The sequence below is a fragment of the Natrix helvetica genome, assembly GCF_964273705.1.
Source record: "Natrix helvetica genome assembly, chromosome: 1".
NCBI classification, from domain to species: domain Eukaryota; kingdom Metazoa; phylum Chordata; class Lepidosauria; order Squamata; family Natricidae; genus Natrix; species Natrix helvetica.
Window position 1 is genome coordinate 342,078,999 of NC_138548.1, and position 119,473 is coordinate 342,198,471.

At 42.6% G+C, this 119,473-nt stretch overlaps 2 protein-coding genes across 5 annotated transcripts; both read right to left on the reverse strand.

Annotated features, from left to right (window-relative positions):
* Nucleotides 1-13,762: 13,762 nt before the first annotated feature.
* SETD5 (SET domain containing 5) lies at nt 13,763-87,032 on the reverse strand. Of its 3 annotated transcripts, none has more exons than XM_081937031.1 (24): nt 86,867-87,032; nt 61,893-62,067; nt 59,149-59,254; nt 58,121-58,332; nt 57,312-57,370; nt 56,901-57,088; nt 43,035-43,073; nt 42,327-42,569; nt 41,902-42,050; nt 41,477-41,594; nt 40,906-41,015; nt 40,328-40,568; nt 39,987-40,061; nt 38,176-38,442; nt 37,232-37,558; nt 35,364-35,606; nt 33,358-33,487; nt 30,334-30,587; nt 25,987-26,043; nt 23,123-23,563; nt 22,291-22,562; nt 18,453-18,586; nt 16,753-16,838; nt 13,763-16,029 (listed from the first exon to the last, which is right to left on the reverse strand). In XM_081937031.1, exons 2-24 carry the CDS (start codon nt 61,961-61,963, stop codon nt 15,451-15,453), a joined length of 4,401 nt encoding a protein of 1,466 aa, XP_081793157.1. In that variant the 5' UTR covers nt 61,964-62,067; nt 86,867-87,032; the 3' UTR covers nt 13,763-15,450. The 3 variants fall into 3 exon arrangements, with proteins under 3 accessions (XP_081793157.1, XP_081793158.1, XP_081793159.1); XM_081937032.1 differs by having other exon boundaries at nt 86,837-87,032; XM_081937033.1 differs by lacking the exon at nt 25,987-26,043.
* Nucleotides 87,033-93,233: 6,201 nt separating this feature from the next.
* Nucleotides 93,234-106,385, reverse strand: LOC309385020 (putative peptidyl-tRNA hydrolase 2). Of its 2 annotated transcripts, none has more exons than XM_081939063.1 (7): nt 106,242-106,385; nt 106,061-106,135; nt 103,422-103,523; nt 102,092-102,189; nt 99,785-99,899; nt 96,167-96,532; nt 93,234-96,023 (listed from the first exon to the last, which is right to left on the reverse strand). In XM_081939063.1, exons 1-6 carry the CDS (start codon nt 106,335-106,337, stop codon nt 96,443-96,445), a joined length of 576 nt encoding a protein of 191 aa, XP_081795189.1. In that variant the 5' UTR covers nt 106,338-106,385; the 3' UTR covers nt 93,234-96,023; nt 96,167-96,442. The 2 variants fall into 2 exon arrangements, with proteins under 2 accessions (XP_081795189.1, XP_081795188.1); XM_081939062.1 differs by having other exon boundaries at nt 93,234-96,013; nt 96,158-96,532.
* Between the last annotated feature and the right edge of the window lie 13,088 nt (nt 106,386-119,473).

The following is a 119,473-nucleotide window of genomic DNA, read 5'->3' on the forward strand; positions in this document are numbered from 1 at the left end:
CTTCTTCACTTCCACATGATTCTGCCTGGAGAATTCATTCATGCAGTAACGATTAGATGCTGTGAATTACGATTAAGGCAGGGATTCCAAGAAGAGGCAGCCATATGTTCCAGTTCTTCACAAGTTTTATTAGCCCGATGAAATCACCACGATGAATGAGAAGTGAAAGGCGAGGCCTGTAATACATACGCATACATTACGTATTACATCGGGCCCGTATTCTGACCTGGGCTTCCCAAGATCATGAAGCGGACTCCTCATCCCGATAAAACCTCTTATTTAGGTTAAAAGGGAATTCCTCTCCAGCAAAGTCCCGGCAAACTGCCTTTCAAGAGATTTCACAACTACAGAGCTTTATCAGGCTTAGAGAGCTGCCAGGCCGATATCTTCCAAATGCCACGCTGTAGCAGACAATACTTGGCAAGAAGTCAGGAACAGACCTTCACCCTAATGAATTGAACTAACTGTCTTCTACAAACGTCCCTCCCCTTTTACTCCTCTTTATTCCCCATTGGAGGGGCCATTTGCTGTCTACCTGTGGCTTTACTCCCAAGTCGGCCCTTGTTCCTTAGCTGTTCCCTTCTCCTGGCAGTTCTGCCCATGGGCATATCGGGAACAGGCTCCACCTGTTCTTCTGCCCCATTGGTATCCGACTCTGAAGGCAGCTGATAACTATCAGACGGTTAGGTTAGGTTAAGTTTATTGGACTTATATGCCGCCCTTCTCCCAAAGGACTCAGGGCGGCATACAACATAAAAACACATATTACAAAAGTTAAAAGAAAGATTAAATAGAATATCCAAAAAACCCAATAGACATTTACAATGAGATTTAGAAATTAAATTAAAATTAACAACTAAAATTAATAATTTATTTTATTCAGGCCAGGCCAGCTTGCTGGAAAAGCCAACTTTTTAGGGCACGCCGGAAGGACCGGAGGTCGGGAATTATGCGAAGCTCCAGGGGCAGCTCATTCCAAAGGGAAGGCGCTCCCACAGAGAAGGCTCTCCCCCTGGGGGTTGCCAGCCAACACTGCCTGGCCGACGGCACCCTGAGGAGACCAACTCTGTGGGATCGTACTGGTGGGAGGCTGCCGGTGGCAGTAGGTGGTCTCGCAGGTACCCTGGGCCTAAGCCATGGAGCGCTTTAAAGATCATAATTAACACCTTGAATCGCACCAGGAAAACAACCGGCAACCAGTGCAGGCCGCCTAAAAGGGGTGTAACATGGGAGCACCTAGGTACCCCCATGACAACCCGCCCGGCCACATTTTGGACCAGCTGAAGCCTCCGGGTGCTCTTCAAGGGCAACCCCATGTAGAGAGCATTACAGTAGTCCAGGTGAGGAAGGACGAGGGCATGAGTGACTGTGCACAGAGCATCCCGATCCAGGAAGGGGAGCAACTGACGTACCAGGCGAACCTGGTAAAAGGCCCCCCTGGTCACGGCCGTCAGGTGTTCTTCTAAACTAAGCCACGTATCCAGGAGGACTCCCAGATTGCGAGCCCTCTCTGAGGGGGCTATAATTTCTCCCCCTATCATCAAAGATGGTACAAGATGCACAAATCGGGAGTGGATTGGATTTATTAGATTTATATGCCGCCCTTCTCCCAAGGACTCATGGCGGCGTACAGCATTAAAAAACACATAGTACAAGAGTTAAAAGGAAATTAGAAACAGTCCAAAAAACAAACCCAATTTATATAACACTCACATTTTAAAAATTAAATAAAATTAACAGGCCAGGCCGGCTTGCTGGAAAAGCCAACTTTTTAGGGCGCGTCGGAAGGACCGGAGGTCAGGGATTATGCGAAGCTCCGGGGGCAGCTCATTCCAGAAGGAAGGCGCTCCCACAGAGAAGGCTCTCCCCCTGGGGGTCACCAGCTGACACTGTCTGGCCGATGGCACCCTGAGGAGGCCAATTCTGTGGGATCGTACTGGACGGTGGGAGGCTATTGGTGGCAGTAGGTGGTCTCGCAGGTACCCTGGGCCTAAGCCATGGAGTGCTTTAAAGGTCATAATTAATACCTTGAATCACACCTGGAAGACAACCGGTAACCAGTGCAGGCCGCCTAAAAGGGGTGTAACATGGGAGCACCTAGGTACCCCCATGACAACCCGCGCGGCCGCATTCTAGACCAGCTGAAGCCTCCGGGTGCTCTTCAAGGGCAGCCCCATATAGAGAGCATTGCAGTAGTCCAGGCGAGAAAGGACGAGGGCATGAGTGACTGTGCACAGAGCATCCCGATCCAGGAAGGGGCGCAACTGACATACCAGGCGAACCTGGTAAAAGGCCTCCCTGGTCACGGCCGTCAGATGTTCTTCTAAACTAAGCCGCGTATCCAGGAGGACTCCCAGATTGCGAGCCTTCTCTGAGGGGGCTAAAATTTCTCCCCCTATCATCAAAGATGGAACAAGATGCACAAATCGGGATGACGGAAACCACAGCCACTCAGTCTTGGAGGGATTGAGCCTGAGCCTGTTCCTCCCCATCCACATCCTCACCGCCTCCAGGCATCGGGACATCACGTCGAGGGCATCGTTTGGGTGGTTTGGGGTAGAGATGAAAAGTTGGGTATCATCAGCATATTGATGATACCGTACCCCAAAACCATGGATGATCTCGCCCAGCGGTTTCATATATATGTTGAACAGTAGGGGTGAGAGAACCAACCCCTGGGGCACCCCACAAGTGATGCACCTGGGGGTCGATCTCTGCCCTCCAGTCAACACAAACTGCGACCGATCCGATAGGTAGGAGGAGAACCACCGTAAAACAGTGCCCCCCACTCCCAACCCCCCGAGTCGTCGCAGTAGGATACCATGGTCGATGGTATTGAAAGCCGCCGAGAGGTCTAATAGGACCAGGACAGAGGAGCAGCCCCTGTCCCGGGCCCGCCAGAGATCATCAACCAATGCGACCAATGCCGTCTCCGTGCTGTACCCGGGTCTGAAACCCAACTGAAATGGATCCAGATAGACAGCTTCATCCAGGTACTGGGGAAGCTGACGTGCTTCCTTGCTCTCAACAACCTTCGCTACAAAGCGAAGGTTGGAGACTGGACGGTAGTTGGCTAAAGAGGCTGGGTCCAGGGAAGGCTTCTTAAGGAGGGGCCTCACCACCACCTCCTTCAAGGCTGTGGGAAAGTACCCCTCTCTCAATGAAGCGTTGGTAATCGCCTGGAGCCAGCCTCATTTCACCTCCTGGGAAGCCGAAACTAACCAAGAGGGACACGGGTCCAGCACACAAGTGGCAGCACTGAGTCTCCCCATAATCCTGTCCATGCCCTCGGGAGTCACAGGATCAAACTCATCCCAGATAGTTTCCACAAGATTCATCCCCGTCGACTCGCCTGAATCTACCTAATCAGAGTCCAAGCCTGTCCGAATCTGAGAGATTTTATCCTGCAGATACTGAACAAATTCCTCAGCCCTACCCTGCAAGGGGTCTTCCCAGTTCCTTGATTAAGTAAAGAGTGGCTCACCCTAAACAGGCGACTGGGCAGTTATCTGCAGACATGATAAGAGCGGGAAAATGTTGCCATTTTGCCGCTTTTATCACCACTAAGTAGGATTTAATATGAATTCTTACTAGTGTTCAGTCGGATTCAGACTGGCTGGCCCTCCAATCACTCTCTAGGTGTTTTTTCTGGCGTTTCATCTCCCTGAGCTCCTCGGTAAACCAGGGAGCTACCCGGGATCGGCACTGGGTCAGAGGCCACAAAGGCACAATGCGGTCCAAGGCCCCAGTGGCCACCCTATCCCAGGCTTCCGGTAGGACTTCGGTCGAACTGTGAGCAAGGGATTCAGGAAAAGTCCCAAGCTCCATCAGGAACCTTTCAGGGTCCATCAGGCGCCTGGGGCGGAACCATCTAATCGGTTCTGCCTCCCTACAGCGAGGGGTGGCAGTATGGAAGTCAAGCCTAAGGAGGAAATGATCCGACCATGACAAGGGTTGGATAGAAATATCCCCTAAATCTAGAACATTCATCCACTATCCAGAGATGAAAATCAGGTCGAGCGTGTGTTTCCCGTTATGAGTGGGGTCTTGAATTAACTGAGTTAGGTCCATAGCTGTCATGGAAGCCATGAACTCCTGAGCTGACTCGGATGTCTCGCCAATGGAAGGCAGATTGAAATCCCCCAGGACAATAAGCCTGGGGAAATCAACCGCCAATCTGACTAACACATTCAGCAGCTCCTGCAGGGCGAATGAAACGTAACAGGGAGACAGGTACGTTAGAAAAAGGCCCACCTGGACTCCAAGGCCCCACTTCACAAAAAGGGACTCACACCCGCCTATCTGAGGCACAGTGACCTCCTGAGGTCCAAGACTTTCCCTAATAACCACCCCCAACCCCCCCTCCCCACCCCTGCCCTGGGCTCTTGGCTGGTGAAATGCCTGGAAGCCTGGTGGGCATAATTCAATGAGGGGAACACCCCCCTCCTGGCTCAACCAGGTCTCCGTAATGCCTGCCAGGTCCGCTCTCTCCTCTTGTATGAGGTCGTAAATGAGGGGAGCCTTATGTACAATGGACCTGGCATTAAGCGATACCAGCCGGAGACCCGGGTCCTGTAATCCCAAGCACCCAGGGGTGCGAGAGGGGCAATAAGGGTTGGAGAGCGCGATCGCTCTTAAACAGCAAACCCGCGTCCCCTGGACATAATTTGGCCCTAAACTCCCACCATATCTGCCCCTCCCACATACAATAGAGATGGCAAACCCCCCAATGGAATGGTTTAATGCCTCCCCCGGAATCCCAACCCTTTCCAGCACTCCCACGCCCATTAGTTAGCTCTGGCCTGTGTCCTGGCAGACTCCGTCCCAAGTCTGTCTGAGCCATCCGAATCACCCCCCTCCCTGCCCACCTCTTAAAATTTGATTTAAAAACCCCTGTAAAAAAACCCCTAAGAAGCCTCTTCTTCGCATGCCACCTCTCGGGATCCCAAGATCCGTCATTAAGGAAGCCTCTTGATAAGCAAGAAGGCCATCCCCGGGAAAGGGGGAGTTCCCGAAGGGAGTAAATGTCTGTCGCAGTATAATATAGAGGAGAGTGTGGCATCAACCAAAATGGAGTGACATCACAGGGAGATGGAACGGGGAGATGACATATCCACGGAGGGACAGCCGACAGTGTTCAAGGAGGTAGCGGGAGGCTTATGTCCATCATAGGCATGGTCATGGCCCCCTCTCTGCCTCCGACGCAGAGCCCTCGTCAGAGCCTTTCCCCAGACTCCAGGACTGGCCAGTGTTCCTCCCCAACCTCCTCACTGTCTGAGTCTGCCATCAGCTTCGCTGGCGGGCCACAACAGCCTGTGAATGGAACCCAAGTCTTGAGGAGAACAATTTGTTAGAGGTAAGTTGGTACTATGGAAGGGAATTCTTGCCTCAATAACTTGGTTTTTTTTTTTTTAAAGTGTCAAGAATACTGAGACGGGAGGGATCTGATAAATATTTTGTAACCCAAGTTCCAACCCCAAATTTTTATTCAAGTCTCTTGCCTTTCCACAGACTCCTTGCAGCTCAGGCAATCATAAAGCAAGAGAACTCGATGATTTCAAGAACTGTTAGCTAGATGAAAAAACAGAAAGCAAAGAATAAGAATTAGCAGGTCTCAAAACTGAGATATATAAGAAGAGATCCCTGAAGGATGTAAATTGGAACCTGTGCCTTTCGACATTAGGGTACTATACAATCTGGAGTACGATACGTGATATTTGCTGACATCTTACTTGGAGTGGTTTAAAAAAAAAACACTGAAAAACTTTGAAAGCTTTTTAAAAATGGAAATATGGGTATTAACAGAGCGTGGCTCAGGGTACACAAGTGAAAAGGGCAAACAAATCTCCAGTAACTTCCTATGCATATCGATGAATTAGCAGTGATGAAGGCATCTCAACGGATGGCAGAATCAGAGTGCCCTTGTCTAGGCACGGTTGGGCTTGGACAGCATTTTGATGGAGAGCTGCAAAATATGCCAAGAATACCAAGGTTGAAAAAACACCCCAAAAGACAAGCGAAAATAAATCCTTTACAGCTGCCAAGAAATATTCATGGATGCCTGCGTGACATCAATAGCAGCCAAGTTCAAACTGAAGAAAATCCTTATTTCACCAGAAAGTTCTGAGATCGAGGTGGACAGTCCAATGAAAATATGAAGAGCTCAGCACTTTCAGCTCTTCAAAAAGATACAGCAAATTCCTTGCCACGCAACCTATAGAATCAGAATCGTCACTTTTTAAATGCTCTTTTGTACGCTGTTTATGATTCCAACTGATCCGCCTCAAAAACGTACGGCTGCCCATACAACCAGTGTTTACAACCAGTGGTGGGATTCAGCCGGTTCGCACCACTTTGGGAGAACGGTTTTGCTAACTTTCTGAGCAGTTAAGTGAACTGGTTGTTGGAAGAAATCATTAGAGCAGAGAATCGGTTGTTAAATTATTTGAATCTCACCACTGTTTGCAACTCAGTATTACCTCTGAGGTTGTTGATTGTACTTATAGCCTGTCTACAGGCTTCCCATGCCTGGACTGCTAATATTAAATTTGAGATTTGGAGATGCATAGCCCGCAAATCCATATCCCAAGGAACAAGATGGGACCATTAACGGTGCCACAGGGGCAGAAAAGAGAAGCGGGAGCAGAATAAACAGGAGGTAAGTTTCATTGCGTTCGGTAAGCCACAGTACCCTTAGAAGAGGGTTTCTCTTGTTATTATACACAGGTAGGCATGGAAATAATTATTATTGCAACTTTCTGAAAGCAGTTAGTTGGATCACAATCGGCCTGAAGAATACGGAAGTTGCAGACATGATGCAATTTGATGCAAACCAGCAAATCTTCTCAATATGTTTGAGAATTTTAGTGTGCAAAGGCCACAGCCAGCATAATTCTCTGTACTACACAAGGTGACGTGGCAACTAGGCCAATTTAGATTGGCTGAATAGCAGTAACTCTGAGAGGGATCTTGGAGTCTTAGTGGACAACCAATTAAATATGAGCCAATAGTCTGCGGCAACAGCCAAAAAAGCCAATGCAATCCTAAACTGCATCAACAGAGGGATAGAATCAACATCACGTGAAGTGTTAATACCACTTTATAATGCCTTGGTAAGGCCACACTTGGAATACTGCATTCAGTTTTGGTCGCCATGATGTAGAAAAGATGCTGAGACTCTAGAAAGAGTGCAGAAAAGAGCAACAAAGATGATTAGGGGACTGGAGGCTAAAACATACAATGAACGGTTATACAGGAACTGGGCATGGCTAGTCTAGTGAAGAGAAGGACCAGGGAAGACATGATAGCAGTGTTCCAATATTTGAGGAGCTGCCACAGAGAGGAGGGGGTCAAGCTATTTTGCAATGCCTGAAGGCCAGGCAAGGAATAATGGATGGAAACTGATCAAGGAGAGATTCAACCTAGAAATAAGGAGGAACTTTCTGACAGTGAGAACAATCAACCAATGGAACAGCTTTGCCTTCGGAAGTTGTGGGAGTTTTATCACTGGAAGATTTCAAGGAGAGACTGGACTTCCATCTGTCAGAAATGGTATAGGTCAGGATATCTTGCTTGAGTGGGGGGGGGGAAGGGGTTGGACTAGATGAGCTACAAGGTCCCTTCCAACTCTGTTCATCTATTAAACCTTTGCAGAAGGAAGTGGTAGACTGAGGGACACCAACCATCAGTTCAACATTCAGACCGGCCGTTCTGAATGTTCTCCATGCTAAACACTGTATAATGATGCATACGCACAAACCTAGATGTTTAAAATAAGGTATACCACAGACTAGTTTCATTGGGGAAAAAAGCTTTGTAAAAAAATGAAACCACACTCTCTCATTCATCCCTCAGAGATAAGGATTTCCTGCCTGTAATGCATTCAAAACAGAGCTGTTGCTGGTTATGTCCGGTCTCTTCTTCCTAAAATGCAGGGGTACCATAAACTACTTCCCTATATGTCCCAGCATGGATTTCTCTCTGGACTACCTGATAGATTAACCAGCCTCTGCTTCCATCAACTCCCCCCCACCCTCTTGGGTTACTCATTACCTCCCATTCTTCCCCTCTCCTGCCACTGTTCACCATGGTGACTTGGTGATACACCTTGAGCGGGTGCCTGCCACTGGCTTTCTCCCGCTGTCTCTATAGCAACCCTGCCAGCGTAACTATGGAGATAGTTGATCATGATGCGGCTGGTGCCAAGGGCACGTACTTAGTGGCAAGCGCAGGGCAGCAGGTGTATTGAATATTCTCAACGCTCCGCTCTCCTGCAGAGGCACAGAGGAGGAAAACAACAAAGCAGTTGAACGCTGGGATCAAGGAAGAAGGTCCACTGACAAGCCTGTTAGGGAGGAGGACGGGATCACTGCAGGCAAGGGGAAGCCAGGTGAACCAACCCAAACTTCACTGAGGATGAGTCAGAGAGATGACAAGAAAATCCCTCCTTCCCACTGCGGTAGCTTCTGTTTACTATGCTATCCTCCGGAGTATTCCTTGCCTCATTCCAGTTCTCTCCACCACCACCCCACCTCAATGACACCCAACACTCGATAACTTCTAAGGAAGATTAGTGATCCCTGGGCTGTTTTCTTTTTCTTTTTTCTTTTTAAAAAAAGGAGAGAGGCTGCTTCTTTAGAATCCTTCTTTAAAAACCCTTTGTCAGGGTTCCAAGCAGGGGTGAAATTCAGCAGGTTCTGGAGAACCGATAGCGGAAATTTTGAGTAGTTCGGAGAACCGGCAAATACCACCTCTGGCTGGCCCCAGAGTGGGGAGGGAATGGAGATTTTGCAATATCTTTCCCCTGCCATGCTCACAGAACCGGTAGTAAAACAAACCTTGAATTTCACCACTGGTTCCAAGTAACACCCCCAACGCAAGAAGACTCCGAGGCTTGAGTTTCCTCAAAGATCCATTTGATTAGAGATGTCATATTGGCACCTCTGGGAAAACCCGAATCTGAAAGCTTCCCGGTTTTCCCCACCCAAATGAAAGCCCAAGACCCACATGTCCGTCGCATGGCCCAATCAGGCACCATCTCAACAGGAGGTGCCTCCCAGTCACGCCCCTCCAGGGGCAGAGCAGGACGTCCTTGAGTCTTGGAGAAAGGAATGTTATTATAACTATATGTCTCCCATACTCCATATAACCCCCCCTCTCCCGTTTTCCCACAGCGTTAAATGTGGCAGGCCTGAAGGCCCAATGCAAAAGATGGCTTCCAGGCCTGACACCCTTTTTGTATTCTTTCCAACTTCAGGGCTTTTACACACATGCAGATTCTTTCCCGCTGTATTTTGACTGGAGTTGTCAGCGCTGTGTTCACTTAATGAGTGATTTGATGCTGGAGATTTCCTCAAATGGAGAAAGGAGAACAGATTCACACACACACCGACACCGTACTACACCGGTCCCCAAACGTGGCAACTTTAAGACTTGTGAACTTCAACACCCAGAATTCTCCAGCCAGCTATGCTGGCTGGAGAATTCTGGGAGCTGGAAGTCCACAAGTCTTAAAGTTACCAAGTTTGAAGACCTCTGCCGTATTACATGTGGAGTAACTAGATTTAGCTCAGGTTATAAGTCGATATATCAGGAGACACCCCTACATCCCGACTATAATACTTTTAGATTTAAGCTTATATAATGTCCACTAAGCAGTGTCAACGGGCGGCGCCCAGGAGTAGAGCCTTCTCTGCGATGGGCCCAACCCTCTGGAATGACCTCCCCCCCGATATCAGAACTACTACCGACCTCCGCTCCTTCCGACAGAAACCTAAGACCCACCTGTTCCAATTAGCTGGCCTAGCTGATTTATAGTCCCACTTTCAACCTCCTGGCAAACATCTTATTTTGGGGTATTTTTAAGGGTAATTTTAACTTTTAGTCGTATTTTAATCCATTACTGTACAGTGTATATCCTACCTCCTCCGTCTATCTATGTATATCTATATTTTTGTATCCACATTGTTTTAATATGACTGTACACCGCCCCGAGTCCTGTCAAGGAAAGGGCGCTGTCTATAAATTAAAGTATTATTATTATTATTATTATTATTATTATTATTATTATTATTATTATTATTATTATTATTATTATTATTATTAATGTTGTAATCTCCCCCATGGAGTCCAACATCTGATAGGTGTTCTGATGCTTCCAAAAAGAAGCATCAGTGCTGAACATCTGCTTTGGTTGGTGATGCTGCCATGTTTGATGCAATGCATCACCTCCTGCCAACAAAAAGGGGACCATACTCAGCGCTGGTTCTCTAGCCCAATAACATGCAGCCTTTGTAACGTTTTGAGAGTATATATCAATCCCGGGAATTTAGTGAATAGTAATAGTACTTAGACGTATATCCCACTTCATAGTGCTTTACAGCTCTCTCTGGGTGGTTTATAATGTCAGCATATTTCATTTCATTTCATTTATTCGATTTATAAACCGCCCCCTCTCCCCGAGGTGTACAGGCAGGAATAAAATACACTATAGACAACAAAAGTACAAAATCACAGAAAAAACAAATTAAACAAAAAGTCTGTACAATGATCATGAAATAAGCTAATAATTAAAACCAATTAAAATACCCCAAAGTTTAAAATTTAAAATACCGGCCAGGAGGGTCGGGGAATAAGTTATGATTATGATTATGATTGTGATTGGGCCAGGCCAGCTACTTGGAACAGGTGGGTCTTGAGTTTCTTACGGAAGGAGCGGAGATCAGCAATGATTCTAATATCGGGGGGGGAGGTCGTTCCAGAGGGTTGGGCCCGTCACAGAGAAGGCCCTCCTCCTGGGCACCGCCCGCCGGCATTGCTTAGCGGATGGTACCCGGAGGAGTCCCTCTCTGTGAGAGAGAATTGGTCGTAGGGATGTGTGGGCCCCCAACTATCTGGCTCCTCATTTTACTGACCTCGGAAACCTGTTCTGACTTGGCTTCCCAAAAGCACGAAGCCGACTCCTCGTCCCGATAAAACCCCTTTTATTTAGGTTAAAGGGAATTCCTCTCCAGCAAAGTCCCAGACAACAGTCTTTCAAGAGATTTCATAACTACAGAGCTTTATCGGGCTTGGAGAGCTACCAGGCCGATATCTTCCAAACGCCACTCTGTAGCAGACAATACTTGGCAAGAAGTCAGGAAGAGATCTTCACCCTAATGGATTGAACTAATTGTCTCCTACAAACTCCCCTCACCTTTCGCTCCTCTTTATTCCCTATGGGAGGGAATAAAGTCCACCTGTGGCTTCACTCACGAGTCGACCCTTGTTCCTTAGTTGTTCCCTTCTGGCAGATCTGCGCATTCGCACACTGGGAACAGGCTCCAGCTGTTCTTCTGTCCCGCTGACGTCCAATTCTGAAGGCAGCTGATAACTGTCAGACAGCCCTGGCCTCATCTCTGCCTCCAACGCAGAGCCCTCGTCAGAGCCGTCCCCAGACACCAGGACTGGCCCATGTTCCTCCCCAACCTCCTCACTGTCTGAGTCTGCCACCAGCTCCACTGGCGGGCCACAACACAACCTTGAGCCCCATCAGGATCAAACTGCAGGCTGTGAGCAGTGCACCTGCAATACTACATTCTCACCACTGCATCGTCAGGGTTGGGTCTAGGACTTGCCACAGCCAACTCGCCACAGGACAAAAATTACATAATATCGGAAAACTAGTGAAATAGCATCATTAAGGGAAGGATGCAAAAGGAGAAACAAAATGAAATGGGAAGGACAAAAATTGAAATAAAATTGTAATTATTTTAAATGATTAAAATTCTTGAATTATTCGGCAACAAGTTTTTCCGTTGCAAATTGGTCACAGTGAATTGTTCCGTGGCAAGATTGGCCACGGCAAATTAACAGCAGTGAGTTGGCCACAGCAAGTTGGCCACGGCACATTGTCCCATTCCACCAGGGTTAGTGGGAAACTTAACAGCCGTGGATTATATACATTGCTTCACCCAAGACACATAAGGCTATTTCTCAGCTTCCACAAGCTAGACAAGGAAGAGACTAGGAATACCAGTACAGGTAGTCCTCAATTTACGACTAATTTAGCAGGGCAATTGCACTTGTTAAATCGTGATGGTCATAAAGCAGGTGACCAATCAATCAGACCAGTTTTCACTTTTGTGGTGGCCGTTTTGGCAATCACAAATGCAAACCAATCAAAAGCTACTATAAGCTGATTTTGGTTTTCTAGCCGAGACTACGAAGTTAGCTCAGCTCTGAGGACAACGGCTGTGGCCAAGGGTGGAAAAAATGCATGATCATCTGTTAAAATGGCTTCTCCTGTACAGCGCAGTGGGGTTGCCATGGGAACGGCTCCACAGTACTCCACAAGGGGGCTCCCTCTGGTAAGGGGGAAAATCGAACATTAGAAATTACGCTTGGTCTGGACAATTTCCCCCCTATAAATAAATACCCAAAGCTTGGTTATCAGCTAGTGTTTTTATTAAAAGTCCATTCTTCTCCTTTAAGCTGCCACAAAGGCTTTAAACCGACTGTAAATCTAGCCACAATTACCCGAAAGTAAGCCTTGTATTTAATCTTGGGTTAAGTATGTATAAGACTGAAGGCTAAATGAGTTTTATCATCAATGCAATTTTATATGAGGTACAATATATACATTCAGTATGTATTGAAACCTGAGTGTCTTATGAGTCACAACATTTAAAAAAAGAACAGCAACCTTCAAAGAAATGTTGTGGGCACATGAAACAGTCACTGATCTACTGACCTCTATCTTGGAAACAGTTAATTTGGGGAGTAGTCTGCATTAGGGGTCTCCAACCGTGGCAACTTTATGATTTGGGGACAACTCCCAGAATTCCTCAGCCAGCGCATCTTAATTCCCCAGGACACTGCAACTGTCATAAATGTGTGTCAGTTGCCAAGCATCTGAATTTTAATTTATGTGATTATGGGGATACTGCAATAGTTGTGGGAAAAATGGTCATAAATAGAATATTTATTTATTTATCTATAAATTTATTTATTTATAAATCTCTTTTTTCCATCCTTCAGTTTTCATTTCAGCCTCTGTTTATCAACTTTGCTGGTGTCTTTTGAACATGTTCCAGTTTGTTCTTTCCTAAAATATAATACGCAGAATTTGGTGCAATCTCTCAGAACTGAAGAAGCTTCTTGGATGAGAAGCGAAATGTCTTCATAGAAAAAAAACACACAGTCCAGTTGCCTCTTGAAAAAGCACCTTTGGGGACAACCGTGACTAAGATGACAGAGAATCTTCTCCATAGACATTTACGGTGTTGTATCATGTAACTTTTTAGGTCCTTTTCCTTTGATGTAAAGCTACACATATTCTCCAAAGCACCTGAAGGCAGGACAAAGAGGCAATGGATGGAAACCAACCAAGGAGAGAACCATATGAAGAACGGTTGCAGGGACTGGGTATGTCTAGTTTAATGAAAAGAAGGACTAGAGGAGACATGATAGCCGTGTTCCAGTATCTCAGGGGTTGCCACAAAGAAGAGGGAGTCAAACTATTCTCCAAAGCATCTGAGGACAAAACAAGAAGCAATAGATGGAATCCAATCAAGGAGAGAAACAACTTAGAACTGAGGAGAAACCTCCTGACAGATTTAATCAGTAGAGATTTTTAAGTAAGAGACCGGACAACCATTTGTCTGAAATTATAGTTTCCTTGCCTAAGCAGGGGAGTTGGACTAGAAGTCCTCTGAGGTTCCCTTCCAAACTCTTGTTATTCTGTAACTCCTCCCCGGCCAACAAAAGAGCAGATTCCAAGTGATTTTTTTTTCAAGTTAAGTATTTTATTATCAAAATTATTACATCTCTTGTGAAAGTTCAAATATTACAGCACAGTGTACAACTCCACTTGAGGGTAGCACTGCAGCCCCCCTGCACTCCCGACTTCCCGGTGGACTCCTACCCTTCCCAGCACCCTGAATAAGCGGGGTGCTTCATATCTCTGCCTGCCGATCTCCAGACGGATCCTTGCAATGCTGAGAGGAGGCTCAACATGATGGGGGGGGGGGGGGGAAGGAGACTGCAAAGCCCAGTGAAGCCGACACCCCCTTTTTTTTATACAATATATAGGACACCCGCTTTCTGGGTGACAAGTTCCATTCCCCCAACACGCTCACAGCCAGATACCTTTTTTTTAGAGGAAAGGTTTCTTGTTTCTTCTTCTCCACTTTTGATTATTTTTTTAAAAGTCTCCCCCAAATTGAATGAAGAACACCTGATTTCAATGAGTTAAGAGAAACCTGTAACAGCCCTAATTAAAAATGCGAAAACAAAAACAAAACAAAATTATATATTTTTGCTTCTGGGAAAAGTGGGAAGACATGCTCACAGCATCATCTTTTCGGAGAGGGGAGGAAAAGGTCCGTGGCAGCACTGGGAGGATGGGGGGGGGGGTTAGACCTGCCTGATTTATTTGCTAACCTACTATGGTTATAACTGAATATAAAATTAGATAAATAAAAACACACGCTTGAGAGAGTAAACAAGTGAGAAAAGCTGGCAACTGTATGGAATTGGGACAGCGCAACCAGCGGGGGCTGGAAGTGCTGTTGGACCTCAACGAGGTGGTAGCAAGAGCCTCTCACACACGCATAAGGACACGCCTGACAAGGGCAGCCATGTCGCACGACCCAGACGGGGCCTTTTCTCTCACCATCATCCACAGACAAACAATCAAACTACAGGGCAACTTATCCTACAAAGCTGTTCCCTGTTGACGAGCCACCATCTACACATGGCAGAGCGTGATGACGCTCTGTCGCGGAGTACGGCTTGCCCGAGACTCCAGTTCTGAGTGATCTTTAGCACTGCGGCAACATTTGCTTGTGCATCCGGTCTTTGCTCATACACACTGACTCACACTTGAGCACGCACAGACACACGCACATACATACACACACACACACACACTACCACCAGCCCTATCCCATGAGTCTCTGCCTAGAGCCTGGAGACAATAAATGCTCTTGCTTACGACTGGAATGATCAGAATGGACTACACCACCCACCCTCCCCAACCCAGAACATTCTGGGAACCCAACTCTGCAGAGAACACTTTGGGATTATTATTTCTTAAAGGAATAGCCCCGCCCGCCCCCAAATCGCCCTTCCCTAATGTTCTGATTTGCACGTTTTTCTTATTCAAGCTTACCTACCTGCCCAGGTGACTACAAGCTAAGGGCACAGGCAGGGGACAGAGGCCATGCCACTCAGCACCATTGGCTTTCTCTACAACGTACCCAGGCATCGTGGCCATGCTTTGCTACAGGCCCTGCTGCCGCCATTGCCGCCAACGCCGCCGCTTCCTCCTCGTTTCAGAGCCAGGAGGGTGGCTGGCAGTGCTTTCGCTCGCTTGTACATCCGGAAGCCTCGGCCTCTGGCCCTTTGCCGTTCCAGCATCCTTCCTTTCAAGCTACCGCTGGAAAGAACATTAGGCAATTCTGTCCTGCCCTATGAAAGGCCTGTCTGAGTCTTTACGCCTGACCCCGGAAGTTGCTGCAGTCTGTACGGGTGAAGGCTGCTTCCTCCCCCTCGGTGGGAGTAGTGCTGCGGGTTGGAAAGTGCTGCTGTGGCGGTGGCGGCTCTGGAGTTCTGGTAGAGAGCAGGTTGCCCAGAAGCGGCAGGATTGATAGTCCGTAAGTCCGACTGAGAGGGCCTAGAGGAAGAAGTGCAGCTGGCAGTTCCCATGCAGGGATGAGACCCTGATTCAGAGGACGGCAAGCAGTCTGCAACGGTCGAATGGGCGGGACTGGGAGCAGCTGTGGCAGGACAGTTCTTCTTCAAGACTCCGTTGCCAGCGTGGTGCTGGTTGCTATAATAGCCGGAGGAGGTCCCTGCAAACGGAGCCGTGGAGTCCGATGGGGTGGAGGACACGGAGGGTTCCGAGGAGCCGAGGGAGGGAAGGTGCCCGGGCCTCTGGGACTGAGACCGGTAGCTGTATCCAGGGGATGAGACGGGATGTCCTCGGTATGGTGAGGTGCTCTGAAGGAGAGTCTGAGATTCTGTACGTGGACTGTCAGACTGCAACAGCTGGGGGGGAGAACAAAACAGAATATTATTATATTCGGCTGCATCTTCGCTACCTCCAGACTCCTCTTAAGAAAGCTGTTTGGATCGAGGAACTCCAAACTTTTTGATTCCAGAACGTAGGTCTGGAATCTAGCATCGTGACCTGAATGCTCATACCAAATGGCTGCGGTGGGTGGAGATGGCCAGGCACACCACAATCTCTGAGCAGAAAGGAAACGGGTAAAGGCATTGCCCCCCCCATCCTCCTCCCGCCCCAAGAATGTGTCCGCCAACCTCTGATTTACCTTTCAGTTCTCAGTATGTTCCAAACAGCCCTGTGTTAAGGTAGTCCTCAACTTACAACCACAATTGAGCCCAGTTGTTCAAAGTGAATCTGGCTTCCCCGCGGACTTTGCTTTGTCAAAAGGTTGCACAAGGGGGATCACATGACCTTCGGCTACAGCAACAGTCTTAAGTATGAACCTGTTGCCAAGCCTCTGAATTTTGATCACATGATCATGGGCATCTTTCAAAGGTTTGTAACTGTGAAAAACAGTCATAGGTCACTTTTTTCAAAGGTCACTAAATGAACGGTTGTAAGTCAAGGACTATCTGCATTTGTATTTTCTGAATTTAAAATGCATTTAAAAGATTAGGAAAGGCTGGGTACATCTTGTGGAAAACGATTGATGAACTGCTATGGGTAGAGACTTAACTACCCATACTTGTCATTGTTTCTCATACCTGGTAGCTGTATCGAGAAGGACTGTAAACAGCTGGGCCCTTAAAGGAAGAATTGGCCGATTCTGATAAGTCTCCTTCTACAGCATCTAGAAAACCAACCAGAGAGATAAGTGTAAGGAGGGCATGTTCTTTCCTTGAGACAGGCATCTGTAGAGAATGAATGAATGAATGAATGATAGATCGTTCATCACTCATTCATTCATCTTGCATGCCACTGCAATCATTCAGGCTCTTGGCAATTCACAAAAAAGGAAATATATAATAATGCAGTGGAAACATTTGTAGTAAGAAAAACTGCCTAAATTAAACCAAATTAATAAAACATCAAAGCAAATATTCACTGATGTTTTTTAAAAAATAGAAATAAGGTGAGAAAACGTTCCTGTGAGGAAACGTAACCTCAAAAAATTTAAAGCCTGAGCAATATATTGGAGGCAGAGGTGTACTGACTAGAGAACACTTGGATGTCATGAGAGCAGTGAGATTCTTAACGAGCAGGAGTGCCAAACTGGTGGCCCTGGGGTCAGATGTGTCACTAAAGGCCACACCCACCCCAGCTCCACAAAAAAAGGGGGAGAAACGTTGCCATACGTCCCGTGACGGCAATGTGATGCAGTGAGTTTGACACCCGTGTTTATAGAGGAATGGGAAGGTATATGACAACATGCTTGTCCTGCCTCTGGCCTGCTCTGTCATGTCAACAGAAAGAAAGGGAATAACTACTGGAACAGTAATAGCTCCAGAGCAGTTCACAACAATGAAAACAACCTGCAGCTCATTTTAGGTTTCTCTTCCCGTGACCACACTCTATGGTGGAACATTGGGGGGGGGGGGGATACAGCCTTCATTCAGAGTGGTGCCAATGTTGATTGGGTTAAGATTAGGGCTTTTAAAACTATCTTTTGTAACTAGGATGTGTAAGGCGTATACTCCTTATTTAAATAGGGCATCTGTGACTGCGACCTGCTACTGTACGGGAACAAGTGGCTACTTCCTGTCAGCCATGTGGTATGCTTATTATTACTTTATGATAACAGTGGGAATTGTTTTTACCAAATCAAAGGACGAGTTTGCAGACCGTATCTTTTAAGAAAGATGTCAGGCTTGGAAACCATCTTTTACAGTGGGCCTCAAGCCTGCCACGTATTCTACTGTGGGAAACTGGGGGGGGGGGGGGTTGTATGGAGTATTATGCGAACTTTGTATCAAAATGACATTCTTTCTCAGGGAGTCAAGGTTATGTAGCCCCTGCACCTGGAGGGGAGTCACTGGGAGGACTCTTCCTTTGGGACAGTGACTGATTGGACCATGTGAATGGATACATGGGTGCTGGGGCAGGGTCTTGAACTTTCAACTGGGTGGGGAAAACCTGGAGGTGTTCAGATTTGAGTTTTCCCCCATGGCTCCTCGACTAAATTTGGACTTTGAGGAATACTTAGCCTCGGACTCTTATCTGAATGAGGATGCTATTTGGAACTCTGACAAAAGAAAGATTGTGCAGAAAATTCAGACCCTAGAGATCACTGTAACACACAGCTGAGTAGTATTCTTAGGAACTAGCCTGCTTCAACTGGGTTGGACATTTCATGTGGAAGTGGCTCCGCAGAGAACAGCGACTCCCCAAGTGGAGTTCCTAATGTACTTTCGGCTTTCCGAGAAGATTCGTTCTCAGGGCTCCTTTCTGATATATCCTCACTTACCTACTTCTCTCTCTCCTACGCTATCTCGAGAAGGCGAGGGTTCTCCTCGCTGACATATTTTTGCACTGCTACGTAAAACCTTCTCCAAAATGCCACGTCCTTCTCGAAGTCGCTCAACAGAAGTGGGCACCATCCTTTAACACGAGACAGAGAGAAAGAAAAAAAGAGTGCATATGGGAATGTCAAGTGTTTGTGCAAATAAACTCTTACTTAAGTTTAAATAAATACAAAAACAGTCATTTTAAGGCTTGTAAAAACAGTAAAGTGCACGTTTACTGAAAACATTCGTTTCTAAGGTGGGATCAGGTACCTAAACATACTTTCATAGGCAGATGATGCCGTGTTCCCAAATGATCTGCAATAAATATTAGACCTATTGCCAGACGCAATGAGACTATGGATCTCAAAACCAATGCATGCAAGAAGAATGGATTGAGAGAAGGGGAGCTTGAGAAAGTCACATTGGATGAAATGGATGAGATTCTCAAAAAAGAGAAGCAAAACTTTTAGGCAACAAAGGGCAATGTGTGAAGCACCATATGGGTTTGGCAGAGGTACAATGAATGGGGTGGTAAAAAGCAAAACTGATTATCAAGTCGTTTTTGATTCCTAGCAACTATGTGGATATCTCTGCAGGACAATCCATCCCTAGTTTGTAATTTCAAGTATAGCAAAACTGCATTAATAGCTCCTGTAATTGAATCCATCCCCTTCTTGCTTTGCTTTCCTTTCCTTCTATCTTTCCCAACCTCTCTGTGAGCTCTAGTCCCTCTTTAGGCATGAAACGTGGCTGGGGTGATTTTGAGATACTTTCAGCCCAACACAACTCACAGGGTTGTTGTGGGGAAAATAGTAGGAAGGAGGAGTAATTGTGCGTATTTGCTACCTTGAGTTCTTTAAAAAATAAAGGCAGGATATCAATCAATCAATCAATCAATCATGACCTTTCCCAGAGATGTGGGTCTTTACATAATACATCCAAAGTAGGATAATTGAGCCTGGCCATTTCTGCTTCCAATGAGAACTCTGGTGTTGATTTCTTTGATAATAAATTTGTTTTCTTGGCTGTTTACAAGGATCAGCCTCAAGGGAGTCTTCTCTGACATCAATGTTCAAAGGTGTCAATACCCTTCCTCCTATCCTGATTCTTTAAAGTTCAACTTTTGCTTCCATAGAGTGTCGTAGTACAGTATTCTTGTGCAATTCTATCTTTGCAGAAAGAGAAGCAACGTGGCCTCTGAGTATCTTTTCCAAGGCCTTCATTGTGTTACTCTGTGGCATACTTTCATTACTGCTTTTGTTCCTTTACTGTTGATGATTGAGCCTAAAGAGGCAGAAGGCACCCACAACTTGGATTGGATCTTCATTGTTAGTTTTAAGGCTGATTATTCTACCTCTTGTCATTAGTTTGTTTGTTTGTTTGTTTGTTTGGATTTATATGCTGCCCTTCTCCAAAAGAACTCAGGGCGGCGTACAACATTAAAAAACATACATCCCAAAAGTTAAAAAAAAATTAAATCCATATCCAAAAAAACAAGCCGAATTTAAAAGACAATACATTTAAAATAAGTTAAAAATTAACAGGCCAGGCCGGCTTGTAAATTAGTCATTTAGTCTTTTTATATTTCATTTTCTTCCCATTTTTCCTCCCCGCTCTGTTCTTTGACTATGAATATTAGGGCTCGCAGATTTTCTACATTTTTGGCTATCAGGATAGTACAATCAGCCTAGTGAAGTTTCTTCCCCCAAGTTTAAAAATCACACTCTTCTTCTCAAAAGCTGAACACAGAACTCTTCCCATCATTTAGCAACTGCTCAGTTACAACAGTGCAGAAAAAGGAGACGTGACCAGTTATTAAAGTTGCAACAATTGCAGCCCCTCTGTGTTCACCTAACTGTGACTTGGCAACCTGCACACATTTACAACAGTCACAGCATCCTGGGAATACAGGATTGCCATTCGTGACCTCCACAGCTGGATTTTCAACAGTCAACGCAGAAGCCGGCATAAAGTCGCAAGTCCCGGTCATGTGACACTATGCTTTATGACCTGTGGTGATTCACTTAATGGCTGCGGCTGGAACTGACAGAAGTCAGTCACGTGAGTATTCGTCAACCCTGAAGCTGGCTAGACGGTGGCCATCTTTCTCTTCCAGTGAGGGTTTTCTTTTCTTTTCTTCAAAGCTTTGGTGCTGACGCAGACTGGAGGTGAGGGATGGGGGGTGTAGAGATAGTTGGGGTGCTATAACAGCGTTCTCTCCCCTGGGAACCAAGGTCATGTGTGCATGTTGTTGGGAGGTGGAGACTGGAGTCATCCGACATCTGGACTGAATGCTGATTGGACCATGTGACTGATGCCTCGGGGGAAGTGGCAAATTTTAACTTTTAATTAAGGGGGAAAACCGGAGGGAACTTTAGAGCCGGTTTTCACCACCATTGTGCCAATATGACAGTGATGGCGAAATTTTTTTGGCTCGCGTGCCACAAGTGGGGGGAGCGCAGGGGGGTCGAGTGGGGGCGTGCCGCACCCATAATGCAACGTGCGACCCCCCCCATTTTTACATGCTTTTTTCGCCCTCCCCAGGCTCCAGGGGCTTTATAGGAGCCTGGGGAGGGCGAAAAGAGCCTCCCCCGACCTCCCCCCCCCCCCGAGGCCCTCCAGAGGCTTCAGGGACCGTCCGGAGGCTTCCCTGAAGCCTTCGGAGCGCTTAAAACCACCCTCCGAGCAAACCGGAAGTGACTTCCAGGTTGCTCAGAGGGTGGTTTTAAGCGCTCCGAAGGCTTCAGGGATGGTCCCTGAAGCCTCCGGGGGGAGGGAGGCTCTTTTCGCCCTCCCCAGGCTCCTATAAAGCCTCTGGAGCCTGAGGAAGGCGAAACATAGCTTTTAAAAAGGTGAACTCAAGTGTCCAGCGCACGCATGCGCGCTGGCCAGCTGACAGGGCAGCGCCTCGCGTGCCCTGACAAATGGCTCCGCGTGCCACTTGTGGCACGCGTGCCATAGGTTCGCCATCACTGCAATATGATATACCTTAATAAAATGTTCTTTGAGGAAACCTCAGGCCCCGGAGTTCTTTCATTCAAGGGTGTGTTAGTTGGAACCCTGACAATATGACTGTGTCACTTGGCGGTGGAATTACTAATCCCAATTGCAATCAATAAGTGAGGGCTATTCCGTATAGCTATATTTTTCTCCCTTTCTTTTATCTCATGGGCCAGGGCCTTCAATTCCTTATTTAATTACTCCCTTTCAACACTTGGCACAATGTTACTTAACCCGATGGGTATATGGGCACCTCGTAACTACTTATCAGAGCCAAGCTCTGAGCAACGTTTGCCCTCAGTGAGGCAGTTCACAAGGGGGAAGAGATTCTGTCTAGCCCTTTCACCTCTACTTGTAGTTTTCTGGTTTAGATAGGTTGTAAAGGCTGGTTCCCAGCCACAGAATTCTACACACGCACACACACACACGCTCAATAAGTCACTCTGGTTCCATAGGGTAACTCTCCTTGTAAGGGGAAGAGGAGCAGGGAGGCTGGTTCTTGCCAGGAACCCCATTAGTCGCATCCCTGCTATAGAATTTCCACAGAGTGACGCATTAGCTACTGGTAAGCCAATCTGGCCTTGTGCTGCCTGTAAGAAATGCTCAGCATTGAGGGATTCTTCCTCAGTCTACAATAATATAGTATTAGCGGTCTTAGAGAGAATCACTTGGCCAATAATGTCAGCTACAATGGGCAAGATTATCCTGCTGCATTGCACGGAGGGATTTCTAGACGGAGGACGTGAATTGCATAGGTTTTCTTCTCAAGGCTGGGCAATAAAACAAGCAGTCACTTACCACCTACTGCTGATGCTCTCGTGCGATTTGCAGTGACTAGTTGCTCTCGGCTCTGGGGGGCTCACTTCCTCTAGATGAGACAGGGAGGAGTGTGAGGGGGAGAAGCCATGTTGTGGAGATGATAGGGTGTGACTCCCGGAACTTGGCACAGCACCAACATCCACTTCTGGCCCAGAGCTGCTACTTAGTCGATTAGATGTCATTGCGCACCTGGCAGGATCCCCTCCCTCCTTGGCCTCTTGCTTTCGTTTGCGGTACTCCAGCAGAGACACCTATGAGGGAAACACGATTATCAGCCTAGCTGGGGCCAGGTTTCGGCAAGTTAAGGATAAAGCAGCATATGGGGACTGTTTTGCACTGTAAATCACTACAAACGCCATAGAACTAGATTTGAAATTAGCTTAGCAACTGATTTTTTTGCTCAAATTTCAGATTAGGCTTGCTTTTAAAAAAAATCCCATTTCCTAAGATGACAGGAAGCCCATTGGCAAAAGCACGGCAGAAAATGAACAACATGAATTCCACAAACTTCTCTCCTGAAGTTAATGATTTGTATATATTATTATTATTATTATTATTATTATTATTATTATTATTATTATTATTATTATTATTATTATTATTATTATTATTATTATTATTATTCATAAATTTCTCAGCTACCGTTTTTATCAGAATGTTATGTTCCCATTCTTCATTCAGAATCTTCCATGGTATATTTTTACAAACCCCCAGTTCACCCTTTAATGCTGGTTCCCTTGCTCTCTTTCCTTCAGGAATGAACATTTCTGCTTCCCCCTCCCCTTCCATCCCACTACACACACACACTCACCTTTTTTCTCTGTGGAGGGTTCTGGGGGGCAGATTTGACTCCTTCACAATGGGCCAGTGAGCCATGTACGGCTTCTTTAAGCATCACCTGCTCGTGTCTGCCAAAGTATCCCTCTGCAGGAGAACTGCAGCTGCCCATCTCTGGATTCAGAAGCTTCCCATCGGCCATCTGGGGAGATTCTCTTAATAATCCATCCGCCCGGGGCATCGCGTTCAAAGGGGAAAACGCATACATTAAATTAAACTCTGTCCGAAAAGCTTGGTCAGAGTTTCTGAGCAAAGTCTGGGTTTCCATGCTCTTTCCCAGGAAGCTGGTATCTGAGGGCAGGGAGGCTGGGTCAGAATGCCCCGTGGCGAGTAACGAAGGTCTCTCTAGGCAGTTGTTAGCACCAGCGTCCAGGAATGCTGCCTTTGGCGTGTCCAGGTCTGTCCTGAGGCAGAGCTACAACAGCCATCAAGAGGGCAGGAGAGGGGGAGGGAAGAAAAGGAGATCGAACAGGGGAGAGAACGGGGCACAAAGAGAGAGAGAAAGAAAGAGGTTGTTATGAAATATTTCCCCCATTGGCAAAAACAGCACACGCTACTTTCCCGCTGCTTCCTCCCTAACCCGCTGCACTCTTTCTGCTCTGTTTTGCTTTTATACCTCTTCAGTCCTTTTTGTTTGTTTGTTTGTTCCTCTAGGCAGCAGATTCTGCACAATCTCAGGGTCCCTCCCCATCTGGGATGGACATGTCAATGCCCTCCCCCCAAAAAATGCCTTGGTGTTGTTTTTTTTTTGCAAGGTCACCCATTTCACATATAACATCACAACCATTTCAATAAAAGGGGAAGAATCAAACACAAATTTCAAGGCAAACAACTGTGCCAGGAACCGGATGTTCTGATCAACCAGCTAATTTACAGTACGACTATTACAACATGCAGCATAAGCACACCTTTTTCTCACACATCATTCAGAAATCTCCTCAACACAGAGACTGACAAGAGTAGATGGTAAGAGTATAAGATGATGGAACCACTACCTGAGGGATGGAATCCTGGGTAGTTCTCTACGTTTAAAGTATGTTGTCATAATGACAAGATTCCTTTACAGGAATCTTCCCCTAATATCTGTAGAATTGTTTTAAAAACAAGCAAGAGATAAGGTTGACGTGATGTGTTCTAATCAAAATAGATGGTTTATCTTTTACTTCTTCCCCCTTTTCCATTGCTTTCAAGCCCCATCTCGATCCAAGCTATTATAAAAGGTTACCTCAGAGGAATTAAGATGTGTGGGTCTCTAGTCTCTCTACAGCAGAATTTCTCAACCTTGGCAATTTAAAAAATTTGTGGACTTCAACCCCCAGAATTCCTCAGCCAATATGGCCGGCTAGGAAACTTTGGAAGTTGGAAGCCCACACAGCTTGAAAGTGGCCAAGAGTAAGAAACACCATTCTAGGAAGACTGTTCATTTTTACTATTTAATTTTAAAAAAAAAAAAATATTTGAATTAATCTCTCCAATCCAAAACCATGCAGAGATAGTGGAGTACATTGTCATTATCTTTAACTCATTTAGTCTCAAAAACAGCAGGCAGTGGAAAGCTGCCTTGGCTAACTATCATCTGTATACTAATTACATCTCTTCTAGAGGTGTATGCCGTTTATCAGAATCTGCCTCTAGCTTTTTTCCCCCCTGCCATTTTGCTAGGTTTTCATGGAGCACTTTCATCCCAACGCTTTGTTTGCAGGCTGCCAAACTTCAAATGCCGCCCTCCCCTCAGCTAAAAGTGCCTCCCTTATGGGAGGCCAAGGTTCTTTATGCAACTCATGCCTGCTTGCATTTATACTGGGATATATCATAGTTGAAGAGGTGGGGAAATGAGAATTGCTCAGAAGTGGCATTTTTCTAAGCATGGCTCAACAGGCTTCTGTTAGTTGTGGGTAAGCCATCTTGGTTTGAAACAAAGGTAGACAAACACAAAGACCACATAGGGTATCTGGGTAGGTTACAAAAAACGAGAACGCCATACAACAACAACAAAAATTGGCAATGTTTAGAATACAGGCACAGTGAAATGCAATCTTAAACAGCTTATTCTTTAAACAGAAATATTAAGGCTAACCTCGCTAAGAGGCTTTCCTAGTCTGCTGGCCAGCTCAGGCATCTTAGTGGTTGGAACTTAGCTGGTGGCCCTCAGGTTGCAGAAGGCAGCCTTGAAAGCTTAATAAGCACTGTCTTAAGGATCTGACAATAGAAAGATCCTTTTGATCTTTAGATTACATTACTTAAGCTTTTATTTTATGACTGAAACTGACATAGTTTAATGCTAAGACAGTGAAGTGGAGCTTAGTCATGCAGGTTGATACGAACCTACAGTAAGACACACACCCTGGCGTCTGCAATAGTGAATCAAACCAATTATCCCTCTAAATTCTATTATGTTCTAATTTCAGATCCCTCAAAATCTAATGAAGACTTCCTTTGTGTTCACTAACTGGCATTATTAGCCTGAATTCGGAATTTGTATCTCAAAGAATTTGGACCTGGGGGTAGAGCAGAGGCAGAATAATCTTTATGTTGTAAGGAAGCAAGGAAAATAAGGGGCTGATTTGAGCCTACGCTGTTTTAGTTCATTTTCTCTCTCTCTCTGCTTCAGATGGATGGACTAGCATGTATATCATGTTCCCCTGTTTTCTACCCAACCAGAACTACAAAAGAAATGGACTGTCTCTTCCTTCCTCCCCATCGATTTCGTTCTTCTCCTGCAGCTTTCTCCCCACCCACCCCCACCCCTCCTCCCTCCGAGACACACACATTTGCTCAACAACACACAAACCAAGCGCACACACTCTCCGCCTCCAATTGAGATGGTGTGATAACTACCTCGGGCGACAGGGACTCGGGCCTATGCGCAGGGGTACTCTCAGGGGAGGATACGTTCTAGGAGGGAAAAGCATCTTGTTATTCATCTAATTTTACAAGTCAAGAGGCAAAATAAAATAAAAGTGGAAAAAAAAAACCAAACTCAAAATGACAACCTCCAGGCATAGAGGTTTGCCACAGCTATTCTGGAGCAAAAAAGAAAAAGAAAGAAAAGAAAAATAAACTCTCCTGGGCATGTCCTCAGCAGTTGGGGGGAGACTACAAACATTACACAGACTTTAGGATAAGAGTTATCATATCTCATGACAGGCCCAAGTCAAAGGACCACATAGAAATCAGGATATTGCCTTTTTTAAAAAAATAATTAACCTTATGTCTAGACCTCAGCCTGAACTAGCATATGAATTCTTGAATGGCAAAGCCCCAAGCAAGCCCCTACATTATAATACACAGCCCAGTCAGAACTGACTCCACATAAGCCTTTCTTTCAGGGAGGGACTGAGCATAGGAGCTTATACTGGATTGAGCCAAAGGCTTCCCAAAAGAGGCCAAGAGGAAGCTTAGAAGCAGAACATGGAAACGTTCGTGGAGCCCAGAAACTGGTATTCAGGGACAAACCTCCTCCTAACACTGAAGGCAAGGTAGAGCATTTGTTGACTAGTGAAGTGTTATGCAGGAAAGTCTGTCCCTTCTCCAATGGGCAACCACAGTAAACATGAACTTAGCATACTTACTTCACAGTGAGAAGATGGACATGAATGTGCAAAGAAAGGTTTCGGGGGGCAATGCTGTTGCATTAAGACTTCCTTCGTGTATAAGCATTAAATTATTTAATGTACACAGGGCTAGGGATATCCTTTCTATTATGAATTGTATGCTATGGGGGTGTTAGGCTACCCTCTGCTGCCAGTCATGAAAATTAGGATGGTGCTGTGGATTGATTGCTGGACCAGGAGTGGGGAAAATGCAAGGTTATATTCATACTCAACCGTAATCTTCACTTTATGACTTTGTGTGAGTCCTCATCTTATGACCTAACCTATCTCATAGGCCTTGGGGGATGTTAAAATTGAAGGCCGGAATACAGGTAGTCCTCAACTTACAACAGTTTGCTTAGTGACTGAAGTTTCAAAGGCACTGAATAAAGTGATTTATGACCATTTTTCACCTTTATGACCATTGCAGCACCCCAATAGTCACATGATTTACATTTGGATGCTTGACAACCTGCTCATATTTATGACGGTTACCATGTCCCAGGGTCATGCGATCCCCTTTTGCAACCTTCTGATTAGCAAAGTCACAGCCAGATTCACTTAAGAACCATGTTACTAATTTAACAACTGCAGTGATTCACTTAACAAACGTGGCAAAAAAAGTTGTCAAATGGGGTAAAACCCTCTTAACAAATTTCCCCCTTAGCCTCATAAATTTTGGGCCCAATTATGGTCATAAGTTGAAGACTACCAGTACTATATATAGTTCTATAGGAAAGGCAGAAACAATCAAAAATATATGATCAGAGGATAGAAGTAAAACAGCAAAACGTTAAGCTGTATAACCTCTTAATTACTTTACAAGAGATATGTTTTCACTTTCTTTACTTCAAGTGTATTCCAAATGTTATGTTCCTAGAGTAATTTAATTCAAATATGGGGGCCCAGGAATTCATTATGTTAGAAAAGAGATTTCACACCGTAGGATTACAACTGATTTCTCCCTGAGCATACTTTCCAGGATTATACAACATGACATACAGGAAGATTTGCTTAAAATGACCTCACACTGTTCCAGGCAAGTTTGGAAGTTTATTTCATAACAGGGTAAAATAAGGGATCAGGCAAAAATTTAACTAATAGCACAAGTTCATATGACAAAATCTTAACTATTGTAATATCTGAATATGCAGTATGGTATTTTCTTCAATAGCAGTATATGTAAAATTAAATGTGACACTAGCTATATATAAAACTAGTTTGTTTCCTCAAACTATATTAGCTGATTTTTGTGCAGTCACTGCGTTTTGTACTTGTTGTGTATAGTTGATTTCTTTGGCTTGGTTTAATAGCTATTTGAATTTCTTCAATGTTTAGGGACACACTAATAATGTTTTACTCGGTGTTTATTTTAATTTACATTCATACGTATTTGTTTTAATTTATACTGGACATATGAATTATAAACTTGGGTGCTGCCTGTATTTCTAGGCAGAATTTTGGAGATCTGCAGTTTAACAATTGAACGGTCTTGAAAAGGCAGCAGAGAACAGCTTGAATAAAATAAAATGCCATAATGAGTGGAATAAATAACAAAGCCTCGGTACAGAAAATGTAGATGTGAGGAATTTAATGCACCCCAGATCTTTCTTACAAAAATATGGGATGGGAGGACAAAAGACTCACTCACACACAGTAAAAAGCAGGAGTTTGGCTTCTGCCAAAGATGAAAAGCTTCGTAAATTGACTAAAACTGATTCTGACAAATTCTCCTCTAGTGCCAATTTCAAATTAGCAGCATTTCAAATTGGGAGCACAAACTGCCTCAACATACAATTTCTTAGCATCTTCTCATGTCAATATCTATAAGGTTGGCTGGGTAAAGAGGCCTCAGTGAAATGTGACACTGCCTATTAAGCTACAATAACAGCATACTTATTTTTAAAAATGAAACAAAATATGCTTATAGCATAACTCTTAAAACTCTTCTTTTTAAAAGAAACAGTTTTTGAGGATTTCTTGGGAGCAGTTCTGTGGTTTGCTCACATATGAAAACAGATTTGAGAGTATCTGAAAAATACATAATGAAATGTGAGAAGGCAGAGGTTGAACAAGAAATGGGACCTCTGCTGTCTTCTGGGTAACAGTAAGAGAATAAACCACGAAGAGCTAGTTGCAAACTGCCAATTCTGAAAAAAATAAAACAATAAAGGAGAATATTTGTAGCTCAGGGTTGACATGATGGGTCTGTGGTGCTCTCTTCGCTTGCTTGTTTTCTGGCTGGCGTTTCATTACCCAAACTAGGTATAACATCAGTGCAACAACATCACTAGCTGGTTTGGGTAATGAAATGTCGGCAAGAAAACAGGCAAAGCTCAGAGAGCACCAAGGACCCCTCAATTCTGGGAAAAAAATAAGTTTCTTGTTGAAGTTTAAAGCCAACAGAAATTAGATTATGAAGCCATGTAGTTGTTTTTAGTGGGTTTTTTTTTTTTTTGTAATTGCCGAGAACTCAAACCCATCCCTAACAGTGAGCAGCTGAAGGTGGATCATAAGCTATGCTATAAGATACGTTAAGAAACGAGGCTCAAAACCTCTGAATCCTCAGTGATGACTGAGTTAGCAATCAAGAGAATGTTATTCCCATCAGGTTTCTATGAAGAGGAGTGGCAGATGCAAGGATAGCCTACATCTTCCAAATACTGAGATTTCAAATCCCCCTCGCACAACAGATGGGACATAATGAACACACTGACTCTGGGTTATTCTGTAAGAAAGCTACAAGACCACAAAGTCTTTCACGCTCACATCTGTCTTAAAATCTAAAGATTTCCAAAAGGTTTGAAAAACAGAAGCAGATAGGAAGGGAATGGTCATCTAATGAAACAGTCTAATGCAGATGGCAAAACATGGGCTCAATTGCTGGTTTACTAGGCAATGCAAGGGGGGGGGGATAAGGATTCTGTGAACTTGGCAATATGTTTGAAAGGTACCAAGAGAAGGCGGGAGAAAAGAGTTTGAGCAGCGCTTGTGAGAAGGAGCACGAATACCAGTGACTCTGATTTACATAGCAATAAGGGAACAGATAATTCACCCTATTAGTAGAAGCAATCCTCAACTTACAACGGTTTGTTTAATAGCCATTCAAAGTTATAACACACTGAAAAAGTGACTGCTGACCGTTTTCACACATCGGACTACCGCATTATCCCTAGTCACGTGACCAAAATTCAGCCGCTTGTCAACTGGCATATATGGATGGGGGCTGCAGTCTCCCAAATTCATGTGATCGCCTTTGGTGACCTACTGACAAGCAAAGTCAATGGGAAAGCCAAACAACTGTGCTATGAACTTCACAACTGCAGCGATTCACTTATCAACTGCAGCAAGGAAGTTTGTAAAGTGGGGCAAACCTCACTTAACAACTGTCTTGTGTTAGCAATGGAAATTTGGGGTTCAGTCGTGGTCGTAAGTCGAGGACTACCTGTATCTAATAAACTCAGGAGGTTCTCTTAAAACTGTCGTCCGTACGCTTCTTGTGTTAACTGTTCTCCTTCGGAGTAAATTTGATGCACGTTCTTCTAAGTTTTTGCAAGCAGAATTGCTTCCCCCACCTTCTAGCTCAGCTTACCTCAAACTGTAGTGGAGTATTGCAGCGACTAGCAGCCAAGGAGGGAATCGGGGAGAAGATCACACCGCAGCCACTGCGACTTTCCTCCTCTCCTGGCACAGATGAGGAGGACGTGGTGAGGTGGGGGCTCAGCGAATCTGGAACCAGGGAGTCAGGAAGCGGAGGGGTGACAGGAGACAGGGGCCGCAATAATTTAGTAACGCTCTGCTCCATCAGATAGCGAGACTTCCACTTCTTCAGAGGGCTCAATACATCTGAAATTTAACATACAATCTAGATGATGTTCTTCTATTGTAAAGCCTTCCTCTGTGCTCAAAATTTAATCCCTCTACCTTTACCCATGGCATTTAAAATTTAGCTCCTGCCACATTAACAATCACTCAAACCTAATGCAAAAGTCGAAACGAGGGACAATATTCAAAAAGAACAGGACTCAATGGATGTTTTCAGGAATGAAAAAAGGGCTCAATTGAAAGCAGTCAGATTCAGGCCCTTCGGTAGTTTTAAATAAAGAAAACGCAAACAACTCCAAATGATTTCCTTTGTTAGACTAATTCAGCCACAGGAACTTTGTCACAATACAGAGCTGTAGTCAAGGCAGAAATACCTCTCAGGTCTTTATAAAAAAACCAGGCTTGCCCTATTCCATACAAATTCACATTCATTTACTTCGCCTTCCGAGATGAAGCTCAGTTGATGGAAAAACCTGCCATGGATGTATACACCAAGGCTGAATAGGAGCTAACCACCAACCCAACACCACGCTTTTAGCAGTCTATTCATTTATTCATTAGGTCTATATCCTACTTTCCCATCTCCAATTTTCCTCACAACCGACATCACATAAAGAGAATGGACTGAAAGGGATTGAGTGACAAGAGCCAAAGTCACCCAGTGAGCTTCCGATGGCTTAACAGCTAATCAATAAAGTAATACAGTGAGCTTCTTCCACGGCTGAAGGTGTACTGGATCTTGGAATTCCCTGATCCTAAACTAAAATCTTATCCACCGTATCACAATGGCTTTCCTGTACGTCCTCCATTACTCTTCTGCGGTTACGTTCCGACAACCGGGCATGGTTTTTGCACTCTTTACACCTTCCAATTAATTTGAACTCTCCTCAGTTTTTTCTTCCCCTGTCATTCCCAACCCCAAATTCCACTCTTTCTTTATGAGCTCTTATTAATTGCGTTATCTCCTGTTCAAGCGCTACTGCATTAGTATCTTTGGGATTAGGGGAACCACTTCTTGGCGACAAAAAGACTCATAAGGTCAACTTTTTCATCGGAGGCTGTTTTCCTTGGCACCCATGGATTTAAACTTTCACAACAGGCCAAACCCTTCCTATAATTCCATATACATCCAGAAACATTTTGGGGCTAGCTTTTTTTTTTTTACACGGACATTCATATAAGCATTCTGTCCTTATATGATCCCTAAAGAAAGTTGATAAAATCTATGCAATCAGCCCTGATTTCCATCGTTGGATCAATTAGAACTCTTTGCCAGCTGTGCAGCAAGCTGTCTACAGGCTCCCGGGCTGCCAATGTGGGAACTCCAATTTCTCCATGTTGCAACGAGACTCATTAACTCCCCACTGGCTGAAACATCCAACGAAGCTGGATTGTCCCATTGGCCATTACACCACTCTCGGATTTGTCTTTCTACTGGGGGGAAAAAATGGTTCTCATCCTCCACAATTCAGCTCCTGGCTGAACAGAGGCCCCTAGATGCCTATCAATGGAAGGAAAGACGTTAACTGCTAAGACGTCTTCTGCGGAATAGCTCCCCAGCCAAGTCTCATTAGTTCCTATTTCACTAACTGCTGCAAGGACTTTGAGCTGTTTCTCTCTTGAGATGCTGCCTTTCAGTCTACAAACAGCCTCCTCTAAACAATCGTTCGCCCGGCTTCCTTTCATTCTTGGGTCACGAAATCTCCTCATGGCTATACATGGCTGCCCTTCCCAACTATGCACCATACACTAAAATATAACAAATCTGAGTTGGGACAAAAGACAAATATTTCTTGAGGGGGTGGGGTTTTTATTTTTATTTTTTTGAATGCCACCAGACAACTGCAGTGGGTCTCTTAGAAACCACTCCAAATTCACACCAATCTTTTAGATCACGAGAAAACCTTCCAAGTTTTCCTTTTGCTCTCTCTCTCACTCACTCAACATTGCAAATTTGCCCAGAACTAGTGTTGTCCACTTTAGATGGCTCTAACCTTTGTGCAACACACAGTTATCTGTACACTGCCTAGGGCCTCGTCTGACGTCCTTGGAAAACTGATCCCTGACTTGGGGAGTTCGCCACCCTCTTCCTCTGCAAAGACAGATGTAAAGTTACTATTTTTAAAACTCAGCTTTTTGCTTCGCTCACAGATGTAGCAAGGTAGCTGCTCTGCTGCAGAGTGGCTGCTCTGTAACCAGGTGCCCACTGGTTAACCAATTATCTCCCTAGAAAGTGTTAGGAGAGAAGTATTAAGCATAAAACTCTTTTGACTTTTCATGCAGTACACTTTCTGTATGAGTACCCATTTCTTGGTCTTGATGGAGAAGGGGGCCCTTGACTCAGGTGTGCGCGTTAAATTTGTTCATCTCACCCAAGGCAACCACCCAGCAAAAGGAAGAAAATGCCACCCGTGCGTCTTGCACAGGTTTCCTGCGTGTCTTTACGGCAGCAGCTTAGCAGATGAACTAAGAAATTAAGAGCTGCCAAGGATGGTGTAGGGCAGGATTTAAGCAATTGGCTTTTAACACTCCTGAACTGTTGCTTGTTACAAAATCTGCCATCAGTTAGGTGCACATGGTGCAAAATTCACACTTCTTTATATTACTACTAACCTACGATTGTGGTAAGGTCTTTTTTTCTTTTTAAGTACATGGTGGCCATGCCTGAATAGCTGTAGGACTCTCTTTACAAAACATTATAATTTTTTTTAAAAATCACTGCTCAGGATTTAACTTCCAATAGTTTCCCTCCCCGTTAATGTTTCAATAGTGAGAAGACATCTCAACCAACCTGTATTTTCTGTGCAAAGGCCAGAAACGCTACTACTCTCGTTGCTTTGGTATAGACACTGGTTTTTGTTCTCCTGGGAAGCAGGTGAGGTCTGAGTCATTCCTTCTTCTAGAGCCTGCTTTATCCAACGCTGTAAAAAAAACACATCCAAAACCCTACTGAATGCATATTCTTTCTGGGTTTTTCAGAAATGCTCAACACACGGCCTTAATTCCACTGGCAGCCTCCACCGCTATCTTATCCCAAAGATAAGTTAAACTTTTAAGCAACATCTCATTTTGTACAGCCTCTCTTTCTCTGTCCAATTTATGTACTTAGAATTCGCATTTGACTTGGCAAATTCTGGACAAGAGATTAAAACTAATGAGGAAAATAGCAATAGCTTTAGTGTAGGGGAATCTAACTGCATGGAATGGAATAAGGAAAAATAATCTGTGCAGACCTAGATCTACTGCTCCACAAATACGAAGCATGTGACATTTCATATTTTTAATGCTTTTTTAGTCTTAAGAACTAGGCATATTTTTATAAAATAAAAGGGATTTGTAATCAATGCCATTGCCAGAGTTAGTGCTAATGTGTTGCCAACATTGCCAAAAAAAATTTAAAAAATCACTGCTACACTGAAACTCTCAAGGTTGTAAAACCAGAGCCAAAACGCTCTCATTTTAACGAAGCATGTAAGACTCTGTTTATTAACATTTTAAACCAATCTCTCTCAACTTAGGGACCCATAAATACACTGGAATTTAAAGAGTCAAAATTCCCAAAAAGGATTTGGGGTGCAGATTGGAAAAGGCTACTGTAAACTAAAACAATAAATGCAAAGAAACTTACTGGTTTATGCCCTAAATCAATGAGCTATTTAGAGACCAATTTCGAAAGGAATGTGGATTTAATTCAGCAGATGCAACTCATCTTTTTATGTCAGATTTCATACAAGAGAGCTGCTTACCATCCAATTATGGAAGCTTAGAATGCAGCATGGAACACACTAAATCCCCAACTGAGGCACGGAGGTGAGCAGGGAGAAAGCATGTAAATCATGCTTGTTCATGTGACCACATAAATGTGTATTCTTAAGTGTGATATGAAAGAGATTGTCTTCTTTTTTTTTAAGTAAGTGCTTAATATTTATCTTCAGAAAGTTTGAAAATCCATGGAAGGGAATATGCAACTACTCTGCACACATTTTCCATTTTATGCACTTTCCTAGCATTAGCCTTTTACAGACTGAGAAATCAATACAGATTTCTGACCCAAACCAATGTACAGAAGCTATGACTATTTTTTTATTGTACTTTTTTCCTATAGTGCTATAAAAAAAAACACCTCTTAATTTGCTTTCCTGCTTGATCCTTGCTAAAATACAGTAATAAAAAAAAGGTCAAATAATAATTAGATTTAATAATCGGTCTTGAATTTCATAATACCCACAGTTAGGGTTTAAAGTTTAAAAACTTTTGATTAGTTTTATAACCAGGCTTTAAAATAGCATATAGAGCAAGGGTGTCAAACTCGTATCATCACGGCGGTGTCATGAAATGCATCGAGACTTTTCCCCCCTCCGCTAAACCAGGCGTGGAGCATTCTGGAACCAATAAATAACATTCTACAGTTCCTGGATACCAAGGCTGCCAAAGCACATGGTTTCTCTATTATTATTGTAAGTTCAGCATAAAATACAAAAACTGCTTTAGGGAGTATAAGAAGTGATACTGTCTTTTAATGCAAGACATTAGACATACACTTAGAAGGGATAGTTTCATGTGCGCGTGTCGCTTTCATAAATGCAGCTTTGCGTGCACATACGCACACACATGCACTGACCCACCCACCACTTCTGCAGCCTGATTTTCCAAATGGGTTGTGGCCTGGCATTGGGCCATGGATGGGGGGTTTGGGGGGGGGGGGTGTTGTCCCTGTTATAAAGCTTTCCTTCTACTATGTTGTGTGTGTGAAATGTGCCAAGGGATTAAAAGGTGTAGACACAGTGAAAACTATACCTTTTTACAAGAGCTGTAATTTCCATCCAGTTGAAATGGCTGCCTTCGCCTTTCTGGGTTGAAGGGAGAGCCGAAACGGATATAATGTTTAGGGGTGGTACAAATGAGTGGGGAGTGAACAAGCCCTGGCAGCATGTTCAGGGTGGTAGCCAGCACAGTTGGGTCAGTGGTGATACGTAAAGGGCACTCAATGGGGCAGTCCTGTTTCTCTGCTTTGTCATTCAGCCACTCTGTAACCAGATACTAGAAACAAAAACAAGACATATTTTACTAAATAAAGTTAACAAGAATGTGCAAACGTTAGTGAGATAACGAAGATGGGCAGAAATATCACGGTGTCAGGCAGGGGATTGGCATCTGACTTTTAAAAAAAAAACTATTTATTTTATTCATTCATTAAATTTATACGCTGCCCATCTCACTCTGAAAATGATTCTGAGATGCTTACAGTTATAATCATGAATATATAAAAATAAGCTGCAGATATTCAGTTTGGAACTTGGTCTAAAATTGGTTTTATCACTACTTCCCCTACAGCCCTCTCACAGGTCGATCTTTTACTAAAAATTCTGAAGTACAGGGAACTCTCAGAACCACAATGTTTTACTTCTTTCAGTCAAACTCCAATTTTAAAACAAAACAAACTCAGTATCTTAAAAAAATGATACCAAGATGTAATTAAATGCCCGATTGATTAATGGATTTCAATGTAATTTAATTTTGTAATTAATTACATTACATACAAAATGTAATATTCACTAATGCAACTGATTAATTATGGTAAAAGAATTCTCGTAGTGGATTTAATTCAAAGTATAACATTTATACAGAAAAGATTACACATTCAAATAAACATGCCATGTCTGGAACCGTATAGGGTTTCCTGCCTAGGCAGGGGGTTGGACTAGAAGGCCTCCAAGGTCCCTTCCAACTCTATTGTATTGTATGCCAGTTCCTAGGTCTTCCAGAAGCTTTCCAGATTTCACACAATAAAGATAACCTGATAATTTTCCCTCATATTGAATTTCATGTGTATTACAGTATTTTTAATATCACTGCATATATGATGGGTTCTATAATCCTGGAAGCTGTATATTTAAAATGTTATTTTAGACATCACATGCATCATATTTAAAAAGATAGTACACTACCTAAAATATAGATATAAAGTGATGCCTTCAAATCTGATTATGAAAATATCATTTTTGATGTTTGAATTAAAAAATGTCATTTTTCCTCAATAAATCAAGTATAAGATTTCACTAGAGCACTTGTTTCCCCGATTCAATAATTCTGAGTTGGCATCACTTAAGACTATTCAGAGTCTTGGGTCAGCTTTTATAATTCATGCTTTATTTCAATCAACATTCCCTTTCATAATTCTATGGGAAACCTCTGAAAATTTGTACTGCTGTGCCAAAAAAATAATTTCGTGGGAGGAAAAGTACACTAATGGCATCTTTTTTTTAACATTTTGTAAAGTTCAACTTTAATAACCTTTATTTTTGCACGTAGATTTGTTACAAATGCTGCGTATCACCAATACTCTTTGATACAATCATGTGTTAATTCAGGCATTTGGGTTTAGCTGAATGCTGCTAACCTTTCGCTTTCTATTTTAGACTGCCGACTAGTTATAAAAATCAGTAGGGGAAGACTGCATCAAATCAAGAAATATCCAAATTTACATTTTGATGACTGTGCTTCCCCCCTCCCCCCCTTCCTGGTTTAGATTTAATAAACATTAGCCATTAAAGCAAGCAACTAAAGCAAGATGCCACATTAGAAGAGCTACATGAAGCAAAATCATCTTCTTGTCGTTGCAAGGAAGGATGCCTTTACCCATTCTTTCCCACTCCCCATTTTACCTTTTTTGTTTTAGGATATTTGGTTGCTGCCCGGTTGGCCTGGGATCCTGCAGCAGCTGTCACAACTGGATCAGAGTTCACCATCTGTGGCCTCCCCTCTCCTGGGCCCTCTACCCTGCTCACTTCCGCTGCCACTGCTGTGCTGGTGCCACTTCCTTCCTCGGGGGCAGTTTGAGAGAGTTCAGACTGCTGGGCACTGGCAGCTTGTTTTTGCCTTCTTAGTCTCTGTGCTGAGCTGCTCCGATAACGCGAGAAACGGCTTTTAGGCCTGGGCCGCGGTGTTTTTGGAGGTGCCGGTTTAGGGACTGGTTTATCTGTACTTGTCTCCTGCAATGTAAACAACTATTGAAGGCAAGGAATTCTTACTTTACTTTGTACTTTTTGGTACTTTGTACGCAGAAAGAGCTGGCTATATAGGTTTACAGTGTGAAGGCAGTGTCTTCAACTTTAGGATCTAGCTTGGGAAAAACATTCTGGTTTCCCCTTTTGAGGGACTAAAACACAGAAAGATGATTGTATTATATGTCCCAGGAAAGTATGCATAAATTTTGTTGACACTTTCTCAACCAAAATGCCCCGATTTCTAATCTTTGTAAAGAGCAATTCCATTTCACAAGATGAGATAATTTTTTGTTTTAAAAATAGATCATCATGACAGATGAAATGACTTCTCCAAACCTAGCATTCATTAGGCAACGGTGAACTGTCTGTGCCAGCTCTGTTACCAGCTAAGGACTCATAGCAAACTGCCTTGCTCATTCTAACAGGTTTACTTGAGCAAGAAAATTCACAAAGCAATATTTGATGGGAAAGACAGGAGAAGACCAGCAACTGAATTATATTTTCCAAACAAGCGGCTGGGTTGTTACCCTGTCAATTAAATCAACCCTCCAAATTCAGCAGTTTTCCAATCTGACCCTCAACAATTCTATTGTTCTTCTTACCCCAGCCTGTGAAGATCTCCGGGTGTTCACCCCAACGCTGCTGACACAAGTCGGAGCACTTGCCACCGGTACATTTAAAGCCAAGCTATTATCTTCATTTTCATTTGGCACAGGTTTTGCTTCTTCTGGTTCTGGGGTCTCTGCAGTAACCACTATCTCTGCATCTGTGCTGCTCCTGTCTGATGACGGCAGATCTCTCCTCCTCTTTCTCTTTTCCAGATTCTCAAATACGTGCATGATAGCTTCCACCTTTCTATCTTCTCGGGTCTAGCATGCAAAACCAGAAATTGAGATTAACACGGCTCCGAGGGGAAGAAAGTGAGGATGGGGCATAACTCAAAACCACAGATTATGGAAGGTACAGAGATAAACTATAGAAACAACACCCTAATACCCAGACTTCCTGTCAGAACAGTGATGATAACGAAGATATGCACTTCTGTGCGTTTTAGTCTGTACTATTACAAAGTAATGGACAGTTATCTTACAGTTGTTCTGAGGGCAGAAAACACAGAATTAATATTGCTGATTTGAAACAATGCATAAGAAACAGAGACACACTTTGGTGTAAGTCAGGGTGTCCAAACTTGGGAACTTTACTTCAACTCCCAGAATTCCACAGCCAGCATGGCTGGCTGGGGAATTCTGGGAGTTGAAGTCCACAAGTCTTAAAGTTCCCAAGTTTGGACACCCCTGGTGTAAGTAGTTAAGGGTTAGGGCTAGACTGGGGGTTCTAGGCCTCCCTTATCCACGCAAGCCAGCTGGATGACTTTAGATCAATCATTTTTTCTCAGTCCAACCCACTGCCCAATGTTCTTGTTGTAGGGAAAATAGGAGCGAGGAGCAGTAGTTATATTTGCCTTGACTGAAATATTAAAAAAAAAAAGGCAACAGTTTATGGTTGGTGACATAGTCAGCCAGATGTTTAGACTGGATTGGGCATTTTTATCCACCTATCCAGTCCTTCCCAAGGATCTGGGATAGGTCGTTGTTGTTTAATGGTATTAGAAGTATTGTTGCAGGATGTAAACTATTCCAAGGGAAGCTGCTTTTTGCCATTGACTTTGTAATACCGATGGCATTCTAAATGTTTTGGAATTACACCTAAAGCACTTATTATTAGTAGTACTCTTTCTTTTCTTTTCTCTCTCCTTCCTTCCTTTTTCACAGTATTTCTATTTCTATTTGTAGGTATCTGTATTTCTTTAAATTTTTATTTTTTCAATTCTTCCTCTTCTGCCTTCCTGGTATTGCAATGGCTACTATCCAGACTTCATTTTTGTCTTTCTTATCAACAACTGGTGACCCTGGGGTATTGTGTGGCAGATGCTTGCTTGTTTAAATTCCACTAATCCACATCCTGATTAACAACCAAGCCTGCAGGTAAATACTAAAGAGTCTTTTTAAAACTATCCAGATCCAAAGTCTTCTGGAGTTGATTTTTCCTACATGTTGTCCTATATATGGTCTAAGTGGAGGCATACAATTGATATGAGGAGCTACCTGCCTCTGACTACATAGCTTTATTGTGAATACTCATATTCCCATAACCTCAACTTCTTTATATCATTTTGAATATACTGGGAACACTAGCTCAAAACCTGTGCAACATATATGCAATTTCCTCTGTTGGGTTTGTTACACTGCTATTTATAATAGCATAGGCATAGAAGAAGAAAAAGGGAATATAACGGAGAGATGTAACTCAGCAACCACCTATCAGAAAATTCTAGGAAATACCGATGCCCAATGGAAAAGACAAGAGTCATCACAAAACACTGGAATAAATTAAATGCTTAAGAAATACTTGCCCGTCTGCCCTGACCTCCCAGCTCATCGGCAGCGGTTTCCTTCTCCTCTTCTGGCTTCTCTTCCTTATCTGCAGCCTAAAAGAGAAAAAGAAGAAAACTTCAAAAGCAGTCACAACTGAGAGTAGATATGAGGAGTCAGATTCTTGGGGGCAATATGCTGACTCTGTAAACCGCTTAGAGAGAGCTGCAAAAGCACTGTGAAGTGATATATAAAGCCATACGTGCTATCGCTATATGAGGGCCATCACTTGAGACCTTTCCAGAAAAGGTCCAGGGGAAAAAAAAAAGGATTCATTCTAGAATTAATGACCTCAACTTATCCAGAATGATGGGGGCATTACCTCATTATCGCTCACTGCAGCGGGACCCTCAGAGACTTCCTCGGTTTGGGGGTTGCTGTTCTCATCTGAGGCTGCACTCTGCTGCTCCAGTTCCTTACGCCGGGCTTTCCGGCGCCTAGTTTCTGCTCCAATCAGAGTGTCTAGAACAGGTGGAGGTAGTTGTTCTATGGGGTTCAGGCTCCGCTTTTGCACAGGACAATTCCGGTTTCCTTTGTGGCAGGCACAATCCACTTTATAATTGCTGTTCCACCACAAGAGATAGGAAAGCATTGTTAGTATCATTCTTCAAAACCTCAAGAAATTATGTTATTTATTTATTAAAATCTATGTAGCTCCCCCCCCCCAACTCACTATCACACAACTCTGGGCAGCTTACGACAAAATAAAAGTGAGACTACGAAACGGTGAAACAATAAACATGACGATTAAAATTATTTGGGCCAAATGTCTAGGAAAGAAGGGGTCCTATCACGTGAGATGCTTCAGAATTTTTTCCCCTACAAAATAAATAAATAAAGTAAAAAGGAATAATACGGAGGGAAGGGTGATAATAAGGGAACAACACCAAGAGAACTTACCAGATATTATACTCATAATCAAAGGCAATGGTGACCTCTGCATCTTTGGCAATGGAAGCAACCGCATATATGCACAGGTGAATCATCCCATCTGCAATCACATGACGAACCTGCAATATAAAGAGAGCGCTGCTAACACACTACAGCCAGGCATTGGTCTTACTGCAAAGGTGCACATTTCTCACAATTCTAAAAACCAGCTCCTGCAGTGGCTGGTTGCTCCTGAAGATCAAGATTATCCACCCAAAATTGCACCTGAAACTGAAAAGGAGTGCTCTGCCATCCAATGTGGAATTTTATTAATGAGAAATGCACAAGCACACACACAAATCAAAATGTCACCTATTAACGACACCAGAAAGTACTAGTTCTCCCCCCCCCCCCCCTGCTGCAGCAATCCCAGGAAACAAGCTTTTTTTTTTCTATAGCTCTGGCACTATAAAATTCACAGGGCATAGTCTGAGTCCTCTGCACTTAATTGGCATGGGATTATCTCTGCTTGATTTGTAGAGCATAAACTCAAAATCACATTTTGCCAAATACTAAAGGCCACATAAGCACCGCCGTTTACCTCTGCGTTTGGTGTACAGGAACGCCTGATGAATCTGGCATCATTTCCAAAAGTGCGGGCATCCACACACATCTCAACACTATTAAATTTGGAGTAAAATAGCACAAAGGGATACGGCCTGAGGAAGAAGAAAGGGAAGGGGGAAAAAAAAGAACAGCATTTTAACCTCCTGGCAAACATCACCCACCCGGTGCAACCTTTACAGATGACCTGATGCGCCCCTGCATGCATTTGCCCATCTGATCTTTTATTTAAGCATAAATTGCCTATAGAAAAAAAAATGACTCATGTTATCTTCAACTAATTCAAAATCTCAGCGGGAGGGCATTGTGTTTTGTTTTTCAAGAAACAGCAATAACAGAAAAACTGTTCTCTCCCCCCTCCCCCCAACAGGCCTCTATTCCGCAATTATTTGGGGCTCTTACTTTTTGAAGAAATGACCATTGACCTCGAACTGCTGTCTTAGCATCACCTTCCCACGATATTCAATTATAAGGGTATCTGCAGCCATATCTCTCGCGGCCCTCAAAAGCTTTCGGTGCTTCTGAACCCTCGTGACTCTCCCCAGCTGAAGCTGTGAAGGTTGAAAATAAGAATAGAGGACCCAAATTCATTAAAAAAAAAAAAACAACGACAACCCACAATCCTACTTCTGTACTTGAAAACAATCTTATTGAACGTGGATAAGTAGGATAGGGATAAAAGTATTGTCATAATTAAACCTCCCCCAACTCTTTCAGGCAAGGAAAGTGCACTTCCAAGTGCAGAAAGAACATCTCGGCAATGCCCCCCCATGCAATCTAAGAATACCACTGACTTCTCTCTCGCTACTTTTGGATATACTTCTTACCTGCATTTGGGATCCGATAACCGTATTGTTACAGGCCAGTTCAGTCTTATTGATTGTGTCCAGCACAGCCGCCTTGCCCGCAAATTCTTTATTAGCATTTAGATGACGCTCTAGGAGATTTTGCACATCGGCGCTGTATTGGTTTGTGAAGGCTTCTTCATACTGATCGGTCCAGAGTCTAATGCGGTTTTCCCACCCCTCTGTGGTATTCTCATCCAGGGCGTGGGCTTCTGAAGGAGAATTCTGTATCAAACCACAGAGTCAGTTCAATGGCTGAATGGTTTGGGGCCCTACAAAAGACACTTAGGACTTTTTGAAATGGCCCTTTGCTTAAAAAAAGCTACAGAAACAATATCCTCATTCTTAATTAGAGCTAATCAAACACAATTTAAAGGCTGTCCTGGAAAAACTGGTGATAGGTGAAAAACTACTAGGAAATCAAGAATTGGAAGAAAATGCTTGCAAACCCATTCCCAAATATGACGAAATATCCCCAGCCATCTTTAACGGTGCCTCATTCTTTCCTATTCAGCAAGCAGGATACTGTAAGCCCTTGACACTGACTTACTAAATTAATGCTACCCAATTCCATGTTATAGAGCAGCTTTTAAAGTGATGATGCTATTTACAAAATCAACGGCGGACATAGGCAGTATACTTGGAACCTGGTTGCAAAGGTATTTATCAGATTTACGCATGGATACTCACCTTCATCCGCAAAGATTTCCGTGAACCTTCTCTAAAAGCCTGTCAAGCGCAACAAGAGAAATCTCCATCAGTATTTATATCTTGGACATCTGAGCTTCTGTTCAATAAAAGGTTACATTTTCTTTAATATAAAGGGGGAAGGGCCGAGAAACTACAATGCATAAAACTGGAAAAGCCATCGACCTCCGTTTATTTTCATTACACTCCTCCCACAAACAGTCATCTCTTCCAGGACTTCACCAACCTAGAAATATTGATGGCTCTCTTTCCATTTATGCTGATCTTCAAATATCTATCCTATTCAAAAATCAATTGGACAACAATTGTATGCAGAAAGAATAGTGTACAGGTAGTCCTAGACTTATGATAACAACTAAGCCCAAAATGTATGTTGCTAAGAGTGTTGAGAGTTTTGCCCCATTTTACAACTTTTCTTGCTACATTTGTTAAGTGAATCCCTACAGTTGTTAAGTTAATGACTCGGTTGTTAAGTGAATCTGGCTTCCTCCATTGGTTTTTCTTGTCAGAAGTTTCCAAAAGGGGATCACATGACTCCAGGACACTGCAACAGTCATAAATACGAACTCATTGTCAACATCCAAATGTAAATCACATGGCCATAGGGATGCTGCAATGGTCACAAGTGTGAAAAATTGTCAAATCTTTTTTCAGTGCCACTGTAACTTTGGTCATTAAACGAACTGTTGTAAATCGCGGACTACCCGCGTTTCACTCTATTATACCTAGGAAGCCTCCTTCAAGTTCTGCTATGCTGCATCATTGTGGCCATGGGATATTCTTAGGAGAAACGAGTGAAGGAACCCTAGAAGCAGATGCCAATGGTATACATTCCTACTAAGGTCAACCAATGTGTGAGGGGAATTTTGTCCCAATTTTACAACCTTTCTTGTCACCATTAAGCGAATCGCAGAATCATTGGCTTCCCCATCGACTTTGTTTTGTAAGAAGATTGCAAAAGGTGATCACGTGACCCCAGGGCATTGCAACTGTATGTGTGGGTCATTTACCAAGTGTCCAAATTTTGATCACATGACCATGGGGATGCTACAACGGCCGTGTCAGAAACAGTCATAAGTCTTTTTTTTTTTCAGCATACCATTGTAATTTTGAATGGTCACTAAATGAACTTTGTAAGTCGAGGTAGTATCTGTGTTGGGCAAAAAGCTACAGAAAGATGGTGGAGGCAGGTGATTATTTTACTGACAATGGCAAATGCATAATTTCTAAGTGTTCAAAAGAAGGCAATGGTATACCACTCCTACATTTTACAGGAAAACCACACGAAGAGACAAGATAAACGTGATTGACAATATTGGGCTGGATGACCAGCCTTCAAGGTTGTTGGCATTCAACATGCTACTGAGGAAGGGCTGAAAACCTTTTGGAATGCTAACCATTTTTATGTCCTGGAAACATTCAAGTTTTTGAGATGTCCTGCTGTCAAAAAAAAAAAAAAAAAGAAGAAGAAGAAGATGTGAAGACACAAAGACAGAATTACAGTGGGAAAACGAAGCATAAGAAGCACGAACATGAGAAAGCTCAACCCAACGATAGATTAAATGAATCAATTGCACATCCACATCTCAGGAACCATTGAATCGAAATGGACGGAAATTAAGACATTCTTCAGTCAGAAGATCACGCTGCTTACTACACAGGACCATGGAAACAAAGAAAAGAAATGGCACTGCTTTCATAGAAAGGATACAGCAAAGGCAGTATTTGGGTACAACAGAGTCAGTGACCATATAATATAAATCAAAATTTGCAGACAACCCTGCAACATAATGAAGGTCCACGTTTATGCTCCAACCGCTGTTGGAAGAAAAAAAAGGAGGAAGGTTGATTTTATGGCCAAGTTCAAACTGGTAAAAATTGTGCAAACAAGATATGTTTCTTAAGGTTGGGAACTCAAATGCCAAAACTGAAAAGTAGTCAGGAGGAAGAAAATGCTGTTAGGAAACAGCAGGAAAACAGTTAGGAAAATGCTGGCTTAGGAAAACAGAAGTTAAGCAGGAGAATGACTACCCAATGACTCTTTCTGTCAATCCAATGATTTCTTCATTGCTAACAGAGTTTTAAAACTATCAAACCCACAGCTATGTACACTGACATCACCAGATGAAACACACAGAAATCATGTTGACCATGTTATTGGGGCAAAAAGAGGTGGAAGAATAATTCTCACTTCTAATAGCAAAGACGTGGCCAGCGGCTGACTGTGTTACAGACTCTGGGATTCCAAGCCAAGCTACGGAAAAAGAACAAAGCCAACCAGTTTTCCACAATAGGATTTTGAGCACATACCCACCATTTTCAAGAAGAACATCAGGAATCACTCTGAAGTGCTGAACCTCACTGATAGGGAACCAGAGGAACTGTGGAATGAAATCAAAGAAGCTGTTAAGGATGAATGTGAAAAAGAGACTGCCAAAGACCAAGAAACAGAAGAAAGCAAACTGGGTGTCAGAACAGACGGTGGAAACTGCCAAGAGAAGAGAAGCCAGAACGAAGAAAGACAAAAGATCTCAGGAAGAAATTTAACAAAGAACTTCAAGGGAGCGGTTAGAAGAGAGTTAAAAAAGCAGTATTATAATGGCGTCTGGAAATATACTGAACACGGCAATAGGTATATGGAAAAACAAGAAAAGCTTTCTAAAAGATCTCCAAACTCAGAAAGATGTTCTAATGTCAAATTGGTATGTTAAAGGATACCAATAGGAACCGATTCTAAGAAAATAAAACAACGATGGGTAGAATATATTGAAATTGTGTAGAGATTTCATCAATGATTTAGAAAATATTCCCTATTTACAAGATGATCTAATACTACTACTTGAACTCAGAAAAGTACTCCAGTCATATAACCAGTCAGAAAACTATAGAAATTGATGGAATATCTACAAAAAATTGGCAAGGAACAGAAGAACCGGTAAAAGTGTTAACTAAATGATGCCAGCACGGTCTGGAGAATCACACAATGGCTAGGAAATTGGTCAACCAATATCAAAGAAAGGAAACTTAATTTAGTGTCCAAAGTATCATATATTTTAATTTTACATGCTAGCAAAATAATGCTTAGGATTAGCCAATGTAATTTAGAATCCTACAGAAAAAAAGAGATCCTAGATATTCAAACTGATTCTGACTATTATAGATAGGTCTTCATGAGCACGTCAAGTTGACAGGCATCCTATAGGCATTCTGATTTCATTGTCTTCATGAAAAACCCATACATAAGACAGGAAGTCACAGCTCATAACACGGCAAAACAGACTGGCTCCAAGTTAGGGAAGGAGTAAAATCACAGTGTAAACACTACTTGCACAACTTATATGCTGAATATAAATATAAATATAAATATAAATATAAATATAAATATAAATATAAATATATATATATATCGAAAGTAGCTGAAATTGGAAGACAAGCATGGTTTCAAAACTGGAAAAAGAAATAGAACACCATGCACCATGCTGACTGTTCTGATAGCTGAAAATACAAATGAACTGCAAGCTCCAGTAATGAAAGTCAAGGAGCACAATGAAAAATGAAACTAAGAATAACTATAAAGAAAACTACTACTGATAACAGGCACAGCAATAGGAAAGTGAAAAGGTGAATAACTTTTTTTTTAGGATTCGCTATCAACAATAAAAGAACCAGCAGACAAGAGGTATGCTGCAGACTAGCACTTGATAAATTAGCAAATGAAGCCCTTGAAAAAGCTATTCAGATGCTGTGATGTATCTATACCTACAAAGATCAGGATTGTGCTGCAGGCAATAGTTTTTCCTCCGGCACTCTATGGAAGCGAAGGTTAGATAGAAATGATAGGAAAATATCAATGTTTTAGAACTCAAAGAGAAAAACCAGCAGCAACGTGGATAAACTTGAGTACAACGGTGATTGATGCATCCCTGGGAGACCCGAAGGACCAGGTTGGGAACAGATGATCCAGAAAGAGGTCCATCCATGCGGTTGCTAAGAATCAATCCCAACTTGACACACAAATTTGAATCAAATCAGATAATTCATTTGCAAAATGCAATACCCAAACCAAAATATTTTATAGGATGTATAGCTTCTCCCAAATTAAATGAAAGTTAGTGCCTATGAACTGCTGCTTGATGTACTAAAAGTAAATTAATTAACACACAGAACTAGTACTTTGTAGCTACAATTGTAATAGGCACCAACATACAAAAGACACCTCCAGAGTCACCTGCCTGTTGCAGTGACCCTCCCATTTTGTAAACTGAAAAAAAAATGTAGTTAGAACGTATTGTAAAGCAGCAGCTTTCAGTAGATCCTCATGTCTAAGAATACCTATGTTGAATCTAGAGATATTTTCAGAAAATAAAAACGCTGTGTTGATATGTGACCACTTGGGAAAAAATGAGGAAAAGTGGGGTGTGGGTGGATAATAAATGCTGTACAGGATTAGAAAGTAGGGAAGGTCTCAGGGACTGAATGACCATTGACTTACCTGAAGGGTTGTCTTCTGGGTGCTGCGAAGGAGAGTCCTGTTGGAACTGTTGCGTGCTGAGAAGTCCAATAACAAATCCAATTCCAAACAAGTTGTAACTATATCCAAATGGGCAGTCCATAACCCTGCACTGAACAGCGGAGACAGACCCCAGAGTGGGGTTGGACTCTCCTTCGCAGCGCCCAGAAAACGACCCTTCAGGTAAGTCAATGGTCATTTTCCTGGGCACTGCTCTGGAGAGTCCAAGCAAGGGACATACCCAAGCTAAATGTCACTAGGGCGGGAAACAGTCGAGTTCAGGGCCTCTCCGCTGGTATGAATGCCCTGAAGGACTCATCTCCCAAAAGCCCCTTCTGCAGAAGCAAATTTGTCCAATTTGTAGTTCCGAACAAACGGAGAGGAAGTCCAAGTGGCTGCTCTGCAAATTTCCTCAATTGGCGCTTGAGTCGCCCAGGCTGCCGTGGTGGCGGCACTTCTTGTAGAATGTGCGGTGATATGGCTTGGCACTGGTTTAGACTGGAGAACGTGGGTGAGAGTAATGCATGCCTGCAACCACCATCCAATGGTAGATGAGGAAACTTTGCGGCCTTGAGATGCATGTTGAAATGAAACGAAAAGTGATTCGGAACGCCAAAACGCAGCTGTGCGCTTGATATACTTGCGGAGTGTTCTACGGACATCAAGCATGTGCCATCTTTTCTCCTTAGGATGTTTGTGATCCGGACAAAAATCCGGGAGAATGACCTCCTGGCCTGGTGGAACCAGGAGTTAATCTTAGAAATAAATGTTGGGTCCAGTCGGAGGACCACCCTGTCCGGTTGTATCAAGCACAAGTCCTCGCGAACTGACAGGGCTACCAACTCTGAAATACGCCGTGCAGAAGTGATGGCAATTAAAAAAGCGGTTTTAAACATCAAATGCTTAAGGCTGGCGGTACGAAGCAGTTTGAATGGTGGACCAATCAGGGCCCGTAAGTCTACGTTGAGATCCCATGATGAGTATCTGTGGACCACTGGGAGCCTCAGGTTGATTGCACCCCTCAGGAAACTACGGATAGTGGGATGACTTCCAAGGGATGAGTGGTCATCTGGGGCAAGTATCATGGATAACGTGCCCACCTGACGCCTGAGTGTGTTAAGCGCCAGGCCCTTGTCTAGTCCATCTTGCAAACAGTCCAATATTTGTGGAACGGTAGCCGAGGTCACCGTTACGGCATGAGGTGTACACCAGGTGTCAAATGATCTCTAGGTGGCGTCGTAGATCGTGGTCGTGGAGGGCCGTCTGGACGCTTGAATGGTGTGGATGACCTTGGTGGAGAGGCTGCCCCTGCTCAGGAGGTCCCTCTCAAGTGCCAGACGGCTGTAGCCACTGGGGCTCCAGATGTTGAAGCACCCCCTGGCTGAGAGAGACCTTGTGTTGGGGAATCTGCCAAGGAGGATTGACGGAGAGACTCACCAGGTCGACGAACCAGGTTCATCTGGGCCAGAACAGGGCTATGAGCAGGCCCTCCGCTACCTCCGACAGGCTCTTCCGGATGACTCTGGGAAGAAGAGAAAATGGGGGAAACGCATATAGTAGACCCGACAGCCATGGACAGCGAAAGGCATTGACCCCCTTTGGCTTGTGGAGTGTGGTACCTGGCGAAGAACATGGGAAGGTGTGTGTTCTCTGGGGTGGCAAATAGATCGATCAGCGGGCGGCCAAACCTCTGAGATAGGCGGTGGAACAGGTCCGGATGTAGTCGCCACTCTGAATGGTCAACCGTGGCCCTGCTCAACCAATCTGCCTGGATGTTGTTGACTCCAGATATGTGCTCCGCCTGTATTGAGCACAGGTGCCCCTCCGCCCACCTTCCCAGGGACTCTGCCTCTGCTATCAGAGACCTGGAACGCGTGCCCCCCTGGCGGTTTATGTGCGCCTTTGCCACCACATTGTCTGTAAGTACCATCACGTGATGATCTCGAATGTCGTTGAGGAAGTGAACAAGAGCTAACCTCACCGCTCTCAACTCGCGCCAATTGATGCTGTGCGTTGCCTCAGCTGGAGACAACTTGCCCTGCACAATCTGTTTGTGAAGGTGGGCTCCCCAGCCATAAAGGCTGGCATCCGTTGTGATGGTGAGACGATCCGGGTCTTTGAAAGGGTGCCTTTCGCTAGGGCGGGAGACAGCCACCACCTGAGGGAATGACATACCTTCGGGGAAACCTGCACCAACGTCGTGGAGCTGCTTTCGTTGGTCCTCTGGTAAGGTAGAAGGAACCACTGTAGAGCCCAAGAGTGAAGCCTCGCTCAAGGCATGATGGACAGGCAGGATATTATTTTCCCTAAGAGCTGGGACAATTGCATGACCTTGGCGTGGGAGGACTGCTGCACCTGCAGGACCTGTTCCTTGAGGCTCGCCACTCGCTCTGGTGACAGGAAGACCTGACAGTCCACGGTGTCGATGATGGTGCCTAGGTGCTGTAATCTGGTCGTCGGTTGTAGATGAATTTTTTCTAAGTTGATGGAGAAGCCATGGTCTTGAAGGATCCTCATCGTGTAATTCAGGTCTTGCGTTGCCTGCTGGTGTGACGACGACTGGATGAGGACGAGCAAGGCCCTGTACTGGTAGTGGCAACCTGCATAAAAGAATCTCAGGAACCTGCGGTGAGCTTTGCGAATGGGGACGTGGTGGTAGGCCTTTTTGAGATCTATGGAGGTTAGCCCGTCCCCTGGCCTGATGCAGCCCAGGATTGACTGAAGGGACTGCATCTTGAACCTCCTGTAAGCTATATGATGGTTTAGCTTCTTTAGGTCGAGGATTCCCCTCCAACCCCCGGAATACTTTGGGACTAGGAATAGAATGGAGTAAAGCCTGTCCCTTCCTGACCTGACGGAACCTGTTCTAAGGCCCTGATGTCCCTGAGATGAAGGATCTCCTGTTCCATGAGAGCCCTCTTGACGGGACACGAGGGGGTCAGGCAACGAATGTAGTGGCGCGGGAGAGGGGAAAGGAATTCGAAGGTCAGACCTATGCGAATTGTTTGTAGGATCCACTGGTCCGACGTGATCCACTCCCATTGGGCGTGGAACAGCTGGAGACACCCTCCTATGGGAGCCGTCCGTTGGTGATCACTTATATCTCTTGAAAGGCCTGGAACCAGACCCCCCTCGAAAGGGGCGTTTGGAAAAATTCTGCTGGCGACCCCTGTCACGAAAGGGTGGACGGTCCTGGGACCTGTCGGTGTGCTGTGAGTAGGGACGACGGAAGGAACCGGAGCTGGTGGAGGGCTGTTTTCCAAAAGGGCTGCCTCCTGTAGGAGTTTGAACCCTTCCGGTCAGATTTCTTAAATGACCGATGGTATGATCTTCTTTTTGTCCTTGTTTTCCAGAAGGACCGGATTCAGGACCTCCCAGAAAAGCTTGTCCCCTTTAAAGGGGGCAGATGCAAGCTTCCACTTCGACCGCATGACAAGTTCCAGTGTCTGAGCCATAAAAGGCGACGTGTGATGTTGGAAGCCAAGACCCTAGATGCAAATTTAGCAGCGTTCAGGGTGGCGTCAGTGGTGTACTCCGTCGCTGCAATGATTTTATTGACATCCTGTCTTAATTTGATATCCCCGACTGGAATTTTGGTGAGTAATTGCCTCAGCCCTAGAAAGGAAGGACGCAGAGGCAGACGTTTTAATTGCCCAAGCCGCCACCTGATGAATTTTATGACAGGCATTCTCAGCTTTTTTGTTCTCTGCCTTGATCTCCTTGAGATCATCAGGTGGGAGCACAGAAGAGGAGGTAAGTGCTGCCACAGGAGGGTCTACAGGTGGCAATTTTAGTAGGTCCTCTAGACTTGCATCCACTGTGTACAATTTCTTATCATTACCGCTAGGTGTAGCAAGGGTGCCCGGTTGTGCCCACTGCTTCTGCACAACGTTAAGAAACAACTTGGGAACAGGTACTATCTCTTGCACCGGCACCGGCTCCTCGAAGAGCCCTTCAGAAAGATCCGCAGGGTCAGGAGCTGCCTGAGTTGGGGGGTGGAACCCAAGCGGGTCTTAGCCTTGTTTAAAATAGTCTTGAAATTGACAAGCTTAAACAAACCAGAAATGGCGGATTTGTCGGAAACAGCTTCTTCGTTCCCCGAGAACTCAGGTTCCCGTCTGGGGAGGATGACCTCTTCTCAGTCGGAATCCTCACTGGCCAGGGAAGAATGGGAAGACTGAGGTGGATGGGCCAAGGACACCTCTTGAGAGGGATCCTGGGCCGGCAGAGGCTGGGACTTTTGTGGGTGCTTGGCCCGCTGCAGCATGCCCGCCTCTATGCCCTGGGAAATGACCTTGGCTATGACATCTTGCATCTCTGCTGAGAGGTTGGGACCCTGATCCTCCACAGGCCGAACCCTGGAAGAAGGTTGGGCGACCGGCTGCTGGGGCACCAGAGGACCCACAGGAGCTGACTCTTCCTCAAAGTCTGAAGGACAAGCAAAGAGATCAGCCTGGTCTGCCATCGAAGGTCCTGGGGAACCTGCCATGGCAAGGGAAGCAGTGGGAGAAAACTCCTGCCCTTACTCTCAGAAATGGGATGCTCCTGGCTGGGCTGGGCTTCCAGAGAGGGCTCCCTAGGAGACACCGGCTTAGAGGCCTGTAGGAATGAAGAGAAACTCTAAGCGCATCCACTGGGCTGACTGAATTGAAAAAGCTGAGGATAGTCAGCACCAGAGGCGTGGCTTAAAGTTTCAATTCAGTCCTGGGCAGATTGGCTGTATTTAACCCTTGCTTGCTTGGACTCTCCAGTGCAGCACTCAGGAAAAAGAACGTTGGTCTTACCTGAACATGTCTTTTAAGTAGAGTAGAGGGAGGGGTCACTCGAGGGTTAACACAGCCTGATTGGTCCATTAGACTGAGAGAAAACTTCTTAACCTTCTGTCTCTCCTATTGGTTCCCAGTTTCCTCGATGGCAAAGGTCAGCATCTGAAATCAAACACACGAAGAACCGGGAAGCGCCCGGCCCTCTCCCCACCCGCCCCCTGTCTAACTAACTAGGGCGGGATGTGACCCCTCCCTCTACTCTATTAAAAGACACGTTCAGGTAAGACCAACGTTCTTTTTCCAGTAGAGTAGAGGGAGGGGTCACTCAAGGGAGATACCTAAGCTACGTCCCAGGGAGGGCAGACAGGGGCCCAGGGGGAGGGACAGCCGCCACCCGCTGCAGGATGCGCCGGCCAAATGACGCCTCAGCCGAGGCGTAAACATCTAACTGATAATGGCGTATGAAAGGAGTCAGGGAAGCCCAAGTAGCCACCCGACATATGTCCTCAAACGGAGCTCTGGTAACGGTGCTACGAGTGGAGTGCGCCGTAATACCTGAAGGGGGAACCTGACCAGCAGCCTCGTATACCGCTACTATGGCTTGTCGCAGCCACCTACCGATAGTGGAGGAGGAAACCTTAGTCCCAAGAGACCCCGGCTGGAAAGACACGAAGAGTGCCTCTGTCCTACAGATACCCCTCGTCCGCCTCAGATAAATGCGGAGGGCGCGTCGGACGTCCAACCTGTGCCATAAACGCTCCCTCCCGTGGGATGGATTAGGGCAAAAGTTAGGTAAAACAATCTCTTGGGCCCTATGGAAGGGAGTATTCACCTTCGGAAGGAATGCCGGATTGAGTCGAAGGACCACCCTGTCCTGGTGGAAAAGACAGAGGTTGTCCCGGGACGAGAACGCTCCTAACTCCGATATGCGCCTGGCCGAGGTAACGGCCACCAGAAATGCCACCTCAAGGGTGAGCAAGTGTCTATGAACCGTTCGAAGGGGTTCAAGCAGGGCTTCTGTTAGGGCCTGAAGGACCAGGGGGAGGTCCCAAGTCGGAAATCTGTGGACCGGCAGATGTCTGATATTCGCCCCTGGGGAATCTGTGAGTGAGGGAGACTCCGCCCGCCTGGGACTCCGGTATGATCTGGAGGGAGATACCGAAGGGGGACTGAAACCCCTCCAGGGCGGGGGGGGGGGGGAAGGACCAGGAATGGGCTCAAACGGAGAACTGGACCTAGATCTGGGCCTGTCTCTCAGCCCAAAGGTTTTCTCCAAGGCCTTCAGGCGTCTCAACTCGTCCTTCTCAGTGGCCCTTGAAGGCCTCTGTGCAGCCATGGGTTTAGAGGATGATGATCTGGCCCTGAGTTGGTCAGATGGGCCCTCCCTTTCATCCTGGGCCGGGGTAGGCTAGGCCTGGCCCGACTCCAAGCGCGTCGCCATCGCCCTAGTCACTTGTCCGGCCAGTAGGCCCTTGGAATCCTCCTGGGCCTGTGGAAGAGTGGCTCCTGCTGCTGACCTGGTCTTGCTGAGTAATAGGTCCCTGGCGCGCCGTTCAGCAAGGCTGCAGGGACCACGAGGCTTCAGCGCTGCTGGTCAGCTCAGCCAAGAAAATGCGCCAGTGGGCTAGTCGGCCTGGCGCACGTGGCGGCCCTCAAAACGGCCGCCGGAGCCTCATGCCCGTTTGTCTTTGGGCTGCCGCGGTAACTAGCCTCCTCGCGGCTCGCCCTGCTGCTTTCTGAGGTCGCCCGAGCTCTTGAATTCGGCACGGCTTGAAAAAGGAGGGGCCAGGGCTGGAAGGCTGCCGGCAAGGCGATCGGAGCCAGGTGGCTTCGTTTCACGCGCTTTTGCGCGCTGCTGCTTGTCCAGGGCCCCTCCCTTCCTGCAGCTCGATCTTCAGCCTCACAAGTGAGGCGCGTTGCGGGTGGCAAAAAAAACAAATGGCTCCCGAAGCTGCAGGGGTTGCCCGGCACGCCCGTCAACCCGGGAATCAGACCAGGGCACCCAGCCCGCGGACAGGGAGACAGAAGATCGCCCCACGGGGCTCTCCCTGACCGCTGGGGACAGAAACCAAGCTGTCCGTTTGGGCGCAGTCACTAATTTAAATTTTAGAGTAGCCAATGTTCCAAATTGAATTACTACACTAACTAGACAAAAAAAAAGTTTAAAGAGATTTACTGAATTTTCCTATCTAAGGAACCAAGCAACCCAGTGCTTGGACCAAAAGACTGAGAGGAAACTGGGAACCAATAGGAGAGACAGAAGGTTAAGAAGTTTTCTCTCAGTCTAATGGACCAATCAGGCTGTGTTAACCCTCGAGTGACCCCTCCCTCTACTGTACTGGAAAATGCTAGGTTGTTCTGTACATGTGTAGACCTGGCAAAACCCTTCCCAACACTCCTTCAGTTTTCAGGGAAGTGTATAAAATTCTGTGCTTGAATCGTTCTCTGCACAGAATGGCTGTTTTCAGGTGGTCCGTGGCTGAACTGCAGTGATGGAGAGGAAGAGCAGGAAGCAAACCAAGGGCCTCTCAAGCCGCTGAGTGGGGGGGGGGGGGAAGGGAAGGGCGAGGCTGGTGCTTATCTTCCCTCTGTTCACTTAGCAGCAACCTAACAAGGCACTCTTTTCTGACTGACTGGCCAGCCTGCTTTTCCATGTATCACATCCTTGGTTTTTTTCCCTGCTCTCCACCCAGAATATGGGTTTTGGGTCTAGACAGTCATCAGAGGACGTAGTACATAACAGGACAGAATCAATTATTAACCAGTTTATAAGGTTACGTCTCCAAATGGCTCAGTGCTTTTAAGTGTGGTGCTTAAAATTAAAAAAAAAACAACCCAATGGTGTTTTGTTCTAATGACAAAGCATGATAATCACCCTGAAATAATACAATGGATAAGGATATTAAAAAAACATTCCCCCTGGAAGAGTGTTTATTTCTTACCACTAATTAAGATAGGTCTGCATGGACACGTTAAAAACATTTGTCATGTAACTACAGAGCTGGTGCAAATGTAAGTCGCTCACCAAGCATCCGAAGATACTTCTACTTACTTTGTGTATTTCCAGACTTGAATAATTAAGCTTACAGAGATTAAACGTCACAATTTAAATGCTTTCAATGATAGCTGCTATTATTACAACTCATTTGTGCAAAGTCTCAGCAGTATTTCTATAACTTGTGCTCTAAGAATTTATCAATAATTAGCTTATAAGCAAGTTTAAAACTGTGAGGCTGAGAAACTCATGACTTTACATTCTTCTGTGCTCCTACTGTGAAAATACCGTATTAAATATACATATTTGCTTTCTAGCACCTACTGTGAATGGAAAGGACACAACACAACACAACCAACACTGAAGGGTCTTTTTTCCAATGTTCCAGTAAACTTTTCAATTCCCATCAAACATCACTTTTGCAAGCGATAAAGACAATATTAAGAGACCCTGAGGTCATTAAGTTTAATTCCCTGATTGGTGCAAGAATCCAAATTCATGTATGTCCTAAGATTGGTTGTTCAACCTCCATCTAATTTCTGCAAAACTACTTTTTCTTTCAAATAGCTGCTTTGTGGCACCTCTATTACTGCCCATAATCATTTCTGAGAGATGCTTAGAGACATTTAAATCATGTGTTAGGCCAGTTTAAGAGTGTGGCTTTGTGTTTTGTAACACAGGCCTCATTTTATATCCTTGCTGGGCAAACTACTTTTACTCCCAAATTTACCATTCTGGGAAAAGAGCATGTGACTGGCCACACCCATCATAAAATAATGCTGTGATCCTGACAGTAATTTTATGAATGGGCAATTCCAACCATCCACTCGCCCACATAGCCACAGTTTACTCATCATGTCCACGGAGTTGTATTTGAATTCCAAATTATTATCATTTATTAAATCTGTGTGCTGCCCATCGTGCCATAAGGCGGCTTGTGGCCCAAAAGAATAAACTTTCAAAATTTGTACCTGCTACATCAGCCATAGTATTCAGCCTGTGGAAATTCAGATCAAAAGTCTAAAATTTTGAGCTAAAGAGTTTATTAGGGAAACAGAAGGTTTAACTAGGGAACAAACTGAAATCAGACAAATCAACATTTTATTTAACCATATTCCATTGGGATACTGGTAACACATTCAAAAAATGAGCAAAGTGCTCAGCATTAATCTCAATGCCTTTGACTGATTGACTAAAACCGTATGAGTTATTTGCCAGGTTATTATTATAAAATAAATAGATTAAATTATGCTTCTTTTTAATGAATCATTTTTCCTTCTGGGCAAGCTATGCCCCTGCCCTCATATACAGCTCTGCAAGAGGTTCCCCCCACAGCCAAAATGAAGCACAGAGTGACTTTCTTGTGCATTTGGTCTGTAATGTTTACTACTAGTCCACATGAGGAGAAAGTCTGCCCAACCTAAAAGCTAACACCCGTGAATGTTTTCTTTCTCCTTGGTAGAAGGTTATGTGTCACTTGAGGAAGATGAATGGGGGGGGGGGGAATCTAAGCCAAACTCCAAATCTCTTGCTTAGCAAATGCCTTGAGACTCCAACAGCCATTTCTGTTCACATACCTTGATTTTTTTAGCTTTTGGTGCTGTACGAGCTCTCTCTGTATTCCTTTTTCTCTTTTTAGGTTTGGTTCTACAGACGCGATTGACTGTCAGAGTGATGCTCGTAGGAGTGTGTTGTGTAGCAGTATACAACACTGTGGAGGGAGAGAGCTCCTCATCCCAGCTCTCTGTTGCACTGCTATCTCCACCTACAAAGGAAAATATCACACTGACAACTTTCATAATTTGGAGAAATTGTCACACTGCTCTTCAGCTGGACTTTAAAGAAGAGATGCCGTGCTGCCCGCCTTTCATGATAACAACTTGCACTGTATTACTACAGGGAAGGAGACATAGTAAATACTTTCGACCAGGACAAATGCTGATTCATAAATCTTAGTGATCTGTTTGCAGTAAATAGACTGAACTTACCTGACACGTTGTCTTGCTTCCGGCGACGAAATCTGATTACTTTCCCCCTGCCAATTCCCCTACAAAAGAAAGACAAGGCATCTGATACTGGCACTGCCAATGGCAGCACTGCCTAAAATGAAAGTGGACTACAGTGACTTGGATCTTCAGTGGAATGCCAGCTGACTTCATCTTGAAGAGTTACATAAACTTTACGTGCCTTTAATGGCTATCAGAACTTTATTTATCAACATGCTAGGCCATTTCTTCAACCATTAATGCGTTATGCAACCAACGCACTTTCCATACTCCCAAAGAATGTTGTCTTCTGGTTCTAGAAAGAAGAATTCATAAGCTTAAAGAGTATGAAAGTGTGACAATTAAATATTCTGGGCTAGGGATAATCTGAAGGGGTAAGAAAGACTCCAAAGTGTCCCTCTGAAACCGAGACTCCAATTTCACTTCTATATGAGAATCTCTGATAATGCTAATCTCTTCTTCAACTATAACTCTAAACGTGATTAGAAAAATATATCTAACCCCATAGTAAAATCCAGGAGAGATTACCAATTATATTTGGCTGGCTGAAACAAGGAAGTATCTTTGGCAAATTTCACCTAATTGGCTTGCACTGTTTTATCTCTGTGTTGTGGAATGCTTGCTTTTTTCTTTTCTTTTTACTCGCTGCCAATTAGTTCCTTTGCTCCATACCACAATAATGAATCACAGGCTGAGCCAATGGAAATTAAGAGAATGGTCCACAAGATGATAATCTTGAAACCTCCTTCACATTTCTCATTGAGTTGGTTACCCACACACCTAGAACGTACCTGCATTTTTCACACTTGATGAGGAAGCCATCTTGGGAGAGACTGCAGTGACACCAGCTAGGAATAGATTCTGCCTCTGAAGAGCTCTCTGTGTCACCAGAATTCTCCTCATCATGTGAGTGCAGGCCATTCAGTTCTGCACGTGGGATGATGGTCTGGACAGGGGGAGAAGCAGGAGGGGTCGGAGGAGGTGGAGCTCCATAATTATGATCCTAAAAACAAATGTTTGCATCAGTGCTGTTTTCAATTTTGGGTAAGAATAATAATAAAAAGAAAAGGAACGGCTTATAAAATTCCGCAAGCTTTACTAATGCATTGCAAAGCCTAAAGAAGCACACAGAAGCTTGGAAGGTGATCAAATATATGATAACAAGGATCATACACTTAATCTGGGATTCAATCTAAAACTAAGTGAATAATTGTTTGCTCTATTCAACCCAAGGAGTTTCCTGAAAAATGAACATATTTTCTAAGCACCTAAGCAAAAGGGGATAAAAAAAAAGAAAAGTGGACTTTGGGAAACTTCAAGATTGGTTAAAAATACACACAAATACACACATACACACGCACACACACACAAAGCTAGCACATTAGGAAAGGAAAAAGCCCACAAATCAACTGAATCAGGATGGGACACAAGTAGGAGTACATATAAAGATGCAAGAATTTTGCACAATTGAACATAAGAAGCCTGCAAGCAAAGTCATACAAACCTCCTGATTCTGAAAATATTATGGTTTATGATATACATAAACATAAATATTTTCATTAAAAAAATAAAATAAAACAGCTCTTAGAAATTCCCCTATAGCTTTCTCTCAGTAAAACCACAAAAATGCCTCTTCGTCTAAGCCAGTTTGCAATAAGCTTTCCACAAATATATATTTTAGGGGGGGGGGGGGGAATCCAAAACTACACTGCAAATGCCCTCCAAAAAGATCTCTAGCTCAATCATGTTGAAGCTGGGAGGGGAAGAAATGGGCTTGATAAAGTACGAATCTACTGCAGATAACAGAGAAGGTACTCACTGCATAAGGCAGCCCTCGGTAGCTGTGCCTCTGGGAGGCCCCGTAGCCGTGATTTGCATACACATTCTTCTCACTAACAGCTGGGCTAGCTTCGACAGACTCTGGGCTGCAAAAAGGGCCAACAGCAGAACCCATCAGTAGAGGAAGTGGGTCTTTCCCCCACATAATTAGCCAGATCTCAGAGCTCTCTCGTGATGCTAAACCATCATCTAGCCAAGAATGGACACACCTTGGGAGAACAGGAGGGGCAGAACCCATGAAAGCTATGGCATAAGGAAGGGAGAAAAGGCTCGGGACTGGCATATGGTTTCAAAGTTGGTATTCAGTAAGAGACAACGGGAGCAGAAAAGGGTACTTGAATACCAATCTTTGAATCACTTGTTAGTTACTTATACATTGCATCGGAAGGTGAATTTTGAATTATTCCTCATCTACTTGACTTATTTTGTAATCACAGCTCTGAGTCCAGTCAGGTTACAAAGTTTATAAACCTCTGATTTAGCTGAATATTCCCTTCCAGGCCGCAAAATCTTCTTATTGCTTCTCCTTAATGCACACACACATCTAGATACAGTTTCTTCGTGACAGAAATTTGAGTAAAGTTGGCAAGAAAAGACCCTGAATATTTCATTTAGTAAAATCTGCAATGTGTGGAGTATCCAGCTTCCTCACCCAATCATGTGAGGAGCAGCATACCTATAATCTCTACCACTGGAGAGAAACAGCAGGTTTCTACCACAAGAGGGCAGAAAAAAGCAACTTAAAATGTACAAAACTAGCGGTTAGTGAAAAGCTATGGGAGTCCTTGTTGCAGAAAAGGAAGCAGGAAAAGCTTTATATGAGGAAGCCAAAGCTGGGAGCTAGAAGGAGAGCTGCTCTCTATGGAGGATGGGAGGGAGAGGAAGAGAGAAGACTAAGAAGAGGGAGAAGAGCCAATGCTGCAAGCACACACTGGGACGTGAAGTCCAGAAAACGTCCTTTCTGCAACCACAGTACGTTTTCAAAGGCTATTCCTATGAAGGAGAGAGCTATAATTATACCAGTTGTTTACTTGAAATCCTTTCCCTCTGCAAAATCTCAGCATCATTTTTACCTGTAATCATTGCTTTAGTAAATCAAGGCAGGTATGCCTTTAAAGCCGCTGATAAATCGTATATAATGCTTTGTTCTGAGGCTCTCTGACTTACTTGACAGAAGGAACCTACCCAATTACAGGCCTTTATTTTATTGTTTTATCTATATTCATATAGATAAAATACCCAGACATTATGCTAGAATAAATAACTTGTCCTGTTTTCCAAACTGTGTTTTTATTTGTCTAAAAATAATTAGTGGGTCATGGCAGAATGAAGAATTATAGGCTGAGGGACACTACACCAACAAGGATATGAAGTTTAGTGCCACAGAGTAAAAACAATGGCGACTACTATTTGTAGTTGTTAATGTCCATATTCCCAAGGAAAAGGATAGGGGGGTATAAATAGAGAACGGTTTTCTCAGGCCTCTATACCAGAAGACAAGATGCAAAACCACTGCAACTGGCAGTTATCATGAAATGCGACCTCTTATGCTCTTGAGCACAGCCCAGGAGAAAACACAGCAAACAAAATGAATCGGTGTGCAAAAGCCGCCCTATGACAACAACAACAACAACAACCAGTATTAAATCAACCCCTGAGCTGGGAAGAAAGATGTGTATCTGAGCTAAATCTAGCATCAATCAGTAATAGCCTCAGTCGGGATTCTAAATGGATTTTTTTTTCCTGCTGAGCACACAACTGGAGTTGCATTGGTTAAATCTTTCTTTCTTAACTATGCTTATCAGATTCAGACTATGAAAACAAACCAGAAACAATGTCCGCTCATACTTTGCATCCACTAAAAAGAAGCAAGGAAAAGGAAAGCTCTGTATATGCAGGGGCCTCAAAGCCTAGCAGAGAGAGGGAGAGGAAGGGAGAGAGGGGAGAGAGAGAGAGGGGGGAGAGAGAGAGAGAGAGAGAGAGAGAGAGAGAGAGAGAGAGAGAGAGAGAGAGAGAGAGAGACTGACTCTCTATATACACCTAAGGATTAGTCCGCCTTGAGTTCAGACTGTAAAACAGATGGCTTAAACAGGATGTCTGGCTTTCTAAGTTAGACTGCTCACCCTAGTGTTACAAATTGAGGAAGACAAGCCTAAGAACATAGAACACCCATCTCATTTGTGGCCCTCCTCTTTCCTATGGACACTGCATTTGGGTTCCTCCACCAGAGGATGTTCTTTGCAAGCCACTTAAATAATCCTCCCTGAGGAAAAGAACGCTACACTAAAAAAGATGAAAATCCACGTAAGAGTTTGAGACAGGCAAGAGGTCTGAGGCCTAACGGATCCTCCTTACCCACATCATACAGCCGTCTGTATCAGCAGCACCCATGCAACAGGAAAATAAGGGTACTGCCAGAGCTCGTTTCTTGCAAGACTCCTATCAACCAAGGCATGTGACACAACAGAATGAGAATTAAAGACCTTTGGGAAAGCAGTATTCTAGCCAAGTGCTTTTCCTTGAATGCAGTTTGGAGGATGGAGAACAGCTTCTCCTTGGTGTTTCATCTTGATCTAACTTGTATAGGATAAACCCGTAAACTGAGGCAGTATCTGTTGCAAAGCTAAATGCTTTCTATTATCCTAGGCTCACCAGAATAGCCAAGATCTGAACACCAAGTTCTGATTCCATACCCTCCACATTTTCAGACAAGGAAGCACTTACTCAGATCCAGCAGCCATATCTGAATAAGATGTATCTGGTGTAGTGACTCCCAGAGGGATTGCAATGCTCATGACGTTTGTCAGGGATCACGGAGTCCAAAGGGTAGTGACTGGCAGCTCCAAGGGCGGGGAGCAGCCGCAAAGCCTCGGCCAACACGTCACGGACATGGGTAAACCTGCCAAAGGAAAAAGAAACAATGCACTGCACTTGTGTTCTTCACAGCCACAGCCATATGATTTATCCTGCAAATCATGCTAAAGTTGAGTGAAGAGTGAGAGTGAAACAGGAAGTAGTAATTTCAAATGAGGCATGTCGTCTCTTGCCTGACAATCACGCTTACATAATTTTCACTCTAATATGGCCACCAATTTCATACCCAGATTTTCATAATGTCTCAGAAGAGAATGCTGAGCAGAATAAAAAGCTTGAAGGCCTATCTTGCAAATGTCAGCCGTGTTGGAAGAGGAGAAGAAAACACTCCCGAGGTGAAAATGACAACGGTATATATTTCCACAGCATAATTGTTAGGAAAAAAATGTAATTATTTCAATTGGAAAAATGCACAAACAGATATCAAGAAAGGAATTACGGTACCTTCCATTTTTCATGTATACTGCTGAGAAAAGCAGCGATAAATACACAGAATTTAAATATGGCATGAAATATTTTAGGCCAATCAAGAAGAAAGAAACATATGTACGAAAGAGGAAAACAGTATGTTGCAAACGGTAGTAAATGAATTCAATCTCTCTGCATCTGCCTCTAAAGACCGGGGGGGGGGGGGGGGGGGGGCTGGACAAGCAAGGAGAGGTATCTTTTTCTACCTTTCAAGTGCACCTACAACATGAACCCTGCTAGGAAGGGCTAGTGTGGCTATGGCAGACCTCTGAACGCTTGTGGCAATGATTCATTCCAGAATGGCAAGAGGAATGCATGGATTAAAGCAGTTGCACTGAAGTCATTTGTTAATGTTGCTGATTCGAAAATTACAATGGCTGCATTGCTCCAACTTGTTTCATCAAGCTAATTTTTTTTCTAAGATAATCGTGTAAATAATTAGTAATTATTTAGTAATGTCTACCCCTCTAAATAGCCTTTCAAGTATTTCCCTATCTCTACCATCTGCCAATATGCAAGGCTAACGTGTGATACGAGCAAGAGAAACTCTTCTGTCCTGGAATAGATGACAGCATTTCCTTCCAGCTCTGTACAGCCATTTGCACAAGAAGTCGGGCTCTGAATTCTTTAATGATTCCTGAGATAAATGTTGAAAGCTGGAACTTCAAACACATCCCATTTCTCAGCAAGCAAGACACGTCAGACAGAGTATCTCTTATCTGATAGGTCAGCCTATAAAAGGCTGTTATTTGTTCTCTTCTCAGTGAGGGTGGAGACATAAGATCACATCAGCCTGCTAAGAGGGCTGGGAATTCCCTTCAGGACATTTCTGCACAGTTGAGAGCTATCTGCAGCCATAAAAGGAACACCCATGCTCAGGGGCTGCATTAGACACTGTTAATATTTCTGAAAAGGAAGTATTTAAGTGGGGCATTAGGGGTATATTTGTAAATATGTACACGTTTACATGAGAAAAGCAGGTAAGGCTGCAGATTCTTTCTGAAAACTCTCTGTACATCACTAAAACTGTAAATGTGAACTATACTAGTACTCTTGAGAAAAATGCTACCTCACGTATATTACGGGAAAACGGTGTGAAAACCCTAATTAAATATTTTCTTCAAGATTTGGAAAACAGCCCAAATATGGTGTCCTTTGCAGCCCTAGAGAGAATTGGCTACCACCTGATACAAAGGCCTGCTATTATCATCCAGAAATTATCAACTAAATTCATGAAAGGAAGGAAGGATATCAAGTTCACACTTCAGAAACAAATTAATTGTATAATATTGTATCATAGGGACTTTTGAAAGCAATGAGAGTCAAATCAATCTACATCCCTGGTCAATCTGGAATTCCAATAATCTACAATGTATTAAACCCAACATCAAAAATAACATGAACTCTGCATGAAGGAAGGCTCAGACAATACAAAGGATAAAGGAGAGAAAAACAAAAGAGGTCTTGGTAAGTAAATATCAACAGCATTTTCTGGCTCTTGCAGATAGAATGCCGCAGAAGATATCCTTGAAATATTCAGTGTTAGACTGACTGGTGTAGCCCAACTGGAATTTAGCAGAAAGCTTTACCTACACTGCAAAATCAAATTATACAATAGCATGGAAAGCAGTCTCAGCCAGGCTGGGGATGTATAGGCCATTGATTTGTATAGAAAAAGGTAGCATTATAAGTGGTCCATATAAATGGACTTTCTATTAACCAGGTAAACAAATATCAAATCTAAAGCTGCCACAGTGTTCAAGATGTAAAACCAACAGAATAGTGTGATCTTTGTTTCAACCTTTATTCTCCATTGGGGGGAAAGACGAAGAGCTGGCTGAAGTGTTTTGTGTATAAAAACAATAAGACAATGAAGCTGAGTGCCCCTTTGCCTGGAATAGTCTGAGTTCAAACCAAAAGAGCTGCTCTGTGGGGGATTAATCCCTTTTGCAGAATCCCACAAGCTGTATCTCTGAATTTTCAAAAAGAAGGGGGCTGGGCTTTCAGCACAGATTGAGCCCCAGACAGGACAACAGAAGGATGCCCAGTCATTAGTATTCTCTCGTGCCTACATAATACACCAAGCACAAAGCACTATGTTCCTTAGAAATGTTTAATGTCCAACAAAGGGTGATAACATCCATCTTTTAAAAAAAGTCCGAAAAGGGCATCTTTCCTTTAAAAACCTCTAGGCTGCCAATCACAAGGCCCAGAATATGACATGGATCCTGATGTATTTTCTCCTGATCAACAACAAAATGACTTGGAAAAAGAAAAAAAAAATTCTAATACCGAACTCACTTCATCACTTGCCATTATCTGCAAAAGCCCTATAATGCGGAGGGCTCGTCAACTAACATAATTTGATGTAGAGAGAAATCTTAAAGTCTATGTGAAGCATGAATCAGCATAAAAACACAGGTCTTACCACATGGCCATTTACTTTCTCATGAAAGGAAGAACTGAGTCCATCCAAAAGATGTTGTCATGAAAAGCCATTGGGTGATATGTCATGTATTTTTTGAATATTTTTGTGTTGAGCTTGTGATTTCAAAGATGTGTACAGCTTTCCTGGCAGTAATATGGAAGTTATTTATCTACTTCTGAGAGTTTTTTCAATTTCCCAATTCAGCAGGCAGGCTTGGGATTTCTTGCATGTTTCCATTCCCTTCTTAGGTTTTTAAGGCCAATTAATATTTGGTAGATTAAGCCCATTAAGTTATCAAACATTAATTAATGAAACATAAATGTGTAATATATTCAAAAGAAACTCTTCCTCAACATTTTTCAGCTAATTTCCGTATTCAATGCTATCATGTAAAATAGCCAATTACTTATTTTAATTTTCAAGTGTTATGCATCTTTCTGCAGTAAAATTAAACCAAGGCAGTTTACAAATCACAGATTTGTAAATATTCAAAAGTCAAAAAGCCATCATCCTAATTTTCACATCTTGCTCAACAACAGTAAGTCAATCAAGTAGATCCTTGGTGTTACATTCTGGAGAACATTCTTTTTAAAAATACAGCGTTAAAATGCCTCATATTGGCATACTTACTAGTTCTAGGCCACTTCCATTAACAATATTTGAGGCTGGTAGACACATCTGGAAAATATTAAGCTGAAGATGCAATTTTTTATCCTACAACCCACAAAACTCCCACTAGTACATTTTAGGGATAAACTGGGCCTCTCAGAATATTACTTTGTACTTTTTCAGTTGATGAAATACTATCATAAAACCAAGTTTCATTGCAGTTAATTCAACTTTAGTGTTTTTTTTTAGGTAGATATTATTCCTATTTTGGGCATTTGGTCAGCTAATAGTAATTGTGGAAGAATCAACTAATGGTTCAAATCAATTTTTATAATCAAATGAAAGAATTGATGATAAAGATATGGGTTTTTCCAACAATTCTAAATGATGATATATTTTAAAAAAAATTGGGGAAGGTTCTGACAGTGAGAGAATGGTATTCACAAGTCATACACTACCTCTTTCACAGCTTCAACCAGTCTTTATTATCTACCCTTTTCTTTTTTCCCCTTAAAATTATGATGTCACTCTTCAAAATCCTTCAAGTAAACAATTTCTAGTTTTTGTTTCTAAATCTTATGCAAGGATTTTTCCCTAGCCATGCCTCAGCCTACTTCCTGTTTTCATGTCCCTACTTTCATTCAGAATTTCTTGTATGCACTGTGCATATGAATACTTTTTCTCTATTTTTTCCTTGTCTCGATACTCCGTTTGCTAATTATACAGCATTTTTCTTCTTCATACATCTTTATAAGAATACCATGATATATTGTCACCCCAAACTGAAAATTTGGTCCATGGGAATTTTGTTGGTGTGGCATAAAGTAAAAACTAAATGGGAGAAAGCCTTGATATAAATGTCATGCAACCAGAAGCGTTTGTGCATTCATAATTTGTGCAGAAATTGGAGGCCTAATTCAATATCAACCAATAACTTAAAAGGCTAAAATATTATAGAGTATTTAAATACTAAAGCAGTAAAACTAATCAGAAAAACAAGGTAGCAATATATGTGAATTAAAATCTGTGGTGTTTCTCGTTTTAAAATTAAATACTGGAATTTAATTTCTTTTCCTCATACAATTTGATCCTAATTTATATTATGGATGTCAAATCTTTTAATATATTGCAGAGCTATAGCTGCCATAATCTCTGATTAATAAATTGGACTTCATGGGGATTGGAATCCAACAACATCTGTAGGTTCATATGTAACCTACCTCTAAAACACATTGTGAAGAACTAAGGATTTTTAAAAAACATCTACTTAGTTCAAATGCAATCAATGCAAATTATCTGCTTACTTTTTCAAGCACAAAATTCCCTCTTATAGTTTGCATTTAAAAAAAACACCTAGCACTTGGGGGCCTTATGATTTTAAATTTATGATCAAATAGAGACAATTATCTTTTTAGATGGGAGAAATCTGATATTATTTTACTATATTTTCACTGCATTATTTAGCTCAATATTATTGTCTGCTCACCAAGAATACAAAGATGCTATATATTTTAAAATTATATTAGTCTTGAATGTTTCAGCAAGATAAATGATTTGTTGAAACTTGTAGAGATTTTTTTAAAGAATGCATGTTCAATTATTTAGAATCTCAGAAAGCTATGCTTATCAGGACAGGTCCACATAGCACAATTACCGTGCAGGTATGTATTAAAAATACCAATACTGAACATGGCAGTCTACTCAAGTAAACTAGCAATAGCATTTGTAGACTCATATATGGCTTCACAGTGCGTGACAGTCCTCTCTAAGTGATTTACAGAGTCAGCATATTGCCCCAATAATCTGTCATTTTACCGACCTTGGAAGGATGGAAGGATGAGTCAACCTTGAGTCTGGTTAGATTAGAACTGCCAAATTGCAGACAGCCAGCAGTCAGCAGAAGTAGCCTGCAGTACTACATTCTAACCACTGTGCCACCATGGCTCTATCCACCTTCTGCAAAATATTTACTGTAGACAAATCACTAATGCATAATATTCTCAGCTTTTTGGATGTTAATTTAAGATGTAGAAATATCCAAGGATTGTTCTGCTTCAGCATTTAGAACCACAAGTGAATGTTTTTCCATGTCATGTTTCATTACTGTTTCTTAAATTGCTCCACCCAATGCTTCCATATATATCTTTAGCTCTCCAGGTCTAACAAAGTCTCTCATTGGATACAAAGATCTCTATAACTATATAGAAAGACTTTCAGAGAGAAATAATCTGCAGACAAATATGTATAAATGCACATTTCAATTCAAATGTAAAATTCTATTCTTAGAAAACATAGGTTCAATGAACAGGTACATGATATTGGATACCTGGTTGTCAATGGTTCTTTTAAAAAGGTTCTTGAAGTAGGCATTATTTACGAGTAGACTGAAAACCACCATCTATGATAAATTTGCATAAAAAGAGGCAACATTAATTTTAGACTTATAAACATAAGGATGGGGGGAGTTAACAAAACAAGGCAGCTCTGTTATAGCTGAGAGCAGATTTCAAAGCAGCTGCCTGATCCTGGGAAAAAGATGAGACTGGCTTAATAACCCCAAAAAGTGATCCTTCGTGTGTGTTCCCATTCACTCTACAATACCTCCTTCCAAGTATCTGCACTGTGCTAATAGTTCTGGGATCCTGTGTTAATCAGATTCCACTTCTAGTGTTATGTTCACTTCTGGATACCACGGACTTCAGTCACCTTGACACAAGCTCAGGACTGAGCAATGAAGATGATTCGGGAAAAGAGATAAAAGTCTTATGAAAAGAGCTGGGTCATGATTTGTTCTATATCATCCCAGAGAGAAGGCAGGGGATAATGGCTTAAAGTTATGGAATGGTTGAATGTGTGTGTGTGTGGGGGGGGGGGGATCTTAAAGCAAAAAAAAAAACCAAAAAAAAACACAAAAATGTACCCAGTGAGGGGGTTGACCTTCCACTGACGTTGGTTTATTTGAGAGTAAGGATTTATAGCAGGGGTAGTCAACCTTTTTATACCTACCGCCCATTTTTGTATCTCTGTTAGTAGTAAAATTTTCTGACCGCCCACCGGTTCCACAGTAATGGTGATTTATAAAGTAGGGAAATAACTTTACTTTATAAAATTTATAAAGCAGAGTTACAGCAAATGCCTACCGCCCACCATGAAAGCTGGAACGCCCACTAGTGGGCGGTAGGGACCAGGTTGACTACCACTGATTTATAGTAAACAGCTTTAATAACTGTCTCCAATGTGTTAGGAATCTAATATACTGTAAAGGGAAACTTATTCCTTCAAGAGGGCTCTACTTCTCTACTCTTGTTTCTTTCAGTCCCTTGCAGGATTTCAGTTTTTGCTCCTGAGAGTTGGGGTATTTTCCAGAGCAGTTTTGAGGGAGATGTAGAACTCTGCCGAGAAATCACTGCTCTCTATTTGACTTGATGAGGAAAGCCTCATCAAGTTGAAAAAGTTTGTGGAATAATTGAATAGAAATTTGAAGAAGTTGTCCAACTTAGTCTAGTGATAATTGTGTGAACATATTCTGCATAATCATCATGGGGAAAAAAACAGAAACATAACTGGTTATGTAAAGCAGTGATTTTCTACAAGGAATACCTTAAAAGTTTTTCAGTTCTGATAGTTCTGCAAAATCAATAGAAGAAACAGTTATATGGACGTAAGGTTTAGATTCTTTGTCAAATCGCTTCTGAAATGTGATACTGAAAATTGTATGGAAGCACACAAGACAGCAAGACAGGGGGAAAAGCAAGAAAAAATCAAAATATTGAATACTGTGTCAGTAAACAAAAGAGAAACCATATTGTATTTATTTATTTCCATCCCACCTTCATTATTCAGAAATAGAAGAAATAGCAATAGCACTTATATACCACTTCACAGTGCTTTCCAGCCCTCTCTAAGCACTTTATAGAGTCAGCCTATTGCCCCCAACAATCTGGGTCCTCAATTTACCCACCTTGGAAGGACGGAAGGCTGAGTCAACGTTGAGCCTGGTGAGATTCGATCTGCCAAACTGCTGGCAATCGGTGATCAGCAGAAGTAGCCTGCAGTACTGCATTCTAACCACTGTGCCACCACGGCTCATAAGTCAAGGTGCAAGCATACCTAATGTTCCTCCTGCTATTGTCCTCACAACAACCACCTTAGGTGAGTTGGATTGTGAAACTGACTGACCCAAAGTCACCAGCCCGCACACTAAATTTAATGAAAATGAAAATTAGAGCAACTAGCTATTTTAGACACAGCTCAGACTAAATCCAAGACCCGTTCAACCAACTTTTAATAAGAACAGTCCATATACAGGTAGCCCTTACAACTGTTTAGTGACCGAAATTACAATGGCACCGACTTATGAGCATTTTTTCATATTACAACATTGCAGCATTCCCATGGTCACAGGATCAAATTTTGGATGCTTGGGAACTCACTCATACATATTTATATTTATGATGGTTACCGTGTCCCAGGATCATGCAACTAACTTTTGCAACTTTCTGACAAGCCAAGTCAATGGGGAAGCCAGACGCATTTAACAACCGTGTTATTAACTTAACAACTGCAATGATTCTATTAATAACTGTGGCAAGAAAGATCATAAAATGGGGCAAAATTTACTTAACTTACTTAGGAAGACATTTGGAATACATAGAACAGTGACACTATGGGTGTGAGGTAGATATCTGGCAATCACACTTTACAGTTCATTCATAATTGTATAGCTATTCAAGATTGCTTGCCAATAAAGGAATGAAACAAACTAGGGTTGACTATAAACCAGGAGATTTTAAAAAAATAGACCATGTTTGGATGAACCTATAAAAACGACTGAGCAACTTAAATATTAAAGACTGAGCTGAAATGAATGCTTGAGGACCACATCTAATTCACCTATTTGAGCTCCATCCTTAATATACAGAATACAGTACTGTATTTTTTCTACAGTATCATTTACAATTTAACCAACTGTATCAGAACTGAAAAATATAATTAATTTCCTTTAAAAATCACATCGACTAAGAATGGTATTGGTTAAGCTACTGGATGTTTTATTTTGCTTTTTCATGTATAATGTTAAAATATTTACAGATTCTGCATGTTTGTGGCATTTATAAAATGAAAACTGTAATGGTTAAATTGTAAAAATTCCCGTGTCTTAATCTTTTAGGTTAAAAAAAAAATCTGAAAAACAAATAAAAGGATTTCATTAACCACTTGATTTTAAGTAATGGACCATGTAGTTTGGCTGGCATTAGGAGTCAACAATTTGTCCATTTTGTCTGGCAAGATTAATTTTCCCAAGAAATAAAAGTCACAAATTATTGAGTAACATCACAATTATTTTAAAGTTCTTTTTTTAAAATCCAAATATGATTGAAAACACTGAAATATGTTGCTTTTTGTGTAATACATTCTAGTACAGGGGGAAATGCAAGAGGCTAAAAGCAAGAAATGTAGGTCCCTGCTTTACTATTACTTTTGCAAATATGAATTCCTTAAAAATCAGCAACATAAAATGAATTTTGAGATAAAAACCATGCAATAGCCTGGGCTGTACGGAAATGCTGCAGTAAGCCCTGACTGAAAGCCAAGTTCTTATTAGCACCACCAGAGTTCCTTATGCTGGACGTAGCAAATTATTACATACAATGCCACCAACCATAATGTAAACACATATTCTATGTCCTCTACAGGACTGACTGGTTGCTGGATGGGAAAGGAAAAGGCTCTACATCTATTAGTCTGGCTTTGGATTTTTCACATTCAAGGACATCATGTGACAGGCATACTGGTTGCTTGGCCACTCCCAGAAAAGGCAAACAAAACAGCTCCGGAATAAATTCCAGCAGGGATTTCAAAGGCAGACATTGCATCAGCCAGGTGTACAGGAAGCAGCTGGGATTTGAAGTCCAAAGAGCATCTGACCCACTTGAGAGTCTCTCAGAGTAAGGTCTCTTTCCGAAGTCCTGTGGGAAGGAGGAGCAGGAAGGGGGAGGACCTGCTTCAGCGACAGAACAGGCCGCATCTGCTTCGTGGAGCCTTTGTACAGTGCTCCGGACACTGGCTGCTCTCCCAGGGATGATGCAATCCCAAGGAACAAGGTCTGCGCCAGAGAAAAGAATTCACAGCCGATGCAGATGGCAAGTCAGCCAAAGAATCTCTGATGACAACACGCCTGAGCCAATCGAAAAGCAGCACCCTCCCTTCCCCACATTACCCCACCCCAACATTTGGTAGAGGACGGAATCCCACATTTCATGTCATCAAGCCGTGACTGAGGGAAGACCACAGAGGGAGGGGAAGTAGAAAATTTATCCTGTCTTTAAAACCGTTTTCTACCTCCCAAAGGAAAGGAATATTGTAGAAAAAGGCAATTTGGGGTGGGAAATGCCCAATCGCTGGTTCCCTTTAATCATTTCCCTGCCAGCACAAATCTCCCTAAACACGTACACAGCGGCGCTGCTGTGACTGGCTGCCTTGCGCCCATTCTCGGAAATCATGCAGAGACACAGGCATTGGGAACCATAGCAACACGACACAGTGTTGCAATTATGGAGCGGTAGCAGCTACTCCATATGTAAAGTTCAGCCCCTGCTTCCATTATAAGGCTGGTTCTTGGTAAAAAGTTAGCTACAAGCATTCCTTTAGCTTGGACAGACTGATGGGTGTATATTCTGCAGATTGCAGAGGCAAGAAAAAGCATGGCCAAACACACGTACTTAACCTCCCACATTACTTGTCCTGGTCTCACATGCCTTTCAAAGACTTATGTTGATATTGTGTATACATAAAGTAGTGCCTGGTTCTTGTCAGCTTACTGCATCCCCTCCCTCCTTTTTTTTTCTCACAAAAGCTCTAGGAGGTAATCTGGAGTGAGAGAGCATGTCTGGCCATAGATACTAAGTGACCTTGTGTGACTGACGGCATACTAAGAATCAGGATCTCTCATTGCCTGTACTAACCAAGGAGACCATGCTTAGCTTCAGAAGCCAGCCACAGCTGGATGTCACTTGCTGAGGCTGTTCAGTACACCTAGAAAGACTAGACTAGTCAGAGAGGAAGTGACCCCAAGGAGGAGGTGATGTAAAACAAAATTAAATGCTTAGCTCTGGGGAAATTTTCTACAGGGTCACTCTTATTGTGCTGCCTAGCATGATTTAATGATAGGAACACTTTCTCTCACCAGATAGTTTGGTTTCCATTCTTCGTGGAGTTGAATGGAGATTATGTTGTTGATGAATCAACGTCTAAGCATTACGTTCTGGTCAAAACTATTTGAAAGTTTAATAGAAGGGATGTGCACACACATGCATGCAAAGTCAGCTACTTCTAAAATAACCACATAAGCTTTGCAAATGACACGAGAGGGCTATTTCAACAATTCAAAAAGAGGTGCTTTGTATGAGCCTAGGTAATTGTAAATCATCCATTTGGAAGTCTATTTCATTGAATTTTGCTTTGAAATAATAAGAACTTGTTCTTTTAGGCAGGTTTTAAGCACTGATGATGTTTGTATGTGGTTAATACAACAATGCAGTTACTTACAATACTGTATTACTATATAACCAAGCACAATGAAACTGCTCAAATCACCTACTAGCATTTGGGAACATTTTGAAACAAATTTTCAAAGGACTTTTAAACAAAGGTTTGGAAGGCATGGAAGAAATGTACCTATCCAAATAAAAACAATTTCTTTAAAAAATACAAGGGGTTGTACAAGAAAACTTCCCTGTAGTGAACCCAAGCTGAGATGATGGGGAATCTGATTCTCCAGATGTTGCCATTACTAAACTATCAGAGTCCTGGATCATCTTAGACCTGTTCCCACACTGGCCAACCAACTGCACTAGGAAGCCCACAAGTCTCCCGGAAAATAATCTTCAGAGATGGTTGCACTGCCATCTCTAGGTTAATCTCATGATCAGCTTCCTTCAACAATGTCTATGTATGTTGAAGAGCGTAAAGTAACATCTATTGCAGTGTCCCCAACCTTTTGGGCACCAGGGTCTGATTCCACGGAGAGAGGTTTTTCTGCAGACCGGAGGGGGCATGGCTTCTGCAGATTGGGCTTCGGTTGTTTGCCCGGTTTCTGGCATGTCGCAGCTCAGTGTCTGTCCATGGACCGTGGGTTGGGGACCCTAATCTATAGGGTACACCTTCCTCATGTCTGGATGGAGCCAAAACCTACATTAGGGCTAGAATTATAAACAAGAGACAAATCTTCTGTGCTGCTAAAACATCAACTACTATACATATCCCTTAAATATTAGAATTGTATATTACTTTTTCCTTGCAATCAGATTTTTATAAATATTGTAATGTTTGGGAATGATATCATTAAGACATTATCCTCATAAAAAGTGATTTGGAAAAGTATCACCAATGCAATTTTAGATAGTCCAGGTTCTGGATTATTGAGATTCAAACGTCTGAATGTAAGTTGAAAAGAATAACTGAATTATGTTTATATTAGTTATTTAGAGTAAGATGCTGTGAAAATATTTCATTACAGAACATTAAAATATTTAGTGATTATCATATGGAACAGCAATTGGATCATCTGCAAAACAGCCATGTTTTGATGTAGCCTCTTTGTTCTCTCAAAAGTCAACAGTAATTTATCTACAATAAAAATGAAGTGGAATGGGCCTAGTTCTCAGAATTTGGAGCTGAAGAGTGAAGCATGGCTACAGCTGTGGCGGAACTGACCATAAAAGGGAACATGAGAGATAACTGGTTCTAAGGAAACTATGGCTGGACAAAATGCTTTTTTCCTAAACCTATTGAGAATTTAGTATTGCTGTCTCAAGATCTTCAGCTGCTAGATAGGAGTCAAGTTTAGGGTCGGAATATTTAGGCTACCATCTAAGGGTCAAATTCCACTAAACAATATGGTGGCACCAATCTAAATGCAAGCAGAGGCACAAAGGAGACAGAAGCAAAAGAATCCTTGGAGGTCATATATCTATTTACCGTAACTGTGTCTCAATTGCTTTCTTGGAATATGGACAGACCTAGGCTAATCTATGTGACTATTTATTTGTTAAATTTATTCAGACTAAGTACATAGATAACTGCTGAAGGAGTAACTATTGATAGCACTACTAGAACTTCCCACCATTAACAGTGGTCTAAGCAAAATATTTAACTTTAATAAGAAAAGCTCTGCTGAATCAGACTGAATACTATCTAGTCAAGCATTTTGTTTCCCACTATGATAAATCAAATCCTTTTGGAAAAACAAGACAGCAAAAGGCCCTTTAGGGTTGCTTCTTTCCCAGCAAATACCATTCAGGGCTATGCTTACAGCACAGGAAGTACGGATAAGGCTACTTATCATAGTAGCCTCAACAACTTTATTTTCTATAATATTCTACAAAATATCTACAACTATTATATTCAAACACATTTAACATTCGTTCAACTTTATTTTCCATAAAATTGTGTCTAATCCCAGTTTAAAACCATCTAAACATCTTCTACATTTCATGGATGTATTTTCATTTGTCTGTTGCCGTTCAATCTTTTAGTTTACTGTGGATTCCAATGTAATAATAAAGATATAAAAGTTCACATTTTAAAATATTTAAATATCATTTGATTATTTAGTATCTTGACCCCAAGCTATGTCACTGACCATGTTTATTCAAATTAAACTAACATCACTCTGAAATGTTGAATGCAATGCAATACTGTACATTTTCCAAAAACTAGTTTTTTTGCTTATACCAACATTTTTAAATATATAATTTAAGGAAGGCAATTTCATAATTGAATAGTTGTTTCACTCACTTTCAAAATAAATTGTTCATTATACAGTGTAGGAACTTAAGCCAAAGGAAAGAGGCTGCATCTGTCTCTACTAAAGACAGACTGTTTAGCTGACTGATGTTCTTTCTTAACTATATTTGGTATTAGGAAACTACATCTGTCATATTAAAACTGCTTTCTTTCTTCCATCCCTGGAGTACAATATATACATATATTTATATCTATCATAGAACAAATCACATCTCTAAATAGTAACCGGGTTCAAGTTTCATATTAAGGCAGCTTAACAATGGTTTGATGAATATGTCACAATTAGCTGAGTTCACAAAATACACTAGGCTGTAAACTGCATTAAAGCAAATCATGTTTAATCTTAATGAGTGAACACAGCTTGAGGTTTTTTTTGACATTTGTTACTCAGATTCTTCCTCTTTTTAAAACTTTAGTAAATAGTATGATCATAATTCAGTCTCTTCTACTGTTATTCATATTCCAGTCCATTTACATAATAGCCAACAGAATTGAGAGTTTGTAATACCATACAAATACATACAAGTGTAACAGCAAAAGGGTGAATTTACTTAAAGAAACAAAGCTAATTTCTGCATCCATAGCTAAGATTGATCACACAAATGTCTTTCATGTTTTCTAAATGGAAGTATTCTGTTCCCTGAAATGAATGCTTATTTCCCTGGGAAGGAAGAGCTGCCACACTTGTACTTTAGTTGCTGCACAAGTACTGATTGTAAGGCAGCCAATGAACCTTTCCCCAGCACTTCCTAGTCTACTTCCTTACTTATTCAGATGGTTTCATTGACTGGGCCCACATCTACTCAAAATGCTCAAGGGGGTATACATCTCCAATATGCATTTTTAAAACCTACACGGAAAACAACTATCTTCACCAAGCTTAATTATTGCATATCCCCCCCCCAAAAAAATGCAGAACATCTAATGTTTACTTTTATCAAAAGCTTGTTGGGAGAATTATATGTGTCTTCATCTGTACCTCCTAGATCCATGATGGTGAACCTATGGCACGCATGCCAGAGGTGGCACACAGCACCCTCTGTGGGTACGTGAGCTGTTGCCGCAGTTCAGCTCCGCCGCGCATGCGTGTAACACCTCTCGCCAGCCATCTGGTCTTCAGGTCTCTGCCGCAGATGCGCGGGGGGCATGCAGGGGGGCACACATGTGCGGCAGTGGGGCACGTGCAGGGTGAATGTGTGGGGGCTGCGTGCACATTGCATTTGGGGGGTTTGGGCGTGCACATTGGGCACTCGGTCCAGAAAAGATTAGCCATCACTGTCCAAGATAATTTTAAGTATTCCTTGCAATACCACTTGTAGCTCTTTGTTTTAATGGTTTGAATGATCAATGCAGTAAGCAAGCAGTAAAAGCCATCTGGTTCATTTTTCTTAAGAATATCAATTCATATTCAGTTACAAATCCTCATAGAAAAATGCTTTTTGACTGAGTAGAATTGCAGCCTTTATAAGCTGTAAGTTAAAATTAAACCAACATATAGGCCATAAGCAAATTAAATATATACAACAGGTTAAAAATGTAACTTTTGAGAGAAATGTACAGTATGCGAAAAATTTACTAGGCCAAATCTTCACCACCTCTTAATGTGAACAGTATCTTATCAAACAATAAAAATGATTAAAGGGTGGAATGAAACCTTTATCTGTACAAACAACCTGTCTTACTCTCTCTCTCATCCCAGTTTAAATCTTCCATTCCTTTATCCATTCTTTGCATCTGATGAAGCTTATGCAGTTTAATAAAATCTGTTAATCAGAATAGATGTTACTATATTCATTCTGATTTTTATTTCTGGGAATTAACATGAGTTTCCTTCTGCAGTAATAATTCTGTTTAATTCCCAACCATAAATAACTGTAATATGATTGATACATTGATGCATTTGTGTGCAAAGTAAGGAGTTGCTTTTTGGGATGTTTGTGCAGTTAAGTATCTTCGATAATGAATAAAGCAAGTAGTAAAATAGATCCTGGTGCAAAAAAGCTTAGGTAACATTTGTTTTATCTTTTATAATGACTCTACTGACTAATTTTCTTAAAAGCAAGTTACATCTGACACTAATTTTAAATAAATAACTAATTTAATATCTTACAAGTTACGACTAGAGCCTAGACAAGATTTGAATATGAAACACCAAATGTTAAGCAAATGGTTGGTTTTGCTTGAGAAAATATGAGCCTACATGTCCCAGCATGCAATGAGTTTTAAGGTGGAGTTCAACATGCTTGGATTTGTAGTGTTCATTAGCCAAAAATGCAGAGGAAAAACAAGCTACTGCAGATCTTCTATAACCATCATTTTCATTTAATCTTGTTGAAATTGACCCATTTATAGCGTGGATGAAGATTCCTCCCATCCACATCCGTCATAGGGTGATGAGGCCTCAAGCCTGTCATATAGCAGAGGCTAATATTTAATATCTTAGGCATCATTCCCCACTAACCAGAAGCATTCATGGGAATAAAATACAGAAAAAAGTGTAGTCAAAAACATCTGGACAGCAGGAAGTTGTTGATTAATGAACTATAGACATATTTCAATATCTTTATTACAGAACAAATGAGGTTATACCTAAAATTCTTCCACTTGTATGCATGATAACTAATTTTCTCATACATACTGAAAAAATAAGCCATATAAATAATGTTTTCACATCATGTTAATAGAACGAATAGTTTGTTTCACTTACAGTAAACAGAGTTCAAAATCTTAATTTCATTTACTAGCACTCAACACAAAAGAAAACTCTATCTAATCTGTACAGTGTAAGTAAGACAATACAACCATTTTTTAGAAACGGGGGTTTGCTCAGCATATTAAAGCTAACCAAGCAGAAACTGAAATAGCTTGACCAGAGCCTGTAGCATTCCAGCAAACAGGAAATGTTGACTAACAACTACATAAACCAACTGGTAGAAACCTTTGTTTGAAAATGTATTTCTGTTTTAGCTACCCTATTTAAATGATAACAAATAAGTTAGGAATAGGTTTAAGCTAATTTGAAATAAATTATTTTTTATAAAAATAAGCTATCTAAAACATCAGCAATACTACCTGTAGTTAAATATAATTCACTAAATGAAAATAAAGCATGATACTAAGAAACTACTGTGTTTCCCCAAAAATAAGACAGGGTCTTATTTACTTTTTGCCCACAAAATATGGCTTGGGCCTTATTATCAGGGGAGGGTTTATTGTTTTGGGGTTGCCGGGCGGCTGCTCTCTTGCAAGCGGGCTCCCAAAGAGCCGGGCACAGCCTCACGGGCGAACGGCTGTGTTGCGCTGTCGCAGCAGCGCAGCCACAATAGCCATGAGGTTGTGAGTCGGATGCCGGCAGAACATACTCCGAGAGCATACAACCATAGAGTGGCCACTGCCGGAAGACTCAGTTTGGAAGCTGCCGAAAAAGCCATGCTGGACTGGCGGCAGCGGAGATGCTCTGCTCTGCAGGGAGAGCAGGGCCAGGGCATCGTGAGGCTGGGAGGCGCACGAGTGGGAGTAGAACAGCCGCTCGCGCAACCCCCTTCTCCAGTCGTGCAGAGTGCCATTCACTAGCATTTCGAAGGTGCCAAGACGCGAGAGCCATGTGGCGGCAAACAGGCGCTCACATGGCTTGGCAATACCCCTAGGTCAGTGAATCGGGCTGTGCCCGGCTGGAAAGGGAGTTTGCCGGATGGCTGCTGTGCCCGGCTGTTTGGAAGCCCGCTTGCAGGAGAGCAGCCACCCGGCAACCCCGCTCTTCAGCTGGGCACAGAGCTGCTCATCAACCTAGCGGTATCCCGAAGGCGTCAAGCAACACAATCACCTTTGCCTCCCCCCCCCCCGGTTCCCGCGGCTTGAAACCTTTGGGATACCGCTAGGTTGGTGAGCGGCGCTCTGCCTGATCGGAGGTGGGAGGTTGTCCGGGGGGCTTATTTGCGGGCAGGGCTTATATTTTTGCCTACCAGAAAAATGTGGCATGGCCTTATTATCAGGACATGTATTTTCGGGGTACTGTACTGCAACTTCAGTGTCATGAACCAAGTTCCAAAACTAATGCTCTGGCTCTGAAAACAATCTTCTAAAAAATTTACAGCAGCTTTAACACAACTTCCTTGCCAACTTGATAAAACTGTTCATTTTTCAATAGGCATTTAAAGAAATGTGCAAGCCCAGTACATATCAGATTCCAACCTATATCATTCTATCCTTGTTTGCAAATTTAAATGGCAGAACTATGAAGGAACAAACATTTGATTCTAGATGGTTCCTCTAATTCTTCACTTTAGTTGACTTTATAAAAACATGCAGACAGTGTAGTACACAGTGCAATCTACTGCAGTAAATGACAGGTATAAAATTAATCCATTTTGTCCAAATCTGTCTTTGGTTACAAATCTCATGATAACATTGACAAATAGCTAATTTTTATCTCAAATTCAAAGTGAGAATTACAAGGTACACTACAGTACAATGATGGAAAGGCAACATAAATTGTCATAAGTCATTCAGGAAACATAGCAAGAATTTTGAGATCGGAAGGAAATAACAAAGTTGTGACCATTTTTGACAAAGAACAAAGGAACTGACTAGTATTAACTTAACAGCTTGCTTCTCAAAAACAATTTAATAGATGATAGAATAAGGCATATTTCTTGGACTTTTGTCCCAAGTTATCACACGTGATTTATATGTAAGACACTAAGTTATATAATATAGGTCATAATATAACTATACAAACTTTTTTCTTGGACTGGACTTTACAGAGAATATATGTGAGAGTATGACAATGCAAGTTAAAGTGTTCATTTGCTTATTCTAAAGTCACTTGCTTAGTCGTCCTATTCTCTATGGATATAAATTAAAATAAACATTTCTAAACATCAACTTATATTAGGTAAAAAGCTTACCAAAATGTTTTCCCATAACTTGAAAGACTGGCTATCTAATTTCAAATTACCTTGATTTGCATGGCATATAGGAAAGCTCAGTTTAGACTAAATATGTCTCATTTATGGCTAAAAGCCACCATATTTAATCTGCATTTTCCTGAAACTGTTTTCAAGGCACAAAATCAATTCCAACAGACCCTGAGGTTTATAAGAATTGTATTTTTAAAATTATTTATATTTTTATTAATTTTAGACTTCTTATCCCACTTATTATTTTTATATATAACTTAAAGCAACAAACATATAATTTCCTATTTTCCACACTACAACCTTCTGCAGTGAGTTTGGCTGAGAGTGAATGGCTGGCCCAAGGTCACCTAGTTGACTTCCATGTCTAAGACAGGACTAAAACTCCTATTATCCTAGTTTTTAGCCTGATGCCTTAACCACTAGACCGAATTGGCTATTTTTGCATAAAATAAAATAAGTTAGAATTTAAATACGAGATAAACGTTTTAAAGACATCTAAACATTTCCTTTTAAATGTTCAATTATTTAGTTCAACTGTCTTTCTATTCATAGTATGAGTTTTTAGTGAGAGCAATCAGTCAGAGGTTTACTTTTAAGCTACAAGTTTCTTTTTAAAAAATATTTTTTCAATACGAATCATTGGAACAGAAAACTATAACAAATTTAATCTCTGTGGAAATAATATGAATGTACAAGCCTTCAGCACAATGCTTTGGTAAAAGGAGGGCATCTATGAAAATTTTAAATCATGAAAAAATTAACTTGAATATTCTGCATTATTTGGCTATATTTTAAAAGTAGACTAATATTCTTAGCAATTTAGTCAAGTCCTACCCTTAGGCTGAGTCCAGTAGAACAAACATTACTTCTGAATACTATTAATGGGAATCCACTACAGTAGAAAAATGTCAAACTTCATTTATGTGACCTGAAGGCTATTCATCTAGCTACCAATAGGCTTAAAATGTTCAAAAGGCAAGTTATATATTCCGAAGTATGGGAAAGCCTTCTGTTTTCAGCCACCTGGACATATAGAAATATATATTCAAGCTCTATAGTCAAATCAGATTTAGTTATTTTCAAATTTGCTATGAGATCTTTGATAATAACGCTCCATCTTTGCAGTGAAACCAACAACTAGAAAATATAAAAGATGTCCATTCCTTTGGCAGAGAGAAATATCACAAAAGCAGACAGGAATAGTCTCCATTAAGAATATTATATCAAGCAATATACCAAGATATAGGTTCTCTGTATACTTTACATCAAATTACAGTCTCAAAAATGCAATCCAAAATTTCAGTAGCTCCGCTTGCAAGTACTCAAAATTAGCTTCTTAACTTAAAGTTTAAAAAAAGTTTAGGTCACATGATTTATTTAATGTAGACAGCCCTGGTAAAGAAACTAAAAATGTGACAATTATAGTAGTTAAAGTACATTTCTGTTTTTAAGGCAAACAAATTTAAGCTGGCAACCATTTTTAGTTAAAGTATTTAATAGTTACTTGAAATGTTCATTTAGTTTATTCCAGTTTATATTTTAGATTTTGTAAATCTCCCCCCCCCCCCAATTAGATATACAGGTGAGTTGCAATCAACTCTCCAGCTCTAAGAAATATTCCAAAACAGTACTTCTGTTACTATATTCTAATTCTATATTCTACAGATATTCATATATCTGTAATGTGAATTACACATTATTATTCTACATTCACATTACAGCAATGTGCTCTCTGGATAACAAGAGTAGTGTTCCAGAATTATCTTTAATATAAATCAGATACGTTAGCAGGGTGAAGAGAGAGTTGGCTATACAAACTTGATAAATAAATATCTTTCCAATTTTCCAAATCTTGTGCATTTCATTCAGTTCCTCATTCCTTCACATTAGGATAGAAATGATTAAATCATTTCTACTGGTTTCTACCATCTTAATTTTTATAAACATGATTAGAAGTTCCAAAACAATGCATTGCTATAGTTTCAAGAATCACAGTGTCTTCAAAGTTTAAGGATTTATTAAGGACCTACATAGCCTCTTGGACAAGTTGGTACACTTGAAATTCAGTGAGTGTTCTTACAAAATGGCTGCTATGTGAGTTTCCCAGTTCACAAATGATAATCAAGGAAGGTGTCTGGTTCTCAAATGCTCACATTTTTTTGGGAAGGAAAACTGGTGAAACTGCTGTCAACTACTTTTCCTAGTCCCCAAGGATGCAACTTGTTTTTTAAAACAAAGCTTTAGGTTGAAGCCATCCTCCATTTCAAATTTCTAAGGAAGCCTCAGCCATTCTTTGAAGTAAATATCAAGTTAAAGGTTTTATGTTTTGCTTTGCAGAAAGAAGCTGTAGCAGGGGAATAGGCAGGCACTAGGGATGAGTCAGTGGCCACTTTGGTATCAATGGGCATCAAGCTGCCTCCCTTCGTTAGGAGCCCCATCGACTAAGCTTATAATCTCATGTTTCATTTAATATTTTCATTGTGGTTCCTGTGATTTCAGGAAAGAAAGGTAATTCAATTTTAAATGACAAGAGGGATGCAGTTCAATCAGTATAGCTTTCTTGGTAAACTGTTAATTAGTGACCATGCTGACAAAAACCAAGAATGTTCATTATGATTAAAAATAGCAATAACTTATAACAGGGATATTAAACTCAAGGACTAAATTCCTCACCCAATAGATCCCAGGGAACCATTCCCCACCTGTATCATCCAGGTATTTATCCACCTGAATCACAGACTCATTGTTCCTTCCCTGCATTTCTTTTTGCTTTTTACATTTTTAAAGACCAAGTATAATATCTAAACATAAAGTTATCTTCCATTACAAAAACAAACTAGAAACAAAGCACTGAACGATAAACATAGGAGACAAAATTCCCTACTGAATGTATTGATACCTGCTAGTTGAGGAGGTTAATATGAAGATAAGGCAAGAAGAGTATGATATAACACTGTAGCCCTGAAATTAGCCGAATGGTTTCTTTGGAATGGTTAATAGTTTTAAACTGAAGACCTCTAAAAGTTAAGGCTTCATTTCTATTGGCTGTCATTTACTGTACCTTATCTTTATAAGTGTGCTAAAATCAAGATGCTGATTACAGGGAAGTTATGTTATAAGTACGGTAGTTCTAGTTTCAATTTGAACAGAACACGGAGCCACTCACTACATTTCAATAGAATTCACAAATAAAACAACACTGAGCACCAATTTAAATTCTGCACACTGCCATTTTAAAGGCTGAAACTGTTTTGGAGAAGAGAATGGAGCTATGTATTTCTGCTACTATGCTTTATAGTTTTCCCTTTTCTCAACCACTGAAGAAGTTACTTCCAAAAAAACACCGATACCATTACTGCCTGAAGGAACCCTCCCCTTACACCATTCCTACGACGAAAATCAGGCCTGTGTTTTATTACCATTTAATTGCCACTTCGGCACTATGTCTCCTGATAGACCAAGCAGGCCACCAAGTATCAAGAAAGGATCTAAATTCCCTTAGCAACTATCAGAGCTTTCTTAGGAAAGTCCACTCTACCTTGTTTGTCTCTGGAATGAAACTAGGATAAATATCATGTTTTGAGACTTTTGTATAGTAAGTCTACAAGATTTTGAAACTGGACAGTAACATTAAGCACCAGAAAGATACTATAACCATTGTTTTGCACTTATAAGGAGGATATCAGATATAAAACCTGGCTTAAGCAATTCAGCATATACTTCTTGTCTAGCTAGATGGGTAGGTGTAATTCCCCTTCACATTCATGAGACTATGATCTTATGACATTTGGAAGGGCAAGATGTGCCATATTTTGGCTGCACATGCCATGAATGGAAAATCTTCTCAGTGCAAGACTTGTGTCTGCTGTACACACCCATTACACAAAGCAGAAATTCCTCTCAATAAGGCAAGTGAGGCCCAGGCAAAGCAAGGGGAGGAAAGAGACCTACAAACAATAAGGAAAGCATCTGGCTCTCTGTTTACTGGAGGGAGGGTAAAGTCAGAGAGAGACTGCAGCTACAGGGACTGCATCTCTCTCACTTTAGGAATAGAGTATCTGATCAATTCTCACGATCTTGGATCTTGCAAATGAGAGAGAAGACACGTCTTGATTTCTAAACGACATCCAAATGAAATTCAGGAAAAATATTTCTGCAGGGAGTAGGAAAAGACATCTTCTGGTTCCGAATTTCATGCCCTAATGAAGAATCCCTTTTCAGTACGTGAACCAGCCATCTCCTAAGTGCAGCACTAATGGAGGTTGTGCTGTTGTCCTTCCCTAGAGACAGCAGCCAACACTGTTGAAGCTTCTCACGTAGCAACCAAAGCTCCAGAGCCAACATTAGCTGCTTGTCACTGCCTTGAACACACACCCACAGGACACAAGGCAAAACACCCTCCTCAGTCACCTCTGTGCTGTAAGAGACAGCTGCAAAACCTACTTCCCAGGGAGCTGTGTTCGTGTGTGGGAGGGGCAGTGTCTGATGTCACCTTCATAGGTGAAAAGGGATAATCCTACACACCATTAAGGAAGTAATACAACTTTGTCTTGCCGTGACCCATATCCACAGTCCCCCACAGAAGGCTCAATTAGAAAACGTTTCTGCAAGCCAAAACAGATATTTGTAAAAAAAAAATGGAACTGCAGTCTCACCCCCCTCCAAAACAAAACCAATATATTCTACTGTTCTGTACCTCTGCCTATGAACCTGAAATACTACCAGGGAAAGAATTTGCAGGAGGCCCACCCCGCAAGGGCTATTATTTAAAGAAGGAAACTAAAGCAGAAGGAAACTAAGTAGTATATTTCTGTTCTTTATTGCAAAGATCTCACTAAACAGGGGGTGTGAGAAAGCTACTTCTTTGGTACAGGAAACACCCCCCCCAATTAATTGTATGCACCAAAATGTCTCACAGCAATTCATTTCTTAAAAGATTCTCTGCCTTCACAAACCCCTTCCCTCAAAACCAAATCATCTTCCTCCAATTCAAAAAAAAAAACTCCTCACAAACACAAGACAGCTCTGTTTTAAGTCCTAAGCTGCTGGTGGCACGAAGGACAACTGTTGGGAGACTAGGGGCTCCAACGACCTTGCTCCAGCACTACTGCTGTGTTTACAAGGGAACCAGAGTTGCCAGTTAAAAAAAGTGCTGGGATCCAGACGTGCCAACCGAAAGCAGAGCTTCCTTAAAAAAAAGAAACTGTGTACGTACACACACACACATACACACACGACAAACGACGAAAATCAGGCCACATATTCGGCTTCGAACCGCAGAGAGGGGAAATAAAGAAAGAAGGGGAAATGAAGAGAGAGAAAGGGACGATTAAAGTGCTCCACCATGGCTTACACGAGCACCATGAGAAAGCAGAAAATGCAGGTCAAACACCTCCTCCCCCACTGCCTGAAGGAGCCAGCAAGTCAGAAGCAGACAGCGAGGAGGGAGGGAAGGAAGGAGCAGCTCAGGGGAAGCTGTTTCAGCACATGGAGGAGGAGGAGGAGGAGGAGGAGGAAAGGAACGAGGGGAGGCAGCGGTGAACTCGCCCAGGAGTCACACACACACACACACACACACTTTCCTGGCACACCAGCTGCTTGGAAGCGGGAGCCCCCCAACTCCCCTCCCTTCGTCCCAAACGAAGAATTTCCCCACGTTTCCCTCCCCTCAAGATCTCCCCCATATAATGCGTGTGATCGGGCTGGCTGGTTCCCACCGGCTGCACCCAAGTCTGGGAACCGAGATACCCTACATACACAGTGCATGCACTGGGATCCCTTCATCCGCCCTCCCTCCCCCCTTCCTTCCTTCCTCCCCACCCCCCACGTTCTCCTTTCCTCCATACAACCAACCACCCCCAGAGCCACACACGCCCTTTCCACCAACACCAGCTCCATCAGCCACCCCCCTCCCCAAAATCAAGACAGGTGGAGGTGGTGGGGGAGGGGAAGAGAGCAAGACTGCCTGCCATAATGCAGTGTGTGTGTGTGTGTGTGTGTGTGTATTCTCATCCCCAGCCCCAGAGGGAAGGTGGGGGGATGGGTGGGAGCAAAACGGAAAGCAGCCCTACCTTCGCCCCCCTCCCCTCCCCGACTTCCCTCCATGCGGGGCTCGGCGGGGATTCCCCTCCAGCCTTCCTCTCCTCTCTTCCCCCCCCCCCACCTTATCCCCTCACACCCCTCTCTCTCTCCTTGCACTCAGATGCCTCCCAGGCTAGGGAGACGCAGGGATATGGGAGGCAGACCTCGGCTTTCCTCCTCTTCTTCCTTCCCTCCACATAAAATGCATGGGGGGCCCCTCCATTTCCCCTGGAAAAGCGAATATTTTTAATACTTTGCTCCCCACCCACCCCCTACCACACGTACCCTTCCTCAAGCGGGGATTCCTAGGGTTGTGAAGCTGAGGAAGGAAGGCGGGAGGCAGCGTGCGTGAGAGAAGCGGCCCGAGGGCTTGGAAGAGAGGAGATAACCCGCAAAAAAAAAAAGGCCCCCTCTAAGTTTTCCCGCCCCTCCCCCTCCACGTCCCCCTTCTCCCAACAGTGGCCCCTTCGGCTCACAGGCACCTTTCCTCTTCTTCAATTGCTTTGGCTGACCTGTCCGGCCCGTTGCTCGGGCCCCCGGCGTTAGGCCCTGCTCGGCGCCACGGCGTTTCCTAGAGAGCTGGCCGGACCGAAAGCCTCAGCTCCACAGAGCAACAGCTACGGGAGCCCCTCCCCCTCCGCGGCAACAGTGAGCAGCCAACAGCTCCTCCTCAGCAGGCCGGGCGGAAACGGCACTGAGCGCACGGGGATTCCCAGCGCTGGCGCCAGGGGCGCCCCAGGCACGCCCACTGGGTCGATTCATTGGCTGGCCTGTCCGCACGATCTCCACCCACTTCATTCTCTCAGCAACACCTCCTGACTCTTCCCCTCCTCCTATTGGCCACGTTTATCCTCCTTCTCTAGGAAAAACGGCCCCTCCCCTTCGGCTCTCTGTAACCCGAGCGTCTCGGGCAACCTCCGCCCCGCCTTAACAGAACCATGACTTCATTGGTTACTGGAGCTGCCACTCTTCCGCGTCCGCCTCAGCAGCGCTATAAAAATAAAGTGCGGGTCGTTCCCCACTTTCACAACCGAGCCAACGAGGTGAGCGCCTGGTTGTTTAGAGGAGTAAAGGCGGAAAAGAATTGGAAACGGTTCTCGCTTTCTCTCTCTCTTTTTACACCGGAGAGCCCGGCTCGTCTCCGCGCCTTTACGCACGTGGGGCTGCTTGCCCTACGTGCTCAAGGGCGAGGCGATCCTCTGATTGGTTCGTCGTGGCCAGTCCCATGTGGAGGCCGAGCGCTGCTTGGGGACACGTGGCATGGGGAAAGAGCGAACGGGAGGGGGGCGGTTTCAAGCGCTGGCTTTGGAAAGCCCTCCGTGCATGCGCACTTGAAGGAACGGCTGGGGGAGAGGCAGAGCGGGCGGCGCATGCGCGAGCCCGAGTGGCATAGCTTGGAGGGCGGACGGGGAGGGGGACTGCGGGGAAGATTCGCGCCAAGAAAACGAAAAAAAAGCGAGGGGGAAGAGGGGGTTTGGCCTATTCGAAGGTTATGCTGGACGCGCCTTTTAGGAAGGAGGCGGCAGGTTAGAGCTTGGACGCTGCAAAGCCTCGCGAGTTGACCCTGAGCTTGTCCTTTCCGACGATTCCCCCCGCGCTGCACTGTGGCTTTGGCCGCCTCTGCGGACGACGCGCCCTTTCCTTCCCTCCCTCCCCCAATCCTCCCCGAGCGTGGAGGTTTTCCAAGTCGATTCTGATGGTTGGAAAACACGCTTTTCCGCCGGTCAGCTCTGCGGAGGCCCCTTCTTTCGCCTGGTTGCACCCAAGATGGTAGCCCGTGGAGCATCGCCTGCTTCCCCCACCCCCCCAATTTTGGATCCGCTGGGCGGAGATCGGCGAGGTGCCACGCGCGTCGGGGACGCCGCATTTTTTTTAAAAAAAAGATCCCTATCGTATATGTGGGTGGGGAAAGGTGGGGGGGACGAGGAGAGTTTGGCTTCCCCTCCTTTCGTACAAAGCGGGAGCCTTCCGGTTAGCTTGCAGTACTTCCCCCCCCAACCCCCCTTCCACCCCAGTTCTTGGCGTTGCGTGTTATGTTGCTGCAGCTGAAAAAAAAATCCTCATGGGCGTGTCGGGATTCGAACTACTTGTAAGCCCCCCTCCCTTTCCCCCCCCTCCTCGGTTTTGCCCTTGCGAGGGCCCGCCGGGCCCTTACTGAGGAAGGCTGCACCTCGCAAAGAGGTGGGTTACATTCACACGCAATGCTATTTATAAGGTCGTGGTTTGAAGATTCCACACGAAATGCTATATATAGGTCGTGCGTTGGATTGATCTTTGAAATTTGCGGCGGACTCCACATGGGTTTGCCTAATTTCCTTTATATATAGGCAGACGAGACGTTGCTTGGATTTGCCATATTGTGGGAACCTCCCTCAAGTTATGCTTGAATTCTAAAAATCGCATTTAAATCAGTTTGCCGTACAGTGCACAAAGCTGGTTCTGAAGTTACGGCAAACACATTTATTTCGTGTTTAGTCTTTGGTTGCAGTTTGCCTGGTTTGGTTGAGTGTCTCTGAGCAAAAAATAATAATAACCCTATTGGGCTTTTAGCATTCGAAATAATAATAATAAGCCTTTAACAGCGGTATGTAGAAATGCGTCACCCCTTCTTTTGCTTGTTCGATTTCCACGAAATCTTGCAACCTGAACCGATGAGACTGAGGTGCTTCTGGATCAATCATTTAGCCCTAAGTGGCATTTCCAGTAAAATTTGCATCCAGTAAGGCTGAGTAGCCATCCTAAACGCTTCCCCAAGAGGTTCCTGGTTGAAAACTCATTGGAGTTTTTGCTTCCTTATGGATTTCTGTAGATTTGCATCAGATCCATGATGTACTACGGTAATTTGAACTGTGGGTTTATCTTTAGTCGGGCAATCGCAGAAGCTTGGCAGATGTTACTTTGAAATCCCAGCCCTAGAATATTACGACATTGTACAGTGAAAACTGTATGTGGGTCCTGTATTTTTAAAAGATTTTGGGGAGGATAACCGGAGGTGAAGTTGTAGCTCCCCCAAAATACAGAATGTAATCATGGGAAAACAAGGCCTGGAAGAGGAAGCTACTGCATAGCAAGCTGTATTTTCTCAGCCGGCCATTTTCTAGGGATTGCTGTCCCCTTTATAGTTGGGTCCTCAATACTGTGTTACCACAGGCACGCGGAATGTACTTAATTCTTAGGGGCATCAAAACTTTTAAAGAGACCAACACATCTTAATACTCTGCAAATATTGGGGTTCCTCTATAGATGCCTTTCCTTATATATTTTGTGTTGGCAGTCTTAAAGAATAGGAGCTAGAATACATACATATATATATATATATATATATATATATATATATATATATATATATATATATATATATATATATATATATATATATATATATATATATATATATATATATATATATATATATATATATATATATATATATATATATATATATATATATATATATATATATATATATATATATATATATATATATATATATATATATATATGATGCAATATATGTGTACGGCATTTTTTTTGTCTTTGAGGACTACTGCTTTTCAAAGCTAGAAACAATCAACATTTTTTCTGTTTTTATGTGTGGGATGAGGTATTTGGGAGAGGGGAACTGTGATATCTACTAAAAGCCGTGCGCTTTTATGTTCCATGTTTCACCCTCTCCTCCACCCATAAATCAGAAGAAGATACAGCAATTCTTGATTTAAGGGCTTGTGGAGTTTGATGTCTCATAAAGCAGCAGTATTGTTTGGTAGGCGACTTGAATATACAAATGGGTTGCTGTAATGGCCTTAGAAATCACCACAGGAAATGCTTCAAAAGCCTGCCTTCTGCAGGGCTGAGATACTGTGCTCCCCCTCCCTTTTTTAATATTTATTTAAAAAAAATCCCACATCAGCTGTGTTCCTCCCTCCCATTTCAGACCCACAATGCAAAGGAGCCTCTGCTGCCACCAGGATGTGGTGAACAGGAAACTGGCACAGCTGTTGACCGTATCTGGCGCAGCAGAGAGGAGACATCTGGTGGCTGAATTGTCTTTATGGGCAGCGGATCCAGATAATTTTGGGGGAAAAAATAAGTTGGAAGGGACCTGGGAGGTCTTCCAATCCAACCCCTTGCTCAAGCAGGAAACCATTTCAGATAAAAGGTTGTCCAATCTCTTTTTAAAAGGTGTCTGCCTTCAAGAAAACTCACACTAAACAAGTTCTTTAGCTTTGATTTGTCAAATAAATAACTGCCTCTGGAATACAGGCAGTCCTCGACTTACCACAGTTGAGCCCAAAATTTCTGCTGCTGAGCAAGGCGGTTAAATGGGTTGCACCTCATTTTATGATCTTTTTTGGGGGGAGGGCACATTTCTTAAGCAAATCAGTGCAGTTAATTGAATCTGACTTCCCCTGTCATCGTTGCTTATCGAAAGCCAGCTGAGAAAGTTGCAGATGGTGATCGATGCAATCGTGGTAACTTAAATGCCGGTTGCCAAGCGCCCGAGTTTTTGATCATGTGGGATGCTGAAAACCGGACGTGTCGCTCTTTTCAGTGCTGCTGTAAGTTTGGTCACAAAATGGTTACTACACGAATGGCTGTAAGTTGATGACTACTCGTGGCAGGTAGATCTTCTGTGATTCAGAACAGGATGGAAAACCTTTTGAAATCCAGAGGATTATCAGCAACTAAATTTTTATTTAACTTGGTACAAAATGCAGCGGCATCAGCACGTACTTATATCAGCACTTATGTCAGCACCAGTGTGAGTAAAGCAGCTGACACATGGCAATCCGCTATGCCACATGAATCAGCTGAGCTAAAAAACCCGGAAATCTAGGACAGGAAAGGGTGGGTGGAACTACTGGTTCGCCAGAACTGGCTGAATCCCACTCCTGGATATGTGTTACATCTCTACTTCGTGACCAGTTTGCTTCCAAATCAAGATACTGGTTTTGACCTGGCATGGGCCAGGTTAAGCGACTTCCTCTTCCCAATTATATCTACCCATCCCAAAGGGGCCATCAGGAGCTGGCATGCTGCGGATCCTGTCTTCAACCGTCTGATGGGATCTAGGATGGGATCCCACTTTGCGATGTTTATTGTTTTAATTGGTTAGCAGTAGGTTATATTGCCTGAAGTCACTGTGTGAGAAATAAACTTGACAAATACTTTCTACTGTTAACATTGAGCACGCTGGGTGTTTTTTTTTAATGTTGACCGTCTTGTGTATATGGAGTAGGCTGTACAAAGATTACTGTAAATAAATAAATAAATAGAATCATTTTCTTGGTTAGCACTGGTATGCCAAGCTAATTGGATACATGGGGTACAACCCCAGGGCACTGAAATTAGTTCTCAAGGCATTCAGTTCTTCCCCTGAATCTGCTACTGAATGCCTTTACCTTGGTCTGACTCTGAGGGGAGATGCTACTTAAATGCACTCAGTATTGCCCTGTGGGTAGGCCTACATTTCCACTGTTACGTGCCCTCTGGATTTTTTTTAATGCTAAATGGCATAGATGCATGGTTTAAGAACACATGGGCATCTTTTTGTTACTAAATCAATCAATCTGAGCCTTGGTGCAAAAATGTGATAAAATATTTAATCTAGAGCAAAAAAAAGCAATTTTTCAGTAGCTTAAAAGGGAAAACTGGCTCTTGGGTGTGTGCACATACCATGCCTTATCCTGTCTAGCACTACCAGTGAATAACTTGTTTATCTTGTGGCAGACGTCCAAGAAAATCAAGGCTGGGTTCAGATAACATCCTAGACCTTGGTTAACAAGATATAATTGCTGTGTTCACTTGCCTTGTTCAAACAGTACGCTCTGAGCAGACTGTAGTTTAATATGGTGGCTTGGGTTCATATAACCGGTTAAACCGTGGGTGTCAAACTCATGGCATCACGTTGCTGCCACGCAACATTTTGCCCATTTGCAGAACGGGGGTGGGCATGGCCTATATGCATAATGCCATCAGTTTGACATTCCTGGGCTAAACTTGAGCCTAGCCTCATCTTGGTCTAATGTGCTGAATGAACCAAGCCCATTTGGGGAAAGGGGGGGGGGGGGGGATAGAAAAAGACAAAACAATACCAGCATTATTTTTCAGACTGCTCAAGATGCCAGATTCCATACTGTAACTTGACCTATAACCTCTCTTCCCGGTCCAGCTGATGAGGAATGTTAAACCTGGAGTACAGCGTGGAATTTTGGCTTTGCAGGACTGTGTTGAGACCACTGCTCATCTGGTTAAACACACATGGCAAATGCAATTATTACTGCAGTGAATAAAGTTCACGCCTTGAGAATCCACTAACCCATTTGCCGAAGTGCACCACACATCTCTTTGGTAGCTTTTCAAGACATTTTATGCCATCCATCAAGTCTGACAGGCATGTCTTTTTTTTTTTACAAAAAAAAAAAACCCAATTCTGATATTTGCAGTTGTGTCACAGTAACTTCTGGAAGCTTGCACACATTTCAAATTATTTGTGCGGAATTTGGTTGAGGGCTTAAAGATGGAAGGCCTCAGCAAAAGCATTCTGCAAGCGAAGTGAGAAATGTATTCAGAGGGCACATCGTGACCCGATTTTATCCATCCATCTGGAGTGCAGGCTTCCAATTTCCTTGGCTACATGGTACCTACTGCTCAGCTGTAGCTAGTACAACCCTATACATTGGGTGAAGGGTCACCTCTGCTAGCAATCATCAAACCGTAACAGCTACATTGATTTCCCAAAGTGCTAATGCTTATACTACTAATATAAAGGGAGATGGCTTTGGTAGTGTTGTCTCTACGCACCACCCTGGTGTTAAAGAGGAAAGGATTCAGTTCCGCCCCAGTCTTACAGGAAGAAGCAGTGAAACGATTGGGGGGGGGGGGGACTACTTTGTAATAGCAATCGTCACAGTTCTGCTTGAGTGTGTATGGAAGTAAGCTGTACTGATCTAAGTGGGATTTCCTGTCATGTAAACATCAGATTCCACAAACTCTCGTAACCTTGGCTACTAAGAAAAGTATGAATGGGTCACCGGTCAAATCTTTTAGATTGGAAGTAAGCGTTCCTGATTTTTTTTTCCCCCACATCCTTCTTTGCACAGTCTTTACGTTCTTCTAATTGGCAGCTTATTTGTCCTTTCCTGAACCAGTTCATGCTTTGGAACATAAAAGGCAAAGCAAAGAGAGAATACGCAGCCCCCTTTCCCGGCTTCACCGGCCCTAAATAGCTGAGGCGATTTGTTTCTTTACTTTGTAGCTACATAAACTTAAGTCAATTGCATCCCCACCAACGGGCCTTGCTCTCTCCAGACCATCGGGGGGTTTATGATTCAGCCATAAACATCATGTTGTCTTTATTTCAAGAGGCTCTTAACCTACTGGCAGCTTTTTTTTTTTATTGTCTTTCCCTGTTGGTCTGCAATATGGGTTCCCACCAATAATGTGTGTCATTGTGTGGCAAAAGACTTGACTTCAATGGCACGGTGAGAGAAGAGGGGGGGGAGAGAGAGATTAACATTGCTATTGGAGGAAAGAAAAAGGGAGCCCCCTCACCCCACCAGAGCTTCAGACTCCCATGACTCAAGAAAGGCGGCCAGGGTAGTGGGCCAAATCACAGTACTATGGCGTGTTGTGAAGACAGCCCCTCCCCCCCAAAAAAATGGCTTTATCAGCTGCACAAATGGGATATTTGTTCAGCTCTAGATGATGCTGTTCCTGTAAACCAATAGATGGTCTGGCCTTCAAATTGATCTGATTGCAAGTGGAGGCAAATTCATCAATGCCTCGGCATGCCTGGGGCTGTCTCTAGCTAGCCGATCCATCGCCAACCACTGATAACTGCTTTATCATTAAAAGTCATTCAAATGGAGCTTAGATTTAGAGGCTTTGTCCTCTTATTTTACAAACCACTTGTACAGCAAATTGCACGGGTTTCATCACCTGCGCACGACTATTTCATCAGCATGCACTAAGAGGTGTGAGGCGTCACAAAATGCATAGCATGTATTGACAGTTAATAGCTGGAGGGGCTAACAAACACACAAAAATTCCAATCTTTTTAAGTTTTCTACAAACCGGAGGGGGAAATGACAAGTATTAAATTTCAGATTGCCAAGTGTTTAAAACTTCTGCCAGAGAGAAAAACTTGTAAACTTGTTGGAACACACCTTAGCTGCTACTTGAGCAATATCAGCCATTCCTTAAAAAGCTAATCTACACTACCGTATTTTCCAGAGTATAAGACGCACCAAGCTTTTGAAGAGGCAAATTAAACAAGTTTTTACACTCTGCAGACCTCCCAAAAAAGGCCCGTTTTTCGCAAAAGTGGAACGTTTTTTGTTACAAAAAGGGCTTGCATAGCCTTTAGGAGGCTTATAGAGTGCTCCTGGGGGATGAGGGGCAGAAACAAGCAAAAAAACAAGCCATTTTCGCTCCTTTCTGCCCTCCTCAGCCCCCAGGAGCACTCTGGAAGCTTCCTAAAGGCTCTGCACGGCCATTTTTGCAAAGGGGGCGGGGTTTGGGGAGGCCAAAAATGCTGTATTCAGTGCTTAAGACGCACCCAGATTTTCACCCTCTTTTTTGAGGGAAAAGGGTGCGTCTTATACTCTGAAAAATACAGTATGCAATTCAGGTTTTGCTGAAATTCTCCAGTCATTCCTAGTATCAGAACATATAAATCTAGAATTTCCACTCTTTTGTGGGGGAGGTCGGTCTATGCAAAAATTAGCATAGGGATCTATGTGTATTGGCAAAGAAGAGTTATTGGATTAAAGTTGGAAAAAGCCCAGAAAATAATGTTATCACTTTTAACAAAGTTACAGAAAAAGACACAGTCACAGACCTGCTACATAATCTTGGCTTTTTCTTATTCTTAACATTTTGAGAACAAAGACACAAATATTAAAAAGGGGGGCTGCTTTTAAGATGGGAAAATCTAGACCGTCATGTTGCTGCACATTTCCCCCCACCCCCCCCAATGCTGACCACTGCAATTTAATCCAGCTATTTGTTAAAGAGAAATGTCCTAACAGGACTAGTGTTGCTTTGAAAATCCAGTTTTTCAAAGCCATTTGGAAATTGACACAAAGGACGTCATAAAGCAAGACACAGTCCACTTGTGGAAGTTAAAAATAAGATACAAACAAGACACCACCAATTACAATATGCACTAGCTAAACGGAGACGTTTACAGCCTTCTAAACAGGAACAACCGTCCTTTGGCTCTCTACAGGCTGTGGAAGAGAAGTCCTAGCACAGGGGTGTCCAAACTTGGGAACTTTAAGACTTGTGGACTTCAACTCCCAGAATTCCCCAGCCAGCATGGCTGGCTGGGGAATTCTGGGAGTTAAAGTCCACAAGTCTTAAAGTTCCCAAGTTTGGACACCCCTGTCCTAGCAGATAAGCTCTCCAAAAAGTGCCACACTTGTTCCTTTTCACATCACAGAAAAAATAATAATAGAGTGATATACTCTTGGCACAAGCTATCCAAATGGTGTGAGAATTTATATACTAGAGTAACCTGCACTTTCTCACTTGGGAAAGATGGAGGGGGGGGGGTTGCCCACAGTTGACTGGGGTTAATGGATTATGTGAATACATCTGAAGGGCATCAGGAGGGGAAGGCAACCTTGGATGATCCTTGGGAGTTTTCCCCTTAACTGAAAACGCCTAAGCCAAGGGTGTCCAAACTTGGGAACTTTAAGACTTGTGGACTTCAACTCCCAGAATTCCCCAGCCAGCCATGCTGGCTGGGGAATTCTGGGAGTTGAAGTCCACAAGTCTTAAAGTTCCCAAGTTTGGACACCCCTGGCCTAAGCATTACTTATATAGAGCAGCTTGGTTATAAATGGCGAAGAGTTAAGGGGTTCCGACCTTCACACAGACCCACTTGAGAGTCCCATTAGAAATCTGGATCCGGAGTACTATCACTTCCGTTGTCTAGAAGAAAGCTCCTCTCACAAAAGACAGCTGTCTTTTGGGGTGTCTGTTCGGCTCGGGTGGTTTCTTGCGTTGTTGGCAGAGGGGGAGATGGCTTAGGCTCTCCCCCCCCCCTTGGGATCCCACAGGCAGCCAAACTTCACAACCTCTCAGTTCAGCAGTTTTAGCTGCCCAGTCACCTGATTCACCAGCTCTTCTTCTCCTATGATGGCAAGGACTGTCTGTGACCCAGCTGACACCTAAGAAAAGAAGGGTATTTATTTTTCATTAGGGACACATGCAATATGAATGAGAGTTCAGAAGACTTGTGGCTTTTCATTTAGCGCTCTCTGGGCTTGGTTGTTTTCTTGCAGATAGTTCCATTACCCAAACTAAGTAACATCATCAGTGCTGAGTGTTGATTAATGTTACCTAGTTTGGGTAATGAAACATCTGCAAAAAAAACAACCAAGCTCAGAGAGCACCAAGGACACATAATAATAATAATAATAATAATAATAATAATAATAATAATAATAATAATAATAATAATAATAATAATAATAAAATTTTATTTGTTAGCCGCACCCTCTCCCGAAGGACTCGGGGCGGCGTACAATAAAAACATATAAAATACAAATATGGACAATACATACACAAAATAGACATATACGTGGAGGAGGTAGACAGATGGATGGAAACAATTAAAATCACAGTTTAAAATCCCCTAAATAAAATCACAAAATTAAAAAACCCGTCAGGAGCGATATCATCAAACTATGGTTGAGCCAGGCCAGCTACTTGGAATAGGTGGGTCTTGAGCTTTGCACGGAAGGCGCGGAGGTCAGAGGTAATCCTAATATCCGGGGGGAGGTCATTCCACAGGGCTGGGCCCGCCACAGAAGGCTCTGCTCCTAGGCGCCGCCCCCCGGCACTGTCTGGTGGACGGCACCTGGAGGAGGCCCTCTCTGTGTGAGCGGATTAGTCGCAGGGATGTATGGGGCAGAATACGATCCCGCAAGTATCTAGGTCCTGAGCCATGGAGCGCTTTAAAGATCGTTATCAAGACCTTGAAACTTCACTGCAACCTACAAACATTCTCCTTTATGGGGCTTCTTTTAACATCCTTTGCTCTAGCTCAGCTTTGTAGATGCTGTGATGCTGGTTTCTCCAGTGGTGCTCCTTAACTACGACTTGGCTGAATGTCTGTGGAGCTTCTCAGTCATCCATGTCAGGGTTGTCCAAAAGGCAACTGGACTTCCTTGGTTTTTCTGAAGAACTGAAGAAGCTTCTTGGATGAGAAGCGAAATGTTTTCAAAGAAAAACAAACAAACAAGAAGGCCCAGTTGCCTTTTCAAAAAAGCCTCTTTGGGATATGACTCGGCTGATTTACACAGGTATGTAAATGTATTTGGGGGGACATAATGCAATTTTTACTGAAATAACCCTGTAAAAAGAAGGGATAGGGGAAGCCCATAGCAGAAATCCATTTTAATGTTTCTTCAGTGCTTCCCTTACAAGTGCTGATGAATGTGGATAAATTTGGGGAAGGAAAAGAATGGAGACACTCCAGTTCCTTCAGCAAGGTTGCTTATTCATATATCCTCGAGAAGTCAATGGTATTTCAAGGCGAAAAGAAACTTTTTTTTAAAAAAAAAGTTTCAAACTCCAGCTCCATTTAAGTATTGTTTTACTTTGTCATTTTTGAGGGGGACAAAATAACAGAAAATAGAGTTGGGAGGGACCTTGAAGGTCTTTTATCCAACCTCCTGCTTAGGCAGGAAACCTATAGCGTTTCAGACAAATGGTTGACCTCCAGTGTTAAGAGCATTTACAAAATCTGGAGGCAAATCGTTCCACCGACTAATTGTATTGTCAGGCATAGGATGTCATGGCTGGAGACAGACAACTGATGCTAGATTTGGTGTCAGGCCCCAAAAAAGGGAAAGACACGTGATGATTCTTCCGAGGTGAATTCTTCATTAATCCACACCTCAAGACAGAATCCTGTCAAACTGAAGCATTCTTCTATCTGCACCTGTAATATATGCTGAGAACTATTAGGGAGGGACTGTTTTGACCCTCTTTCTCTCACACAAAATATCTGGACTGCAGCTGTCTCTTATTCCTCTGGAATGCTCTTCTTCCCTCCCGGGAATCCAGTCTATTGTATTCCATCCCATTTGGTTTTTAGTATCAACTGTAGTAGAAAGTTGTTTTCAGAGGCATAAATAAGAGCTGAACTATTGCGTTTTCATTCTTGTCCAACGGTGTCAATAAAATGCTGTGGTCTAAATGATACTAGAAAGTGAGAAAAAGACCTGCAAATAATTTTTTAACTGAAATAACTGAAAGGCGGCTCAGTGGCTCAGATGCTGAGCTTGTCAATCAGAAAGATCGGAAGTTCGAATCCGTAGCGCCGCATAACGGAGTGAGCTAGTCCCAGCTTCTGCCAACCTAGCAGTTCGAAAGCATGTAAAAATACAAGTAGAAAAGTAGGGACCACCTTTGGTGAGAAGATAACAGTGTTCTGTGCGCCTTCGGCGTTTAGTCATGCCGGCCACATGACCACGGAGATGTCTTCGAACAGCGCTGGTTCTTCGGCTTTGAAACGGAGATGAGCACCGTCCCCTCCACCCCTTATAGTCAGGAATGACTAGCCCATACATGCGAGGGGAATCTTTACCTTTATTGATTACCTTAATTATTATAACTAATAATAACTAATAAAATAAAATAAAAACTAATAACAAATAATCAAGCACCAGTTTTTGTTTCTAAGTTTGGGCAGTTCACAAGACTTATTTAAAGCCAGAGTTGTGGTTTTTTTTAAAGACAGGCGGCTGATACATCTTTTTAGATAAGTAAGTGCCAAAACATCTCTGTTCAGGAGAAATCTTCAATTGCTCTACACCTATTCCCCTGTACGTACAGGTAGTCCTCGACTTATGACCACAATGGAATCTGGCGATTACAGTTGTAAGACGTCATGGTCATAAAGCAGGTCATCATCTGACCGGATCTGATTTTGCAACCTTTTTTTGTGTGACGGTTGTTAAACAAGTTCAATGCTCGAAATGAGTTTTTTTTTTCCTTGGAATCAAAAGTAAACACTGTCTTTTGTGAAAAAGGTAAACCATGGTCACATGACTACGGGATACCGTTAATGCAGGCTTGTTACTTAGCACCCAAAATGCAGTCACGTGATGTTGTAACTTCGGAACTGGGTCATAAGAAGCTTTTGGGGGAGGGGGGGGGTCTGTCATAATTTGGAACTGTTGTTAAGCGACAAGTCGTAGCTCTATTTCTCAAAGAGGCTTTCTTCTAAAACAGGCAAAAAGTTTCAAGCTTTTTTCTCTCAGGCTTTGAAAATGTTCTCAGTCCGCCTGACTCATAAGCTATGGCACGAATTCCAACCCTCCCTTCAAAACGCACGATCCAGGTTGGTTTGCTTGGTTCAGGGTGAGACATATTTGGAGATACATTTTTACCCCCCAGAATAACTAATTTACCTGTGTCCTTCCGGCATCTTGCACTAGGTATGTTGGCAATTCTAGACTCAGGGCGAGCGCGTGCAGTTCCAGCAACTGGTCTGTGTTGGCTCCCTGAAGTACAACTTTCTTTGCACTAAGAAGGGCAAAGCAATACTTCATTGTAAGACCATCACGCCACCCTACATGTTGTCCGCTTGGCTAGGAGCCTAACTAAAACAAATTATAAAAGCAGCTGGACGAAAGTCTACACCTTTTGACTGGCAAAACCAACCCATCATCTTCCAGAAAAGTGGATCTGAGCATTTTATGTAAACTGGGTTTTAGAGGTTAATTTACGGCTGAGCATGATGTATGACTCAACCACCACAGTAAACAAACCAAGAAGAAGATCCCTGCACCACATCTGTCCCACTTCTAATCACCTCTGGCTTAGGAGAGTCAAATCCCTGGCCCTTTTTTAATATGTGGGGCTTAAACTATCTAGAAGTCCTTCTATCTCTTAAACCATCTTTCCCAAGAGTCAAGCTGATTTAAGGACCCACTGAAAGGTTTTTTGCCCTTAGATCCCAAAATAAACCCTTAAATGGGGCTTACCCTCTTTACCAGCCTTTGCCCCAACAAAGACCACAGAAGTTAAAAATGCCACTCTGAAAACACTGAACCAAATTTTATCAATGAACACAACTGACCTTAGTTCACAAACTCTGGTCTGCTGTAAATCATGGCTTACAAACTTAAGAAGCTGGACTTATACAACATACTAAGTCCGCGATGGCGAACCTATGACACATGTGCCAGAGGTGGCACACAACACCCTCTCTCTGGGCACGTGAGCCATCGCCCCAGTTCAGCTCTGCTGCACATGTGCACGTGCATCCCGTCGGCCAGCTGTTCTTCGGGTCTCTGCCATGCATGCACGGGGGCTGGGCATGTGCAGGGGCTGTGCGTGCATGCACAGGGGGGCGCATGCATTGCATTTTGGGGGTTCGGATGCAGCACACATGCTTTGGGCAGTTGGTCCGGAAAAGGTTAGCCATCACTGTATTAAGTCATGGCCAACCAAGCTGCATTACTGTATGCCTTATGAATAAAATCAGAAAGGTGACAGAGGATTCCTCCGAACCAAGCTTCATTTATGAACAGAAAGGAGACTGAACATGGAAGAATCCCATTTGGGTTTCTGGCCTAGACCTTGAAGCTAAAGAATATCATATTGCCCAAAGTTATGGTTTGTTTGCACCCTAACTTGTGTAATATAAAAGAATTAAGAGATGATCTTGGGGACGGTTATTGTACAATGAACCGTTCATTGTAGAAAAGATGATATGGACCAGGAATTGAAGCAAACGTAAGAAACTCAAAATAACACTTCCTTGATTTTGTTTAGCATAAATGAGACAGAAAATTTTGGACAGACTTTCAAGATTCTTTATAGCCTACAGCACTGTTTCCCAACCTCAGCAACTGTGTGGACTTCAGTTCCCAAAATTCCCCAGCCAGGTGGCCTATTATATTAAATTAACACCTTCTATTTTATTACCTTGGTATCTGCTTTAATACATCACGTGTTCCCCTCCAGTTGGAAATTTAAGTTGCTTAATCCTAAACTGTGCTCATTCGGTTTAGTGGTTTACAGCAGCATCCTAAGCCACTAAGTGGTTTATTTGCTTTTGGTTTAGCTGCAGCTTTCCATCCTGTGCAAACCTGAATATAAACTAGCGCCAGGTAGTTATATATATATGAATGTATGTATGTATGTAGGTAGGTACATACCATATTTTTCGGAGTATAAGATGCAGCAAGGTTTTGAAGAGGAAAATTTAAAGAAGTTTTTGCATTCGGCAAACCTCCCAAAAACGGCCCGTTTTTTGCAAAAATGGGCCTGTTTTATTTTCTTCCAAAAAAGGGCATGAACAGCTCTTAGGAGGCTTGTAGAATGCTCGGGGGGGGGGGGGGGGCGCAAAAACGAGCAAAAAACGGCCCATTTTTTGTCAAAAAAAAGGACATGGATAGCCTTTAAGAAGCTTATTGGGTGCTGCTGGGGGCTGGGGGGGGGAATGGGCTGTTCTCTCATTTCTGCCCGCCCCCAGGCCTTAGGAGCTCTCTGAAAGCCTTCTAAAAGCTATGCACGGCCATTTTGGTGAAGGGGGCAGAGTTTCGGGAGGCAAAATTGCTGTATTCAGTGTATAAGACACATCCAGATTTTCAGCCTCTTTTTTGAGGGGAAAAGGTGCGTCTTATACTCCGAAAAATACGGTAAGTATGTATGTATGTAACTAAGTTTAACAGAATCCTGACAAAGATGGCCAAATCTTATTTCCTTACCCATGCTCATCCCATTGGTTGATCATGCCCCTCTGACTTGGCTTTTCATGCACGAGCTGGAACAAGCCAATTGCTGCATGCCCCACCTGAGCAGCAATCTGTGGAGGAAAACATTCAAAATTAGGGCTTTGTCTTGCTTCTGCTGAAATAATGCTGCTGCCCCTAGTGGCAGTGGTTAGACTGCAATATTGCAAGCAAACTCAGCCCACAGTCTGCAGTTCGATCCTGACCCGGCTCAAGGTTGATTCAAACTTCCATCCTTTAAAATGAAGATCCAGATTGTTGGGGGCAATACGCAAATAATGCTTACATTGTAAACCGCCCAGAGTGCGCTATAAAACACTATATAAAGCAGTATATAAGTCTAAACACTACTGCTATATCCCTAGGGAAGGGTTCATTCATTACCTGCAAGTTATATGTAGGAGTCTAGTTAGAAATCCTGACAAATTAATCTTGTAAACATGGATCAACAATGCAGGCAGTTCTGGATTAAGATATTCCGTTCCCTAAGTGTGTCATTAAACTGAATTTGTCCCAAAGGTGCTTTATCAGGAGGCAACTGTACTTTGTTTTTTCTTTGAAGATGTTTTGCTTCTCATCCATTTTCCTTGCAGACAACTGGTCATTTGCATCCTTTTAGAGGGTCCTTGAAGTACTTGGAGGTTTATCTATAATTGTGATTCACTTAACAGCTGCGGCAAGAAAGATCGTATAATGGGGCAAAATTCTCTTAGCAACTGTCTCACTTAGCAGTGGAAATTTTGGAGTTAGTTGTGGTTGTAAGTCAAGGACAACCTAAACTTACAAATGGATTGGGTTAACTACCGAAAATGGTAGACAACATTGTCCTTTCTAGAGTTGATGAACCACTGAAGCCATACATTGTTTTCAGAAACTGCTGAAACCAACCTGCATATTAAAAATGTGTGACTTCAGCAGTTCCTGAAAGCACTGCACGGCTTCAGTGCTAGAAAAAAGACAAGGAGGTCTGCCGTTTTTAGTAATAAAGCAGCCTGTTTGTAACTAAAGTTGTTTTTTAAGTTGGACAATCTTAAATGTGGAGTTTAGGCAGTTTGAGTACTGGGGATTGCCTGTACTTGGAGGACTTAAGTAATTCACACTTGTTATTGAGCCACAGGTGTTACATTTATCATATTAGAAGAAAATGAACTATGCTTTTTGAAAGCTTTTCAAGTTATTGAATGATTCTCCAGCTGACTATTAGTTTCAGCCTTGGATCTGGCCCTCATAATGAAATCAGATTTTTTAAAAAAACTGAGGTAAAGTTTAAAAGGCTAGAAGACAATATACCCCGAAGAGAGTTTACCTTTCCAGTTCCCATGGAGAGTTCCATGTTTACCACAAAGACCATCTTGTGGTGTCTGCCTGGGAGAAGATTGACATCACTGCCCTGTGCCTCATCTTCATCCTGGAAAAGAGAGTTTGACCATAATAAAGTTTTCTGTTGTAATAAACTATATAGGAAATCACAGAGCAAAGATATTAAAATGTCAGACTATGATTGGAGACACCCAAGTTTAAATCTTTGGTCATCCAGGAAGTTCACAGGATAATCCTTGGCCAATCACCAGCTCTGTGTCTACCTTACTGATAAATCAGTGGGATAATGTGCAGAGGAGGAAAAATAACTACCCACACTGCTTTTGGAAGTACATGTAGTCCTTGACTTATGACCACAATTGAGCCTAAAATTTCTGTTGCTAAACAAGACAATTGTAAAGTGGGTTTTGCCCCATTTTATGACTTTTCTTTTTTTTATAACCTTTTTCTTTCTTTCTTGCCATGGTTGTTAAGTGGATCACTGCAGCTGTTACGTTAACGTCACAATTCTTAAGTGAATCTGGCTTTTCCCATTGACCTTGTTTGTCAGAAAATTGTGAAATGTGATCAAATGTGACCCTGGGAAAATGCAGCCATCATAAACATGAGTCAGTTGCCCAGCATCTGAATTTTGAGCATTTGACCATCAGGCTGCTGCAATGGTGGCGTACGTGCAAAATGTTAAGTCCCTTTTTTTCCAGTGCCGTTGTACCTTTGAATGGTTACTAAATGAACTGTTATAAGTCGAGGACTACCTGTATTCCGCCCTACCCATCAGCAAAACAGATGGCACTATTACAATGTTATTCATCTCATACACCCCAGTAGAAAAATTCCTCTACTTATGAAAAAGGTTATGTTCCAAGATGGTCTCCCCCTCTAATCCGTTAATGGTTTATGATCACTCTTGTGCTTAATTCCAGACATTCACAGTCACTACAGTATATACCCTACATAGTCACTACACAACGAAACAGTGAACAATATGCAAGCAGAAGTTGGAGGAAGGTGGAAAGGGTTAGTACGCTTTCTCCCAACTGCAGGGACCTTCTAGGTTGGAGTTGCGGACAGGTTTGTTCATATCAACAAAAATCATACGTACATAAAATCATACAATTATGCTGATGGGCTGTAATCATGTAGGCTACTAGCGTGCAGCAAATATGATATGTGCATTAACTGCTTGAAACATATATTACAGACATGATACTAAAATGGTACTATATATGAGTTTCAAGCAATTAATGTGCATATCATATTTGCTGCACTCTTGCAGCCTGTATGATTACAGTCCATCAATATAATTATTCCAAATCATAAATATTTCCTGAGGCCAGGGAGAAGTATTTTTTTGCCACTTCAGGATGATTCTCAAGGAATGTGTAATTCATAAGTCCCTTTTTAAAAAAAGGCCTTGGCATTGCTGAATCCTGAATTGGTTTTTGAATAATTGCACATAAATAGCTTTGCTTGTGTAGAAAACTAGGTGGTTACATTCTGAAAAATTAGGAAGCCACAGATTTTCTGGTAGAAGCAAGACTGAATTTTGGCATTTAAACTAAGTTTAAGTCTGTGGGAGTGTGTTATATAAATATGCATGTACAATGATATAGCCCTTTCATCAGAATATGTATGCAATTCAAGCCTTGAACTACATTTCATATCATTCACTTCCAGCATCTAAGAAACATGTTTTCATCCCTAGCGAACAGCATCATCCATATATTCTTCAATATACATCATAAGCCCTTAGATCATTCATAATTCTTTGAAGAAGTTTAAAAAATTAAATTATAAAAATACTTAAAGTGTAGGATAGACTAGTGGACACATGTTTCAGCACACTTTATTTATTTGCTTCATGCTACTCCAAGCAAATGAATTATAAGTTGGATACAAGTTAAAGTGTTTTCTATTATGTTCTTTTTTTCAAATAAAGCTACTCAGTACACAGGGATAGGGATAGCTTTTTTAAAAAATTAAGGGTGACTTGGAGTAACATCACCTTTATCAGCCAGAAAATCTGATACTATGAGAAATATATTTATCTTTCGGGTGCCACTAGACTTTTGCTACTTTGCTACTACAAATTAACACCCATAGACTTCTGGAAATGCAGCAATACATAAGCTTTCCCCCTCCTCCATTCCATTAAAGGTTTGCAATTAGGAGCCTTTAATATCCCTACAAATATGTGAATCCTTTTAGATCTATCATTTCCTCAAGAAAAATATTTCTGCCCTTAGGTAGTATAGGAAGTTAGTATCCACCCCTCTCCTAGAAAAATGAAACATTAAAAGGGCAGAATATTTCCCCTAAAAGGGAGGCAGAAACTCTCTCTCACACACACCTTTGTCAATGGGCCATTAAGGCCTGGGCCAGTCTATTCTACATAATAAAGATCTACCTCCTTCAGGCAGAGCTATAATAGGAATTTCCCAAAGCCCTTTCATTACATCATCACTCAGCAAGAGTCAACCAAGCCTGGGACATATATATGTATGCACCATCAGGCTAGGGCTTGAAATGCGATCACATACACGTATATTATATATATAGGCACTAGGCCAGAAACCGATCTTTCACTGGATCAGAAACGGAAACCAAGATCGCAAAAGCAGATACCTGGGAATCGAGACCGCTACTGAAGTAAAGCTGCGCCGCCGCTTCAGCAGAATGACCTCCGGTGAGCGCCAGAGCCTGGAGGCAAGAAAAGAGGAGGGGGGTGGGTGGGTTAGAAATAAACCAAGCGGAATGGATCCTCAACCCGCGCCGGATCCCGATTCACTGACAAAGGCGACCCCACCCTCCGCGCTGCAGCCTCGGGAATCCCCAGGTCCAGCAAGAGAGCGAAGAGAGACTCATCGACGCTGGCGTCCGAATCGGGCGATTGCGACTCCATTCCTTACAGCTGCCGGCGCTCTGTCCACCTATTGGCCGCTTCTCTCCCTTCTCGACCAATGAAACGGCGCCTGCTCCTTTCGTCATCTCTCGGTGACCAATGGCCCTGCCCGTTCCTTGGCTTGCGACTATTACCTGCGCCCGTAGCGGAGCGCGGGCTGGCTTTTAATGGTTTCGGATTCCACGTGGATTTCTAGGAGCAGGACCCTTGCCGCTGGGAACTGTGGGGATTGTAGTCCAAGGTGAAAGATAAGTGCGGCTATCCTTATAAAAGTTAAGGTAGCCTTAAGCATTGCATCAAGGTGGCTGTTAGTAATAATGACTGTTATATAGAGAAGCTGAATTTGCACAAGAAACTGCCTATGGTCTGTGAACTTAACCACCCGCATTTTATTTAAATGTTTATTTAAATTTAAATTTACAGTGGAATCCACACTGTATATCGGACATTAATACAATAGAGAGAAGGTCCAGAGATGTTTCACAAGAAGTGTCCTTAACTCCTGCTCGCAATAAAATACCTTATGCCACCAGGCTTGAAATTTTAGGCCTGGACAATATCGAACTACGCCGTCTACGTACCGACATAAGCATAATACACAAAATTATCTGCTATAACGTCCTACCTGTAAACAACTACCTCAACTTCAACTGCAATAATACATGGGCAAACAATAGATGCAAATTCAAAGTAAACCGCTCCAAACTCTATTGCAGAAAATGCAACTTCAGCAACAGAATGGTCAATGCCTGGAATGCTCTCCCTGATTCTGTTGTTAGTTCCTCAAACCCCCATATCTTTAACCTTAAACTGTTCACCGTGGACCTCACATGTTTCCTAAGGGGGCGTGCATAAGCATACCCATGTACCTACCATCCCTGTCCTACTGTCCCCATTGATATGTACTCGTTTTATATGTTCATGGCCATGTTACACTTATTTATATCCATCTATTTGTACCAATCATGTGAAAATGCCCATGTCTATACTAATACCTGTTATCTTGTACACATTGACAAATAAATACATAAATTAAATAAATAAATAAATAAATGATCTGACAATCCATCCTTTGTGGTCAGCCTATGGTTTCATGGGCTGTGCAAACCCTGAAAAATGTTTCAACTGAGCAAATGATGATCCTTGAACTATAGATGGCCATAGTGATTTGTTACGGACTTTCTGAAAGGAAGGGGCATAGAATGGACAGCCAGTTTTCTTCACTCCCACCCTCCAGAGCTGCCATTCTGGGTAATATTGGTAGTGATGATTGCAACCATCCAGCCTGTATTTTATAGCAAGAGGGGAGTGGGAGAACGCTCTGTGAGAGGGATCTTGGAATCCTAGTGAATGATAATTTAAATATGAGCCAGCCGTGTGCTGCAGCTACCAAAAAAGCCAAAATAGTCCTAGGCTGTGTTAATGGGGATAGAATCAAGATCACATGAAAATACCACTTTATAATGCCTTGATAAGAGCATGCTTGGAATACTGCATCCAGCTTTGGTCACCGCAATATAAAAATATGTTGAGACTAGAAAGAATGCAGAGAAGAGCAACAAATGTTTTAGGGGACTGGAGGCTAAAACATATGAATGTTTGCTGGAATTAAGTGTGTCTAATTTAATGAAAAGAAGGACTAGAGGTAGCATGAAAGCAATGTTCCCATATATATATGGGACTGCCAAAAAGCAGAGTGGGTTAACCTAATCTCCAAAGCATCTGAAGGCAGGATAAGAAGCAATGTACATTACATCTTCTACATTAAAGATAAAATCCCTGCGAAACAAATTTATACAGACGAAGATGGAAGAATTTTAATGGTGGAAATAATGGACAATGCTAGGAAAATACTGCTAATTGGAATTTACGCCCCAAATGGAAAACAAGATGACTTTTATAAAAAAAATCCACAAGAAAATTTCTGATCTAGACTATGTTGACATTTGCATGATGGGAGACTTTAATGGTATTGTAGACCAGAAACTGGACTATAAAACCCACAAAACAACAAAACAAAATAGAAAAACACTCCCAAAGTCCTTCTTCAGGATGATGGATGAAATAAATCTAAAAGACGTTTGGAGAGAAAGGAACCCCATTAAAAAACAATACACCTTTTATTCAAATAGACACTCATCGCTCTCTAGAATTGACATGATTTGGGCTTCAACGGGCATATCCAGCAGCGCACTAGACGTGGAGATTGAGTCAAACACCTGGGCAGATCACAATCCAATGGCAATAGATTGGAGACAACAAAGAAGAAGATCTAGATGGACATTAGATAACAGGATATTGAAAGAGAAAGAATTTGTAAAGAAAATGGAAAAAGAATTGACTTTCTTCTTTAAAGAAAACAAAAAAGAAGACACGTCCTTACAGAATCTCTGGGATACAATGAAGGCCTTTTCTAGAGGTTTGATAATAGACTATACAAGAAAGAGAAACTTAAAGAAAAGACAAGTGTCTAAGGATCTAGAAAAAGATTACAGCACTCTGGAAAAAGAACTACAGAAATTTCCACAAAAGAAAGAGATTAAAATAAAGATGGACACAATAAAACACAAACTGGACCTACTGGAAAAGGAGGATTTGGCCCAAAAAATCAGAGGTGCCAAACAGAACTATTTTGAAAATGCAAATAAACCAGGCAGATGGCTGGCATATAAACTGAGAAAAGAAAGAGAGACCAAGAAAATATTACAACTAAGAGATGAACAAGGACAATTGCACTATGGAAATATGGAAAAAAAGAAAATTATTCAAGATTACTATGCCAAGTTGTATGAACAAGAGAACATAAAAGAGAAAGAAGTGAAACAATATTTACAAAATGCCAAACTCACCCAAATACCAAATGATACTAGAACTATACTTGAAGATAAAATAACAATGATGGAACTAACTGAGGCCCTTAAAAGACATAACAATGGGAAGGTCCCGGGACCGGATGACCTTCCTGTGGAATTCTATAGAACACTAGAAAAATCCTTGGCCGTTCCATTACTAAAAGTCATGAATGAAGTAATGATTGAAAGCAAAATACCCAACTCATGGTTGGAGGCATATATTACATTGCTACCCAAAGAGGAGGCAGACCATACGCAAATTAAGAACTATAGACCTATTTCCTTGTTGAACTCAGACTATAAACTATTTGCCTCCATACTGGCAGAGAGACTGAAAAAATATTTAAATGGGTTTATCCATCCGGACCAAAATGGTTTTTTACCAAAGAGGCAAATTAGAGACAATATAAGGACAATTCTAGATACCTTAGAATATTATGAGGCCCACTCTGAGAAGCAAATGGCTTTGATCTTCTTGGATGCGCAGAAAGCCTTTGATAATGTGAATTGGATATTTATGATTCAACAAATGGAACAAATGAACTTTGGTAAGAACTTTATTCAAGCCATACAAACGATATATCACAAGCAAACAGCCAAGATAATGATAAATGGAGAACTGACGGATCCAATTGAAATTAAAAGAGGTACGAGACAAGGCTGCCCACTGTCACCACTGCTTTTTGTTTTAACATTAGAAGTACTAAATAGAAAGATTAGAGAAGAGGAAGAAATAAAGGGAATGACCATTAAAAAGGAAGAATACAAGTTACAAGCATTTGCTGACGATTTAGTCTTCATTCTTGAGGAGCCATTTCAATCTGCACCTAAACTGATAGGAGAAATTGAGGCGTATGGAAAAGTTGCAGGTTTAAAAATAAACAAAGACAAAACAAAGATTTTGACAAAAAATATACCCCAAAAACAAAAAGAAGAATTGGCGGAAAATTTGGAAATGCAAATCACAAATAAAGTTAAATATTTGGGGATTCACCTAACAGCCAGATGCAGCTCCCTCAAAGAAGATAATTATCTTAAATTGAAGCAACAAATTGCAACAGACTTGGCGAAATGGGAGAACCTTCAATTATCAATGATTGGTAGAATCGCAACAATTAAAATGAATATCTTACCTAGACTGTTATATTTGTTCCAGACTATTCCAATTAAGTTGGGGAAAGGCTATTTTGAAGAATTAAATAAAATGGTGTTGAAATTTATATGGCAAGGGAAAAAAGCAAGAATAAAACGTAAATTCCTACAAGATTCCAAATCAAGGGGAGGGTGGGGCCTACCCGATTGGGAGTTATACTATCAGGCAGCTAGTTTGATGTGGATTAAGGAATGGATAATGTTAAGAAATGATAGGCTTTTGAATCTAGAAGGTCATGACCTGCTGTTGGGGTGGCATGCATACTTATGGTATAAAGGAACTAAAGAGTATGGTTATTTTAGAGACCATTTTATAAGAGAGGCTCTGTTATTAAATTGGGAGAAGGTTAAGAGGTTGCACTACTTGAAAATTCCAGTCTGGATATCAACTATTGAAGCCTTTTCATATCCAATAGTATTTAAAAGGGAAGGAGCAGTTAGATATGCTGAATTATTGAATGCAGAGGGTGAACTTAAATCTATACAAGAATTGAAACAAGAAGGTATTGATCTCAATTGGTATACATATGTGCAAATACATTCTAGATACAATGAAGATCGAAAAAATGAGGGCTTTTATGATAAACCGACCGAATTAGATAAAATTTTAACAGGTAATGATGAAAAATTAATCAAAAAATGTTATGATTATTTATTAGAGGTGAAATTATATGAAGAACAAGTGAAAGGAACTATGCTAGCTTGGGGAAAAAACATTGGACATGGGATTGATCTAGAAAAATGGCAAAAATTGTGGACTCAAAATTATAAAATGACAATGTCAACTGCATATAAAGAAAATTTGTATAAGATGTTTTATAGGTGGCATTTATCCCCATCGAGAATAGCAAGAATGTCGAAGAATAAGTCTGAAAAATGCTGGAAATGTCAACATACGCCAGGCACATTCTACCACATGTGGTGGACTTGTCCTGAAGCTAAAAGATACTGGACTAAAATACACATGTGGTTGGAGAAAATGATACATAAACATATAGACTTGAAACCAGAACTTTTTTTATTGGGAATAATACCAGAAATATACAATAAAGACTTGAAATATTTGATCATAAATGTGTTAACAGCTGCTAGAATTGCATTTGCTAAATACTGGAAAAATGAGAAAGTACCAACAGAGGAAGAAATTGTTCGGAAGATAATGGACTGTGCTGAAATGAGTAAACTTACATTTGAAATTAGAGAATTAGAGGATGAGCAATTTTATAAAGTATGGGACTTGTTTTATCAATGGTTGGATAAAAAAATTTGGAAATGAATCTTTTTTTTCTTTACCCTATCTCATATGTAATAATAATAGAAAGTTATACTTAATGTTTTGAAAAAATCTCTCTTTTTTTTTCTTTCTTTCTCTTTCTATACATATTAAGCTTTTATTATGAAACAGACTATTTACTCATACGAGATAAGAATAATAATGTATTTAATGTATAAGAGTGAGATGATTTAAATTGTTAGGTATGATTGTGGCTGGTGATTATCTTATAATATAAAATGGAATAATGATGACGTAATGAACAATGGATATAAATATAGATTGAAATATTTAATGACTACATGGATTGACAAATAATAATGGGAAATTAAATTTGGAGTTGAGGATGATTGGAAACTCTAAGGTTAATGGAAAGTAGAAATGTCTTATATGAAGTAATGAGTTTCTTTTTTTTTTGACTTAATCTTTATTTTTATTTTTGAGAGAATGGTGATATAATTTTATAAAGACTTATTGTTACCTAGTACATAATTATAGAGGTAAAGAAACAAGGGTTGTCACAAAAGAAAGAATACTAATGATAACTTGAACATGCAATGCTCAATGAAATATTTAACTATGTTTAATGGATAATTAGTGACCGTATCCTTAATTGTAAAAACCACCGCACAAAAACTTGTAACCAAACGACATGCTTGATGAAAATGTGTTTTTTTCTTTTTTTACTTCCCTGCTCTTGTGCTGTATGTGTTGTCTTGTCTTTTTTAAAGAAAAATAAATAAACATTTATACAAAAAAAAAAGAAGCAATGTATGGAAACTAATTTAGAAGAGAAGTACCGTATTTATCGGCGTATAACACGCACAGGCGTATAACACGCACCTTCATTTTAAGAGGGAAATTTCAGGAAAAAAATTTAAATTTCAAATAAAGAACTTTGAAGTATGTACATTATATCGGCGGTGTATATGGTGTATACCAGTGGTGGGCAACCTTTTTTTTCAACTGAGCCAAATCTCGCCAAAACCACGATTGAAATTTATTTTGAGAGCCACATTTTTAAAACCGAAAATACATAGGATGGTACACTGTTTTTAGTTTCAATAAACTCTGGCATTTGAAGCACGCAAGTCTTAAAGCTGTCAAGTTACAAGATCCTTGCATCCCTAACCCTTTAGGAAAAAAACCCCAAGGGGTCTTCAAACCTGACAGCTTTAAGACTTGTGGACTTCAACTCCCAGAATTCCTCCTCCAGTCATGTTGGCTCAGAAACTCTGGCATTGAAGCATGCAAGTCTTAAAGCTGTCATGTTACAAGACCCTTGCACCCCTAACCTTTTAGGAAAAAAAAAACCCAGGGTCTTCAAACCTGACAGCTTGAAGACTTGTGGACTTCAACTCCCAGAATTCCTCCTCCAGTCCTGTTGGCTCAGGAACTCTGGCATTTGAAGCATGGAAGTCTTAAAGCTGTCAAGTTGCAAGACCATTGCACCCCTAACCCTTTAGAAAAAAGAAAAAACCCAGGGTCTTCAAACCTGACAGCTTGAAGACTTGTGGACTTCAACTCCCAGAATTCCTCCTCCAGTCATGTTGCGGCGACGTCATCTGCGTGGATCCATCTTCGGCTTTTTTCACAGGGGGCAGGGCTGCTGCTGAAGATGTCGACGAGCCCCTGCTGCCACCAGAACAACAGCTGCCTCCTCCTCCTCCTCCAACATCACCACTACATTTGGAGTGAAGCCGCCAAAGCTCCCACTGGCACCCCCCTCCACTCGGAGCACCGCTGCCGCTGCCTTCTCCGCCGCCACCATGCTTTTGAGAAGCCACAAGGCCTTTTTTCCCTGCTCCTGCCCCCCCCCCCCCGCCGCCTTCCTACTGGCTCCCGCGGCGTCCTGGCTCCTCAAAAGCACAGCAGAGGAGGAGGGGGCAGGGTAACGCAGGGCCCAGCTCAGGTGCTCCGAACAGAGGGGGAGGTGCCGCTGCCATGGGCGGGGGTGCCAGCGGGAGCTTTGGCGGCTTCACCTCTGCCGCAGCGTCGGGTGCTGTTAGAGGAGGAGGAGGCGGCAGCAGATATTCCAGTAGCGGCAGGGGCTTTACTTTAGCTGCAGCGCCAGGCGCAGCAGCTAGGATTGTCCGCTCAAAAGGCAACCGACAAAAGCCACTTTCCCAGAGGGGGGGGGGCTGTTGGAAGAGGGAAGTGGCTGCCGTTCCCCGCTTGCCGCTTTCGGAGTCGTTTTGAGGCTGAAAGGGAGCAACTAACACGTGTCGTTGCCACAAAGTGTCATTGAAATGCAATATCTTCTGTGTCTTCTCCCCCCCCCCCCAATACCGAGGGCGATTTAAACAGATTAAGGCCGAAGGAGATAAAGCGAAAGTACAGTTTGTTAGCGAGTCACTCCCCCCCCCATGTCTTCCTCCTTAAAACCTGTAGCGGCAGGGGCTTTACTTTAGCTGCAGCGCGGGGCGCCAGCAGCTAGGATTGGCCGCCCACAAAGGACCTCCTCCCCGGGCTTGCTTTCCTGGCGTCAGTCGCCCCGTGCTCACCAAAACAAGTCCAGGGAGGTCCTTTGCGGGCGGCCAGTTCTAGCCGTCTGCAAAGGACCTCCCCAGCCTCCGGCGCCTGTGACAGCAGAAAGCACTGCACGGCAGTTGGAAACTGCTGCGCGGTGTTTTCTTGCCACCTGCGCAGGCGCGCAGCCGCGCACCTTAGAGGGAACAGTGGGAGGGAGGGGAGCGGGCGCCCGGCACACAGAAGAGCCGCATTAAAATGTGTATATCGGCGTATAACACACATACATCATTTGCCCCCTATTTTTCGGGGGGGAAAGTGCGTGTTATACGCCGATAAATACGGTAACCTAGAACTAAGGATAAATTTCCTGACATTTAGAGCAATTAATCAAGACACAGAAGACACAGAAGCTGTGTTTGCTCCACAATGGAAGTTTTTAAGAAGAGATTGGACAGCCATTTGTCTGAAATGGTATGAGGTTTCCTGTGTGAGCAGGAGGTTGGACTAGAAGACCTCCAAGGTCCCTTTCCAACTCTGTTATTCTGTTAGCTTCTGCATATTGTTCATTTGTTTCCTCTCCCATTTCAAACTGAGAAGCTGAATGAGCGGGCAGAAGGCAAGGAGATTTTTCATTTCCTTTGGATATCTGTGCTAAATCCCAATTCTGCTGCATTGCTAAAGGGAGAGGATGAGCATAGGATGAAGTACCACAGAAGGAGAGAGCAGCTAAGAAGTAACCATCACTTATCAGCCCTTCTTGCTGAGAAATATGTTCTTTCTGGATGGCACGAAAGGAACAAACCATTACTTAGGTACTAGCCAGATTGTTACTTGGCCCAGAGGGAGAACTCAAGCGATCAGGACAGAAGATGAAGTGGCTGTGTCTTTCATGACTACAGTAAATTGGTTGCGTATTGGTTCCAGGGAGATGGGGGGTTGCAGTAGTGGGATTCAATTTTTTTTAATACCGGTTCTGTGGGTGTGGCTTGGTGGGCATGGCGTGGCAGGGGAAGATTACTGTAAAATCTCCATTCGCTCCCGATCAGCTGAGACTCGGGAGGCAGAGAATAGATGGGGGTGGGGCCAGTCAGAGGTGGTAGTTACTGGTTCTCCGAACTACTCAAAATTTCTGTTACCAGTTCTCCAGAACTGGTCAGAACCTGCTAAATACCACGTCTGGGGTGGGGGGATGACCGAGCAGAAGTGGCCGAATATGTACACTAGAAACAGCTTTTGGCCTCTGACAATCACACAACATTTTCTTCCCTCAAACTCTGGACAATTATTGGTAGGGGTTTTTTTTCCCCTCCTTCTCATTGCTCCCCCCACTTTCTCTTAGAATGCCTTGTCCGCTTTTGCATCCTGCTATTTCTGGATAGGAATTGGCCAAATGGTGGAATTGTACAGATAGTCCTTGAGTTACAAGAGTTCATTTAGAGACCATTCAAAGTTGCAACAGCACTGAAAATAGTGACATGACCATTGTTTTACACTTACATCCTGCAGCATCTCCTATAGTCATGTGATCAAAATTCGCCCGCTTGGCAATTGATTCATATTTATGACCATGGCAATATCCTGGGTTGATGTGATCCCCTTTTGCGACATTCTTAACAAGCAAAGTCAGTGGGAAAACCAGGTTCATTTAACAACCATGATACTAACTTAACAACTGCGGTGATTCACTTATCAACTGTGACAAGAATAAAATGGGGGCAAAATTCACTTAACAAATGCTTCACTTAGCAACAGAAATGCCGGGCTCAGTTTGTTGTAAGTTGAGAACTACCTGTACTCAAGGTGCATCCGAAGAAAACAAACAGGCAAGCAAAGTCACTATTCTTCTTTACCTTTCTTGTTGAGCGATATAAAAAGATTTAGATAATCATTTGTTCCATAAGCTCCAGTGTCTCTCCCACATCCCCATTCCCCTATGGATCATTACAGCTGGAAATTGTATCTTAGTTTTGTATCTTGTGAAAATACTTGGACAATTGCCAGCTAGGTAGTAACTATGTTAGCATTGTTTAAAAATCAAGGCAGGTTAGTTTCTATTGCCAAAGGTGAGACCAAGGTTAGGAGAGTTACGTCTTTCCATAATTAACCAAGGCTATCTAATTTGACATCTCCTGTTACACTTTAAGAGCAGTTTCTAAAAATAAATCTCAAGCTGGTATGTAAATATTATCACCTAAATTGCTCAATTTTTTCTCTGAAAGCTGAATTACACTGATGATGTGTGCCTTGCTTTGAATCAGACACATACAGTACCTGCAATTTACAAGCAAATGGATTCTTGTTGTTAGTTGTGAAGTCGTGTCCGACCCATCGCGACCCCATGGACAACGTTCCTCCAGGCCTTCCTGTCCTCTACCATCCCCCAGAGTCCATTTAATCTCACGCCAACTGCTTCAGTGATTCCATTCAGCCACCTCCTTCTCTGTCGTCCACTTCTTCTTTTGCCCTCCATCTTTCCCAGCATTAGGCTCTTCTCCCGTGAGTCCTTCCTTCTCATTAGGTGGCCAAAGTATTTAAGTTTCATCTTCAGGATCTGTCCTTCTGAAGAGCAGTCAGGGTTGATCTCCTCTAGGACTGACCACTTTGATCGCCTTGCAGTCCAAGGGACTCGCAGGAGTCTTTTCCAGCACCATCGTTCAAAGGCCTCCATTCTTTGGCACTCAGCCTTCCTTATGGTCCAGCTTTCACAGCCTTACATTGCATTTACATTGGTAAATGGATAGAAAACAGAAATCCTGGTGAGTTTAGGGGAAAATGGACTTAAAAGCCAGCCTATTTGAAAGACAATACTCTTGCATAGAAGCCTGCCCAGGTATCAATATTTGAAAGAGAAATCCTTCTTTCAGCTAAAATTAGATGGATAGATATAAACTAGAATCTACTATTCCCAAACTTTAGAACTGTCTACCAATGCCCTGCTAACTCCTTCTGTATAACCTGCTAATCTCAGCACTCTTAGGATGCACAAACAGGTTTTGGCTACACAGGTAATCCAGAGGTGGGTTCCTACCGGTTCAGATCAGTTCAGCCAAACTGCTAGTGGTTTGCCAGCCTGGGTCACTGGAAATGGCAGCCACCCAGGCCTAGTCACTCCTCCAAACCGGTTCCCCAGTCGGTGCAGCATGATTTTTTTCATTTTTTTAATGTTCTGTGCACGAATAGAGGAATTTATGGGCAATTATGCATGCACCCAGGGCGCTCATCTGGCGCGCGCGAGTAAAGTGAGAGAACACGCACACAAAATTGTGTGCGCACTGAACCGGCAGTAATGCCAGCAGCAACCCACCCCTGAGGTAGTCCTTGACTTATGACCACAATTGAGCCCAAAATTTATATTGCTAAGTGAAACATTTGTTCAGTGAATTTTGCCCTATGTAAAACCTTTCTTGCCCCAGTTGTTAAGTGAATCACTGCATTGTTAAGTTAGCAAGATGATTGTTAAGTGAATCTGGATTTCCCGCTTGACTTTGCTTGCCAGAAGATCATAAAAGGAGAATCATATGACCCCCCGGGACACTGCAACCGTCATAAATAGGAACCAGTTGCCGAGCATCTGAATTTTGATCATGTGACCATGGGGATGTTGCAAACGGTCCGAAGTGTGAAAAATAGAATAGAATGGAATATCAGAGTTGGAAGGGACCTTGGAGCAGAGGTGGGTTACTGATTTTTTTTATTAGAGGCAGGTTCGGGTGCGCTCTTGCTGCGCTCAACACTGATATGCATGCTCAGAAGGATACGGGCAGGTGGGCAGAGCCTCCCGCCGCTGTTACTACTGGTTCAGCCAATCCGGGCCGAACCGGCAGCAACTCACCTCTGCCTTGGAGGTCTTCTAGTCCAAACTCCCTGCTTAGGCAGGAAACCCTACACCACAAATGATCGTGTCACTTTTTTCAGGGCCGTGGTAACTTTGAACAGTCGCTAAATGAACTGTTGTAAGTTGAGGACTTGATTTACAAATATGAAACCAGAATTCTAGGGGCCGAATTTCTGTTGCTAAGCAAGGCAGTTATGAAGTGAGTTGTGCCCGACTTTATGACCTTTTTTTGCCACAGTGGGGAAAGCAAATCGTTGCAGTTGTTAGGTGAATGATGTGGGTAAGCAAATTCAGCCGTTTGCACGAGTCTACACGTTACGTCATTAACGCTGTGAATAAAAGTAAGCCAAATGCCTTGAACAACCGACTTTTTCACAAGCTTTGTGAAGAGAATGACGAGGAGTTTGAACGTCTCGTTTTGCACACCGAAGTAAGGTGGCTTTCAAAAGGAAAGTGTTTGCGGCGATTCCACGAACCTTTTGACGCCGTTGTCGAATTTCTTGATCCAAGTCTAAGCAGTTCTCTTAAACTTCGACGTCTGGATGTAGCTTATCTCGCTGATGTTTTTGACAAGCTGAATGAAGTGAACGTAAAGCTGCAAGGAGATAAAATCAATTTTCTTAAGGCCAAAGGAGTCATCTGCTCATTTATTTCCAAATTGGACCTCCTTGCAAGCAATATGAGTCGCCAGGAGCTGTATCAGTTCCCAAGCCTTGGTAATGAACCTCAACTCCAAGCAGAAGATTTGGATGTTTTTTGCTGCCACTTGAAGCAACTAAAAGAAGATATGGAAACCAGATTCTATGATCTGATAAATCTGGAAGTGCCCACTTGGGTGCTAAATCCTTTCACAGCAGACTTAGCACAACTTCATCCCAAACTGCAAGAGTCACTGACAGATCTGAAATACGACTGTGAAGCCCAATCACATTTTCAGAGTTACGGCTGCGAAGCTTTTTGGGTGAAAATGAGGAACATTTACCCAATATTGTGGGAGGAAGTTAAGTTGCTTCTTTTGGCCTTTCCTTCCATTTACTTAGTGGAGAGGGGCTTCAGCGCTGTCCAACAGATCCTTTCTAAGTCAAGGAACATGTTGAAGATCATTGAGTGCGGCGATTTAAGAATGAGATTAAGAAAAATGGTTCCAGACATCAAGAAATTGGCATCGGCTCACCAAGCACAAGACAGCCATTGATGTTCTTTTTTTTGCTTTTTGTATGCATACATTTTCTTCGTTAATAATTGTCTCAGTTCTTATTGTTGTATTTGCTTGCATTGGATTTCACGTTCCAGTTTGAGTTTTTGGCTTCGTTTTCGAATTCTTGTTGTGCTTTCTAAAACATTTTGTCTCTTTGTATTGTACTTTTTTAGTGTGCACTCCAGTTCAATATTATATTTTCTCGGTTTTATGGTTTCAATTTTTTGTTGTTGTGCTCTTTGTGTAAACTTTTTGTGTAGATATTTTTCTTCAGTTTAAGGCATTACATTTGTTGCTCTGATTTTTGTTGCTTTCCTTCTGTAAAAATTTTCTTTGTGTCTTTTTAACCCTTTT

Coding starts and splice junctions, on each gene's coding strand:
- LOC309385020 (XM_081939063.1), bottom strand. CDS start 106,337: ATGGAGTCGCAATCGCCCGATTCGGACGCCAGCGTCGATGAGTCTCTC. Junction 99,900..102,091: donor AACCAATGGGATGAGCATGG/GTAAGGAAATAA, acceptor TGCCCTTCTTAG/TGCAAAGAAAGTTGTACTTC. Junction 96,533..99,784: donor AAGATGCCGGAAGGACACAG/GTAAATTAGTTA, acceptor TTCTTTTCTTAG/GTGTCAGCTGGGTCACAGAC.
- SETD5 (XM_081937031.1), bottom strand. CDS start 61,963: ATGAGCATTGCAATCCCTCTGGGAGTCACTACACCAGATACATCTTAT. Junction 57,371..58,120: donor ATCAAGTGTGAAAAATGCAG/GTACGTTCTAGG, acceptor TTTCTTTTGTAG/GGGAATTGGCAGGGGGAAAG. Junction 33,488..35,363: donor ATTACAGCTCTTGTAAAAAG/GTATAGTTTTCA, acceptor TTTTTTTTACAG/CGTTGGATAAAGCAGGCTCT.